Raw genomic sequence first — 138,935 nt, forward strand, 5'->3', positions numbered from 1 at the left:
ACACTGGAGAAGGTGCATTTCCCTGTGTAAGGAAAGAGTTAATTGTGATTCCTCCTTGGCACATGCCAAAATAAAATGGAAGTTCAAAGACACAATGGTGTCAGGTTGAAATGTGGTAACGTTTTGTTTTCCCACGTATTGACCAACGCCTTGTCCCTTTTGATTGCACGTCATGAAGATGAAATACCGATGAAGAATGTTTTCCTCCTTACAGACCCGTTGTCTCCTTCTTCCTAAATTCTGTGTCTGGGATGAAGGTCGTAAGAGATAAGAAAGTTCAGCTGCAACCACCCAACTAAGGAAAGTACTGGGGTGATAATTATGTTATGCTTTGATGGAATAATGGTATAAATGGTATAAAAAGGGGCATTTTCTTTGTGCAGTGGGAGAGTTTTGTCTGAAGCAAGGTCACCACCGGTGTTAGTGCTGGGATTTAGAGAAGATATACGAGGGGATGAGGACTAGTGATGGGGAGCTGTAAGAAAAATTGTCGGATCTGTGATGTCCTTCTGACACTGCAGAGATCGTCTCAGTGAATGATTACTGCACCTATTGCTTCCTCTGGGGTTTGTGAACATTTAGCACAACATCTAAAACCTTGACAAACTTATACAGGTGTATGGTGGTGAGCATATTGACTGGCTGCATCACAGTCTGGTATGGAATCACCAATACCCCAGCATTGAGCACATCGACACAGACCATTGTTGCAGGAAAGCAGCACACCCACCGCCCAGCTCATGCTTTCTTCTCACTGCTGCTATCAGGACTCACATGATCTGGTTCAGATAACTTCAAATTCACTCGCCCCATCACTGAACTGTTCCCACAACCTATGGACTCACTTTCAAGTACACCTCATCTCATGTTCTTGATATTTATTGCTTGTTTATTTATTTATGTGTAAGGGGTTTCTTCTGTTCTGTTACTGCGTAGGCTAATCAAAATAGCTTCTTTGTTATGCAAACAACAGGAATTCTGCAGATGCTGGAAATTCAAGCAACATACATCAAAGTTGCTGGTGAACGCAGCAGGCCAAGCAGCATCTATAGGAAGAGGCGCAGTCGACGTTTCAGGCCGAGACCCTTCGTCAGGACTAACTGAAAGAAGAGTGAGTAAGGGATTTGAAAGCTGGAGGAGGAGGGGGAGATGCAAAGCTTCTTTGTTATGTTAACTGCTGAAAAAGTTCTCTCACTAGCAGCTTGTTTGGGTTATAGAGAGAGTTGTATTCAGTTGCTAACCAGTTGGGGTAGATGTTATTGTTCCTTGTGTGTCTGTAAGCGATTGTGATGCGCGGGTTTTTGGGCAGGAGGCGCGATGGGGAGAGAGAGTGGACGCGATGCTGTGAGCTGGCCGACGGGACGGACTCCGAGGTCCAGGGTCTTCGGCGAGGAGAGGAGACGAAGACAGACTCGTGTGGAGTATCTGCTCGACCACTGTGGTTGGTCCCAGGCGGCGGGTCGAGGTGGTCGGAGGGGATCGAATGGTGTAAAGATGACCCCGTTACTAGAGCGTCAACTGTTGTGCACGAAGAGGTTGAACTTTGATAAGTTTGGCGCATTTACTTTCCTTTTACATTTTATCTCTATTAATTACATAGTTTCAGTAAGATCTATAAACTGTAATCATTTAATCATATGTGGTGTATTGTCTGTTATTGGGGGGGGGTACAATCACACAGCATCCACACAAACTTAATTACCCAGTTTGTCGGGGCCGAAAGCTGCTCCCCCTAGACGACAGCGAGCCCGAGACTTACCAGGGGAGCTACACTTACATCAAGTAGAGTGGGTTAAGAAGTCGGCACAGCACAACATCGGGAGCTAAAGGAGCTGTTGGTTTTACATTGACGGCCGTAGGCTGCCGGCAGCAACTTGATTGTTCAGTCCTCTGTCCTGCCCCGGCCCATTTAGAAGGTTAATCGTCCCTGTGGCTTCCACAGAACCTTGCGATTTTCAGCCCATGACTTCATCCTTGCATGTCAAGTTTCAGATGATGGAACTGATAGCTTTGTTGAAAAGTCTGCAGACGATAGGTGGAGAGGCAGGTAGTCTTGATGAAGCCGACAGGCTACAGAAGGACCTGGACAGATCAGGATAATGGGCAAAGAAATGACAGTTTCAGGAAGTGCTTTAGTAGATGAAATGGAGGGGGTGACTATTTTCTAAATGGAGAGAAATACAAAAAACGAGGTGCAAAGGGACTTAGGAGTCCCTGTGAAATTCCCTAAAGGTTAGTTTGCCGGTTGAGTCTGTGGTGAGGAAGACAAATGCGATGTTAGTATTTATTTTTTCAAGAGGATGAGAATATAAAAGCAAGGATGTAAAGCAGTGGTGAGGCCTCGCTTGGAGTATTGTGAGCAGTTTTGTGCCCCTTATCTTAGAAAGGATGTGCTGAAACTGGGGAGGGTTCAGAGGAGGTTCATGAAAATGATCCCAGGGTTAAAGGGCTTGTCATTTGAAGACAGTTTGATAGCTCTGGGCCTGTATTCTCTGGAATTCAGAAGAATGAGGCTGACCTCACCGAAACATCGAATGGTGACAGAGAGGATATGGAGAGAATGATTCCACTGCTGGGAGTGTCTAAGACCAGAGGACACCGCCGCACAGACAAACCCCGGGACCACCACCGTGACCGCCTTCGATAGCTCCTGAGGCGAGGCAGGCCGCGCTCCTGGAGGAAGGTCACGTCGGCCTTCACAGTGTTCAAGTACCGAAGTGCGCTGACGAAACGCCCAGTACTCCTCATACTGCGAACGTTTAACCTCATTCTGGTGTTCTTTCATAGCCGTCTGACCTCTCCGGTCATCATCCTGTAAGTGTAAACACAATAATTCTGATAGTCATATTAGAGATCAGGGGAGAGCGCGAAAGCAGTCTTCCACTACCACAAATTTTGCAGTCGAGTATCCCGCATTTGGGGACACCGCGGGCCTCAGCACACCCGAAGTGCAATGGGATAGCCTCATCCTGGGAGAACCTTTTTTTTATTTCAAAATATACTTTATTCAACAATAAATATACACAATAAACCATTTCAATAACTTCCCATCTTTTACATACATTTCCATTAAGTCAGTAGATTATCCATATTTATGGCCACCCACGTCGCACTCTAGTAACTCATTTTTCCACATCATTGTTGAGGGGGAATACTCTCCACCACCCGACCCCTCACACTCCCGCGGATGAAGAAACACGATACCGTGGTCCTTCCAGGTAAGAACAGTTTTTTTTTCAAATAAAGTTATTTACATATAAGAAAAACATTCGTTGACTCTGAGTCCTTATTCAATAAAGTTATTTACAATAAAATTATGCGTTGACTCTCTGTTCATATACAAATGAAAGATGTTTACAATAAACCATTCATTTACTCTCAACCCTTGGTCAAGAGTTAAGACTTATTAACAATGAAATTATCAACAATAAAGCCAGGTGTTGGCTCTAATGCTTTCCTAAATTAACCATTCCCAACAACAATTTCACCCACTCCTGGGGCACCATGTTGATTATCTGTCTACACCGCTGATGGGGGTTAGTCTCCTCCCCACCCGACCCCTCACACTCCCACGGGTGATGAACCTTAAACTGTGCCCCCTCCCCGCCCGCTACGCCTGGTACTCTTCACTCTGCGAACGTTTAAGGACGCCAGCTCAAGGTCCACCACCCTTTATAAATCCTCGTCCTCTTTGCCATCCAGAGGCCTCATACCCATAGTCCTGGTGAAGTCATCCACCAGCTGAGGGTTCAGGTACTGCTGGTACTTCCCGCCGGGGGGGGGGGGCACCACCGATTCGGCACCAAAAGGAACCTCCGCGGCCGCCCCTCCATCTGGCTGCAGACCACCCGAAGTATTACTGCTCCCGGATTCCCGGAGCTGAGAGACTCTGCTGATCCTCCCATCCTGCGGCTGGGGGGTGGCTAGCAGACCTTCACTCTTCCCCTGACTCTCGTCCGCCCGATTAACCCGCCTCTTCCTCTGTCGGGTTTTCTGGCCACCCCCACCGCCCTCCTCCTCCGAGGAAGACAGGTGCTCAGAGGACGAGTGATGTTCGACCTCTCTTTTTTTAGAGCTCTCCAATTTCTCTGCCCTTTGTCTTTTTGGCGGCATCTTTAGGGTCTTTTTTCGTTTCGTGACCACCCTCCAGTTTTCCTCTTCCCCCTCGGCCCTCCCCTCTTCCATTGACTCCTCCTCATCAAGCGGGGGGTCTTGGGCGTTCATCCTGGGAGGACCTTTTTTTAAAATTTCAAAATATACTTTATTCAGCAATAAATATACACAATAAACCATTTCAATAACGTCCTATCTTTTACATACATTTCCATTAAGTCAGTACATTATCCATATTTATGGCCACCCACGTGCCACTCTAGTTGTTCTAAAATCTGCAGACAAATCATCACAGTCACCACATTGTCAACACCGTCCATGTTAGACCATAAGACCATAAGATATAGGGGCAGAAGTAGGCCATTTGGCCCATTGAGTCTGTTCCGCCATTCAATCATGGGCTGATCAAATTCTTCCAGTCGTCCCCACTCCCCTGTTTTCACCCCATACCCTTTAATGCCCTGGCTAATCAAGAACCTATCGATCTCTGCCTTAAATGCACCCAATGACTTGGCCTCCACAGCCGCTAGTGGCAACAAATTCCACAGATTTAACACCCTCTGACGGAAGTTATTTCTCCACATCTCAGTTCTAAAAGGATTTCCTTCAATACTGAAAGCATGCCCTCTTGTCCGAGAATCCCCTACCATGGAAATAACTCTGCCATATCTAATCTGTTCAAGCCTTTTAACATTCAGAACGTTTCTATGATATACCCCCCCCCCCCCGTCCTCCTGAATGCCAGGGAATACAGCCCAAGAGCTCCCAATCGGCACCCAATTGCCCACCATTGAGAACATCTATCATAAACGCTGCCTGGGCAGGGTGAAAAGCATTATCAGGGATGCATCTCATCCTGACCATGGACTTTTTACTCTCCCCCCATCCGGTAGGCGCTACAGGAGCCTCCGCTCCCGCACCAGCAGGCACAGGAAGAGCTTCTTCCCTGAGGCTGTGACCCTGCTGAACCTCTCATCACAGCGCTAAGCAGTATTGCACCCATATTGTAGTGTCTCAGTAATTTTATATCTGTGTGCTGTAGCACTTTTTTATTCGCAGTTATTTTGTAAATAACACTATTCTTTGCATTTCTGGTTAGATGCTAAATGCATTTCATTGGCTTTGTATCTGTACTCGGCACAATGACAATAAAGTTGAATCCAATCTAATCTAATCAGAATCCCTGGATGTACCATGAAATCCAGAACTTGCAGCGAGCCAGATCAGAGGCATTCAAGTTCTGGAGATCAAGAATGCTACCAGGGATGCAGGCATGGTCTCTGGAAAGCTCTCTCACGGGCAAAGTGGAGATTCTGGACTAGCCTGGAATTAATGAAGGATGCAGGGTTTTGGATGCCATAACTGCCTACAAAGTTAAATTTAGTGACATGGGAGACAGCAGAGCCCTGCTTCCGGCTGAGCAAAGGCCACCAGAACAGGGAGGAGCCGTTGTGTGCCCCCATGTCGCCCGATGATCCTTTGGTCTCAGTATCTGAAAATGACATGCGGGCTGCCTTTGAGAGAGCAAATCCAAGGAAAGCAACCCGTCTGGATGCAGTGCCTGAAGTCCAGCTGCTGCTGTGTTCACGGATATATTCAACCTCTTGCTCTGATGATGTGTGGTACCCATTTGCTTCGAGCAGGCTTCAGTCAAGAACAGTGTGGTAACTGCCTCAATGATGATCACCCAATGGCACGCGCATCCACAGGGATAAAGTGCTTTGAGAGGCCGGTGTTGAAACATATCAGCTCCTGTCCATAAGACATAAGACTGTCAGAAATAGGAGCAAAATTAGGCCATTCAGCCCATTGAGTTTGCTCCGCCATTCCATCATGGTTGATCCTGGATCCCACTCAACCCCACACACCTGCCTTCTCACCATATCCTTCGATGCCCTGACTGATCAGGAAACTATCAAATCCCACCTTACACCACAGTCTGGCAGAGCATTCCACAGATTCACTTCCTTCTTACCTCTGTTCTAAAAGATCACCGCTCAGTTTTGAAGATGTGCCCTTTAGCTCTGGATACCCCCATCACAGGAAATATCCTCTCCACATCCACCCTATCAAGTCCTTTCAACATTCTGTATGTTTAGATGCATAGAAACATAGAAAACCTGCAGCACAGTACAGGCCCTTCGACCCACAAAGTTGTGCCGAACATGTCCCTGCCTTAGAAGTTACTAGGCTTACCCATCGCCCTCTATTTTTCTGAGCTCCATGTACCTGTCCAAAAGTTCTTAAAAGACCCTATTGTATCCGCCTCCACCACCATTTCCAGCAGCCCATTCCACGCACTCACCACTCTCTGCGTAAAAAAAACTTACCCCTGACATCTCCTCTGTACCTACTCCCCAGCACTTTAAACCTGTGTCCTCTTGTGTTAGCCATTTCAGCCCTGGGAAAAAGCCTCTGACTATCCACACAATCAATGCCTCTCATCATCTTACACACCTCTATGAGGTCACCTCTCATACTCTGTCACTACAAGGAGAAAAGGCTAAGTTCACTCAACTTGTCTTCATAAGGCATGCTCCCCAATCCAGGCAACATCCTTGTAAATCTCCTCTGCACCCTTTCTGTGGTTTCCACATTCTTCCTGTAGTGAGGCAACCAGAACTGAGCACAGTACTCCAAGTGGGGTCTGACCACGGTCCTATATAACTGCAACATTACCTCTTGGCTCCTAAATTCAATTCCACGATTGATGAAGGCCAATACACCGTATGCCTTCTTAACCACAGAGCCAACCCGCACAGCTGTTTTGAGCGTCCTATGGACTCGGACCCCAAGATGCCTCTGATCCTCCACACTGCCGAGTCTTAACACAAAAGCCCAGTTTCGCATCCTATCAATGTCCCGCTATAACCTCTGACAGCCCTCCACACTATCCACAACACCCCCAACCCTTGTGTCATCATCGAATTTACTTACCCATCTCTCTACTTCTTCATCCAGGTCATTTATAAAAATCACAAAGGGGAGGAGTCCTAGAACAGATCGCTGAGGCACACCACTGGTGAACAACCTCCATGCAGAATATGACCCGTCTACAACCACTCTTTGCCTTCTGTGGGCAAGCCAGTTCTGGATCCACAAAACAATGTCCCCTTGAATTGTATGCCTCCTGACTTTCTCAATAAGCCTTGCATGAGGTACTTTATCAAATGCCTTGCTGAAATCCATATATACTGCATCTACTGCTCTACCTTCATCAATGTGCCTGTTCTATTGTTACAAATACATCTTTTGATGTTAAGCTCCCAACTATGGCCTTCTTTCAGCCACGACTCAGTGATGCCCACTATGTCATACCAACCACTCTGTATTTGCACCATGAGTTTGTCCATATTATTCCAAATGCTACACACATTTAAATAAGGCATCTTCAGCCCTGCATTCTTTGTCCTTTTGAATTTTATCTCTGTGGTACAATGTAATTCTCTCTGACTGTATTTGTACCCAATGCAGTGGGTACAGATGTCTGAGTGGTGGCTTGGATCTGCTCCAGTTTGCCTACCAAAGCAACAGGTCAACAGCAGATGCCACCGCATTGGCTCTTCACACATCCCTGGAACATTTGGGCAGCAAAGTTGCATACATCAGGATGCTCTTTATCGATTACAACTCAGCATTTAATAATCTATCAGTAAACTATAAGACATGGGCCTCAGTACCCCCTGTGCAACTGGATCCTGGATTTCCTCACTTGCAGATCCCAGTCAGTCTGGTTTGGCAAAAACGTCTCGTCCACAGTCTCCATCAGCAGTGCACCGGAACGCCAGAGGACGGTGTGCGTAGCCCCTGCTCTCCTTGCTTTACACCTTTGACTGTGTGGCTATGTACAGCTCCAACACCATGTACGTTTGCTGAAGACACCACTGTTGTGGGCCGTATCAAAGGTAGTGATCAATTAGCATACAGGAGAGAGACTGAAAGTTTGGCTGAGTGGTGTAATAACAACGACCTCTCTCTCAATGTCAATAAGACTAAGGAACTGATTGTAGAGGGAAACCAGAAGTTCATGAACCAGTACTTACCAGAGGATCAGAGGTGAAGAGGGTCAGTAAATTCCTGGGTGTCACTATCTCAGAGGACCTGTCCTGGACCCATCATATAAATATAATTGCAAAGAAAGCACCACAGCGCCTCTACTTCCTCGGGAGTCTGCGGAGATTTGGCATGGCATCAAAAACCTTGGCAAACCACAATAGCTGTGTGGTGGAGAGAGTACTGACTGGCTGCATTATGGCCTGATATGGGAACAGCAGTGCCTTCGAGTGGAAAATCTTACATATTGTAGTGGATTTTGGCCCAGGACATCACAGGTAAAGCCCTCCCAACCATTGGACACATCTACATGAAACGTTGCCATAGAAAAGCAACATTCATCATCAAAGATCCTCACCACCAAGGCCATGATCTTTTCTCGCTGTTGCCATCAGGTGGAAGGTACAGGAGCCTCAGTACTCATGCCACCACCAGGTTCATGAACAGTTACTACCCCTCAACCATCAGGCTCCTGAACAAAAGAGGATAACTGCACTCATTTTATTTCAGGTGTTCCCACAACCAATGGTCTCGCTTTAAGGACTTTTTAACTTGTTATTTCATGCTCTTGTTACATTGCTATTTACTTACATTTGTATTTGCATAGTTTGTTGTTCACTGATCCTGTTTATATTCACTGTTCTATAGATTTGCTGAGAATGCCTGCAGGAAAAAGAATCTCATGGTTGTATGTGGTGACATTTACGTACTCTGATAATAAATTATACCTTGAACATTGAACTTTATTTGCATCTTTATCTTGTAAGGAAGCTGAGGTTGCTAGCTGCCAGTTTGTAATTTATAAACCCTGCCCCGGGTGTTGCCTCGACCCTTCCATGTGGGTGGACATTTTACAGGAGAAAAGGGTGAGCCCTTTTGTTTATTTACATCGTGGCTGACTGGTAAAGAAGGGGGAGGAAGCTTTGCTAGGAAGGTGAGGGACGCATTTGAAGGATCTCAATCTGAAGTGTGGATTCTTTCGATCAGAAGTCATCTTCGGACTGTGCTGTTCGTTGACACAGATGACGCAGTTCAGTGCAGGTTTTGAAGTTGCAATGTACGTGTGATATATAAACCGAACATAATGCAAGTTACTTCTCCAGCGCAAAATTTTGTTAATGCTTACTCGTTTCAGCTCTTCAATTGCCCGGGACTTTATCCATCTGTAGAGCAACAATATTTGATCATTTCTGGGCCACTTCCTTTCTCTTACATAGAAATTCTCCTCTGATTCGTGATTTGATAGTTGGTAAGGTTGGTTGTTTAAATTGTGTCTTGTGAATGCAAAGTTCAAAGTACCACTGAGAGTAATCAATAAATCCAAGAAGCATAACAGAATCACTGAAAGACCGCACCCAACGGGACGGGCAACAGCCAAAACGCAAAAGACAACAAACTGCAAATACAAAAGAAAATAAAAAACAAATAGCAAATGAATAAAGAAGCATGAAATATTGAGGGGATGTGATAAAGAGCCCACCACTTGTGGGAACAGTTCAGTGAAGGGGTGAGTCAACTTGAGTGAAGTTATCCCCACTGATTCAATGCCTAATGGTTGAAGGGTAAAACCTGTTCCTGAACCTGTGTGTGTTTATCCCAAGGCTCCTTGACCTTCTTCTTGATGGCAACAGTGAGCACCTGGGTGGTGGGTGCCCTTGATGCTGGATGCTGCTTTCCTGTGATAGCACTCCATGCCAATGTGCTCAGCGGTGGGGAGGGCTTATTCATTTGTACGATTTTCCATTCAATGGCATTGGTGGCTCCATATATATTCTATTAAAGGGAAATTTTAGGCTGCAGAGGGCAGTGAGGGTAGTTCAAAACTCTGTAGGTAAGTGAGAGAACCTAGAGGCATTGAGGAGTTGGGAGTGTGGGTTGTGAAAGGCTGCTCAGATGTCACAGGATTAGATTAGACTTGATTTGCTTTCTCTAACCACACATACGTGGAAACATACAGTAAAATGCTTTGCATTTACAACCAACACAGTTCTCGGATGTGCTGGGGGCAGCCTGAAAGTGTTGCCACAAATTATGGTGCAGACATTGTGCACCCACAACATTCAGCAGAACAGCACAAACAATAACAATGAAACAAGCCCATTTCCAAGTCCTTCACTCACCCACATAGATGGGCCCCCAAACCCTGGATGGGCGGCCTCTTGGATATCACCAGTCTTCATTCTTGGGGCCATGCAGACCATAAGATATTGGAGCAGAAGTCTGTTATGACATTTCATCATGGCTGATCCAATTTTTCTCTTGGCCTCAATCTCCTACCTTCTCCCCATATCTATTCATCCCCGACTTGGCCTTCAGCTGCCTGTGGCACAGAATCCCACAGATTCACCACGCTGCGGCTAAAGAGATTCCTCCTCATCTCCATTCTAAAAGGATGCCTCTCTATACTGAGACTGTGTCCTCTGGAGATAGTCTCTCCCACCATAGGAAACATCCTCTCCATATCCACTCTCTCAAGGCCTTCCACCGTTAGATAGGTTTTAATGAGGTCACCCTTCATTCTTCGAAATTCCAGTGAATACAGGCTCAGAGCCATCAAACGCTCTTCATATGACGAACATTCAGTCCTAGAATTATTTTTATGAATGGCATTTGAACCCTTTCCAGTTTCCGCACATCCTGTCTAAGATACGGGGCCCAAAATTGCTCACAACACTCCAAGTGAGAACTCACCAGTGCTTTATAAAATCTCAACATTACATTCTTGCTTTTATATTCTAGTCCTCTTGAAATTAATGCTAACATTGCATTTGTCTTCCTCACCACAGACTACACCTGCAAATTAACCTTTAGGGAATCCTGCACAAGGACTCCCAAGTCCCTCTGCACCTCAGTTTTTTGTATTTTCTCTCCTTTTAGGAAACAGCCAACACTTTCATTTCTTCTACCAAAATGCATGACCATATACCTCCTAGCACGGTATTCCATCTGCCACTTCTTTGCCCATTGTCCTAACCTGTCTAAATCCTTCTGTAGCATCTCTACTTCCTCAAAAATACCTGCCCATCCACCTAGCTTCATATTGTTTGCAAACGTAGCCACAAAGCCATCAATTCCATCATCCAAAGCATTGACATATAGTGTAAAAAAAGAGTCAGTCCCATCACAGAGCCCTGTGGGACACCACAGGTTGCCAGTAGACAACCAGAAAATACTCCTTTTATTCCCACTGCTTGTCTCCTGCCAATGAGTCACTGCTTTATCCATGCTAGAGTCTTTCCTGTGATACCAGAGGCTCGTAGTTCGTTATGTGTGGCGCCTTGTTGAAGGCCTTCTGAAAATCCAAATACACATCACTGATTCTCCTTCATCTATCTGCTTGTTATTTGTTCAAAGGATTCGAACGGACTTGTCAGGTAAGATTTTCCCTTGAGTAATCCATGCTGAGTACGCACTACTTTTTCATGTGTCCCCAAGTACCCTGAGACCTCACCCTTAAAAATCGACTCCAACATCTTCCCAACCACTGAGGTCAGACTAACTGGCCTGGAGTTTCCTTTATTCTGCCTCTCTCTCCCTTCTTGAAGAATGACAATAATAGACAATAGACAATAGGTGCAGGAGTAGGCCATTCGGCCCTTCAGGCCAGCACCGCCATTCACTGTGATCATGGCTGATCATCCACAATCAGTACCCTTTTTCTGCCTTCTCCCCATATCCCTTAACTCCGCTATCTTTAAGAGCTCTATCTAACTCTTTCTTGAAAGCATCCAGAGAATTGGCCTCCACTGCCTTCTGAGGCAGAGCATTCCACAGATCCACAACTCTCTGGGTGAAAAAGTTTTTCCTCAACTCAGTTCTAAATTGTCTACCTCTTATTCTTAAACTGTGGCCTCTGGTTCTGGACTCCTCCAACATCGGGAACATGTTTCCTGCCTCTAGCGTGTCCAATCCCTTAATAATCTTATATGTTTCAATCATATCCCCTCTCATCCTTCTAAATTCCAGTGTATATAAGCCCAGTCACTCCAATCTTTCAAAATATGACAGTCCCGCTTTCCCTGGAATTAACTTCGTGAACCTACGCTGCACTCCCTCAATAACAAGAATGTCCTTCCTCAAATTTGGAGACCAAAACTGCACTCAATACTCCAGGTGGGGTCTCACCAGGGCCCTGTACAACTGCAGAAGGACCTCCTTGCTCCTATACTCAACTCCCCTTGGCTTCTTATGAAGGCCAACATGCCATTAGCTTTCTTCACTGCATGCTTACTTTCAGTGACTGATGAACAAGGACACCTAGATCTCATTGTACTTCCCCTTTTCCTAACTTAACACCATTCAGATAGTAATCTGCCTTCCTGTTCTTGCCACCAAAGTGAATAACCTCACATTTTTCCACATTAAACTGCATCTGCCATGCATCTGCCCACACACCCAGCCTGTCCAAGTCTCCCTGCATTCTCATAACATCCTCCTCACATTTCACACTGCCACTCAGCTTTGTGTCATCTGCAAATTTGCTAATGTTACTTTTAATCCCTTCATCTAAATCATTAATGTATATTGTAAATAGCTGCGGTCCCAGCACCGAGCCCTGCGGTACCCCACTAGTCACTGCCTGCCATTCTGAAAGGGACCTGTTGATCCCTACTCCTTGTTTCCTGTCTGCCAACCAATTTTCTATCAATGTCAGTACCCTATCCCCAATAACATGTGCTCTAATTTTGCCCGCTAATCTCCTATGTGGGACCTTATCAAAGGCTTTCTGAAAGTCCAGGTACACTACATCCACTGGCTCTCCCTTGTCCATTTTCATAGTTACATCCTCAAATAATTCCAGAAGATTAGTCAAGCATGATTTCCCCTTTGTAAATCCATACTGACTCGGACTGATCCAGTTACTGCTATCCAAATGTGCCGCTATTTCATCCTTTATAATTGACTTCAGCATCTTCCCCAATGCTGATGTCAGGCTAACTGGTCTATAATTCCCTGTTTTCTTTCTCCCTCCTTTCTTAAAAAATGGGATAACATTAGCTACCCTCCAATCCTCAGCAACTGATCCTGAATCTATACAGCATTGGAAAATGATTACCAATGCGTCCACGATTTCTAGAGCCACCTCCTTAAGGACCCTGGGATACAGACCATCGGGCCCTGGGGATTTATCAGCCTTCAGTCCCATCAGTCTACCCAACACAATTTTCTGCCTAATGTGAATTTCCTTCAGTTCCTCCGTTACCCTAGGTCCTCTGGCCACTATTACATCTGGGAAATTGTTTGTGTCTTCTCTAGTGAAGACAGATCCATAGTACCTGTTCAACTCATCTGCCATTTCCTTGTTCCCCATAATAAATTCACCTGTTTCTGTCCTTAAGGGCCCAACTTTGGTCTTAACTATTTTTTTCCTCTTCACATACCTAAAGAAGCTTTTACTATCCTCCTTTATATTCTTGGCTAGCTTACCTTCATATCTCACCTTTTCTCCCCGTATTGCCACTCCATATGGAGTGACATTTCCAATTTTCCTGTCTTCTGGAACCATTCCAGAATCTAGTGATTCTTGAAAGATCATAACTAATGCCTCCACAATCTCCTCAGCTATCTTTTTCAGAACCATGTGGTGTGCACCTTGGGGTCCAGGTTTCTCATTTACCTTCAGGCCTTTCAGTTTCCCAGGAACCTTCTCTCTCATTATGGTAACTTCACACACTTCATGACCTCTGGCACCTGGAACTTGCACCATACTGTTAGTGACTTCCACAGTGAAGACTGATGCAACATACTTATTCAGTTCATCTGCCATTTTGTTGTCCACCATTACTACCTGTCCAGCATCGTTTTCTAGCAGGCAGATCTCTACTGTCGCCTTTCTTTTACACTTCACATATCTGAAGAAACTTTTGGTATCCTCTTTAATATTATTGGCTAGTTTAATCTTGCATTCCATTTTTACCTCCTTTATGACTTTTAAGTTGCTTTTTGTTGTTTTTAAAAGCATTCCAATTCTCTAGCATCCAATTAACTTTTGCTCTATTAATTGCCCCCTCTTGGGTTTTTATGTTGGCGCTGACATCGCTTGTTGGCCACGATTGTGTCATCTTGCCTTTGGAATACTTCTTTCTCTTTGGGATGTAGAAACATAGAAACATAGAAAATAGGTGCAGGAGTAGGTCATTCGGCCCTTCGAGCCTGCACCGCCATTCAGTATGATCATGGCTAATCATCCAACTCAGAGCCCTGTACCTGCCTTCTCTCCATACCCCCTGATCCCTTTAGCCACAAGGGCCATATCTAACTCCCTCTTAAATATAGCCAATGAACTGGCCTCAACTGTTTCCTGTGGCAGAGAATTCCACAGATTCACCACTCTCTGTGTGAAGAAGTTTTTCCTAATCTCAGTCCTAAAAGACTTCCCCTTTATCCTTAAACTGTGACCCCTCGTTCTGGACTTCCCCAATATTGGGAACAATGTATATATACCCTGCCTTCCGAATTGCTTCCAGAGATTACAGCCATTTTTGCTTTGTTGTCATCTCAAACCTCGTACTTTGAACCCCTGTCTTCAGTGATCACCAACCTATGACATCAGAGTGCTCCGACCTGAACTCTGACCTCCAACTCCTCCCCCTAACTCTTCATTTACTGACCCTGACCTCTCACTCCCCTCATCCCTGTCCCTACTGATGGATGTTTCAGCTCAGCTCCATCTTGGAAAAACAAAATTATCAGACAGAGGAGAGTCACAGAATGAAAAAAACAAAAGCCAACAGTTTAAAGTTTTGACATGATTAAAAAATACATACTAAGCCATTCTCTAACAGTTCCTGTTAATGTTGAGTGTAAGAAAGTCCAACTAGACTGCCAGGAAGCTGGTGTGTAAATTTAGAATGGTGAATTCCCACATCTGGTTGAAACCTTTGAAACTGACTTGTTTTATGGGATTTCACAAGGCCACCACCAACACTAAAAGCCTCAATCTTTTCTTGTAATATTGTTCAAGGTTCAGTTTGAATGCTAATTTCTGGCCTTCCAAAGCAATTTATTGTCAAATTTCAACTCATTCCGAATGGTGCTGCTAAACCTTTAAGCCAGGATGGGAGAACACATCACTCCTATGCTGTACATGCCACACTGCATTGGCGTCTTGTTTCTTTTAGAATTGATTTTAAAGTTTCCTTACTTGTTTTTAAAGCTCTTCAGAATGAACTACATTGTTAAACTGTGGAATACAGCACCTAAAAAGTATAAGGGATGCAGACTCAGTTGATACATTTAAATGCCAGCTCAAAACCTATTTATTTAACATTGCTTTCAACCAACATCTTTTATTATTTTCATGTTTAATTTTTAACTTTAATTTTATCTTCATATTTGTACTTTAATCCCAATGTAAAGCACTTTGAACTACATTGGTATGAGAAGTGCTCTCTAAATAATGTTGTTCTTATTGTTATTAACTTGATGCTGTTCTTCGATAAATTTACTTTGAACTTTGAATTGCAGGTGTTCAGCGGTTTATAAGAGCTGAAAGTACTTTCAATCAGTAAGTATTGGCTGTGATCATGGCTTACAGGGAACAGTACGTGGGTTGGAGTGAGGAGGCAGTCTGCTCCATCTGCCTCAATTTCTTCACTGAACCAATTTCTCTGGAGTGTGGGCACAACTTCTGTCTTGCCTGCATCAGACAGTGTTGGGAAAGGAAGAACAATTCCTGCCCAGAATGTCGGGCAGTTTTTCCAGCAAGGAAACTCAGGATCAATCAAGCCCTGGCAAAGCTGTCTGAGAGAGCTCGAGAATTGAAGGAAAATTTGAATGAGGAAGGAAATAAACTTCATTGTAAAGAACATGACGATGAACTGAAGCTGTTTTGTGAAACTGACCAGAAACTGATCTGCCTGATCTGCAGAGATGCGCTGGAACACAGGGAGCACCACTTTCGGCCAATTAAAGAAGCTGTGGAAATTCAAAAGGTAAAGAAAATTTCATTACCTAAGAACTGGCAATTTCTCCCCTCTCTCGCTTTTTCCATTTCCCATTCTGGTTCCCCTCTTACTCCTTCTCCTCCCCTGCCCATCACAATCCTCTGGTGCTCCTTGTTCTGTGGTCAACTGCACTCTCCTGTCAGACTCCTTTATCTCCAGCACTTTCCCTCTTCTGCCTGCCACTTTCCAGCTTCCTGCTTCATCCCCATGTCCCCCAGCCACCCACCTTCCCCCCTGACTGGTCTCACCTATCACCTGTACTCCTTCCAATCCCCTGACCTACTTATTCCGGTTTCTGCCCCCTTCCAATCCAGCCTTGATGAAGGACCTCAGTCTGGAACATCGACTGTTTATTCCCCTCCTTAGATGCTTCCTGACCTGCTGAGTTCCTCCAGCATTTTGTGTGTGTTGCTCTGGATTTCAAGCTCCTGCAGAATCTCTTGTGCTTAAGGTTAGGTTTCCCGATTGTTTCAGAAGGTTTTCTCCCTCCACCACCTTTGCTGAGTCTCAGTTAAAGGCTGACCCCAGCAGACCGCTCACCCATCAATGCTACTCTCCAGTGTTCCCTTCCTAGAAAACAGAACTTGATTAACTTTGTCTACCACCCAAAGGGAACTGAAGCCTGCTTGTTCTTCCAGAGATATGGAGGACTTCTGTTGGTCGGGCTAGACCATGGATATGGTGTCTCAGCTGTCTACGTGATGGACAAGTCAGTACACAAGCTAGGGCTGTACATATGGAGAGCAAGTTGTTGTCCATGTAGCAGCCACCCCAGCTCCATAGGAATGGTAGAGACTAATACGCTTTACACTGTGGCATCGCAAGAGCTGCCCATCAGCATTAAGCATAACTTAGGACTGCCTTGGGGACAGACACCAATCTGCAGGACAACATCCGTGCATCTCAGAGACCTGTGCATGGGAAGCGCTCCAACAGCCCATACCACTCACAGACATGAGCCACTTAGTGGTGTAGTAGTTAGCACAGTACTATTACAGACTAGGGCTCGGGGTTCAGAGTTCAAATCTGACATCACCTGGAAGAAGACTATACACTCTCCCCTGAATCCTGTGTAAAAAGTCTGTACACCCTCCCCGTGTCCTGTGTAAGGACTCTGTACAACCTCCCACTGTCCTGTGAAAGAAGTCTGTACACTCTCCCCTGTGTCCTGTGTAAGGACTCTGTACACCGTCCCCTGTGTCCAGTGTAAGGAGTCTCTACGCTCTCCCCTGTGTCCTGCGTAACAAGTATGTACACTCTCCCCTGTGTCCCATGTAAGAAGTCTGTACACTCTCCCCTGTGTCCTGTGTAAGGACTCTGTACACTCTCCCCTGTGTCCTGCGTAAGAAGTATGTACACTCTCCCCTGTGTCCTGTGTATGGAGTCTGTACACCCTCCACTGTGTCCAGTGTAAGGAGTATGTACACTCTCCCCTGTGTCCTGTGTAAGGAGTCTGTACACTCTCCCCTGTGTCCTGTATAAGGAGTCTGTACACTCTCCCCTGTGCCCTGTGTAAGGAGTATCTACACTCTCCGCTGTGTCCTCTGTAAGGAGACTGTACAAACTCCCCTGTGTCATGTGTAAGGACTCTGTAAACTCTCCCCTGTGTCCTGTGTAAGGACTCTGCACACTCTCCCCTATGTCCAGTGTAAGGAGTGTGTACACTCTCCCTTGTGTCCTGTATATGGAGACTGTACACCCTCCCCTGTGTCCTGTGTAAGAAGTCTGTACACTCTCCCTTGTGTCCTGTTTAAGGAGTCCATTCACCCTCCCCTGTGTCCTGTGTGAGGAGTCTGTACACTCTCCCCTGTGTCCTGTGTAAGGAGTATGTACACCCTCTCCTCTGTCCTGTGTAAGCAGTCTGTACACTCTCCCTTGTGTCCTGTTTAAGGAGTATGTATACCCTCTCCTCTGTCCTGTGTAAGGAGTCTGTACACACTCCCCTGTGTCCTGTGTAAGGAGTATGTACACTCTCCTCTGTGTCCTGTGTAAGGAGAATGTACACTTTCCCCTGTGTCCTGTGTAAGGAGAATGTACACTTTCCCCTGTGTCCTGTGTAAGGAGTCTGTACCCCCTCCCCTGTGTCCTGTGTAAGGAGTCTGTACACCCTCCCTTGTGTCCTGTGTAAGGACTCTGTACACCCTCCCCTGTGTCCTGTATAAGGAGTCTGTACACCCTCCCTTGTGTCCTGTGTAAGGACTCTGTACACCCTCCCCTGTGCCCCGTGTAAGAAGTCTGTACATTCTCCCCTATGTCCTGGGTAAGGAGTCTGTGCAATCTCCCCAGTGTCCTGTGTAAGGAGTATATACACTCTCCCCTGTATCCTGTGTACGGAGTCTGTACACTTTCCCCTGTGTCCTGTGTAAGGAGTCTGTACCCCCTCCCCTGTGTCCTGTGTAAGGAGTCTGTACACCCTCCCTTGTGTCCTGTGTAAGGACTCTGTACACCCTCCCCTGTGTCCTGTATAAGGAGTCTGTACACCCTCCCTTGTGTCCTGTGTAAGGACTCTGTACACCCTCCCCTGTGCCCCGTGTAAGAAGTCTGTACATTCTCCCCTATGTCCTGGGTAAGGAGTCTGTGCAATCTCCCCAGTGTCCTGTGTAAGGAGTATATACACTCTCCCCTGTATCCTGTGTACGGAGTCTGTACACTCTCCCCTCTGTCCTGTATAAGGAGACTGTACACTGTCCCCTGTGTCCTGTATAAGGAGTCTGTACACTCTCCCCTGTGTCCTGTGTAAGCAGTCTGTACACCCTCCCCTGTGTCCTGTATAAGGACTCTGTACACCCTCCCCTCTGTCCTGTTTAGGAAGTCTGTACACTCTCCCCTGTGTCCTGTGTAAGGAGTCGGTACACTCTCCCCTGTGTCCTGTTTAAGGAGTCCATTCACCCTCCCCTGTGTTTTGTCTGAGGAGTCTGTACACTCTCCCCTGTGTCCTGTGTAAGGAGTATGTACACCCTCTCCTCTGTCCTGTGTAAGGAGTCTGTACACACTCCTCTGTGTCCTGTGTAAGGAGAATGTACACTCTCCCCTGTGTCCTGTGTAAGGAGAATGTACATTCTCCCCTGTGTCCTGTATAAGGAGTCTGTACACCCTCCCTTGTGTCCTGTGTAAGGACTCTGTACACCCTCCCCTGTGTCCTGTATAAGGAGTCTGTACACACTCCCCTGTGTCCTGTGTATGGACTCTGTACACCCTCCCCTGTGTCCTGTGTAAGATGTCTGTACATTCTCCCCTGTGTCCTGTGTACGGAGTCTGTACACCCTCCCCTGTGTCCTGTGTAAGTAGTATATACACTCTCCCCTGTGTCCTGTGTACGGAGTCTGTACACTTTCCCCTCTGTCCTGTATAAGGAGACTGTACACTCTCCCCTGTGTCCTGTGTAAGGAGTCTGTACAACCTCCCCTGTGTCCTGTGCAAGGTGTCTGTACACTCTCCCCTGTGTCCTGTGTAAGGAGTCCATTCACCCTCCCCTGTGTCCTGTGTGAGGAGTCTGTACACTCTCCCCTGTGTCCTGTGTCAGGAGTATGTACACCCTCTCCTCTGTCCTGTGTAAGGAGTCTGTACACACTCCCTATGTCCTGTGTAAGGAGTATGTACACCCTCCCCTGTGCACTGTGTAAGGAGTCTGTATACCCTCCCCTGTGTCCTGCGTAAGGAGTCTGTACACTCTCCCCTGTTTCCTTTGTAAGGGGTCTGTAAATTCTCTCCTGTGTCCTGTATAAGGAGTGTGTACACTCTCTCCTGTGTCCTGTGTAAGTAGTCTGTACGCTCTGCCTGTGTCCTGTGTAAGGAGTATGTACACTGTCCCCTGTGTCCTGTGTAAGGAGTCTGTACACTCTCCCCTGTGTCCTGTGTAAGGAGTATGTACACCCTCTCCTCTGTCCTGTGTAAGGAGTCTGTACACACTCCCCTATGTCCTGTGTAAGGAGTATGTACACCCTCCCCTGTGCACTGTGTAAGGAGTCTGTATACCCTCCCTTGTGTCCTGTGTAAGGAGTCTGTACAGCCTCCCCTGTGTCCTGTGTAAGGAGTCTGTGTAATCTCCCCTGTGTCCTGTGTGAGGAGTCTGTACACCCTCCCCTGTGTCCTGTGTAAGGAGTCTGTGCACACTCCCCTGTGTCCTGTGTAAGGAGTATGTACACTCTCCCCTGTGTCCTGTGTAAGGAGTCTGTACACCCTCCCCTGCAGAGTCTGTAAGGTGTCTGTACTGCCCCGGTAGAGTCTGTAAAGTGTCTGCACAACCCGCACCCCCCCCCCCAGGTGAAGTCTGTAAGGAGTCTGTACCCTCCCGCCCAGTAGAGTCTGTGAGGTGTCTGCATCTCCCCCCAGTCGTGTCTCTAAAGCAGCGGTCCCCAACCACAGGGCCGCAAAGCATGTGCTGCCGGGCCGCGAGGAAGCAATATGATTTGGTGATATGAGTCAGCTGCACCTGTCCTCGTGCCCTGTCACGCCCACTGTTGAGCTTGAACGCACGCGAAGTCATTACACACGCATCTTCCATGTCAGCGCAGGAAGGAGATCAACTCCTCGAGCTTGCAAATAACGACGGGCTGAAAAGTATTTTTGACATAACATCTCTGCCGGCATTCTGCATCAAAGTCAAGGCTCAATATCCTGAGATAGCCACGAAAGCACTGAAAATGCTGCTCCCATTTCCAACGTATCTCTGCAATGAATGCAACGAAAACTAAATTGCGGAATAGACCAGACATAAGGAACTTCCTTCGAGTATCGCTGTCTCCCATCACCCCTCGATAGGACCGTCTTGTTGCCGGAAAACAAGCCCAGGGCTCCTACTGATTCAGCGATATTGGTGTGTTGCAATGATTTTATATATTCATACGGGGAAAATATGTGCTGTGTGTTTAATATCCAAACGTTACTTAAAATGTAATGATGCTATTGACTTATCACATATATTCATGCAAGGAAAATATGCGCTGTGCGTTTAATATTAAATTTGTTAGATAAACCCTTTTAGAAACAAAATTGAGTGTATTAGCCACTTATCACCTATATTCAGGTCGTGATTAACACCTCTCCCCTGAACAGAATCGCCAAAACCTATTTGTAGAAAAAAATCGGCACCTACACGCATGTGCAAACTGTTGCCCGTGCAAGGCTTCATGGTCATTGTAGTCTTTCTCGGAGGAAACGCAACGAATTCGACTGCTACTCTTGTCCGTTGACAACCCTACCCCACCCCCCCCACCACCCCGGGTCGTCCGGTCTGCAAGAATATTGTCAGTATTAAACCGGTCCGCAATGCGATAAAGGTTGGGGACCCCACTCTAAGGTGTCTGTACTATCCTGGTGGAGTCTGTGAGGAGTCTGCACCCCGCCCCCCCCCCGGTGGTGTCTGTAAGGTGTCTGTACCACCCCCCCCCCCCAGTGGAGTCTGTGAGGAGTCAGTACCCCACCGGTGGAGTCTGTATGGAGTCTGAACCACGCCCCCCCCCAGGTAAGATGTCTGTACCTCCCCCCCCCCGGTGGAAACTGTAAGGAGTCTGTACCCCCACAGTGGAGTCTGTAAGGAGTCTGTACCCCCCCCCCCAGTTTCGTCTGAAAGGTGTCTGTATGTCAGGTTGTAATGGGTTTTCTCTGGGTCCTCTAGTTTCCCCAGTCCTCGGGGGTAGCTCGGGGAGTATGGCCCACTCCGCACTGTATCCCTAAATAAAATATTTTGTGTCTGTCTTGTGCTTCTCGTGCTGTGGGCTGTTTGTGACTCCAGCATCATGGCTCCAGAGGGACAATGTTTCATTTTGCTGCGTACATGTGTGTGGCTGAATGACAATAAACTTGAACTTCTTGTTCTATCTCAATCCGAGGCTCAGGTGAAAACCTCCCTGGAGCTACTCATGGCGAAGAAGTCACTGATTTTGGAGATGGAGAGGCAGCAGATACAAAAGATCAGAGAAATCAGGGTAAAGTCTCCCAATGCTTTTTGCAATTCTCAGTGATTTACCTTCACTGGCATTTATTAAATTTTACTTTTCATTTCTAGGTGCAGTCACGTTCTCTGCAGGACTATGTCACGTCTGAGTTTGATAGCATGCATCAGTTTCTCAATGAGAAGGAACAAGAGTACATTGGAAACCTGAGGGAACAAGAGAAGACAATTCGGGACACCATGGAAGAAACTCTGAGAAAAATTCAAGATAACTTGCATTCCATTCAGGAGGAAATCTCAGATTTGCAGAAACGGATGAGGGAGAAAAGTGGAGCATTGTTCCTGAAGGTGGGGAAGGGATCAATATTTTAATTCAGTTCCATGAACATGAACATTGTTGCAAAATGAGTTCTGAGGAAGTGAGTTCTGATGAAAGGTCTTGGCTTGAAATGTCCCCTCCATCAATGCTGCCTGACCTGCTGTGTCCCTTATGCCATCTGAAATTCTTCCTGCTTACTTCCTCAAAATACATCATGATTTTAAAGACGTTAATTGATGTCCCCATAATTTTCTTTTTTTTAAGGAACACCACTTCATCCTTTCCATGTGACATTTCAAATGAATCTGCCCTAATCTTTACCCTCTGCCATTGGGTCATTACCATAGCAAGGTGATCAAAGCTGGTGACTTGTGTAGGTTTAACAATAGTTATTGACATAATGTCTGTTATTTCCATGCTATTTCCCACATTATCATGGGAGAACTAGTTCCCCCCCCCCCCCGTTACAACATACCACAACATGCCAGAGAAACCCAGCAAACCAAGCAGCAGCAATGAACAGGCCTGATCAGATCTCAGCCCGAAGCAACGATGGTTTATTCCCCTCCCTAGATGCAGCCTGACCTGCTGAACTCATCAGGCATTTTACTTGTGTTATTCTTGAATATAGAGGGATCTTAGGGTCCCAAGGCCGTAGATTTCTGAAAGTGACCCCTGGTAACTCACAGAGAAGCCTCTTCTTTTTCTGCCAAGGTCCACTATCCTCTCCTATCAGATCCTTTCTTCTTCAGAGCTTTACCTCTTCCATCTATTCCCTCCCGGCTTCTCACCTCATTCCCACCCACCTCCCCCCTGATCTGGTCTCACCTCTCACACGCCAGCCTGTACTTTTCCCCCACTGCTGCCTTTTTATTTAGGCTCCTACTCCCTTCCTTTCCCGTCTCGATGAAAGGTCTCAGCCCACTGTTTATTCCTTTCCATTCATGCTGTCTGACCTGCTGTGTCCCTCCAGAATTTTGTGTGTGTTGCTCTGGATTCCCAGCATCTGAGGGATCACTTGTGTCTATGTCTTGCCTTAGTATATTTACCTTGCTTTCTCTTAAATGTGGGATTGGTTGTCGGGTGAACAAAGTCATTGGAGAGACTTAGCTGTTGGATATGAAGCAGTGTCCTTATTCCACAAAGTGAGACACACCAATCATCATGTGGAGATCCTTCTGGAGCACGGAGTCTGCTCGACTCAACCCTGCACAACACTTCATGATCAAAGGACAATTCCACATTTCAATGCTTCCTTTGAACTGCACACAACCTTCACAGCTCCCACATCGCACCCACACCACAGACACATGAATGCATCTTAATTAGCACTGCCTGGTCTTCTCGTTAACTGTGATTCACATCTTTTAGGAACTCATTGTTCAGAGCTGTATTTTCAATTTAATCTACAGTCTATATACATATTTGAAGGTTGGTGGCTGAAGTCAGTTGCTGAAGTTATTGCTATGTGCACTAAACCCAAAAATGCACGAATAGGATTGTTGTAACCACTCTGTATAAGCTATTGTCACATACCCCATGACGGCTTAAAGAACCAGCAGAGATGGAAAGCACTTTGGAGTCCAGTATTGCTATTAACTAATATTATTTATTAGTAACTATGCAATACAGTAATATAAATATAGATAAATCAAACAGGTTAACAATGATTATATATAAGTAAGTAAATCAGTAAGTGTGGAAAATATGAAACCCAAACTTCTTCAAGTCTAGGGGTAAATAGATAGTCTTACGATGATGAGTAACGTTCAGTTCAGTTCATGGTGTTGAGTTGAGTAGTAATGGAGAGAGAGAGAGAGAGAGAGAGATTTGAGTCTTCAGGTGAGCTGTCGCCGTCGATCTTCCTGTTGTCCTCCGGAATCCTTTAAAAGTCACCGACTGTGACCACAACAAAGGGGACCAGTTTTCTGTGATGGAGCTATCAACCCAGGCAAGGGTGGACACATGGACAACTCCCCACCAGCCAATCCCTTTTCTCATTGCAAGAGCTGCTGATCGATCTGCCTGATCGATCCTCCAAAAACCCACTTTTTCTGTGGGCACAACAAAGCTCATTCAGTGTCCAAAACATGTGCCTGAGGTCTATATCATCTGACCTCCTATTTATCTCACTGTACTGAGAACCAATTGTCATTCAAATAACACCTCCTTCCTTTGTCTGTGTAAGAAATGTACAAGCAGGCAATTGTCCTCGGGAAGTATAAACCTCCAGAGAAACTATAACATTGATTGTCCATCAAATAGTGCCGCCCTCGGTCACCATAGTGACTTACGAGCTGCTCGGTGCCCTCTCTCTCTCCAACTCAGCAGAAATCCAAAAGTTCCTTGTGCCTTAAAGTGACAGTCCAAAAGTTAGTCTTCGTCTCTCTCTCTCTCTTTTCAAAAGCATAGTTCATAGGGGTAATTGAGCACAGTTTATAGGGGTAATTCAGGACGCCGTCACACTAAGATATCCCACTCTTACCATCCTGTTAAACAAACCTCCCCAAGATTTCTTTTGAATGATTTTAGAGTCTACTCATATGTTTACAATGGAATGTTGCCAGGATGCAGAACTGAGCTGGAAGTGACAGATGGAGTTCAATCCAGAAAAGATTGATCTTGAAGGCAGAGTGCAAAGGATACTTAGCAGTGTGTCGGAACAGAGTCCTAGACCATATATCCCTCAAAATTGCCATGCAATTTGAAGGGTGGTGAAGATGGCTTATAATATGTTACCCTTCATTAGTTGGAAATTGAGTTCCAGAGCTGGGTGGTAATGTTGCACCTCTGTAAGACTCTGGTTAGACCACACATGGAATACTGTGTTCAGTTCTGATCACCTCATTAGGGAAAGAATGTGGAGGCCTTAGAGAGGGCACACAGGAGATTTACCAGGATGCTGCCTGGATTAGAGAACATGTCTTAAGAGGGTAGGTTTAGTGAGCTAGGGCTTTTCGCTTTGAAGCAAAGGACAATGTGAGGTGACTTGATAGAGGTGTACAAGATGATAAGATGCAAAGGTAGAGCAAACAGTCAGAGAAATATTCCCAGGGCAGAGACAATGGCAATAAATTGAAATACATGGAGGGGGGTGGTTGTCAGAGATAGATTTTGTTTACAGTGGCAAGCACATGGAATATTCGGGACACTTAAGAGACTTTTAGATAGGCATACAGATGAAAGAAAACGGGAGGAATTGAGAGAGGGAAGGGTTACTTTGATCTTGAAGTAGGTTAAAAGCGTGGCACAACATTGTGGGCCGAAGGGCCTATATTGTGCTAAACTGCTTCATGTTTTATGTTCTATGCACTCTTTACAAAGCTCATCCTGAACTTCCACTCGCAGACTCACTCTGTCATAATCATTCATAACTGAAGTCCCTCATCACTAAACTTACAAGCAAACTGAAGAAAAAGACTACCTTTATTTGCCAAATTTGCATCAAGACATAGAGTGAAATGGATTGTTTCGCATCAACAGTCTGAGTGTGCTCTGGCGGGGGGGGGGTGGCGGGCAGCTTTCCTGTCTGCGCATCGGCGGCTCAGAAAACTTGAATTCTGAGCACCTTCCAATTCTGTGAGTGTGCCCAGAAGGAAATGAATCTCAGGGTAGTATATATACTTTTATAATAAATTTACTCTGAACTTTGTGGGTACAGGTGAATATTCCTGAATACTAAGTTGTATCTGCATTTTTGTTTTCAGAAAGAAATTCATTATATGAACAGGTAAGACATTTTCTTCACTGAAATTCTGCACAGGCTGGAAAAATATTTCAGAAAGCTATTCATGGCCTATGAATGGACAGCCAGAGACAGCTTTCCCACACCAGAAATGGCTAATACAACCTGGGGAAAAGTACAGAGGAGATGTCAGTGATAGTTTTCTTTACACTAAGAGTGTGTGGCACGCACTGCCAGGGGTGCTGGCACGGGCGCTGGCACAGGTAGATACTTCAGGGACATTTAAGGGACTCCTTGGCAGGCACACATTCATGTGAGGCTGGGCTGCTAACGCTGGTCAAACCGTTTCTATTGACAGGAGGAGGGGCAAAAATGGGTTACTGCACTTTATTAACAGTTGCTTTGGGCAGATGGGGCTCAGCAGCCATGATTGGCAGCTCACCTAGGAGATGAAAACCCCTGATCTCAAACCTCTGCTGCCTTGTGGCTCATGGGGAAGTCTTCTGGAGCGAATCCCGAGGGAAAAATTCAGAGCCGAAGCCCCTGAGGCAGTTCTATGTCGAGGTCAATGCTGTCTAGCCATTTCAACGATGCCACTGGTGTCTTGATCTGTGCCGTTCCTGTGTATTTATCAGCTGCGTGGAGAGCTGGAGCCTACGGCTGGCTTTCCATATCGTACTGCTCTGGCTTGCATATCAGGTACACAGCTGGGACACCACATCCATGGATGACCCTGACCGACAGAGATAGGCAGACGGATGATAGAAACATGGAGGGGTATGTGTGTGGGAAGGTAGAGATTGATAAAGACCATAAGATATAGAAACAGATTTAGGGCATTTGAGCCATCAAATCTGTTACACCATTTAATGCAATTTTCCTCTCAGCCCCAATTCTCCCCATATCCCTTCATGCCCTGATCAATCAAAATCTATCAACCTTTGTTTTAATATACATAAAGATTTGGCCTCCACATCTGCCTGCGGCAAGGATCTCCACAGATTGACCACCTTCTGGCTAAAGACCATTCTAGAAGGATGCCCCTCCATTCTGAGGCAGTGTCCTTTGGACTTAGACTCTCCCACCATAAGAAACATCCTTTCCACATCCACTCTATCAAGGCCTTTTCAATAAGGTCACCCCTCGTTCTTCTAAATTCTAGTGAACATAGTCCCAGAATATTCAAATGCTCTTCATGTGACAAGCCTTTCAATTCAGGAATAATTTCCGTGAACAACAGGAATTCTGCAGATGCTGGAAATTCACGCAACACACATCAAAGTTGCTGGTAATTTCCGTGAGCCTCCTTTGAACCCTCTCCAGTTTCAGCACATCCGTTCAAAGATAAGGGGCCCAGAACTCCAAGTGAGGCCTCACCAATGCTTTATAAAGTTTCAACATTACATCCTTGCTTTTATATTCTAGTCCTCTTGGAATGAGTGCTAATGTTGCATTTGCCTTCCTCACCACAGACTCACCCTGCAAGTTAACCTTTAGAAAATCCTGCACAAGGACTCCCAAGTCCCTTTGCACTTCAGTTCTTTGTATTTTCTCTCCATTTTGAAAATTGTCAACCCTTTCATTTCTTCTACCAAAGTGCATGACCATACACTTCCTGACATTGTATTTCATCTGCTACTCTTTTGCCTATTCTCCTAGTCTGTCTAAGTCCTCTTGTAGCCTCTCTACTTCCTGAAAACTACCTACCCCCCAACCTATTTTCATATCGTCTGCAAACTTTGCACAAAGCCATCAATTCCATCATTCAAACCATTGACATATAATGTAAAAAGAATCAGTCCCAACACAGACTCCTGTGGAACACCACTAGCCACCGGCAGCCAGCCAGAAGAGGCTCCCTTTATTCCCACTCTTTGCCTCCTGCCAATTAGCCACTGCTTTGTCCTTGCTAGGACCTTTCCTGTAATACTATGAGCTCATAGCTTGTTAAGCAGTCTCATGCGTGACACCTTTTCAAAGGTTTTCTGAAAATCCAAGAGACAAGATCAACCAATTCTCCTTTGACTATCTTGCTTTTAATTTCTTCAAAGAATTCCAACAGCTTTGTCAGACAAGATTCGCTTGAGGAAACTATGCTGACTGTGGCCTATTTTATTATATGCCTACAAGTATTTTTCCCACCACTGAGGTCAGACTAATGGGCCTATAGTTTCCTTTCTTCTGCCTCTTTCCTGCTTGAAGAGTGGAGTGACATTTGCAATTGTCCAGTCTTCTGGAACCATTCCAGAATCTAGTGATTCTTGAAAAACCATTACTAATGCCTCCACAATCTCTTCTGCCACGTCTTTCAGAACTCTGGGGTCTACAGCATCTGGTCCCGGTGACTTATCCACCTTCAGACCTTTCAGTTTCCCAAGAACCTTTTCTCTAGTAATGCTGACTTCTCACACTTCATCCCCGCTGGCACCTAGAACACCCACCGTACTGCTAGTGTCTTCCACAGTGAAGACTGACACAAGATACCTATTCAGTTTGCTTGCTATTTCATTGCTCCCCCATTACTACCTCTCCAGCACTGTTTCTCAGCGGTCTGATATTGACTATTGAGGGATGGCCACGACACGACGACGATTCACTCTCACTTCTCTTTTGCAATTAATGTATCTGAAAAATACGTAAAGTACCTTAATGTCTTTTAATGAGATTTAGAGTATGTTAAAAGTTTAGCACCCTTATTGGGCTATATTTCATTTCTTACTGACGGCTTCACATTTTCAGGAATAGCAAGGACCATGAGGTACTGCCAGTGGTAGATGGTGCCCTGTCTATCAGAAAATTCGGATTCACCTTCTTCTTGGCTTGGAAAGAAATGTTTGACAACATCAATCCAGGTAAAACTCCTACTCTGTTGTGTATGCTGGATTTCATCTTGCAGTGCATAAGTAACATGAAAACTACTTCAATTTCTGTATTCTTATAGAATGCAGTTAAAACCAGCTTCAGTGCTTCTTTATATACCCAAGCATGGCTGGTACAGGAGTTACACAAAATGCTGGAGAGAGAGAGAGAGAAGGGGATAGGGGGACGTAGAGAAGGAAAGAGGAGGAGGAGGGGAAGGAAAATACTCCAGTGGTAAAACAGCATAACTGTGACTGACAGGGGAAGTCAAAGCGATTGTAAAAGGAAAAGAAAGTCAATACAACAACTAGTGGGATGATAGAAGTTTTTTAAAACCTTCAGAAAGCAACTAAAAAATCATTGGAAGGGAAAAGATGAAATATGGAAGCAAGCTAACAAATAATATCAAAGTGGATAGTAAAAACTTTTTCAGTATTTTAAAGATAAAAAAAAGAAATGAGAGTGGATATAGGACCACTAGAACACGAGGCAGGAGAAATAATAGGAAGACACTAGCAGTATGCCTGATGTTGCAGTGTGTGAAGGAAGAGAAGTGGGTGCAGTTACTATTACAAGACAGGAGGTGCTCAAAAAGCTGAAAGACCTAAAGGTTCATTAGTCACCCGGCTCAGAGGAACCACACCCAAGGGTTCTGAAAGAGGTAGTGTTAGAGATTGTGGTGGCATTAGAAATAACCTTTAAAAAATCATTGGACCCTGACATGGTGCCAGAGGACTAGAAAATTGCAAATGTCACTCACTCTTTAAGTAAGGAGGAAGGCAGCAGAAAGGAAATTATAGACCAGTTGGCCTAACCTCAGTGGTTGGGAAGATGTTAGAGTCATTTGTTAAGGATGAGGTGATGGAGTACATGGTGACACAGGACAAGATAGTACAAAGTCAGCATGGTTTCCTTTGGGGAAAATCCTGCCTGACAAACCTGTTGGATTTCATTGAGGAGATTACAAGTAGGATGGATAAAGGGGATACAGTGGATATTGTACACTTGGACTTTCAGAAGACCTTTGACAAGGTGCCACACATGAAGCTGCTTACCAAGTTAGAGCCCGTGGTATTGCAGGAATGGTTAGTGCATTGGCTAATTGAAAGAAGGCAGTGAGTGGGAATAAAAGGGTCCTTGTCTGGTTGGCTGCCAGTGACTAGCGGTGTTCCACAAGGGTCGGTGTTGGGACCACTTCTTTTTATGCTATATACAAATGATTTAGATGATGGAATAGATGGCTTTGTTGCCAAGTTTTCAGATGATATGAAGTTTGGTGGAGGGGCAGGTAGTGTTGAGAAAACAGGTAGGATACAGAAGGACTTATAGACAGATTAGGAAAATGGGCAAGAAAGTGGCAAATGAAATACAATGCTGGAAAATGTATGGTCATGCACATTGGTAGTAGAAATAAATGTGCGACCTATTTTCTAAACGGTGATATAATCCAGGAATCTGAGTTGCAGAGGGACTTGGGTTTCCTTGAGCAGAACACACTGAAGGTTAACTTGCAGGTTGAGTCAGTGGTGAGGAAGGCAAATGCCATGTTAGCATTCATTTCAAGAGGTCTAGAATACAAGAGCAGGGATGTGATGCTGAGGCTTTATAAGGCACTTCTGAGGCCTCACCTTGAGTATTGTGAACAGTTTTGGGCCCCTCATCTTAGAAAAGATGTGCTGGCATTGGAGAGAGTCCAGAGGAGGTTCACAAGGATGATTCCAGGAATGAAAGGATTATCATATGAGGAATGTTCGATGGCTCTGGGTCTGTACTCGCTGGAATTCAAAAGGATGATGGTGGTCTCATTGAAACCTCTTGAATATTGAAAGGCCTAGACAGAGTAGATGTGGAACGGATGTTTCCCATAGTGGGAGAGTCCAGGACAAGAGGGCACAGCCTCAGGATAGAGGGGCTCCCTTTCAAAACAGAGATGTGGAGAAATTTCTTTAGCCAAAGGGTAGTGAATTTATGGAATCTGTTGGTTGCCACATGCAGCTGTGGAGGCCCAGTCGTTGGGTGTATTTAAGGCAGAGATTGATAGGTTCTTGATTGAATATGGCATCAAAGGTTATGGGGAGAAGGCAGGGAACTGGGGTTGAGGAGCAGATAAAAAAAAAAGGATCAGCCATGATTGAATCGTGGAGCAGACTCGAAGGGCCAGATATCCTAATTCTGCTCTTATGTCTTATGGTCTTATGGAGGGGATGCAAGGGGGAGCAGGAGGGGGAGAGAAGGAGGGAAGAAAGTGAGGCAGAAAGTGAAGGAGAGGGAGAGAGTGAAATGGAGAGTGAGATAGCGAGAGAGAGATAGAAAGAGAGGGAGCGAGAGAAGGAGAGAGTGAGACAAAGAGAGTGAAAGAGAGAGAGATGGACACAGAGGTGGGGAGAGAGAAAAGGGGAGGAGAATGTGTTTGAGAAAGAGGAAGGGAGTAAAGGAGAGGGAAAGAGGAGGAGGGTGAAGAGGGAGGGAGATGAGAGGGGAGAAGGAAGAGGAGAGGAGGAGGAAGGAGAAAGTGTGAAAGAAAGGGGGAGAGCAGAGAGAGCAAGACAGGAAGAGGGAGATAGGTAAATTGAGAGAGGTGGGGAGAGAGAAGGAGAAGCAGAAAGTGTGAGAGGAAGGGAATGGAGAGTGAGAGAGAGAGAGAAGACACAGTGAGGAGAGACAGAGAGAGAGATAGGAGGAGAGGGAGAGTGAGGAAGAGGGAGTAGGGTGAGGTAGGAGGAGGAGGATAGAAGGGGAGGGGAGAGAGTGAGTGAAGGAGAAGGAGAGAATGAAGGGGACAGCGAAGGGGAGGGAGAGGGAAAGAGAGAGGAGAGATGGAGGAAGAGAGAGCGAGACTATTGAATTGTCATGTCATGTGGATCCCTGTATTCATGAAGAACTGAGAAGCCGCATGCAGGTAAAATGAATAGAGAGGCAGGGAGAATACGGCTGTCACAAGAGGTTTGAAGTTTTGAGGAGGGATACACTTGCTTTGCGGGCAGTTCAGAGAAGGTTCACTTATTTCTTTGGATGAAGGTTTGCCTTTGCAGGCAAGGTCGACCCTCTGCTTGCCAGTCTGCAAGAATTAAGAGGTGATGTTAATGAAACATAGAATATTCTGTGAAGACTGCCTGATAGGCATTGGGAATGTATTTCTCCTCATGAGGGAGCTTACAATTAAAGATATGGTTACTGAATAATGTATCGTCCTTTGTCACGGAGATGAGAGCTAAATAAAACATATTATTATCAAATTATGTGTGTGCTACCAGATACTACCTAGAGATTAGTTTCCTTGCAGGCATTTACAGAAAAGTAAAGTGCAATTGAATTTATGAAAAAAAACGACACAGAAACAAAGACTGACAAACAACCAATGTGCAAAAGAATATAAATTGTACAAAAAAACAAAACTGGGAACATGAGTTTTGGAGTCTCTGAAAGTCAGCCTGTAGATTGTGTATCAACTCAGTGTTATGGTGAGTGAAGTTATCCACCCTGGTTCAGGAGTCTGATGGTTGAGGGATAATAACTGTTCCTGAACCTGGTGATGCGAGGCCCAAGGCTCCGATACCCCTTGCCCGTTGGTGGTAGCATGGAGAGAGCATGGCCTGGATGGTTAGAGTCTTTGATACACAATGTTGCATCCATGTAAATATACTCAGTGGGGTTGGGGAGAGGGTTTTCCTTCTGGAGGGGCTAAAGCTTCCAAATTCTGCCAAGTTTGAAAAAGCTGCAGCGGGTTGCAAACTCAGCCAGCCCTGCCACGAGCACTAGCCTCCGCACCATTGAGGATCTCTTCAGAAGGCAACTCTTCAAGAAGGTGACTTCCATCATCAATGACCCCCCGCCTCCCAGGACATGACTTCTTATCATTACCTCCATCAAGGAGGAGTTACAGGAGCCTGAAGACACACATTTTACCTCTCGGGAGCAGCTTCTTCCCCTCCGCCATCAGATTTCTAAAAGGTCCATGAACACTATTTTGCTCCTTTTTAGCTCTATTTTTTTTGGTTTATTTTTTATTTAATCCCTATTGTGACTTATAATTCTATTATGCATTGCACAGTACTGCGGCCACAAAATGGCAAATGCTAGTGATAACGAATCTGACTGTGATTCCTTCACCGGGTAGCTATGGAAACCGAATCATTGAATGTATTCCAGGCAGGGGAATAGTTCACAGGAGTTAACAGTAATGGGGATCAGGCGGGAGAACCAATAGAATACTTTACTGACGGGCAGAACACGTGAGCTCAGATAGATGAATAACTCTTTGTTCTCGCAGTTTCTGTACCCTCAGAGAGAATAAGGACCTTGTTTCCTTTGAAAAACTGGTTCCTCTTGTTCTACCACATACCTTTGCTTTCATCTGGAGACTTTTAATCCTTAATATTGCTGCAATCTTTCTTGTTTACTGCATTTTATGCTTCATATCACTGAATTTATGAACTTTGACCCTGCCATTGAAACCTGGGCACAGATTCAAGATTGCTTAATCCCATTTGAGTGTAAAGAAAACAATATACTTGTTGCTCTGGGTCCGACGCTGAGCAAAAAAAAAAGAGATAAAAGACACAATCATATTTTTTTTAAAAAAAGTACATGGATGGTAGGGGTATGGAGGGCTATGGTCCCAGCAGGCAGTTTAAATAGTTTGGCAAGGACTAGACGGGCAGAAGGGCTGTTTTCTGTGCTGTACTTTTCTAGGTCTCTACGACTCTAAAACACAATAAATAAAAAGACATAAAAGAACGTGCACATACATCGACCGTATGTCCATAAAGTGACACTAGCCTGTACATAAGGTGACTGATGGGAATAATAAAGTATTGGTGGAGGTTTTAATCAGTCGTACCGTTGTTTTTGAGTCTGGTGGTCCTGGTGTGGATGCTACGTAGCCTCCTCCCTGACAAAAGTGGGACAAACAGTCCATGAGCAGAGTGAGTGGGATCCTTCATGATGTAACTGGCTCTTTTCCAGCACCTTTCTGTATAAGTGTCCTTGATGGTGGGCAGGCTGGTGCTAGTGATTCCTTGGGCGGTTTTGACTACCCATTGTAGAGTTTGGAAATGCCACTGGGAAACCACTGCCTTCCCAGTCATCTGCTGTATCCAGTGCTCCCAGTGAGGCCCGATGTAAATTGGGCACTGCCCCAGTGAACGCCTTCACTGCATCCGCCACTAAAGGTGAGATTTCCCAGTCGCTACCCACTTCAATTCAGCTTCTCATTCCCATTCTGACATGTCTGTCCATGGCCTCCTCTGCTACTGCGATGAGGCTAAACTCAGGTTGGAGGAGCTACATCCCATATTCTGTCTGGGTAGCCTTCAACCTGACGGCATGAGCAGCGATTTTTCTAACTTCCAATAGTTCTCCCCCCGCCCCCCCCCCACTGTATATCCATTCCCCGTTCTGGTTACTGTATTACCCTTTTCTTTCTCCTCCCCCTCCCCCACCCACCACCTCCCTCTGGTGCCCCTTCTGCTTGCCTTTCTTCAAATAGTTCACTGTCCTCTCCTATTCCTTGTCAACCCTTTACCTCTCCCACCTATTCCCCTCCCAGCCTCTTCATTCCACCTCACCTGATCTCACCTATCACCTGCCAGCTTGTGTTCTCCCTCCAGTGGATCAGGTGATAGGTGAGGGGGAAGGTGGGTGGGTGGGAGAGGAGGGAGGAGGTAAGTCATCTGGGTAAGCCTACCTTGAATAAGCTTAACTTTTCTCCTTGATGGGAGCTCAGTGAGACTCTCTCTCGCTGCCTCCTCCCCCCCCCCGCCTGTGCTTTGTTGCTCCTCTCTGCCTCTTTCATCACTTGCTCTCCCAGACTCGCCTCACATCATCCCACCTCCACCTCTCCCTCTCCCTGCCCCACCTGGCTTTACCCATCACCTTCCAGCTTGAGCTCCCCATCCTCCCCCACCTTCTTTTGCTGTCTTCCTCCACCTTCCCTTCCGGGCCTCATGAAGAGTCTCAGCCCGAAACCTCCCCACCATAGATGTCGTCTGACCTGCCGAGATCCTCCAGTGTTTCGCGTGTTTCTTATTTGAGTGGCTCCTTCCCCCGATAATGGCTCAGTTTATTTGAGGTAACAAACATACCTTTGACTATATGGCCTTAGTATTATCCTAGATACTCAAATGATCTTACTCACTGTCATGACTGTTAATTCATAGCAGATGTGACGATTATGCATTCGTATAGGAGTCTGTTTCTTCACTGCAACATATTTAGAGACTGTGGGCAGCAGGTACAGAAGCCTTATGTCGTCCACAGCCAGGTTCAAGGACAGGTATTATCCAAAGCCATCATGCTCCTGGTATGTAATTATATACTGTGTGCGTATATATGAATATGTGCATATGTATGCATATATGTATTCTTTTGCACATTGCTTGCATGCTAGTCTTTGTTAATGTATAGTTTCTCAGAAATTCTATTGTATTTCTTTATTTTACTGTAAATGCCTGCAAGGAAATGATGACATACTATACATACATTGACATGACTTTGACTTTGACATGAGTGTGGATACCATTGATTTGCTTGTCTCCTGGCCAATTTACTGACCAATGCTCGGGAGGCATTGACCTATGGACCAGGGGACTCCCTTCAGCAACCCCCCAAACCACCCAACCAAAGACTGTCTAATTCTCTGCTTCTTCCCGCAGTTGCTGTGGCCCTAGATGTGGAAACAGCCAATAGGCTACTCGAAGTGTCTAATGACTTGAAGGGCGTGAGGTGGACCAGGAAACAAAAGAGAGTCGCTGACACTTGGAAGAGGTTCACAGTCTGGCCATGTGTGCTGGGATCAGAGGGATTCACATCAGGGGGAAATTACTGGGAGGTAGATGTGACAGGGAATCAGGGCTGGGGTCTGGGAGTTGTCAAAGAGTCTGTGGAGAGGAAGAAACGGGTTGACATGATGCCAGAGAATGGATTCTGGATCATCCAGAGAACGGGTGATGGGCTTGGTGTTCTCACCTCCCCCCCAACCGCTCTCCCGGCCGGTCCCATCCCCGGGAAGGTGGGAGTTTATCTCAACTATGAGTCCGGGACAGTTTCATTTTACAACTTGGACTCCAAGTCCCATCTGCACATCTTCACCGGGAATAAATTCACAGAGAAACTTTATCCTTTCTTCTGGACTTTGGATGAAACCAGCTGGTTGAAAATCTGAAATTAAACATATTCAGCAGCAAGGCACACAAAATGCTGGAGGAACCTTGCAGGTCAGGCAGCACCTGTGGGGAGGGAGGGGAGGTGAGGAATAAAGTGTCAATGTTTCGGGCCGACACCCGTCATCAGGACTGTACTGACTGCAGGGAGGTTGTACATTTTCCCTGTGGCCACCTGGGGTCCCCTGAAAACAGCTCCTTTGGCTCACTGGTCCATGCCAAATTCAGTTTGTTTTTAATGGTCTCTAACCCATCCGATCTGAGATATCAGAGCCAAGCTTATCATCACTAACATACATCATGAAGTTTGCTGTTTTGTAGCAGCAGTACAGAATCAGAATCAGGTTTATTATCACTGGCATGTGACGTGAAATTTGTTAACTTAGCAGCAACAGTTCAATGCAATACATAATCTAGCAGAGAGAGAGAAAAAAATAATAAATAAAATAAAACATAATAATAAACAAGTAAATCAATTACATATATTGAAGAGATTTTTAAAAATGTGCAAAAACAGAAATAATGTATATTTTAAAAAGTGAGGTAGTGTCCAAAGCTTCAATGTCCATTTAGGAATCGGATGGCAGAGGGGAAGAAGCTGTTACTGAATCACTGAGTGTGTGCCTTCAGGCTTCTGTACCACCTACCTGATGGTAACAGTGAGAAAAGGGCATGCCCTGGGTGCTGGAGGTCCTTAATAAGGGACACCGCCTTTCTGAGACACTGCTCCCTGAAGATGTCCTGGGTACCTTGTAAGCTTGAACCCAAGCAGAGCTGACTGGATTTACAACCTTCTGCAACTTCCTCCGGTCCTGTGCAATAGCCCCTCCGTACCAGACAGTGATGCAGCCTGTCAGAATGCTCTCCATGGTACAACTACAGAAGTTTTTGTGTGTATTGATTGACATACCAAATCTCTTCAAACCCCTAATAAAGTATAGCCGCTGTCTTGCCTTCTTTATGACTACATCAATATGTTGGGACCAGGTTAGATCCTCAGAGATCTTGACACCCAGGAACTTGAATCCGCTCACTCTCTCCACTTCTGATCCCTCTATGAGAATTGGTATGTATTCCTTCGTTTTACCCTTCCTGAAGTCCACAGTCAGCTCTTTCCCCTTACTGCCAGGTTGTTGCTGCGGCACCATTCCACCAGTTGGCGTATCTCACTCCTGTACACCCCCTCGTCACCACCCTTATGGTAGTGATGGCAGAGGGTCCAAAGCTGTTGCTAAGGTGTTGAGTGTGTGTCTTCAGGCTCCTGTACCTCCTCCCTGCTGGCAGATGACGCAGATTTCCACAGATGCTACCTGACTGAGTTAATTGTTCCAGCACTTTCCATTTACTATTTCCATACCACGTTGGCCTAGCGATTTTTTTTTTGGATTTCTATTCATATAGCTTGAATCTGTCTGGCAGGACCCAGCACTTTACTGTTAGCTTTGACCACTGTAAATTGCCCACAGGTGTGTGCTAAGCAGGTCAGTTGGGAGTCGATGCCTATGAGAATGAGAGGAAAGAGTTGGAGGTGAAACGTGGGGACGTGGGACTGGTGGGATGCTGTGAGAGGTGGCCTGTACACACAAAAAAAGTTATTGCTTAATCTATCTAATTTTGATAATACAATTGAATTACTTGATTTCTTAATCCAGAATAAACTGTGTAAATAAACTTCTCATTCTTACATTTGTAGACAATGTTTTAATATTAAATTGCATCAAACCAATAGGATTAAGCGCCAGTTCACATTTAATTGTCATTCAACCAGACACACGAACACAGCCAAACAAAACAAGGTTCCTGTAGAGCACAGCACACATGGTTATGTTAGCAAAAGTGTACAGTCACCAAAAAGAATATAGCCCAAGTCTCTGGGAGGCATGGCCTGAGTGTATAAAGGTCTTTTTGTTCCCACTCATGTGGCCCCTGAGGTGGTCAATAATTGGGGGGGTCTTCCAGTCCCAAGCTGGCCCCTCCCTCTTCTGTAGTGGAAGAACCTTGTTCAGCACAGCATCGTGGGCATTGGGTTTTCTATGTGTACCCGAGCCTTTGAGGTGGCTGCTCCGAGCTTCAGTGCCTCCCTCAGCACGTCCTCCTGTGGTGTTCCGCAGTCCTCCACGGACATCTCGATGTGCTGGCAGAGCTAAGGCTATTTTTCCTCTTTTTTTTGGAACAAAATACACTTTATTGATGATAAAAGTATTTACAAGATTAAAGCACTCAATGCCCTTTCGTCCTTCACAGGGCTGTACACGGTCAATGATCTCCGTACAGCTCTTCTTGTTTTAGTGGGGTGGGCCCTTTGAGCAGTACCGTCCCAGCATCCCGGACCCCAACAACACGTTTAGCTCTAACCTAATCACAGAGCACTTTACAGTGGCCAATTAACCTATCCGGTACGGCGTTGAACTGTGGGAAGAAACCAGAGCACAAGGGGAAGACTCACGCATTCCATGGGGTGTACGTACAGTCTCCTTACAGAGGACGCCAGGGTTCAACTCCAAACTCTGACGTCCTGAGATAACTGCTACGCTACCAGGGTGCCCAAATAGATGCCACCATCATTCATACAATTTAACAGCTCTGCTGCCACTCATGTGCCACCCTGGGGTGGTATACTAACTCCTACAATAACTGGAAGGCTACCTCTCCCCACACCCAGCCCCGCCCTCTCGAGTAGGAGACGAACCCTACATTGTGGTCCTTCCCCACTGAACTTCAGTGTGTCCCTCAGCATGTATTCCCGCAGCCTGCAATGTGCCAGTTGGCTGCTTTCCTCCACAGATATCTTGGTGTGCTCGCGAGACCAACAAGTTTCGTCTGACCAAAGAACGTCTTTCACTGATCTGAAGATCTGCCAGCAGCACCTGATGTTTGTCCCACTTTTAACATTGTAATTCCCCCCTTTCACTGGCAAGTCGACATGAAGAAGCATGGTTAAATGCCAAGTTCAGTTTGAGAGTGAGATATCTGGGGCTGAAGCCAGTGTATCAAATTTAAATTGAACAGGTTACAATTGTGTGAGCATAGAGTTGGCTGAAATGGATGAGGAAGATATATTACAGGCAAAGGTTGGGTAATAGCAATGGAAGATACTTAAAGAGGCTTTTCATAAATCTTTGCATTAAGTTAAGAAAGCCTCTCTAATTCTTCAATTCATGATGGATTTAGTTAAAAACAGAGAGCTAATGAAAACATTTAGAGCTTCTGCAGGGTAATGAAAAACCATCCCAATTCCATAACCCACACCTGTTATGGAAACACCAATGCCTCAGAGTGGAAAACCGCACAAAATGTGATGGATATATTGTCCTAGGTAAAGCCCTCCCCACCATTGAGAACAGCCACAAGAAAGAAGCATCCATCATTAAATACTCAACTGCATTGTGTTCTCTTTCCGCTGCTGCCTTCAGAAAGTGCGACAGGAGCTTTAGGCCCCACACCACCAGGTTCAGGAACAGTTATTACCCCTCAACCATCAGGTCCCACACCACCAGGTTCAGGAACAGTTATTACCCCTCAACCATCAGGTCCCACACCACCAGGTTCAGGGAAAGTTATTACCCCTCAGCCAACAAGTCCCAGACCAGCAGGTTCAGGAACAGTTATTCCCCTACAACCATCAGGTCCGACGCCACCAGGTTTTAAGAACAGTCATTACCCTACAACCATCAGGTCCCACACTACCAGGTTCAGAAACAGTTATTACTGCTCAACCGTCAGGCTACACACCACTAGGTTCAGGAACAGTTATTACCCCTCAACCATCAGGTCCCACACCAGCAGGTTCAGGGACAGTTACTACCCCTCAACCATCAGGTCCCACACCACCAGGTTGAGGAACAGTTATTACCCCTGAACCGTCAGGCTCCTGAACCAGAGTCGATAACTTTACTCACTTCAACACTAAACTGATTCTGGAAACTCACTTTCAAGAACCCTTTAGAACTCACGGTCTCAATAGAATTTCTTTTATTTGTGAAATTGATCTTCTTTTGCACGTTGGTTACTGTTCAGTGCTTTTAATGCATAGTCTTTTGTAAATTCTTTCATACTTTATTTACTTGTAAAAACCCGCAAGAAAATGAATCTCAAAACTGTACTGTAAATAGTAACATACATGCACTTTGATAATAATTTTACTTTGATTTTCAACATGTCCACATTATCAGCAAGTCCTGTCCTTCACACTCAGTATTTATTTGTTGTATGCACCTTATCACTGCCCAGTCCATCACGGGTAAAGCCCTTGCCACCACCGAACAGGGAGCTGTGATGTTACTTGGATTTATTGAGTATGTCTGGAAGAAAACAAATCTCAGAGTTGTATGTGGTGATTATATATGTAGTTTAGACTAAAAGACTGTAAGATGTAGGAGCAGAATTGGGCCATTCAACCCATCAAGTCTGCCCTGCCATTTTATCATGGCTTATCACTTCCTTCTCAACCCCATTCTCCTGCATTCTCCCCATAATCTTTCATGACCTGACTCATCATGAAAATACCAACCTCCATCTGAAATTCACCCAGTGACTTGACCTCCACAGTCACATGTGGCATCAAATTCCACCTATTCACCACCCGTGGGCTAAAGAAGTCTCTCCTCAACTCTGCTATAGATGGATGTCCCTCTATTTTGAGGGTCTACACTCTGGTCCTAGATTCCCCCACCAAAGGAAACATCCTCTTCACATCCACTCTGCCTAGGCCTTTCAGCATTCAATAGGTTTCAATGAGATCCTCCTCGTTCTTCTAAATTCCAGCGAGTACAGGCACAGAGCCTTCAATTGCTGCTCATATGAAAACGCCTTCATTCTGAGTCATTTTCGTCAACCTCCTTTGATCCCTCCCCAATGCTAGCACATCTCTTCTCAAATGAGGGGCTCAAAACTGCTCACAATACTCCAAGTGATGACTTGTCAGTGCCTTATCAAGACTCAGCATTACATCTTTGCTTTTATACTTTACTTCTCTTGAAATGAATGCTAACATTACATCTGCCTCCCTCACCACCAATTCAACATGCAAATTAACTTTTAAGGAATCCTGCCAATGACTCCCAAATCCCTTTGCACCTCGGACTTTTGCATTTACTCAGCATGTAGAAAAGAGATAATTCTTTTATTCCTTCGACCAAAGTGCATGACCATATATGTTCTGACACTATATTTCATCTTCCACCTCTTTGCACATTCTCCTAATCTGTCTAATTCCTTCTGCAGTGTCTCTGCTTCCTCAGTACCACCTGCCTCTCCACCAGTCTTCGTATTGTCCACAAACTTTGACACAAAGCCATCAATTTCATCATCCGAATCACTGACAGACAACATAAAAAGAAGCGGTCCCAGCAGACTCCTATGGAATACCACTAATCACCGGCAGCCAATCCAAAAAGGATGCCTTTATTCCCACTCTTTGCTTCATGCCAATCAGCCAATGCTCTATCCATGCAATTATCTTTCCACTAATACTTATCGTTCAGCAGCCTCATGTGCAGCACCTTGTCAAAACCCTTCTGAAAATTTAAGTACACAACATCCACTGATACCCTTTTGACTACCCTGCTTGTTATTTCTTCAAAAAATTCCACCAGATTGTCAGACAAGATTTTCCTTTAAGGGAACCATGCAGAGTTTGGCTGATTTTCTCATGGGTCTCTAAGTACACTGAAATCACATCCTTAGCAATCAACTGCAACATCTTCCCAAGCATGAAAGAACAAGATAAAAGAGTCCATAAGACATAGAAGCAGAATTAGGCCATTCAGCCCATTGAGTCTGCTCCACCACTCCATCATGGCTGATTCTGGATCCCACTCAACCCCATACACCTGTCTTCTCGCCATAACCTTTGATGCCCTGGCCGATCAAGACGCTATCAACTTCTGTCTTAAATATACCCACAGACTTGACCCACACCATGACCATTGCACAGATTTACTACTCTCTGCCACTCTCTGGCTAAAAAACATTCCTCCTTATCTCTGTTCTAAAGGGTCGCCTCCTCAATTTTGAGGCTTGTTCCTGATACCCCAGAGGAAACATCGTCTCCATATTCTCCCTATCTAGTCCTTTCAACATTTGGTAGGTTTCAATGAGGTTCCCAACCGTGCCCCCACATTCATCTAAATTCCAGTGGGTACAGGTGCAAAGCTTTCAAACACTCATTTTATGTTAACCCTTGCATTCCTGGAATCATCCTCATGAACCTCCTCTGGACTGTTTCCAATGACAACACATCCTTTCTGAGAAATGGGGCTCAAAACTGTTGACAATACTCCAGGTGTGGCCTGACTAGTGTCCATAAAGTCTCAGCATTATCTTCTTGCTTTTATATTCTATTCCCCTTGAAATAAATGACAGCATTGCATTTTCCTTCTTTACCACAGACTCAACCTGTATACAAAAGTGATATTGTAAAGTAAAAGCTTTTTCCAGCATGTAAAAAATATAAGAGAGATGAGAGTGGATATAGGACCTCTAGAAAATGAGGAGGGAGAAATAATAGTGGAGGGCAAAGAGATAGCAGATGAACTAAATAAGCAATTTGCATCAGTCTTCACTGTTCCAGATGTTGAGGGGTGTGAGGGAAGAGAAGTGAGTACAGTTACTATTACAAGGGAGCAGGTAATCAAAAAGCTGGAAGACCTGAGTCACCCAGAGCAGATGAACTATACCCTAGGGTTCTGAAAGAAATAGTGGTGGAGATTGTGGAGGCATTAGTAACGATCTTTCAAAAATCATTGGACTCTGGCATGGTACTTTATACTTTACACTTTATTTTCACCAAACAATTGATACTAGAATGTACAATCATCACAGTGATATTTGATTCTGCGCTTCCCGCTCCCTGGATTACAAATCAATGGTAAATATTAAAAATTTAAATTATAAATCATAAATAGGAAAATGGAAAGTAAGGTAGTGCAAAAAAACCGAGAGGCAGGTCCGGATATTTGGAGGGTACGGTCCAGATCCGGGTCAGGATCCACTCAGCAGTCTTATCACAGTTGGAAAGAAGCTGTACCCCAATCTGGCCGTAGGCCATAGGTGCCATAGGGATTGGAAAATTGCAAATGTTACTCCACTCCTTAAGAACCTGTTGGAATTCTTTGAGGAGATTACATGTAGGATAGATAAAGGGGATGCAGTGGATGTTGTATACTGGACTTTCAGAAGGCCTTTGACAAGGTGCCACAAGGGAGAATTTAAGAGCCCATGGTATTCCAGGAGAATTATTGGCATAGTTAGAGCATTGACTGATTGGCAGGAGCAGTGAGTGGTTGGCTGCCAGTGACTAGTGGTGTTCTGAGGGAATGGCATTGGGACTGTTTCTCTTTATGCTGTATATCAATAATTTAGATGATGGAATAGATGGTCTTGTTGCCAAGTTTGCAGATGATACGAAGATTGGTGGAGGGGCAGGTAGTGTTGAGGAAACAGGCAGGCTGCAGAAGGATGTAGACAGATTAGGAGAATGGGGAAGAGAGTGGCAAATGAAATACAAGGTTGGAAAATGCATGGTCATGCACTTTGGTAGTAGAAATAAATATGCAGATTATGTTCTAAATGGGGAGAAAATCTAAAAATCTCAGATGTTCAGGGACTTGGGAGTCCTTGTGCAGAACACCCTTAAGGTTAACTTGCAGGTAGAGTCGGTGGTGAGGAAGGCAAATACAATGTCAGCATTCATTTCAAGAGGTCTAGAATACAAGAGCAGGGATGTGATGCTGAGGCTTTATAAGGCACTGGTGAGGCCTCACCTTGAGTATTGTGAACAGTTTTGGCTCCTCATCCGAGAAGTTCTGCTGGCATTGGAGAGTGTCCGGATGAGGTTCAGAAGGATGATTCCGGGAATGAAATTGCCCTATCATCTGCCTGTCCTTCCTGACCCTACCTACTAACATCCCTATCACTCCGGATCTCACCCATCTGTCAAGTTGCGCAGTACCAAGCAGAACCAGAAGTTGGTTTAAACCCTCCCCAACAGCTCTAGCTGTTAAACCTGTCGGCAAGGATATTGGTTCCCCCTCGGGTTTAGGTGTAGCCTGTCCCTTTTGTACAGATTATAGGATCCCCAGAAGAGATTCCAATGTCCAGAAATCTGTTCTTCCCCACCCCCCCCCCACCCCCGCACCAATTCCTGAGCCACGAATCCATCTGCGAAATCATCCTATTCTGCAATTTAGAGATTGTTGCCCTGGAAGTATTGATTGCTTTTATAATAAATTTACTTTAAACTTTGTGATAATTTCTAATTTCTTTCGTCATCGATTTTTTTTTATACATTCGCAGACTCATTTTAACAGCGCCCCCCTCAGTAAAGTAATTTAATGGATTTAACACAGCCGTCCCAGTTTCGATGAGTAACAATTCCAGAATGCTCTGCGTTTGTTTCCTGGTTCTGCGTGACGGCCGTCGGGAGACACGGTTAAAGTCCACTGGATCAGCAAGATTCGGGAATAAGCATGGCTTCAAAACGGCAGGTTTGGAGTTTAACTCAGGATCTGATCTGTCCCATCTGCCTGGATTTCTTCATCGATCCGGTGTCACTGGAGTGTGAACATATCTTCTGCCGCTCCTGCGTCTCACAGTATTGGGCCAACGCGGGGAGAAACTCCTGCCCCGAATGTAAAGAGGTTTTGGCGGACCACACCCTCAAGGTCAACCGCGCCTTAGCAAGACTGGCCGAGAGAGCTCGAAAACTAAGTCTGAATCCGAGAGAGAAGGAAAGTAAACTTAACTGCGAGGAACATGAGGAAGAGCTGAAGCTGTTTTGTGAGACCGACAAGAAACTGATCTGTGTGATCTGTGCGGCTGCGTGGGAGCACAGGGAGCACCGCTTTCGGACGATTAAAGAAGCTGTCGACGTCTACAAGGTAAATAGAAAAATAATTTGATAATGCGATTATTCATTTCCAGTTCTTACATTTTCTTTCTATTTACAAACGCAATTCTTAGGCTCAGATGAAATCTTTGATGGCATCGCTTACAAAAAGCATATCAGCGATCCAGGAAAAGGAACAGCTTCAAAAACAGAAGATTTCTGGACTCAAGGTGGGTTCTTCTTCTAAAGCCGCGACTTTGTGTCGATTTGTTGCCGTTATTGTTTTGCAATAATTAATGCCCGCCATGCATTTGACAGGAACAGTCATACCTACTGCAGTCACACTTCAGAACGGAATTCTCCAAAATGCACCAGATTCTCGCTGAGAGAGAGCAGCGCTTACTCAGAGAACTCAGGGAAGAAGAGAAGAGGATTCTAAACCGAATGGAGGAAAATCTTCGAGTGATTCAAGAAGATTTAATTTCTGCACAGCGGAAACTCTCAAACTATCAGAAAAAGTTGCAACAAGAAGGCGCTGTGGTGTTTCTCCAGGTGAGGGATTATATTTCAGACGAGTTAGTTGAAAACGCAGTTACAAAGCAGTAGACGGCAGTTTTGAAAGACACAGTATTGTCATCAACTTAAGCTGATCTACAGGAGACGAATGTTTCTTCTGTTTCGGAGTGGTTCTGCCACTGTGATCAAGCTAACTTGTCCCCCACAAAATCAGTACAATCCTTGTAATGCCTCCTGTTCCCGTCCTCAGCCGCGGGAATCATCTGTTGCAATCCTGTAACAGAGAGAATCAGAATCAGAAACAGGTTTATTATCCCCGGCATGCGTCCTGGAGTTTGTAGCAAGCAGCAGTTCGATGCAATACATAATATAGAAGAGAGAAATAACAGAAATAATTGTATATTAAAACAATGAGGGATGTTCACGGGTTTAGTGTCCATTCACGATCGGATGGCAGAGGGGAAGAAGCTGTTTCTGAATCGTTGAGTGTGTGTTTTCTGGCTTCCGTCCCTCCTGCTTGATGGTAACAGTGAGAAAAAGCATTCATAATTGACGCTGCCTTTCTGAGACACCGCTCCTTAAAGATGTCCCGAGTACTTTGTAGGCGAGTACCCAAGATGGAGCCGACTAAATTTACAACCCTCTGCAGCTTCTTTCGGTCCTGTGCAGTAGCGCCCCCTCCCCCCACACCAGACAGTGATGCAGCCTGTCAGAATGCTCTCCACGGTACATCTGTAGAAGTTTTTGAGTGTATTGGTTGACATGCCAGATCCCTTCAAACTCCTAATAAAGTATAACCACTGCCTTGCCTTCTTTATAACTACATCGATATGTCGGGACCAGGTTTTGTCCTCAGAGATCGTGACACCCAGGAATTTGAAACTGCTCACTCTCTCCTCTTCTGATCCCTCTATGACGATTGGTGTGTGTTCCCTCGTCTTACCCTCCCTAAGCCCACAATCAGCTCTTTCGTCTTTCTGAAGGTCCACAATCAGCTCTTTCTTCTTGCTTCGGCACCACTCCACCAGTTGGCATATCTCACTCCTGTATGCCTTCTCGTCACCATTTGAGATTCTACAACAAGGTTGTATCATCAGGAAATTTATAAATAGTATTTGAGCTATGCCGAGCCACACAGTTGTAGTCATAGTATAGTCATAGTCATAGTCATACTTTATAGATCCCGGGGGAAATTGGTTTTTGTTACAGTTGCACCATAAATAATAAACAATAATAAAACCATAAATAGTTAAATAGTAATACGTAAATTGTGTCAGGAAATAAGTCGAGGACCAGCCTATTGGCTCAGGGTGTCTGACCCTCCTAGGGAGGAGTTGTAAAGTTTGATGGCCACAGGCAGGAATGACTTCCTATGACGCCCTGTGTTGCATCTCGGTGGAATGAGTCTCTGGCTGAATGTACTCCTGTGCCCACCCAGTACATTGTGTAGTGGATGGGAGACATTGTCCAAGATGACATGCAACTTGGAGAGCATCCTCTTTTCAGACACCACCATCAGAGAGTCCAGTTCCATCCCCACAACATCACTGGCCTTACGAAAGAGTTTGTTGCTTCTGTTGGTGTCTGCTACCCTCAGCCTGCTGCCCCAGCACACAACAGCAAACATGATAGCACTGGCCACCACAGACTTGTGGAACATCCTCTGCATCGTCCAGCAGATGTTAAAGGACCTCCGTCTCCTCAGGAAATAGAGATGGCTCTGACCTTTCTTGTAGACAGCCTCAGTGTTCTTTGACCAGTCCAGTTTATAGTCAATTCATATCCCCTGGTATTTGTAATCCTCCACCAAGTCCACACTGACCCCTTGGATAGATACAGGGGTCACTGGTACCTTAGCTCTCCTCAGGTCTACCACCAGCTCCTTAGTCTTTTTCACATTAAGCTGCAGATAATTCTGCTCACACCATGTGACAAAGTTTTGTACTGAAGCCCTGTACTCAGCCTCATCTCCCTTGCTGATGCATCCAACTATGGCAGAGTCATCAGAAAATTTCTGAAGATGACAAGATGCTGTGCAGTAGTTGAAGTCCGAGGTGTAAATGGTGAAGAGAAAGGGAGACAAAACAGTCCCCTGTGGAGCCCCAGTGCTGCTGATCACTCTGTCGGACACACAGTGTTGCAAGCACACGTACTGTGGTCTGCCAGTCAGGTAATCAATAATCCATGACATCAGGGAAGCATCCACCTGCATCGCTGTCAGCTTCTCCCCCAGCAGAGCAGGGTGGATGGTGTTGAATGCACTGGAGAAGTCAAAAAACATGACCCTCACAGTGCTTGCTGGCTTGTCCAGGTGGGTGTAGACATGGTTCAGCAGGTAGACGATGGCATCCTCAACTCCTAGTCAGGGCTGGTAGGCGAACTGGAGAGGATCTAAGTGTGGTCTGACCATAGGCCGGAGCAGCTCCAGAACAAGTCTCTCCAGGGTCTTCATGATGTGGGAGGTCAATGCCACTGGTCTGTAGTCATTGAGGCCGCTGGGGCGCGGCGTCTTCGGCACAGGGACGAGGCAGGACATCTTCTACAGCACAGAATCCCTCTGGAGCCTTAGGCTCAGGTTGAATACATGGCAAATTACTCCACATAGCTGAGGGGCACAGGCTTTGAGCACCCTGGTACTGACACCATCTGGTCCTGCAGCCTTGCTTGGGTTGAGACGTTTCAGCTGTCTTCTCACCTGTTCAGCATGAAGCCCATCATGGTGGTTTCGTGTGGGGAAGGGGTATAGTCATGAGAGCAGAGTGGGGGACTGTGAGGAGGGATTGGAGGGGAGAGTGGAATATGTGTTGATGGGGGGCCAACAACAGATGGCTCATGTGGGGGATGGGCAGGGGCCACAATGTCAAATCTGTTAAAGAACAGGTTAAGTTCGTTGGCCCTGTCCACACTGCCTTCAGCTCCTCTGTTGCTAGTTTGCCAGACCCAGTGATGATTCTCATCCCCCTCCAGACCTCTCTCATGTTGTTCTGCTGGAGTTTCCTCTCAAGCTTCCTCCTGTACCTGTCTTTAGCCTCCCTGATCCTGGCTTTCAGGTCCCTCTGTATTGTCCTCAGCTCCTCCCTATTTCCATCTCTAAACGCCCTCTTTTTAGCGTTCAGGATGCCCTTAATGTCCTTTGTTACCCATGGCTTGTTTTTTTAATAACAAAGGATAGTTCTTGTCGGAACATTGCAGTCCACACAGAAGTTGATGTAATCAGTGATGCACTCTGTGAGCCCATCAACATCCTCTTCATGTGGCTCACAGAGTGCCTGCCAGTCTGTCACCTCAAAACAACCCTGGAGCGTCTCATAAGCCTCCTCCGACCATTTTCTCACTGTCCTCGAGGTTGCAGGTTTACTCTTCACCAGAGGCACATAGCAGGGTTTTAGATGCACCAGGCTGTGATCTGACCTTCCCAGTGGGGGGGGGGGGGGGGGGAGAGAGCGGAGAGGAACTGTATGCATCCTTAACGTTAGCGTACATCAAATCCAGAGTCCTCTCCCCTCTGGTTGGATAATATGGCCGGAGTCCAACAGCAAAAAGTTCAATATCCAGGCTACGAACATGTTCCTTGATCGTAATATGCCCAGAACTGCACCATCTGTTGTTTACCAGAACCGCAAGCAGCCCCCCCTCCCCGCCCTTTACGCTTACGCTCTCAGTGCAATTCCGGTCATCTCGCACGGTCTGGAAGCCCTCTATGGAAACGCTTTGATCGGGTATGTCCTCGTGCAGCCACGTTTCAGTAAAACACATGACATTGCTCTCCCGAAAAGTTCTCTGACTCCTGACAAGCGTCGTCAATTCGTCCATTTTATTCCCCAGTGACCTCACATTTCCCCTGATGAGAGAGGGGAGACACGGCTTATAACTTCTCTTCTCCATAAGCCTCTGTTGTCTCAACCCGGTCCTCTTCCCTCGCCTTTTTGATCCCCCTCTGCATCCTCTGTGTGTTTTCCTCCAGATTTCAGCCGGGATGTCCGCTGCTCTATTCGCTAAACCGTCCGGCATGAGCGCAATCAGCTGGTCCCTGGAATACACAATGCGGCCGTCCTGCTGCCCCGCTAACGAGACGTGTCCGAATGTAACTATTTCCAGTGCTAAAAAAAACAAGTAAAACTCTCTCCACCAGCATGTTAGAGAGGGTGCAGCTTCAACGTGTTACCGTGAGAAAAAAAATACAACAAATAACCTAAGTTAAAAAGTTTAAAAAGTAAGAAACTAAATGAGCAACTGTAACAGGCTGCACGACCGGCGCATGCGCACTAACGTCGTGGGTATAGAGAGAGTAGAGCAGTGGGCTAAGCACACCCCCCGGAGGTGCACGTCAGTGAGGAGGAGATGTTGTCACCAATCCGCACAGATTGTGGTCTTCTGGTTAGGAAGTCGAGGATCCAGTTGCAGAGGGAGGTACAGAGGCCCAGGTTCTGTAACTTATCAATCAGGATCGTGGGAATGATGGTGTTAAATGCTGACCTATAGTCGATGAATAGTATCTTGACATAAGAGCGTAATTGTATCGCATGTTATCCATTTCCTTGAACCTGATATCCAAATACAAATACACATATAAACCATAAACAGGAGAAAGTCTGCAGATGCTGGAAATCCAAATCAACATGCAGTTAAGCTGGAGGAAGTCAGTCGGTCAGGCAGGCTCAAAGATTCAAAGTACAATTATCATCGAAGTGTATATGCATTGTACATCCCCGAGATTCGTCTTCCCCATGGCCAGTCACGAAGCAAAGAAAACGATGGAACCCGTTCAAAGAAATTCATCACCACCGCCCCTCACCCACAACGCAAACGGCACAAGATAACAGCGAACAGCACAGGAAATGTCCAGTTTTAGTTCCATTCAGTGCAATCTAGCGCTGTGTTGTTCGTTGACTGTCAGCCTGCCCGGATCAAAATTGCACAAAATAACAAGAAAGGATCAAACAAAAACGAGGGAAAAAAACCATCAGAACGTGAACTACAGGGTCCAATCCACAAACCGTGCCCACTGAACCTTGCCAAAGACCCAGGACTCCGGCAGGTGGCAGCATTGAGCGAAAGGGGGAGAGAGGCCAAGCGAACGCAGGCACTCTCCTCCGGGAGGAGAGAGAGAGAGAGAGAGAGAGAGAGAGAGAGACCGAGCGAACGCAATCACCTTTCTCCAGGATCTATGGAAATGAACAAACGGTCGACGTTTCAGGCCTAGACCGTTCCTGCAGACTAAAAAGGAAGGTGGAAGACGCCAGAATAAAAAGGTGGAGGGAGATGGGATGTAGGATACCTAGAAGGTGATAGGTGAAGTCAGGTGCGTTGGAAAGGTAAAGGGCTGGAGAGGAAGGAATCTGATAGGAGAGGAGAGTGGACCAAAGGAGAAAATGAAGGAGGAACGGACCCAGGGGGAGGTGATAGACAGATGAGAATGGGGCAGAGTGGGGAAAAGAAGAAGATGGGAGGGGTGGGATTTTTTTAAAACTGGAAGGCGAAATTGATATTCATGTCATCAGGTTGGAGGCAACCCAGACGGAATATTACGCGTTGCTCCTGCACTCTGAGGTTGGCCTCTTCTTGGCCGAAGAGAAGGCCATGGACCGACATGTTGGAACGCGAATGGGAATCGGAATTAAATGTTTGGCCACCGGGAAGTTCCGCTTTTTGCGAATGGAGAGGAGGTGCTCGACGAAGCGATCCTCCAATTTACGACGGGTCTCGGTAATGTATAGGAGGTCGTATTGGGAACACCTGACAGAATAGACGACTCCAACAAACTCACAGGTGAAGTGCTGCCTCACCTGGAAAGACACATGTCTGATGTAATGTCCTGCAGGCACTGCAGGAGAAGGACGTGATGGACACAGTGGGGTGGTTCCCTGAGCAGACTGTCCAGCTCATCTGGCAAAATGCCTCATCACCAGATCTCACCAACAGGCACCAGGACCTTGCCTGGCTGGCGGTGAGAGGGACCCTTCCAGTCAGATCCCTCCTGTGCGCCCGGAACTTCGTATCCGCACCCCACTGCCCACAGGCGGGCTGCAGTGAGGAGGAGTCTGTGACCCACCTCTTTGCACACTGTCAGTTTACAGAGAGGGTGTGGAGGAGGATGGACAGGCTAGTGTCAAGTTTCATCCCCAGCAGCTGCGTAACAGAGGACTCTCTGATCTACGGGCTGTTCCCGGGGACGCACACGGAGACCAACATTCGGTGCTGCTGGCAGATCATCAACTCGGTGAAAGACGCTCTTTGGTTGGCCAGAAACTTGATGATCTACCCACACGTGGAGATGTCCGTGGGAGAATGCTGCCGACTGGCACATTCTCGGCTGCAGGAGTACGTGCTGAGGGACGCACTGAAACTCGGTGCAGCCGCTGCAAGGGCCCGGTGGGGAAGGACCGCATGGGAGGTTAGTTAGTTAGGTATACGTGGAGAGGTGGTTAATTGGATTAGACATTGGCTCGATGGAAGAAGCCAGAGAGTGGTGGTAGAGAATTACTTCTCCGAGTGGAGGCCTGTGACTAGTGGTGTGCCACAGGGATCAGTGCTGGGTCCATTGTTATTTGTCATCTGTATCAATGATCTGGATGATAATGTGGTAAATTGGATCAGCAAATTTGCTGATGATACAAAGATTGGAGGTGTAGTAGACAGTGAGGAAGGTTTTCAGAGCCTGCAGAGGGACTTGGATCAGCTGGAAAAATGGGCTGAAGAATGGCAGATGGAGTTTAATACAGACAAGTGTGAGGTATTGCACGTTGGAAGGACAAACCAACGGAGAACATACAGGGTTAATGGTAAGGCACTGAGGAGTGCAGTGGAACAGAGGGATCTGGGAATACAGATACAAAATTCCCTAAAAGTGGTGTCACAAGTAGATCGAGTCGTAAAGAGAGCTTTTGGTACATTGGCCTTTATTAATCAAAGTATTGAGTATAAGAGCTGGAATGTTATGATGAGGTTGTATAAGGCATTGGTGAGGCCGAATCTGGAGTATTGTGTTCAGTTTTGGTCACCAAATTACAGGAAGGATATAAATAAGGTTGAAAGAGTGCAGAGAAGGTTTACAAGGATGTTGCCGGGTCTTGAGAAACTGAATTACAGAGAAAGGTTGAATAGGTTAGGACTTTATTCCCTGGAGTGTAGAAGGATGGGGGGAGATTTGATAGAGGTATATAAAATTATGATGGATATGGATAGAGTGAATGAAAGCAGGCTTTTTCCACTGAGGCAAGGGGAGAAAAAAAAAACAGAGGACATGGGTTAAGGGTGAGAGGGGAAAAGTTTAAAGGGAACAATAGGGGGGGCTTCTTCACACAGAGAGTGGTGGGAGTATGGAGTGAGCTGCCAGACAAGGTGGTAAATGCGGGTTCTTTTTTAACATTTAAGAATAAATTGGACAGATACATGGATGGGAGGTGTATGGAGGGATATGGTCCATGTGCAGGTCAGTGGGATTAGGCAGAAAATGGTTCGGCACAGCCAAGAAGGGCCAAAAGGCCTGTTTCTGTGCTGTAGTTTCTATGGTTTCTATGAGAGTGGGAGGGGTCGGGTGGTGGGGAGTATACCCCTCAACAATGGTGTGGGAAGGTGAACCAACAGTGTGCCACGTGGGTGGCCAAAAGTATGGATATGTAGAGAACATAAGGGAAACGTATGTAAAGTATTGAGAGTCATTGAATGGTTTATTGTAGATAATTTTGTTTTTGAATAAAGTATATTTTGAAATGTTAAAAATGTCTGATGTAATGGGTGTGAGAGGGACCTCATCGCTGATGGGAAACTAATGTTTAATTTCAGAACTTGACGCTTACAATAGATTGGTTATCTATATTCAGTTTCCATCAATCGCCTCTTTTAATAATTTTGGTTAAAGTGTATTCTGCATAGAATTACTTAGTGCTCTAGGTCGCCGACACGCAATTCAACCCATCTGTTCTCCACTGATGTTCTTCCTTCAAAGTCAACGTCAGAGTTATTATCAAAGTGCGTATGTTACCACCTCCCCCTCGTACCCCATCTGTTACTTGTTTTTATACCCCACCTCCCCCTCGTACCCCATCTGTTACTTGTTTTTATTCTTTCTCTCATTCTCCTTTTTCTCCCTCTGTCCCTCTGAATATACCCCTTGCCCATCCTCTGGTTCCCCCGCCCCCTTGTCTTTCTTCCCGGACCTCCTGTCCCAAGATCCTCTCGTATCCCTTTTGCCAATCATCTGTCCAGCTCCTGGCTCCATCCCTCCCCCTCCTGTCTTGTCCTATCATTTTGGATCTCCCCCTACCCCTCCCACTTTCAAATCTCTTACTAGCTCTTCCTTCAGTTAGTCCTGACGAAGGGTCTCGGCCTGAAACGTCGACTGCACCTCTTCCTATAGATGCTGCCTGGCCTGCTGTGTTCACCAGCAACTTTGATGTGTGTTGCTTGAATTTACAGCATCTGCAGAATTCCTGTTTTATGTTACCTTGTGATTCATTTTCTTAGACATTTACGGGAAAATAAAGAAATACAATAGAATTTTGGAAAAGCAATATATAAACAGAAACCAACAATTTCTAATGAACAAACAAATATAAACTGTACAAAACATAATAAAAAATTGAGAACATGTGTTGTAAAGAGTCCTTGAAAGTGAGCTTGTGGTTTGCGCAATCAGTTCAGTGATGGATGACAGCAGTCCTTGATGATGGATGCTGCTTTCTCGTGGCAGAGATCCATGTAAATATGCTCAATGGTAGGGAAGGCGTTGTCTGGATGGGCAGTCTTTCCCATTCCTGGGAATTTGTGTTTCCATTTCTGACCATGATGCAATTAAATCAAATTCCAAAGTTTTAGATGACATGTCGGATCATGTCTTCTATAGAAGCTAGCCAAAGTTTTAGATGACGTGTCGAATCTACGCAAACTTCTAAGAAAGTAGATGTGCAGTCACCCTTCTCAACTTCTCTACATCTCCGCCTTTGCTACCCGCCAAAAGTGTTTGTGATGGGATGGCCTCTCGGGAATTCATCCAGTTCCCCCTTAAATCTTTCATTCAAACACTGCCACAGCAGTGCATTCGAGATTCACTTTCTGACTTCCTGCAGTTTGTTAATGCCAATGTCTTTACTTTTTGGGTTGAGTCTTAATCTTTCTTCCAAGTAGACACACCATGTCTCCACATACTCCTTAGGCAATCCATCGATAATTTAAAACCCCCTATTGAATCTCCCATTGCATTTTACACAGGTAAACGAGTCCCATGTTTTCAAATCTTTCATATTATTTGCATCCTTTCAGTGATCATGACATTTTAATTCTCCCTGATGTTTATTGTTGCATGCTTGTAGCATGGAGAGTTGGTAAGCTTCAGCAACCTACGACAATTATTGCCGGGGGTGTTAGTGTTGTGATCAGTTCAGATTTGTGTTTTATTTATTTCAGGGGGAAGCCATTCAGGATGAAAGGTAGGACAGGCTCTTCACTGAAATTTGGCAAGGTTTTATAAAATTATTCAGGATTTTATCATTGTTCATTTTGTAATGAGCTGTTTAATATTTACAGCATCAGTAACAAAGAATATAAATTGGATGCAGAAGATGAAGTGTTGCAGGTTGGAAGATTCGATCACCCCTTGTTGCTTAAAACAGCTTTGAGAGAAGTGCTTGATGCCATTAATCCAGGTAAAAGTGACATAGATATTTTTTTCAAAATTATTAGAGATCTTTATGTCCTAATTAGAATTATGTACATTGAGAAGTCAGCACAATTCTTTTTGATTGGTTTGTCGTACACAAAAATGTTCACTGTATGTTTTAATATACATATCTCAAATATAGGGAATGAATAAATAAAATAAATAAATATATAAGACCATAGGACCATAAAATATTGGAGCAGAATTATGCCATTTGGCCCATCGAGTCTGCTCTACTATTTCATCATGGCTGATCCAATTTTCCTCTCATCCCCAATCTCCTGCCTTCTCCCCATAACCCTTCATGCCCTGACCAATCAAGAATCTATCAACATCTGCCTTAAATGTATGTAAAGACTTGGCCTCCACAGCTGCTTGTGGCAAGGAATTCCACAGATTCATCACTCTCTGGCTAAAGAAATTGCTCCTCATCTCCGTTCTAAAAGGACAACACTTTATTCTGAGGCCGTGTCCTCTGATCTTAGACTCTTCCACCATAAGGAACATCCTCTCCATATCCACTTTATCACCATTCGATAGGTTTCAGTGAAGTCTCCCCTCATTCTTCTGAATTCGAGTGAATACAGGCCCAGAGTCATCACACATTTGTTGTATGACACGCTATTCAACCCTGGAGTCATTTTCACAAACCTCCTTTGGACTCTCTCCAGTTTCAGCACGTCCTTTCTAAGATAAAGGGCCCAAACCTGCTCACAATACTACAAGTGAGGCCTCTCCAGTGCTTTATAAAGTTTCACCATTACATCCTTCCTTTTGTATTCTAGTCCGAGAAACATAGAAACATAGCAAACCTACAGCACAATACAGGCCCTTCGGCCCACAAACCTGTGCCGAACATGTCTTTACCTTAGAACTACCTAGGCTTACCCATAGCCCTCTATTTTTCTAAGCTCCATGCATCTATCCAGGAGTCTCATAGAAGATCCTATCATTTCCACCTCCACCACCGCCACCGGCAACCCATTCCACGCACTCACCACTCTGCGTAAAAAACTTACCCCTGACATCTCCTCTGTACCTACTTCCAAGCACCTTAAAACTGTGCCCTCTCGTGTTAGCCATTTCAGCCCTGGGAAAAAGCCTCTGACTATCCACACGATCAATGACTCTCATCTTATACACCTCTATCAGGTCACCTCTCATCCTCCGTCGCTCCAAGGAGAAAAGGCCGAGTTCACTCAACCTGTTTTCATAAGGCATGCTCCCCAATCCAGGCAACATCGTTGTAAATCTCCTCTGCACCCTTTCTATGGTTTCCACGTCTTTCCTGTAGTGAGGCGACCAGAACTGAGCACAGTACTCCAAGTGGGGTCTGACCAGGGTCCTATATAGCTGCAACATTACCTCTCAGCTCTTAAACTCAATCCCACTGTTGATGAAGGCCAATACACCGTATGCCTTCTTAACCACAGAGTCAACCTATGCAGCAGCCTTGAGTGTCCTATGGCCTTGGACCCCAAGATCCCTCTGATCCACCACACTGCCAAGGGTCTTACCATTAATGCTATATTCTGCCATCATATTTGACCTACCAGAATGAACCACCTCTCACTTATCTGGGTTGATAACTTATCCTATTCAAGTTATTTATATTCCTGTTTATTCATTTATATGTTTTTTTATTTGTTTGCTTGCTTATTTGTTTATTGACAAATATTTATATTTATTTTGGGGAGCCATGGAGCGTAGTTGTTAGCGCGATGCTATAATAGCTCGGAATGTTCCGAGGTTTGGAGTTCAATTCTGGCGTAAGGGGTCTCTGTACGTCCTTCTCGTGGTATGCGTGGGATTCCTCCGGATCTTCTGGATTCCTCCCATGGTATAAAGTCGCATTGGGTAGATTAGCCGGTCATTGTAAATTGTCCCGTGATTATGTTAGGGATAATTGAGAGTGTCGGAGGTTACCTGGACGATGTGGCTCCGGTAGTAAATCACGCCCTATAATTATCTGGGCACATAGAAACCATAGAAACTACAGCACAGAAACAGGCCTGTTGGCCCTTCTTGGCTGTGCTGAACCATTTTCTGCCTAGTCCCGCTGATCTTCACACGGACCATATCCCTCCATACACCTCCCATCCATGTATCTGTCCAATTTATTCTTAAATGTTAAAAAAGAACCTGCATTTACCACCTCGTCTGGCAGCTCATTCCATACTCCCACCACTCTCTGTGTGAAGAAGCCCCCCCCCCAATGTTCCCTTTAAACTTTTCCCCCCTCACCCTTAACCCATGTCCTCTGGTTTTTTTCTCCCCTTGCCTCAGCGGAAAAAGCCTGCTTGCATTCACTCTATCTATACCCATCATAATTTTATATACCTCTATCAAATCTCCCCTCATTCTTCTACACTTCAGGGAATAAAGTCCTAACCTATTCAACCTTTCTCTGTAACTGAGTTTCTCAAGTCCTGGCAACATCCTTGTAAACCTTCTCTGCACTCTTTCAACCTTATTTTTATCCTTCCTGTAATTTGGTGACCAAAACTGAACACAGTACTCCAGATTCGGCCTCACCAATGCCTTATACAACCTCAACATAACATTCCAGCTCTTATACTCAATACCTTGATTAATAAAGGCCAATGTACCAAAAGCTTTCTTTACGACCGGATCTACTTGCGACGCCACTTTTAGGGAATTTTGTATCTGTATTCCCAGATCCCTCTGTTCCATTGCACTCCTCAGTGCCTTACCATTAACCCTGTATGTTTGACCTTGGTTTGTCCTTCCAACGTGCAATACCTCACACTTGTCTATATTAAACTCCATCTGCCATTCTTCAGCCCATTTTTCCAGCTGATCCAAGTCCCTCTGCAGGCTCTGAAAACCTTCCTCACTGTCTACTGCACCTCCAATCTTTGTATCATCAGCAAATTTGCTGATCCAATTTACCACATTATCATCCAGATCATTGATATAGATGACAAATAACAATGGACCCAGCACTGATCCCTGTGGCACACCACTAGTCACAGGCCTCCACTCAGAGAAGCAATTCTCTACCACCACTCTTTGGCTTCTTCCATCGAGCCAATGTCTAATCCAATTTACCACCTCTCCATGTATACCTAACGACTGAATTTTCCTAACTAACCTCCCATGCGGGAGGCCTTACTGAAATCCATGTAGACAATATCCACTGCCTTCCCTTCATCCACTTTTCTGGTAACCTCCTCGAAAAACTCCAATAGATTGGTCAAACATGACCTACCATGCACAAAGCCATGTTGACTCACCCTAATAAGTCCCTGTCTATCCAAATGCTTGTAGATTTTGTCTCTTAGTACTCCCTCCAATAGTTTACCTACTACCGACATTAAACTCACCGGCCTATAATTTCCTGGATTACTTTTCGATCCTTTTTTAAACAACGGAACAACATGAGCCACTCTCCAATCCTCTGGCACCTCACCCGTAGACAGCGACATTTTAAATATTTCTGCCAGGGCCCCCGCAATGTCAACACTAGTCTCCTTCAAGGTCCGAGGGAGCACTCTGTCAGGTCCCAGGGATTTATCCACTTTAATTTTCCTCAAGACAGCAAGCACCTCCTCCTTTTCAATCTGTATGGTTTCCATGATCTCACTACTGGATTCCCTCAATTCCATGGACTTCATGCCAGTTTCCTTAGTAAGTACAGACGCAGAAAACCTATTTAAGATCTCCCCCATTTCCTTTGGTTCCGCACATAGCCGACCACTCTGATGTTCAAGAGGACCAATTTTATCCCTTACAATCCTTTTGCTCTTACTATACCTGTAAAAGCTCTTTGGATTATCCTTCACTTTGACTGCCAAGGCAACCTCATGTCTCCTTTTAGCCCTCCTGATTACTTTCTTAAGTATTTTCTTGCACTTCTTATACTCCTCAAGCACCTGATTTACTCCCTGTTTCCTATACATTTCATACAACTCCCTCTTCTTCTTTATCAGAGTTGCAATATCCCTTGAGAACAAAGGTTCCTTATTCCTATTCAATTTGCCTTTAATCCTGACAGGAACATACAAACTCTGCACTCTCAAAATTTCTCCTTTGAAGGCTTCCCACCTACCAATCACATCTTTGCCAGAGAACAACCTGTCCCAATCCACACTTTTTAGATCCTTTCTCATTTCTTCAAATTTGGCCTTCTTCCAGTTCAGCACCTCAACCCTAGGACCAGATCTATCCTTGTCCATGATCAAATTGAAACTAATGGTGTTATGATCACTGGAACCAAAGTGCTCCCCTACACGGACTTCCTACACATGAACTCAATCCTGCTGCAGCAGCCGGGGCAGTTTATATCCAGCTATTTAACACATAGGGACTGAGAAAAAAGAGTTAATACCAATGTGGTGACTACGATTGTTAAAAGAATCAGCGTAGATCACAAGTTTCAGTAACGGAAGTCGGTGCTCTCACTGTGTCTGGCATGTAGTCCAGATGCTGGTTAACTCAGTTCTCTCCTCTAATGAGCATTATAGCCTCACAGTTGCTGTGCAACCGCCCCATGTTCGCATTTTAAAGGGAATTGTTAGACCACAATCTGCATAGGCAGCAGTCAGCCTATCAAAGTTGCCATCAGAAAAATTAACTGAAGGTGGATTGGCCTATTGTGGGCAAAACTTCTATCTTGTCCACCCTTAACATCACAATGGAATCCAATGCGTTACTTTATATGTAGAACCCAGGCATCTCTCTCTCTTTCTCTCTCTCTATTTCTATCTCTTTATCTCTCTCTCTGTCTGTCTCTCTCTCTGTCTCTCTGTCTCTCTCTCTCTCTCTCTCACACACACACATAACATAATTAACCTGTGCAGCCGTGTGTACAGAGATACACCGACACCACATATCCGCATGTACATCACATGCAGGATGCTGAGGCGGCAGCATTACTCCAAGTATAAACACATATAATGGAAGCAACACAAACAGAAACAAATTTGAACTCAAGCAGAGAGATAACCGAGGTACAGATATCCATTCAGTCTCTCCTAGATCCTCAAATACGTTGAGGATATTTTTTAGAAAGGAGTGATATTTGATCATTACCCAGCATAATGAAAAATGGGCTCAAAAATCTATATTGTGTTTATATTTTCACTCTACATTTCAAAACTAGAAGGAAAGTGCCTTTGCAGTCTTGATGAAGGGTCTCGGCCCGAAACGTCCGCTGTTAACTCTTTCCCATAGATACTGCCTAGTCTGATGAGTTCCTCCAGCATTTTGTGTGTGTTGCCTAATAAAATGTCTATGATGCTAAAATCTGATATAAATATGAAAACAAATATGTTCAGGATGTTCTTCAGGTCAGGCGCCATGTGGACAGAACAAAATAAAGCCAAAACTTCACGCTGCCAACCTGTCATCAGAACGTAGATCATGTTTATCTACCTGAAACGTTGATCTTGCGTTTTTTAAAAGTGAAAATACTTTTATTATCAAAGTTTATACATGTCACCATTTGGCACATTGAAATTCATTTTCATGCAGACATTTACAGGGAAATAAATAAATGCATCTTTCCTACAGGAAAGATGAAAATAAGGTTGAAAGAGTAGAGAGGGAATTTGCAAGTGGAGTGGAGGACCTGAGTTATATGGAAAGATTGAATAGGTTAGGACTGAAAATTGAGGGCAGATTTGATGGAGATATACCAAATTCCGTCGAATGTAGTTAGAGTAAATGCAAACAAGCTTTTTGCATTGATGTTTGGTAGGATTGAGACTAAAGGTCATGGGTTAAGGGTGAAAGGTGAAATGTTTAAGAGGAACATGAGGGGAAACTTCTTCACACATGACAGTGTGGAACGAGCTGCCATCGCAAGAGTTGCCTGTGAGCTCGATTTCACCGCTTAAGATCAGTTGGGATAGGTACATCGATAGTGGGGGCATGGAGAGCTATAGTCCCAATGCAGGTCAATAGGACTAGGCAGTTAAAATGGTTCGGCATGGACTAGATGGGCCGAAGGGCCAGTTTCCGTGCAGTACTTTTCTATGAATCTAATTTATGAAAACAACGACTGACAAACAACAAATGTCCAAAAGAAGACAAACAGTGAAAATATTTTTTATAAAAACAAACAAATAAATAATACAGAGAGCATGAGATATAGAATTAATCACAAACAGAAGAGAATCTGCAGATGCTGGAAGTTCAGAGCAACACACACAGGTCAGGCAGTATCTATGGAGAGAAATATACTGTTTCGATGATGCTGCCAAACCTTGTGAGTTTCTCCAGCATTTTGTGTGTGTCAAATCAATCCTTGCTTTCCCCATCCATTCTCCTCTGCCTTTCCGCTATGTTCTCGGTGTCCTGGCACCGATTTTAGCCTTACCATCTCGCCTCTACCGACCAGCGGGAACCTTGGCAGAAGTTTGTTGTCCATCCGATGTAGTTGGATGAATGCTGGGAAAGGTTTATGCCGGTGGCACGGAAGTGTCTGCGGCCGAGCGGTTTCTCCTCCGGTCCCTGGGCCGCATTGTCCGAGTCTTCAACCCACCCCGATCCCCGGAGACTCTCTAATTCTCTGCTTCTCCTCCCAGTCTCTATCACCCTGGATGTGGAGACGGCACATCCGGCGCTCGAGGTGTCTGAGGATCGGAAGAGTGTGAGATGGACCGGGATCCGGAGGAATGTCCCTGACACGGCGAAGAGGTTTACAGTCTGGCCTTGTGTGCTGGGATCGGAGGTGTTCACATCGGGGAGACATTACTGGGAGGTGGAGGTGGAGGGGAATTGGGGCTGGAGCGTGGGAGTCGCCGCTGAGTTTGTGGAGAGGAAGGCAGGTGTCGGGCAGAGACCGGAGACTGGAGTTTGGGTCATCGAGCGGTCGGGTGACGAGTTTTATGCAAACGCCAGACATCCATCCCTTCTCGCTTCTGATCCAGCCCCCGGGAGGGTGGGAGTTTATCTTAATTACGATCTCGGAACCGTTTCATTTTACAACCCGGAGACCAAGTCCCATCTGTACACCTTCGGTGTGAATAACTTCGGGGGGAAATTTTATCCTTTCATTGGGACATGGGATGAAAACCAGTCGCTGAGAATTTGCCGCAATTCCGCTCTTGATCTACCTAAGTGTCAGGCCCGGAAACCGGCAGCAGGAGCGGGGTCCAGACCCGGCAGTAGAGTCGTTCCTAATCACTGGCAGATTCAGAGACCTAAACCCCAATGAGCCAGGAAATAAAAACCGGTGCAAAAATGAAGCACAACACAATAGGTTGAGCGCAAACAACAGGAATTCTGCAGATGCTGGAAATTCAAGCAACATACATCAAAGTTCCTGACGAAGGGTCTCGGCCTGAAACGTCGACTGCGCCTCTTCCTATAGATGCTGCTTGGCCTGCTGCGTTCACCAGCAACTTTGATGTATGTTGCTACAATAGGTTGAGAGCTGTTGATCCATTAATTTTAATGCATTAATGGCATCCGCCATTAGAAATCAAAATACTTCGTGTGAAAGTAAAGATCGAAACAATCTACTTGTATTTCAAAAATAGACTCATCATAAAATAAATGTACCATCTATATAAATGACAAAAAAAACCTGCACGATTTTCTTTACATTGGTAGCGTCGATCTGTGTATGATTTAAATTTAATTTTATTTGGAGACAAAATGCGGAACAGGCTGTCTCGGCCCAACGAGTCGCCCCGCCCAGCAACTCACCTGTTTATCGCTAGCCTAATCACAGGGCAATTTACAATGAACAATCAACCTGCTAGCGGCACGTCTTTGGAGGAAACGGAAGCACCAGGCGGAAACCCACGCGGTCACGGGGAGGACCATACAGACAGCGCCGGATTTGAACTCCGAATTCTGGAACGCCCCGAACGTAATGGCGTCGCACTAAACCTCTGGGCTTACTCACAATCTCAGCGGTTCTAAAGGGTGATCAGATTCTGTGCACAGAACATGGTTGCCACTCATGTGGACGTTTGGAATGATACAGATGTTAAGTTCTTCTACGCTGTGTTTATCCCTTCTATATATGCTGGCAAGAAGACCTTAGACTACCGGCATGCCCGCAAAGCCTCTACTCTGAAAAAGAAAATATGATAAAAATATACATACAAGAAGAAACTGGGACTTCCGCCTGCAGCTCACTGGAGTAACACACAATTTGTGTGGCTGCGTTTAATTCTTCCTCTCCCCCAGTTTAAGCTCTGAATTTTTAACTTCTATTTGTCGGATCTTAGAGGGGAATAGTTGTTATTACAGCATGTCACAATCTTTAAGAAGTGGAAAGCAGGTTTTTGAATCCAGCAATGGAAAGGGAAAAATTTCTAAAGAAAAATCAGAAGATATGCCTGTCTGAGCTGAGCATTTAGAACATGCGTTGATGGCTCTCGACAAGAAAATAGATAAAAACACTTCTGAGATTAAGTCGTTTCGACAGAGTTTTCATTTTGTAGAGGAAAGTATTATTTCCTTGAATTCTGAACTTAAAGAGTTGAAGCGACAGAAGCGGATATTTCAGCCCGCTTGGAACAGTCTCAACGCAAGATTATCGATCTGGACGCAAGATCTCGTCGGAATAACATTCGAATTGTTGGACTGAAGGAACGATCTGAGAGTGGGGATTTATTGGACTATTTTGCTCATTTGTTTCAAACTCTGTTTCCGGATATTTTACCTCAGCCTCCCGATATTGAAAGAGCGCGTAGAATTTTCACTTCGAAATCTCAAGATCCGAGATCAGTTTTGGTCTGCTTACTTCGTTTCAAAGTTAAAGACCAAATCATAAAATATGCAAGGAGACACAGAGTTTTTAATTGAAGGGTTCTGAGATTCGTTTTTATGACGATTATCCACGGGAAGTTATGGAACAGCGGTTCAAATTTGTTCCAGCTATCAAGGTAGCCCACGATAGGGGATTATTCCCATCACTTCACTATCCAGCCCAATTAAAATTATTTCCTAAGGATTCGACTCCACGTGTTTTTTCTGGATTCCAAAGCGGCATTGGACTATGTTAATTCTACTTTGGAGGTGGCCGGGGTTTGAATGGCATTAGGTCTGCTGAATAATTTTCTGAAAGAAACCAAGCTTTAAAGATTTCTGACATGTTGAAGATGTCCTTTGATCGATGGACCATTTAAAGAAGATGTGAACTTCTTGATTTGACTGATGAATGACTTTTCCGAAATCTGTTTGGTATACTGAGTGAATTAACACAGCGGGCAGATTGTTAACTGGTTTATTTATTTGTTTTTATCTTTCCTTTTCTTCATTAATTAAATGATAGTTTTCATAGTTTATAAGGACTTTATATATATAGCGAGGAGTGCTTAGTAGTTAGATAATTAGTCTCTGTTTTTCATCTAAAAACAGTTTTTTTAATTCGGCAGTAAGTCAAAGGGATAATGGCGCCAATTTTTCTTCGTTAGAGATTACATAGACATTTTTCTGTTTGTTTGATTTTATTGTTTTGATGTCTTTGGAGATTGTTTTTGCATTCCTCAGTTTATTTTTAATGAATAAGCATAAACATTTTTTTTCCTCTGCAGGGCTTTCTTATTTTAGGGCCGTTTTTTTTTTGGGTTTTTTTTTGTAAGTGGTGGGGGGAGTTAAGGAATACTTTTATAATCACTGTTATAAATTGGGAAGCTCGCGGAGTTCTGTTTCTTTTTTATTTTTCTATGGGGCCGCACTCTAGCTCATTCTTTCTCTTTGCCAGATTACTGGCTTTTGGAATGGTGGGAGGATTGGGGTTAGTTTCGAACTATAAGTTTCATTGTAGGATTAATTTCAGTTTTTTTTATTGTATTTTTTCCATAACGGAGTTGCGGAGCATGCGTGTTTTCCATATGGTTATACTTATCACCACTATTTTTGATTATCCCGCGTTGGTATGCGTGTATTTATGCGTTAAAATATTTTATAGTAGTTAAACAGATAAACGTTATTAGTTGGAACGTACGTGGCTAGAATCATCTTATTAAGCGAAAGAAGACTTCTAAAATTATTAATCGATTCCAGCCCGATATAATTTTCGCTCAAGAAACGCATATCAGAACGGGTGATCAAGATAGATCTTTTTAAAATGTGGAAGGGCCTTCAATATCATGCTACTTGTCAAAATAAAACAAAGGGGTATCTATTTTTATTAAATCTAATATTTTATTTATCCAAGAAGACATTGTGTCAGATACTAATGGTAGATTTTTAATTGCCAAAGGAACAATTTGCAATAGAAAAAATTGTCCTGATTAATCTATATGGACTTAATGTAGATGATCCTTCTTTTTTAAAAAACGTACTTGGTTTATTGCCAAATTTAAATGAATATATGTTGTTAATGGGTGGTAATTTTAAATGTTGTTTAAATCCTTTGATTGACAAGAGTTCAAACAATCAGCGGCTTCCGAGCTGTTCCGCATCACTTATTAACTCCTTTTTAATCGATTATGGTTTGTTCGAAATCTGGAGGCATCTACATCCTAATGACAGAGATTAATCCTTCTAGTCACATGCTCACAAAAATATTCGAGAATCGATTATTTTATAGCTGATTTCCGAATTTTGTCCAAAGTCCAGAAATGTGAATATGACGCTATCGCTGTCTCGGATCATGCGCCTTTCAGCTGAACTTTTGTATTGAATGATGTCGATATTGCAAACTTGTCTTGGCGTTTTCCAGAAGATTGATTACAAAGTTCGGACTTTGTCAAATTTATTGAGACTCAGATAAAAGATTTTTTTTTCTTTTTAACAATACAGGAGATTTGTCGAAATTGATTATATGGGGTACATTTAAAGCATATTTGCGAGGTCAGATAATCTCCTGTTTAGCTAAGCTTAAGAAACAGACAAAAATAGAGTTAGATAAGATTTCAAAATAAATTAAAGACTTGGATAATATTTATGCAATCTCTCTTAACATTGATGTATTTAACCAAAGGGTTGAACTTCAATCACAATATAACTTACTATTAACTTATCCTATTGAAAGAAATGTGCTTAAATTGAAAACTCAATTTTATGTGTTTGGAGATAAAAATAATAAGCTATTAGCATCTCAATTAAAAGCAGCTAGAGCTAATAGACAAATTTTAAAAATTCGAAAGAGAGCTTGTAATTATGAAGACATTAATAAAAATTTTCAAGACTTTTACATTGAACTTTATAAATATCAGTTTCCAGCTGATCTTTCTAAAATGAATGCCTTTTTACAAAAGATTGATTTTCCTAGGATTTCTGTTGAAGATCAACAAACTCTTGATGCTCCTATTACCGAAAAAGAAATTCGGAAAGCTATTCTTTCAATGCAATCTGGTAAAGCTCCTGGATTGGATGGTTATTCTGTGGGATTTTATAAAAAATTTGAAAAATTGCTTTCTCCATATATGTTGGAGACGCTCAAAGATTCTTTTTTTTTGATAGGAGAGTTACCTCCCACATTTTATGAAGCTTCTATTTCTTTAATTCTTATGAAAGATAAAGACTCCACTGACTGTGCTTCATATAGATCTATTTCATTATGAAATCCGGATGCTAAAATTCTTTCAAACATAATGGCTAATCGACTGGAGAATATTCTAGCTAAAATTATCTCTCAGGACCAAACAGGTTTAGTAAAGGGGCATTATTCCTTCTCTAATACTCGGAGACTGTTAAATGTTATATACTCATCCTTTTCTAAGACTCCCCAATGTGTTGTTTCTCTTGATGCTGAAAATGCATTTGATAGAGTTGAATGGAAATACTTATTTAACATTTTAGCGAAATTCAACTTTGGTACTAATCTTAATAAGTGGATTAGAATGATATATAAAAGCCCTATTGCTACTGTTATTACTAATAATTGCAGATCTCCTTTTTTCAACTCTCGCGGGGTATGAGACAAAGATGTCAGTTAAGCCCCCTATTATTTAATTTGGTGTTGGAACCCTTGGCCATTGCATTTTGTGAGGCATGGAATTTCCATAAATGGGACTATTCATAAGATCTCCCTTTATGCTGGTGATCTCTTAGTTTATGTTTCAAATCCTGAAGAATCCATTCGTAGTTTATTGAAATTGTTAAATGAATTGGGAGAGTTTTCGGGATATAAATTAAACCTTCATAAGAGTGAATTATTTCTTCTAAATGATTCTGCTTTTATATATGATGGCATTCCTTTTAAAGTTACGGACTCTTTTAAATATTTAGGTATTATTATCACTAAAACTCACAGAGATCTTTACAGAGCTAATTTGGTTCCTTTCGTGGATTTCATGAAGCAATTATTTTGTAGATGGAATCCATTTACAATTTCGTTAGCTGGCCGAATTCATGCAGTTAAAATGATGATTTTACCAAAGTTTTTATATGTATTTCAAAATATTCCTATTTTTTAAACTAATAAGTTTTTTTGATCAGATTGATTCATCTTTTCATCTTTTGTTTGAAATAATAGAAGACCAAGAATTGGAAAATATCATTTACAAATATTAAAAAAAGGATGGAGGTCTTGCTCTGCCTAATTTAAAAATGTACTATTGGGCTGTTAATATACGTTTTATGTGTTCCTGGTTATATTGGGTTGATAAAAATGAACGCCCACCTTGAGCTGATTTGGAATTGAAAGCTGTGAAACAGTTTTACTTATCCTCGTTATTAGGAGCTTCTTTACCTGTACAACTGGCCAACATTTCTAATCTAAATTTATATCCTGTGATTAAGCATTCGTTATGAATTTGGTACCTGTTTCGTAATTTTTTTAATCTCAAAAAATTTAACCTTCTTAGTTTAATTTATCAAAATTATTTATTTAAACTTTCATTAAGTGATTCTACCTTTTTTCTTTGGAGGAATAAAGGAGTCTATTCCTTCATGGATCTGTTCCAAAAAGGCCGATTGATTCCTTTCGAGAAATTAGTAACTAAATACTCTCTCTCGTACTCACATTCCTGAAATATCTTCAGGTCAGGCATTTCTTACAAGAATATTTAAGTAATTTTCCATATATACAGGATTCTGACTTGTTAGACATTATTTTAAAAATGAATCATTTAGTGAAAAGTTTTATTGGGAAATTTTATAATTTACTGTTACAACAGTACAATTACCCTTCACTCAAGATTAAGTAAGGTTGGGAAAGAGAGCTTAACATGACTTTGATAACAGAGGATTGGTTGCGAATTTTGAAGATGGTTAATTCTTCTTCGATTTGTGCCAGTCACTCTTTAATTCAATTTAAAATTGCAAATCGTTACTATTTGACAAAGGAGAGACTATCTAAAATGTTTCCTAATGTTGGTAGTCAGTGTGATAGATGTAAAACCGAAACAACTACATTGACACATATGTTTTGGTCATGTTCTGTATTGAAACAGTTTTGGAAATCTATTTTCTCTACAATTTTTAAAGCTTTAAAAATTAATTTACAACCTAATAAATTTACAGTCTTGTTCGGTATAATCCCTCAATATATTCATGGTATTTCTATACCAGACCAAGAAGTAATTGCATTTGTTACGTTATTGGCCAGAAGGGCTATTTTATTGAAATGGAAAGATGTCTCTGCTCCCACCTTGATACAGTGGTTCTCTCAGGTGATGCCATGTCTTTGTTTGGAGAAAATCAGAAGTCTAACTTTTGATCCTCAATTTGACTGAGAAAAGGTGGGGTTCTTTGCCCGCTACTATAATCTGATTTGAGTTAATTAAGATAGTTTCCTTCTGATTCTTGTTTAAATGGATCTGAGCTGGCGTATTGATGTTTTTCTTTTATGGAAGCTTGTATGACGCATATTTCCAGGGTTGTGCTCCCAATGGTTTTTTTTTCTCTTTTCCTGTTTTTTTTGTTAGCAGGGTTTTTTTTTGTTTTAGTTAGTAGAGGTACTTGTTTTCCTTCTTTCTTTTTTCCAAAAAAAATCAACACTTTATTTTTTCTTCTTATTATTGATATGTTGTTTAGCTTTGTTAATCAGTTATTTGGTAATTTAATTCCTCATTGTATATTGACATGTTGACTTGATTACTTTAATGTATTTTTTGTTGATCTCAATAATAATCAATAAAAAAGATTTTAAAATGAAAATGAAAGAAGAAACTGCATTTCTAAAATTCATAGAATCTAGAACAGCATAGCATAGTACAAGCCCTTCGGCCCAGGACATTGTGCTGACCTTTTAACATAATCTCAGATCAATTTAACCCTTCTCTCCCACGTCTTCTTCTTCTACTTAAGCACCATCACCCCTGCTGGGACAGAGGCCGCCAGCAATAGCTGTCCAGAGTCCATAAGACCCTAAGACCATAAGGCACAGGAACAGCATTAGGCCATTCAGCCCATCGAGTCTGTTCTGCTATTCCACCATGGCTGATCCCCGATCCCACTCAACCCCATACACCACTTCCTTTGATGCCCTGACCAATTAGGAAACGATCAACTTCCACCTCAAATGTACACACAGACGGCCTTCACCACCGTCTGTGGCAGAGCATTCCACAGATTTACAATTCTCTAGATAAAAAAGTTCCCACTTATCTCTGTCGCCTGTCAATTTTGAGGCTGTACCTTCTAGTTCTGGATGACCCCACCATAGCAAACATCTCCAAATCTACCTTTTCTAGTCCTTTCAACATTTGGTAGGTTTCAATGAGACCCCCCCACCCCCCCGCTTTCTTTTAAGTTACAGTGACTACAGTCCCAAAGCTGCTAAATCCTCTTCATATGTTAACCCCTTCATTCCCGGAGTCATCATCGTGAACCTCTTCCGGACTGTCTCCAAAGTCTCAGTGCCTCAGCGATAGAAGCAGGGGTCTATAACACCAGACAAGTACCAAGATGCAGACTGTGCAAGGAATCCACTGAAACCATCCAGCACATAGTAGCAGCGTGCAAGATGCAGGCAGGGATATATATATATATATATATATATGTTCCTTTCAACAGTACTGTAGTAATTCTATGCGTTCCACTGTACTGCTGCGGAAAACAAAACACATTTCATGACATATGTGAGTAATGGTACACCCGATTCCGATATGGGTCTCTATTGTGGATTTAGAGTGGGAAGCAGGGGCGGGAGAGGGAATACCCGGACCAACATTCCCTAATGATCAATAAACCAATTTTTGGTGTAAAATGACCTTGCCAGTGTCTCAGGGTGAGCGTGTCTCACCCGCTCCACCCCAGCACACCATCTCTGCCATCTGTCCAACACACCTGCCACGGCACTCCAACGAGATCTTATCAAATGTCCCACTGAGGTACACGTAAACAAGACTTGCTGTGGTATGTTGGTGTCACATGCAATAAAAGCAACAGCCAACCTAAAGTACGAATATGGAATAAAATATGTACAAATGCATAAATAACTGTCATGGTCCAGTCTGTGAAGTCCACATTCCGGTTCACGGTCCAGTCCATCGATTCTTATTCCAGGTTTTCCAGTTTTCCCTTGTCCTGTTGTGCGTCTTAATTGTGGCACACGATTCTCATTTTGGGCTGTCTACATAAACAGCTCCTGGGTTCAGCTTCAGTTGCTGGACTGTTCCCTTCCCTTCTCCTTCCTTCTGTAGCCCTCACCTGCAACCTTTGCCTGAAGCCTCGCCTGAAGCCTTGCCTGAAACCTTTGCCTGAAGTCTAGCCTGCAACCTCGCTTGTGTCCACGCCTCCGCTAGGTAGGTCTAGCCATTTGCTGCTACCTTGTGTTGGGAACCGTCTCTGTGTCCACACCTCTACTAGGTAGTTCTGGCCGTTTGCCACTACCTTGTGTTGGGAACCATCCCGTCATGTTCAGCATTCTGAGTATGAGTCCTGGCCCTACGTACTGTTCCCAAGGAGGAGTCCCGGCTCTGTGTTCTGCATTCATGTCTCCCAAGACCAAGTCTCTGTGTTCTGCATTCCTGTTCTCCCTCGAACAAGGCTCTGCATTCCTGTTCTCCCTCAAGACCAAGGCTCTGCATTCCTGTTCTCCCTCAAGACCAAGGCTCTGCGTTCCTGTTCCTGTTCTCCCTCATCCAAGTCAAGGCTTCGTGTTCTCCAACTGTCCATGTACCTCACCCATCCCATTGCTGGGGTTCCCTCGTCCTGTCCAGGAGTCTCACGTCCAGTCCTAGTTGCCACTCCTCATCCTGTAGCCACGTCTTGTCCTTGCCTAGATCTGGGGTCCAAGCCCGAGTCAAGACCCAGGTTCTGGGTCCCTGTCCAGTCTCTGGCTCGGAGTCCTTGTCCAGGTTCCTAGTTCTTCTTCCTTGTCCAGGTCCAGCTTTCCTAGTCTAGTCCTAGCCCGGGCCCTGTATCCTAGCCTCGTCCAGGGCTTGTGTCTTGTCCAGCGCCATTTCTTCCCCACTTTCCTTGCTTGCTTGACACACCTACTCCTGTTCCTAGTACTTCAGTGTCTGTCTTTCATTTGGGTCCGCCACCAGCGCCCCCTTATGACAATAACACCATCGCTTAAAGTATGAATGTGGAATAAAATATATACAAATGCATAAATAACACCATATAAACAGCATTATAAAAAGTGAGTTGTGCAGTGACGGGGGTAATAGGTAGGGGGAACATGTGGGGGTGGGGGCTAACTCGATGGCTGATCAGGTTAACTCATTTATTCATACTTTTTCACACTAGGATCTCCCAGTGGCCGCACATTTTAATTCCACATCCCATTCCCATTCTGATATGTCTATCCATGGCCTCCTCTACTGTCAAGATGAAGCCACACTCAGGTTGGGGGAACAACACCTTGTATTCCATCTGCATAGCCTCCAACCTGATGGTATGAACATTGACTTCTCTAACTTCCGTTAATGCCCCACCTCCCCTTTGTACTCCATCTGTTATTTATTTATTTATTTAATATTTTTTCTCTCTCTCCTTTTTCTCCCTCTGTCCCTCTCACTACACTCCTCGCCCATCCCCCTCCCCCTTTTCCTTCTCCCTGGGTCTCCTGTCCCATGATCCTCTCATATCCCTTTTGCCAATCACCTGTCCAGCTCTTGGCTCCATCCCTCCACCTCCTGTCTTCTCCTATCATTTCGGATCTCCCCCTCCCCCTCCCCCTCCCCCTCCCCCTTTCAAATCTCTTACTAGCTCTTCTTTCAGTTAGTCCTGACAAAGGGTCTCAGCCCGAAACTCCTCTTCCTAGAGATGCTGCCTGGCCTGCTGCGGTCACCAGCAACTTTTGTGTGTGTTGCTGGAAATTCCAGCATCTGCAGATTTCCTCGTGTTTGCAGTTTTTAATTGATTAGCTAATAATTTACCAGATTTATCACTATGTATATAAAACACGCTTCTTGTTTTCATTAATTGATTTTCAATTGAAGATGTTAACAGTAAACTATGTTCCATTTGAAGTTCGACTCTGTGTTTATAAAGTTCCTCACTGGGAGCAGTGGCATCTTTCTTATCAAATTCTTTAATCTTCTCAATTAACGTATTTCGTTCTTGATACATTTTTTCAATCCAGCAGAATAGGAGATAATCTGTCCACGGATATATGCTTTAAAAGTGTCCCATAATACCCCGCTGGAAATTTCTGCCGCAGCGTCAATTGTTAAGTAACTCCCCTCTTAAAGCATTCTGGATCAGGAAGTGTTGGTAATCAAAATGGCTTCGATACAGCTGGTTAGCTTAACCGAAGAAATAAGTTGTCCCATTTGCCTGGATTTCTTCACCGACCCGGTTATACTGGAGTGCGGACACAACTTCTGCCGCTCCTGTCTCACACAGTGTTGGGAAAGGGAGGAGAGAAACTCCTGCCCGGAATGTAGAGAGGAGTTTGCAGACCGCACCCTCAGGGTCAATCGAGCCTTAGCAAATCTGTCTGAGAAAGCTCGAAAACTAAACCTGAATCCGAAAGAGAAGGAAAGTAAACTTCACTGCGAGGAACACGAGGAAGAACTGAAGCTGTTTTGTGAGACGGACAAGACACTGATCTGTGTGATCTGTAGAGATGCGCAGGAACACAGAGACCACCGCTTCCTGCCGATTAAAGAAGCTGTGAAAATGTACAAGGTAAATAGAAAGGCCGTTTGATCACGTGATTATCGGATTACATTTTCAATATCTTTTTTTACACACTGCATTTCAGGCTCAGATCGAATCTTCCATAGAATCGCTCGCAAAAAGGACGCCAGTAATCCAAGAAATGGAGCAACGTCAGAGGCAGAAGATCTCTGAATTTAGGGTAAGGACTTCTTCTAAAGCGTGAATTTGTGTCGATTTATTGCTCTTATGCATCACAAAAAACCTGTCCCTACACCTGCGACCTCACCACCATTATTCTTTCTAGCTCATCACCCTTAGGGGCAGAGGCTGCTGACGGCAGTTCGCCAGCGTCCTCTGTCCTGGGCCAGACTAAGATCCTTTCCGTCCCAGGAATGAGGTTTTTAGAGTTTCCGTTGGCGTTTCTGCAATTTTGGGTTTTTACGGGATGGGGTTTCTAGTCTCATGGCCAAACTGCACTTTTTCAACCGTGCTTGGGACCGATCACCACCATTCGGGGCCCTATAGCAGTTCTTCTAGGGGAGACAGCACTTCACATGTCAATCCACTGGGGTCTTTTGCTGTTTCCGGTGCTTTCAGTGTAGCCTCCCCTACATCGGTGAGACCCGTCGGAGGTTGCCCACCTTCATTCCATCCACTGTAAAAGCAAGGATCTCTCGGTTGCCAGCTATTTTAATTCTGCTTCCCGTTCCCACACTGATATGTCTGTACACTCCCTCCTCTGACGTTACGTTGAGACCAGATGCTGGGTGGAGGAGCAGTTCCCAATACTCCACCTTATTTACCTCCAAACTGACGGCATTGACGCCAATTTATCTGACTTCGGGTATGAAGCATCTTCAATAACTCCAAAAGACTGAAGTTGGGTAAATACTGAAAGGCTTTTATTCGCTGTACAATACGTCTTCCATGCTGAGTGCCTGCCCCCAGTCTGAGGAGGAGGGGCAAGGCGAAATCACCTTTATTCAGGGTTCTGCGGGAGGAACCACAAGGGCAGTCAACAGAGGGGCGTGTCCAGACAGTTAACCCAATTACAACATATATATGGTTTACCACAGGGTAACCACTCCCGTCGGTCTTCCACTCCCTTCTTTATTTCCTCTTCACCCACTGGGCTCTTTCTTTCTTTACTCACGCACCTCCCCCCATCCTCATGATTTACACATCACGCATACTTTCCCGTTCCTCACCTCCTTACCTTTATTCCATGGTCTACTCTCCTCTCCTATCAGAGTCCTTCTTCTGCTGCTTCATCTTTTAACTATCACCTCCCAATTTCTCACATTATTCCCTCCCCCGCCCCCTCACCTGGATTTACTTGCTGACTGCCAGCTCGTAATCACAGCCCACTTCCCTCGCTTTTTGTTCTGGCCTCTGCTCTCTGTGTTACCAGTCCTGATGAAGGATCTCGTCTAAAAATGTCGACTGCTCATTTCCACCTATAGGTGCTGATGCTCCCAGCCTGCTGTTTCGTGCGTGTTTCCTCAGATTCCCAGCACCTACAGCCTCCCTCATCTGTGCCTCACAACAATACTGTACTCGCCTTTCATTCGACAGGAACAGTCACATATTCTGCATTTCCATGTCACATCTGAATTCGCTAAAATGCACCAGATTCTCACTGAGAAAGAGCAGCGCGTGCTTAGAGACCTCAAGGACGAAGAGGAGAGGATTCTAAACAGAATGGAGAAAAATCTTCGAGAGATTCAGGAGGATTTAAATTCTATACAGCGGGAAGTCTCAAAGTTACAGAAACGATTGGAGCAAGAAGGTGTGGTATTTCTGAAGGTGAACAATGATACTTCAGGTTAGTTCAGTCGAAGTGCAGTCACAGAGCAGTAGGTGCAAAGCTGTACAGTCTTGGAAATGCCTGTGACGACTTGTGGAATGAGATGTTGCATCGTTGATAGAGTGTGATTTTATCTGCATCTCCCTCGGTCAATGTTTTAGAAGAATGGCCGGGGGGGGGGGGTGGCGGTGCGTCTCATTGAAACATATCGAATATTGAAAGTCCGAGGCAGAGTGGATGTGGAGGGTATGTTTCCAATAGTGGAAGAGTCTAGTGGGTGTGTCCAGGACCAGAAGGCACAGCCTCAGAATAGAAGGATTTAGAACAGAGATGAGTAGGAATTTCTTCAGCCAGAGACAGCTCTGGAGCCAAGTCATTGGATATATTTAAAACAGAGCTTGATAAGCTCTTGATGAGACAGGGTGTCAAAGATTACGGGGAGGAGGCAGGAGAATGGGGTTGATATATCAGGCATGACAGAATGGCAGAGCAGGCTCGATGGGGGCCAATGGCCTAATTCTCCCCTATGTCTTATGGCCAATATACCCCCAACCTGACGTTCAAATCCAAGTGCACCTGCAAGCTGTCAACGTGTCTGATGTAACAGGGACTGTTTTGCGGCTCGGTACTAACGCTAAGTTCCAGAACATGACACGTACAGTAGATTTATGTATATCCGATTTCCCTTGATAATATTCAGAAATTTTGGTGTAATTTGCTCTGTTTTTGAAATATATTCTGCATAGAATTATGTCATTTTGAAGATCGTAGATAGACTATTCTGCTCTGTGCCCATGTTCCCATTTCAGAAGAACTTCCTCCCACTTCATCCAACCAAAACGCTTTTAATTTAATTTTCCCTCATGGATTCATCCAGTTTCCCCTTACAAATTTGCTTCTAACATTTCTGTGGTCACGCCTTCCTGATTTCACTTCTGAAATGTATGTGGAGATATGGTGTCCATCAAAGACCATCATATACCATTTCTCCATGCAATTTTTATGAAATCTACCGACAATTTAAGATCCACTATGACATAATTCATTCCATTGTATAGAGGTAGAAGTGTGTTCGCTCCTTCCTGTTTGTTGTGTCCTCTCTGTTATCACAAACATTTCTTCACCCTGGTGCTTTAACGCATGTTTTGTTTCTCAGAGATTTATGCCTGCTCTCTGTGCGTCATGCAGAATTTAGAATTTCTGTCAATTTATGATGACTTGGTGAAAATTTCTGGTGTAATGAACGGTCAACCTCAGTCAGTTGAGATCTGTGCTTTCTTTATTTCAGGAGGAAGCTTGCCGGAAGTCAAGGTAGGATATTGTCTATTCTGAAAATCTACATGGTTTTATGAAATAAGTCAGAAATTTCCTGTTCATTTTGAGACCAGCTGTTTAATATTCACAGGATTAGTGAGAAATGTGTATTGCCAGAAGCAGTCGACGTGCTGCAGATCGCAAAATTCGACCATCCGTTTTTGCTTCACGCAGCATTGAGAGAAATGCTTGACGCCATTAAGCAAGGTAAAACTGACCCTGTTAATTTTTGTCTGATTTATTGGTGGTCAGCGTTCAAAGTAAATGTATCATCAAAGTACGTAATTGTCACCATATGCTACTGTGACATTCATGATGTCAGCAAATAACTGCAGAAGAAGGGCAAGTGAAATACAGAGGTTATTCTAGTCTCAAAGCCACCTGTAAGGAAGAATCACTTTGAAACAGTCACGTTGAGATGTCAGGTCTATGGACACAACCAATCCAAGAACGCAGCTCCACCAATACAGCCCTATGTCTTCTATTCATTCACAATATATAAAGCTCCAGGTACTTCATTTCAAATGCTGCAGCCGCCGAGCAATTTAAGTCCAGTTAATTTACACACTGCGGACAAAACAAAAAGTTATTATCAATATGGTGACTGCAATTGTTATAAAAATGCCTGCGGATCACAGATGTTTTAGCAATGGACGTCTGCACACTTACTGCATCCCGTGTGTAGTCCCGCTGCTAGTTAACTCGCTTCTCTCCTCTGATGACCACAATAGCCTCCCAGCTGTTGTGAAATCACCCCCGTTATCATTCTAAAGGGAATTGTTAGACCACAGCCTGCATTGGCCACTGTAGCAGATCAACTGAAATTAATAAAGTCAACATAACGAAGTTCCCATCAAATTGCAAAGAAGGAGGATCAGCTTACTGAGGGCAAACCCACGTTAATATCCACCCTTAGTACTGGAATCCACTGCTTTGATTTATATGTGGAAGCCACACACACACACCTGAGTCAACTCCACTGCCTGTTACACCAGTTGTAAAGTTGAGTGAAGTTATCTCCTTTGGTTCAGGAGCCTGATGGTTTAGGGGTAATAACTGTTCCTGAACCTGGTGGTTTGGGTCCTGAAACTCCTGTACCGTCTGCCTGATGGCAGCAGGGAGAAAGGAGCGTATCGTGGATGGTGGGGATCTCTGATGATGGATGCTGCTTTCCTGCAACAAAGCTTCATATAGATGAGCTTAGTGGTGGGGAGGGCTTTACCCTTGAAGGACAATTAGGCCGACATGGTAATATTTACATGAATCTGCAGAAAGCCACTAGACTAACCACAACTAGAGTAGTCAGAATGTTCCTAGAATGAGTATGCTTGGCTATGCCTGTACCTCAGGTTTTACCAGATTAAACTGAGAAAAAAAATTAATAAATAGGTAAGTACATAAGTAGGTGGACAGATAAATAAACACATAAACAAGGAAATAAATAACAAACAAGTAAATAAAGAGACCATGAGTTGTAGATTCTTGGAGAGTGATCTGCTCCGAATGACAAAAACGATCACAAGAAATATTACCCCGACTGTACTCGAACGATGCCAACCTTTCTTTCCAACTGCGTCTTCAGTGTCAAATCATTCACTGCTTTCCCCTTCTGCTCTCCTCTGCTGTCCTACCTCATTCTCAGTCCCCTAGCACCACTTTCGTCTCGCCATCTCTGCTTTACAGATCAGAATGAACATTGGCAGAGGTTTGTTGTCCATCTGACATAGTTAAGTGAATCTGACATAGTGAAGTGAAGCATAGTTAAGTTAAGTGAAGATAAGCATTTATGTCGGATGCATGAATCTTCCCTGGTCCTATGGTCATGCTGCTCCAATCTCCATCTGATTCGCGCAGACTCTCTAATTGTCTACTTCTCTTGCCCACTCCCCAGACTCTGTGACCCTGGATATGGAAACCGTGGGTCCATGGCTCGAGGTATCTGAGGATCAGAAGAGCGTGAGATGGACCCAAAATTGCATCAGTCCTCCTGACACTGGGAAGAGGTTTATAATCTGGCCCTGTGCTCTGGGATCGGAGGGATTTACGTCGGGGAGGCATTACTGGGAGGTGGAACTGGGGGAGAATTGGGGCTGGTGTCTGGGAGTTGCCGCGGAGTCCGTGGAGAGGAAGAGAGAGGTCAAAATGACAACTGTGAATGGCGTCTGGGTCATTGAGCGGGCTGGTGATGAGTTTCATGCAAACACTTCTCCTCCGTCCCTCCTCCCTGTTGATCCATCCCTTGGGAGGCTGGGAATTTATCTCAGAATCGAGTCAGGGATACTTTCCTTTTATAATGCAGAAACCAAGTCCCATCTCTACACCTTCACTGGGAATAAATTCACAGAGAAACTTTTTCCTTTCTTCTGGACTTGGGATGAAAACCAGTGGCTGACAATCTGCTCCGGTTCCGCTCCTGATCTCTGCATTGAGCAAGCCTAGTGAGCTTGAAAATAAAACCGGTCAACGGAAGGAAATGTAGAAAACAAATTAGAATTGTCAATCCATTAACTTTCACACATACATAGCATCTGTCAATGGGAAATATTCTGCTGTGAAAATATAAAGACTGAGATGATCATTTTGTATTTCAAAAATCAGCTTTATTGGTAAAAAGTCCACATATATGCAAGAAATATAAATCCAAATCAAAAACAGTGTATTTTTTTAACTTCTGTCGCGTGGTTGAGTGTATAATTTGCAGTGTTATCGGTCCTATTCATTTGCAGTGCGAGCACAAGCCCTTGATGCACTTCTACACCCATCTGACCAATTAACCTATTAACAGTCTGTCTTTGGACAGACTGTGGAAACTGGAGCACCCAGAGGAAACCCATGCGGTCACAGGGAGAACATACAAGCTCCTTATGGAGAGCACTGAGAATTCAAACCAAGTTGCTGGTACTGTGCCACCACAAATGTGCATATTTTTTTGTATTCAAAATAAACTTTATTCAGAATAAGAATATTTATGAGAATAAACCGTGCAACTCTCTTCATTGGGCACGTGGCCAAGTGGTTAAGGCGTTCGTCTAGTGATCTGAAGGTCGCTAGTTCGAGCCTCAGCTGTGGCAGCGTGTTTGTGTCCTTGAGCAAGACTCTTAACCACACATTGCTCTAGTGTCTGTGTGAGGAGTGGCGCCCCACACAGACTTCCAATCTGCGCTTTGTAAGGCATGAAAATGCCCGACACAGGCCTCTCATGGTCTGAGTCAACATTCCCTTCCCTCCCCCCACCCTTCATTCTTACAATCCTATTGTGTCACAACCAGAGGTTGTTTTCGGATAAGTATGTGCATTGTGCGTGGCCAAATGGTTAAGGCATTCGTCTAGTGATTTGCAGGTCTCTAGTTCGAGCCTTGGCCAAGGCAGCGTGTGTGTCCTTGAGCAAGGCACTTAACCACACATTGCTCTGTGATGACACCGGTGCCAAGCTGTATGGGTCCTAATGCCCTTCGCTTGGACAATATCGGTGTCGTGGAGAGGGGAGACTTGCAGCATGGGCAACTGCTGGTCTTCCATACAACCCTGCCTAGGCCTGCGCCTTGGAAACCTTCCAAGGCGCAAATCCATGGTCTCATGAGACTTACGGATGCCTATATAAAATAAATATGTGCATTGTATATTCTCAGTGTCACCTCATGGGTATGTTGAGTTTACCCTTTATGTCTAATTGTTTGTTTTTCGACTAGCTCTGGTTTTTCACTTTGTTTTGCAGATTTGAGTATCCTACAAACTTGGACCCAAAGATCTCTCTGACCCTCCACACTACCAATAGTCTTACCATTAATATTATATCCTGTCTTCAAATTTGACCTACTGAAATGAACCATTCACACTTATCTGTGTTGAAGTCTATCTGCCACTTCTCAGCCCAGTTCTGCATCTTATCAATGTCCCGCTGTAACCTCTGACAACCCTCCACACTATCCACAACACCCCCAACCTTTGTGTCATCAGCAAACTTACTAACCCACCCTTCTACTTCCTCATCCAGGTCATTTATAAAAATCACAAAGAGGAGGAGCCCCAGAACAGATCCCTGTGGAACACCACTGGTCACCGACCTCCATGTAGAATATGTACCATCTACAACCACCCTTTGACTTCTGTGGGCAAGTCAATTCTGAACCCTCTATGCAAGGTCTCCTTGGATTCCATGCCTCCTTACTTTCTGAAGGAGCCCTGCATGAGGAAGCTTATCAAATGCCTTACTGAAACCAATCTAGGAAGTCTAAGGCCACTAAGCCTTGCATTCGTGGTAGAGGAATTATTGGAGAGAATTTTTTTGGGTGTGATTTACTCGCATTTAGAAAAGCACGAATTGTTATGGACACTTAGCATTGCACTGTGGGGTGGAGGATGAATGTTATATCTCACCGTTTATTTGATGGTCATTGGGGAGTTTCATAATGCAGAGTTTGTTGGCTGTGTGGAACTTGATCGGCATCAACCCACTGTCCACAGGGTTCCCGCCCCACAACCGTTGGGCTCTGGCCACCAAACCCCAACACTTTCACAGATCCGGAGCTGATCCTTCGCCGGCTGTTTTCATCCATACAAAGTTCCTCCATGTTCCCAGTGAAGGGGATGTGATTTGTTCTCGGCATTGTAAAAAGAAACTGTCCCAGACTCGTAACTGTGATAAACTCCCACACTCTGGGGGACAGGACCGGTAGGGAGACGGGACCGAGGGGAGGTGAGAACATAAAACCCATCATCACTCTGCCCGAGATGCCAGACTCCATCCTCCGATAAGATGGGCCACTCTTTCCCTCCCGTCTCCTCCACCGATTTTCCGACGTGTTCTCTTTCCAGTAATGGCTCCCCAATGTGAATCACTCCTATCTCAGCACACAAGCCAGGCTGTGAGCCTCCTCCCAGTGTCAGGGAGATTCCTCTGGGCTTTCGATCCTCTGTCACTTCCAACTCCAGATTCGCCGTTTCCACATCCGGGGTGGTGGAGACAGTGGGGAGAAGCAGATAATTAGAGAAGTCCTGGGGATTGGGGGCAGTGGCGTGTTTTTGGTGTGGACTCAGGCTGCACAGTCCAATCAGAGGCCTGATCCGAGGCCACTCGGCTTCAGCGCAATTGGGTGGCTTACCGGGGTTTCACAGGAACTTGGGGGGGCGGGGGGCACAATAAATTGATAGCAAGCTTCTGCCAAGTATTTGTTTTTATGATCTGTTTAGGGGCATGGTCAATGGAGAAGAAAAAGGATGGGAAGGTAAGGGCAAGGAGAGTGATAGAAAGTATGAGAGCGGTGCGGAGGGCAGGATGGGGAGAACACAAGAGAAATCAAAATGAAGGGAGACCCGAAAGAACACAGATGCTGGAATCTGGAGAACTCACATACCACTGGAGGAACTCAGCAGGTTGAGCAGCTTCTGTGAGAGAGAAGAAATTAAGAGTTTCCTCCCGAGACCATGCAGAGCGGAGAGAGAAGATGGTGGAGTAAAGACGTCAGAATGGGTGGGAGGTGACAAGTGGGCAGCAGGGTAGCGGAGAGGTTAGCACAACGCTTTACACTACGGGTTCAATTCCTGACCCTGTTTGTACCTTCTCCCCGTGACCGTGTGGATTTCCTCCGGGTGCTCCGGTTTCCTCCCACTCTACAAAGAGGTATCAGTTGGTAGATTCATTGGTCATTGTAAGTTGTCCCCTGATTCGGCTAGGGTTAAACCAGGGAGTTGCTTGGAGGTGTGGCTCGAAGGGCCAGAAGGGCCTAATCCACACTGTCATCAGCATCATCATCATCATCAGGGGCCGTGCCCAGTTTGAGCTTTGACTGCCATGGCCCACACACTCCTGTTTCGAGTCAAGTGGATCACTGGTCAAACGGGTCATTGCTATTCATTTCCAGTTCTCTGGCTGCTGTCTCCATCATCGTTTGTCTTTGTCTTCCTCTTGCTTTCTTCCCTTCAATTTTTCCCATAATTACCGTGCATTCTAACTCCTCTTTCCTAATCACATGTCCAATGAAGTTACATTGCCTTTTCATGATCTCATACATTATTTCTCTTTTTGTGTTTGCTCTGTTCATGACGTCCTCGTTAGATATTTGTTTCATCCATGATATTCTCTGAATCCTCCTCAAAAACCCATCTCTGCTGCTACAATTCGTTTCCTCATGTTACTAGATATTGTCCAACACTCTGATCCATATAACATAACTGGATAAACGTAACATTTCAGTACTCTGAGGCGGGTTGTCATGCCTAGTTTAGTGTTGGTCAGTCTACTCTTCATTCTCGTAAAGGTGTCTTTTGCCATCCCTATTCTTCTTTTGATGTCCAAGTCGCACCTGCCATCTGATGACACCCAACTTCCTAAGTAGCAAAAGTTCTGTACTTCAATGAATAAATCAATAAAATGGAACATGAAGGGGTGGGGGGGGGGGAGCCCGAGAGGAGATGAGAAGGGAGGAGCCCGAGAGGAGACGAGAAGGGAGGAGCCCGAGCGGAGATGGGAAGGGAGGCTGACAGATGCAGATAGGTGATGTGGATTAAAGGGCAGCGGAGTGAGATGGGGGGGGCTTGGGGGAGTTAGGGAGGAAGAGTGGGGAGGTAAAACTGGAAAGAAAGGCTGCTCGTGCAGGAATGTAATAAATTAGGGAGGTGATAATGTGATCTCTTCTACTGAGGAAGGAAGGCAGATGGAACAAGATAATGTACAAGATAATAAGAGGAATAGATAGAGTGGATAGCCAGCACCTCTTCCCCAGGGCACCACTGCTCAATACAAGAGGACATGGCTTTAAGGTAAGGGGTGGGAAGTTCAAGGGGGATATTAGAGGAAAGTTTTTTACTCAGAGAGTGGTTGGTGCATGGAATGCACTGCCTGAGTCAGTGGTGGAGGCAGATACACTAGTGAAGTTTAAGAGACTACTAGACAGGTATATGGAGGAATCTAAGGTGGGGGCTTATATGGGAGGCAGGGTTTGAGGGTCAGCACAACATTGTGGGCCGAAGGGCCTGTACTGTGCTATTCTATGAACCAGAGAAAGGAAATTATTATTTTAGATATAGAGCACAGAAGAGACCCTCTCAGTCCACTGAGCTGCACCTCCCAGCAATCCATCTATGCCACCCTAGCCTAACCACAGGACAATTCACAATGACCAATTGCCCTACCACCAGGTGCATCTTTGCACTGTGGGCAGAAACCAGCACATTTGGAGTGCAAACAAATCCAGTCTGCAGCAGTTCTGTGGGTGAAAACATATTGTCAGCGAAGAATGGCCAGACTAGTTTGAGCTGACGGGAAGACAGCAGTAACTCAGATAACCACCTGTTACAACAGCGGTGAGGAGAAAGGCATCTCTATACGTACAGCACGTCGATCGTTGAAGTGGGTGGACAAGAGCAGCAGAAGACCACACCGGCTTCCACCACTGTGGCCGTTTTATTGGGTACACGGCGGTGCTTAATGAAGTGGGCAGTGAGTGTGTACACACCTGCTGCCACCTGGCACGTCGCAGGTGTGACTCGCTATGTGCTAACACAGAAGTTTTATAGGGAACAGACACACCCTGAAGTTCCTGTTGCCACGGAACGCTCAGGTGCTGAGTCCTGTCTAACGCTCTGCCAGCATTTGAAGGCACACTAAGCACGCTGATGTTCGGTGTGTGGAATGTAATAACTGGATGACTATGACTTTGTAGGCTAGATGATATAATAGAACATAGAATATAGAATAGTACAGCACAGTACAGGCCCTTTGGCCCACAATGTTGTGCCAACCCTCAAACCCTGCCTCCCATATAAGCCCCCACCTTAGATTCCTCCATATACCTGTCTAGTAGTCTCTTAAACTTCACTAGTGTATCTGCATCCACCACTGACTCAGGCAGTGCATTCCACGCACCAACCACTTTCTGAGTAAAAAACCTTCCTCTAATATCCCCCTTGAACTTCCCACCTCTTACCTTAAAGCCATGTCCTCTTGTATTGAGCAGTGGTGCCCTGGGGAAGAGGCGCTTGCTATCCACTCTATCTATTCCTCTTATTATCTTGTACACCTCTATCATGTCTCCTCTCATCCTCCTTCTCTCCAAAGAGTAAAGCCCTAGCTCCCTTAATCTCTGATCATAATGCATACTTTCTAAACCAGGCAGCATCCTGGTAAATCTCCTCTGTACCCTTTCCAATGCTTCCACATCCTTCCTATAGTGAGGTGACCAGAACTGGACACAATACTCCAAGTGTGGCCTAACCAGAGTTTTATAGAGCTGCATCATTACATCGTGACTCTTAAACTCTATCCCTCGACTTATGAAAGCTAACACCTCATAAGCTTTCTTAACTACCCTATCCGCCTGTGAGGCAACTTTCGGGGATCTGTGGACATGTACCCCGAGATCCCACTGCTCCTCCACACTACCAAGTATCCTGCCATTTACTTTGTACTCTGCCTTGGAGTTTGTCCTTCCAAAGTGTACCACCTCACACTTCTCCGGGTTGAACTCCATCTGCCACTTCTCAGCCCACTTCGGCATCCTATCAATGTCTCTCTGCAATCTTTGACAATCCTCTACACTATCTACAACACCACCAACCTTTGTGTCGTCTGCAAACTTGCCAACCCACCCTTCTACCCCCACATCCAGGTCGTTAATAAAAATCACGAAAAGTAGAATGTCCCAGAACAGATCCTTGTGGGACACCACTAGTCACAATCCTCCAATCTGAATGTACTCCCTCCACCACCACCCTCTGCCTTCTGCAGGCAAGCCAATTCTGAATCCACCTGGCCAAACTTCCCTGGATCCCATGCTTTCTAACTTTCTGAATAAGCCTACCGTGTGGAACCTTGTCAAATGCCTTACTAAAATCCATATAGATCACCTCCACTGCACTACCCTCATCTATATGCCTGGTCACCTCCTCAAAGAACTCTATCAGGCTTGTTAGACATGATCTGCCCATCACAAAGCCATGCTGACTGTCCCTGATCAGACCATGATTCTCTAAATGCCTATAGATCCTATCTCTAAGAATCTTTTCCAACAGCTTTCCCACCACTGACGTAAGGCTCACTGGTCTATAATTACCCGGACTATCCCTACTACCTTTTTTGAACAAGGGAACAACATTCGCCTCCCTCCAGTCCTCCGGTACCATTCCCGTGGACAACGAGGGCATAAAGATCCTAGCCAGAGGCTCAGCAATCTCTTCTCTCGCCTCCTGGAGCAGCCTGGGGAATATTCCGTCAGGCACCGGGGACTTATCTGTCCCAATGTATTTTAACAACTCCAACACCTCCTCTCCCTTAATATCAGCATGCTCCAGAACATCAACCTCACTCATATCGTCCTCACCATCATCAAGTTCCCTCTCATTGGTGAATACCGAAGAGAAGTATTCATTGAGGACCTCGCACACTTCCACAGCCTCCAGGCACATCTTTCCACCTTTATCTCTAATTGGTCCTACCTTCACTCCTGTCATCCTTTTGTTCTTCACATAATTGAAGAATGCCTTGGGGTTTTCCTTTACCCTACTCGCCAAGGCCTTCTCATTCCCCCTTCTTGCTCTTCTCAGCCCCTTCTTAAGCTCCTTTCTTGCTTCCCTATATTCCTCAATAGACCCATCTGATCCTTGCTTCCTAAACCTCATGTATGCTGCCTTCTTCCTCCTGACTAGATTTTCCACCTCACTTGTCACCCATGGTTCCTTCACCCTACCATTTTTTATCTTCCTCACCGGTACAATTTTATCCCTTACATCCCGCAAGAGATCTCTAAACATCGACCACATGTCCACAGTACATTTCCCTGCAAAAACATCATCCCAATTCACACCCGCATTTCTAGCATTATAGCCTCATAATTTGCCTTTCCTCAATTAAAAAATTTCCTGTCCTCTTTGATTCTATCCTTTTCCATGATAATTATAAAGGCCAGGGAGCGGTGGTCACTGTCCCCCAGATGCTCACCCACTGAGAGATCTGTGACCTGACCCAGTTCATTACCTAGTACTAGATCTAGTATGGCATTCCCCCTGGTCAGCCTGTCCACATACTGTGACAGGAATCCATCCTGGACACACTTAACGAACTCTGCCCCATCTAAACCCTTGGAACTAATCAGGTGCCAATCAATATTAGGGAAGTTAAAGTCACCCATGATAACAACCCTGTTATTTTTGCACCTTTCCAAAATCTGCCTCCCAATCTGCTCCTCTGTATCTCTGCTGCTACCAGGGGGCCTATAGGATACCCCCAGTAGAGTAACTGCTCCCTTCCTGTTCCTGACTTCCACCCATATTGACTCAAAAGAGGATCCTGCTACATTACCCACCCTTTCTGTAGCTGTAATAGTATCCCTAACCAGTAATGCCACCCCTCCTCCCCTTTTTCCACCCTTTCTATCCCTGTTAAAGCACTGAAATCCAGGAATATTGAGAATCCATTCCTGCCCTGGTGCCAGCCAAGTCTCTGTAATGGCCACTACATCATAATTCCATGTATGTATCCAAGCTCGCAGTTCATCACCTTTGTTCCTGATGCTTCTTGCATTGAGGTACACACATTTCAGCCCTTCTACCTTACTGTCTTTACACCATTTATTCTGCTTCTCTTTCCTCAAAGCCTCTCTGTATAATGGATATAATGAATCCACGGAGGCCTTGTTGTGTTTTTTGCCTTAGTAATTTTACATATATGAATCATACATCAATATTTTATGAATAGAGTTTATTTGTGAACTAAAATATATTCATAAATTCACAAAAATATTTCATTTCCCATTATGGATACAGGCAATGTGTTAAAACCAGGAAATGCCAGGGCACATCTCAGTAGCTTTCATAGAGTGAATGTCATAGAGTAGTGTCCTTCGACTCGTCTAGTCTGAGCTGAACAGTTATTCTGCATAGTCCCATTGACTTTCCATTTCTCACTTTCCACTTCCAGGCCCGTTAGGGTTCACATTGCAGAGTTTTGGAGTTAACATGAGACCCATGCCGTGTCAACTTGTTATCAGCCCCAAGGCTCCTCAAGCCCGCTCCGGATGCTGGTTCTGGGACCATTTACTGACCTGGAGTGCGACTACAGCAGATTCTCAGCCAGTCTCCATCCCAAGTCCGAAAGAAAGGATTGGGCTTCCCTGTGAAGGTGAGCAGATGAGGCTGGGTCTCCACGATGTAAAATGAAATGGTCCTGAACTTGTAACTGAGATACACTCCCACCCTCTCAGGGGTGAGACTGGCAGGGAGACGGGATTCAGGGGCCGTGACTGGAGAGAAGCAATCATCCCATGAGGTGCTCGAGACTCATATCACATTTATTTCACTCTCCGCGGATTTGTATTTACACTGACATACTGCTGACACCGGACCCAGGACCCGACCCGTTTACAGACCTGGTTTGGAACTGGAGCAGATTCTCAGCCAGTTTCCATCCGAAGTGCAGAAGAAAGGATAGAGCTTCTTCGTGAATTTATTCCCAGTGAAGGTATGGAGATGGAACTTGGTCTCCGCGTTGTAAAATGAAACTCTCCCGAACTCGTAACTGAGATAGACTCCCACCCTCCCGGGGAGGACACCAGCAAGGCAACGGGATCGAGTGGAATTGTTTATGTGAATCAGGTCATCAACCTGCTCGATGGTCCAGATTCCAGAGTCCGGTGTCAGTTTGATGTCCTTCTTCCTTTCCGCAAACTGTGGCGATTCCCAGTCTCCAGCCCAGATTCTTCTCTACCGCCACCTCCCAGCAGTGTCTCCCCGAGGTGAATCCTTCCGATCCCAGCACACAGCTCCAGACTGTGAACCTCCTTCTGTTGTTCCGGAAAATCCTCGGCAGCGGGCTCCACCTCAATCCTCTGAGATCTTCAGACACCTCGAGCTCCAGATGCGCCGTTTCCACATCCAGGGTCACGGAGACTGGGGGGAGAAGCAGAAAGTTAGAGAGTTCCCAGGGGTGATTTGTGGTTTGCTGAGGGAGGTTACTTCAGGAAAATTATGGGACTTTGAAATATAGAGACTTCTATATATCTAGCAAGTTGTAGCAATATCTCAGAGAATTTGTACAGAATGTTATTTGTTTAGTTCCAATACAGTATTTAAGTTGTAATGTTTGTTTTTTATTAGTCATCAAGTTACAATAGGGTATTTTAAGAGACTCTTAGAAACATAGAAACATAGAAAATAGGTGCAGGAGTAGGCCATTCGGCCCTTCAAGCCTGCACCGCCATTTATTATGATCATGGCTGATCATCCAACTCAGAACCCCACCCCAGCCTTCCCTCCATACCCCCTGATCCCCGTAGCCACAAGGGCCATATCTAACTCCCTCTTAAATATAGCCAATGAACTGGCCTCAACTGTTTCCTGTGGCAGAGAATTCCACAGATTCACCACTCTCTGTGTGAAGAAGGTTTTCCTAATCTCGGTCCTAAAAGGCTTCCCCTCTATCCTCAAACTGTGACCCCTCATTCTGGACTTCCCCAACATCGGGAACAATCTTCCTGCATCTAGCCTGTCCAATCCCTTTAGGATCTTATACGTTTCAATCAGATCCCCCCTCAATCTTCTAAATTCCAACGAGTACAAGCCCAGTTCATCCAGTCTTTCTTCATATGAAAGTCCTGCCATCCCAGGAATCAATCTGGTGAACCTTCTTTGTACTCCCTCTATGACAAAGATGTCTTTCCTCAGATTAGGGGACCAAAACTGCACACAATACTCCAGGTGTGGTCTCACCAAGGCCTTGTACAACTGCAGTAGTACCTCCCTGCTCCTGTACTCGAATCCTCTCGCTATAAATGCCAGCATACCATTCACCTTTTTCACCGCCTGCTGTACCTGCATGCCCACTTTCAATGACTGGTGTATAATGACACCCAGGTCTCGTTGCACCTCCCCTTTTCCTAATCGGCCACCATTCAGATAATAATCTGTTTTCCTATTTTTGCCACCAAAGTGGATAACTTCACATTTATCCACATTAAATTGCATCTGCCATGATTTTGCCCACTCACCCAACCTATCCAAGTCACCCTGCATCCTCTTAGCATCCTTCTCACAGCTAACACTGCCACCCAGCTTCGTGTCATCTGCAAACTTGGAGATGCTGCATTTAATTCCCTCATCCAAGTCATTAATATATATTGTAAACAACTGGGGTCCCAGCACTGAGCCTTGCGGTACCCCACTAGTCACCGCCTGCCATTCTGAAAAGGTCCCGTTTATTCCCACTCTTTGCTTCCTGTCTGCTAATCAATTCTCCACCCACACCAATACCTTACCCCCAATACCGTGTGCTTTAAGTTTCCACACTAATCTCCTGTGTGGGACCTTGTCAAAAGCCTTTTGAAAATCCAAATATACCACATCCACTGGTTCTCCCCTATCCACTCTACTAGTTACATCCTCAAAAAATTCCATGAGATTCGTCAGACATGATTTTCCTTTCACAAATCCATGCTGACTTTGTCCGATCATTTCACCGCTTTCCAAATGTGCTGTTATCACATCCTTGATAACTGACTCCAGCAGTTTCCCCACCACCGACGTTAGGCTAACTGGTCTATAATTCCCCAGTTTCTCTCTCCCTCCTTTTTTAAAAAGTGGGGTTACATTAGCCACCCTCCAATCCTCAGGAACTAGTCCAGAATCTAATGAGTTTTGAAAAATTATCACTAATGCATCCACTATTTCTTGGGCTACTTCCTTAAGCACTCTAGGATGCAGACCATCTGGCCATGGGGATTTATCTGCCTTCAATCCCTTCAATTTACCTAACACCACTTCCCTACTAACATGTATTTCACTCAGTTCCTCCATCTCACTGGACCCTCTGTCCCCAACTATTTCTGGAAGATTATTTATGTCCTCCTTAGTGAAGACAGAACCAAAGTAATTATTCAATTGGTCTGCCATGTCCTTGCTCCCCATAATCAATTCACCTGTTTCTGTCTGCAGGGGACCTACATTTGTCTTTACCAGTCTTTTCCTTTTTACATATCTATAAAAGCTTTTACAGTCCGTTTTTATGTTCCCCGTCAGTTTTCTCTCATAATCTTTTTTTCCCCTTCCTAATTAAGCCCTTTGTCCTCCTCTGCTGAAATCTGAATTTCTCCCAGTCCTCAGGTGAGCCACTTTCTCTGGCTAATTTGTATGCTACTTCTTTGGAATTGATACTATCCCTAATTTCTCTTGTCAGCCACGGGTGCACTACCTTCCTTGATTTATTCTTTTGCCAAACTGGGATGAACAATTGTTGTAGTTCATCCATGCAACCTTTAAATGCTTGCCATTGCATATCCACCGTCAATCCTTTAAGTGTCATTTGCCAGTCTATCTTAGCTAATTCACGTCTCATACCTTCAAAGTTACCCCTCTTTAAGTTCAGAACCTTTGTTTCTGAATTAACTCTGTCACTCTCCATATTAATGAAGAATTCCACCATATTATGGTCACTCTTACCCAAGGGGCCTCTCACGACAAGATTGCTAATTAACCCTTCCTCATTGCTCAAAACCCAGTCCAGAATAGCCTGCTCTCTAGTTGGTTCCTCGCCATGTTGGTTCAAAAAACCATCCCGCATACATTCCAAGAAATCCTCTTCCTCAGCACCTTTACCAATTTGGTTCACCCAATCTACATGTAGATTGAAGTCACCCATTATAACTGCTGTTCCTTTATTGCACACATTTCTAATTTCCTCTTTAATACCATCTCCGACCTCACTACTACTGTTAGGTGGCCTGTACACAACTCCCACCAGCGTCTTCTGCCCCTTAGTGTTACGCAGCTCTACCCATTTCGATTCCACATCTTCCCGGCTTATGTCCTTCCTTTCTATTGTGTTAATCTCTTCTTTAACCAGCAACGCCACCCCACCTCCCCTTCCTTCATGTCTATCCCTCCTGAATATTGAATATCCCTGAACGTTGAGCTCCCATCCCTGGTCACCCTGGAGCCATGTCTCTGTGATCCCAACTATATCATAATCATTAATAACAATCTGCACTTTCAATTCATCCACCTTATTACGAATGCTCCTTGCATTGACACACAAAGCCTTCAGGCGCTCTTTTACAACTCTCTTAGCCCTTATACAATTATGTTGAAAAGTGGCCCTTTTTAATGCTTGCCCTGGATTTGTCGGCCTGCCACTTTTATTCTTCTCCTTTGTACTTTTTGCTTCTACCCTCACTTTACACCCCTCTGTCTCTCTGCACTGGTTCCCATCCCTCTGTTGTGAACTAACCTCCTCACGCCTAGCCTCTTTAATTTGATTCCCACCCCCCAACCATTCTAGTTTAAAGTCACCTCAGTAGCCCCCGCTAATCTCCCTGCCAGGATATTGGTCCCCCTAGGATTCAAGTGTAACCCGTCCTTTTTGTACAGGTCACGCCTGCGCCAAAAGAGGTCCCAATGATACAAAAACTTGAATCCCTGCCCCCTGCTCCAATCCCTCAGCCACGCATTTATCCTCCACCTCATCGCATTCCTACTCTCACTGTCGCGTGGCACAGGCAGTAATCCCGAGATTACTACCTTTGCGGTCCTTTTTCTCAACTCCCTTCCTAGCTCCCTATATTCTCCTTTCAGGACCTCATCCCTTTTCCTACCTATGTCATTGGTACCTATATGTACCACGACCTCTGGCTCCTCACCCTCCCACTTCAGGATATCTTGGACACGATCAGAAATATCCCGGACCCTGGCACCAGGGAGGCAAACTACCATCCGGGTCTCTGGACTGCGTCCATAGAATCGCCTATCTGACCCCCTTACTATCGAGTCCCCTATCACAACTGCCCTCCTCTTCCTTGCCCTACCCTTCTGAGCTACAGGGCCAGACTCTGTGCCGGAGGCACGGCCACTGTCGCTTCCCCCGGGTAAGCTGTCCCCCCCAACAGTACTCAAACAGGAGTACCTGTTGTTAAGGGGCACAGCCACTGGGGTACTCCCCATCACCTGACTTTTCCCCTTCCCCCTCCTAACCGTGACCCACTTGTCTGCCTCCCGTGGCCCCGCCGTGACCACCTGCCTTCCACTCCTCTCTATCACCTCCTCGCTCTCCCTGACCAGACGAAGGTCATCGAGCTGCAGCTCCAGTTCCGTAACGCGGTCCCTTAGGAGCTGCATCTCGATGCACTTGGCGCAGATGTAGACGTCCAGGAGGCTTGGAGACTCCAGGGCCTCCCACATCCGACACCGAGAACAGCAAACTGCCCTCACAGTCATAATGCCCCTCTCCTCAAATAGCAACAGAAAATGAATGTCAAACCTTCCTCGCCTCGCCTGCTTCCGCCTAAGCCCGTTGAGCCGAAGCCCTTAAGTCTTCACTCTGCTCCCGGCTCACTCCACAGCCCGCAAACTACGCTGCCCGCTCTATGAGGCTTTGTTCCTTTTAAATCTGCCGCGCTGCACTGCCCGACGTCACACGCCTGCGCAGTCCTGCCTCTCAGAAAGCCGTTGGAGAAAAAAAATAACGAAAATTTCAAAAATGTCTTTCTCGGCACTCCCACTCAGACTCTCAGACTCCTTCTTCGAATCAAACCCGAAGGGTACATGGAGCTTAGAAAAATAGAGGGCTATGTGGCAGGGAAATTCTAAGGAGTTTCTGGAGTAGGTTACATGGTTGGCACAACATTGTGGGCGAAAGGGCAGTAAATTTCTAGGTTTCTAAGTTTATTGATCCATTTTACTTATTATTATTAAGAGATACAGCTCAGAATAGGCTAATGAGCTGTGTCACTCACTAACCCACCTATTTAACAGGAGCTTAATTATAGGACAATGTATAATGGCCCATTTTCCAACTATCTGGTTTGTCTTTGGAATGTGGGAGGAAACCGGAGCATCCGGAGAAAACCCACGTGGTCACTAGGAGAACGTACAATCTCCTTATGGACAGCGGTGGGAATCGAACTCAGTCACTGGTGCTGATAAGTGTTATGCTAAGAGCTCCACCGCCAGACCACCATTAGTACCCCTGATAACCCCTTTTAGGTAGTTGCCACTCTGTGTATAGAAAAACTTGTCTCTGACGTTGTCTTTAAGCTCAGCCACTCCCTCCCCCAGCCTTAAAAGCATAACTACACAAAGGAAAAGATTCCGCTCTCCTATCCACGCTTCTCAGCAAATACACACCCATGCATTTGCTTCTAGGTTACAGTGGGAAGTAAGGGCAGTCATCATGGTGTCCTTGTTCACAGAAGGCCGAGCCTTCTTGAATACATTTCTGATGGAAACTTCTCAAGATGCTTTTTATTGCATTTGGAGTCAAAGTCACTGATGATTGTTCTCTGTCTAGTCTTACTGTTATCATGCTTCTCTGTGGTGGGTTGGTGGGCTAGTAGAGTGGAATGTCCCAGTCAATCAGACTCAGAGGTGGAGGGGAGCCTTGAATACATGGTATTCAAAATTATGAGGGATATAGATGGGGTAAATGTATGCAGGCATTTCCCTCCGAGGTTGGGCGAGACTACAACTAGAGGTCTTGGGTTGAGTGTGAAAAGTGAAATGTTTAAGGGGAACCCAAGGGGATTCACTCAGAGGATGAGCAAGTGTAGAACAAGCTGCCAGTGGAAAAGGTGGGTGCGGTTTGATTTCAATGTGTAAGAGTCATTTGGATAAGGAGGGGTATGTCGATCAGACTGGGCAGAATAACGGTCTGGCTCAGCGCACTGTTGCTTTTTATTGGCTGGGCACACTATTGATTTTTATTTATTGAGATACAGAGGGGAATCGGCCCTTCCGGCCCTTCAAGCCCAGCAACCACCGATTTAATGCGAGCCTAACCATGGGAGAATTTACAATGACCAATTAACCTGTCATCTCAAATTTAACCCCACCTATCCCCCTTTCACTAAGAAAGCCCTAGTTTATATTAGGTGCGTGGAATGCCCCATGACCACAACCCTATTACTTTTACACATTTCCATAATCTGATTACATATCTGTTCCTCAATATCCAGGTGGCTATTGGTGGAGAGGGGGAGGTCGGTATTACAATCCCATCAGTGTGATTGCACCCTTGTTGGCCATGGCAGATTTGAAATATGGAAGAAAACATCAAGCTCAAATGGGTCAAGGACAGTGGAAGCAGACAGATCAGTTGTCTTTGTTCCTGCCATCTACTTGGAGACAGAGGCTGCCATTTTGTGGAACTGTTTTTGTCCTCCATTTTGTGAGATGAAGTTGCTTTGCTTTCAGTGTTTTGAAGAAGACACAATGATGCTTCAGGTAATCTGCAGGACTGAAGATCCTTTCCAAATAAGAACTTATTTCTAAGATGTTCTTTGGCTGGATATAGCATGCAGGTTGGTGAATGTTGGGGTTGATGCCTGCCTGGAGTGATTCGAGTTTGTTGCTGATTAAGAACGAGGAGCTATAAATTATCGACTGTCACTTGATGGTCAATAAAAGAATGATGGCCTGGAGCAGAGCCAATAAGAGGGTGTTAAGGGTCAGACGCTTGACCTACAGTCAATGACCCTGGAATGCTACGTTTAAAGTAACAGGAAATCGATATAAAAATGGACATTGATTGCGCTCTCAGCAATAACTCTGGAGAATCACCATCGCGAGGAAGAACCCCCATGCCAGGGGCTGGGAGGAGGAAGGATGGAACGTCTGGCCAATGGAGATGCCCTATTTTGGCGTTATAAATTGGACAAGTTGTTTGAGCGAGTATTGGTACAGAAGGATCAGTAGAATTTATTTTCTAAGTTGTTAGCCTGGGGTCAACATAGTTATATTGTTGTTTGTACAGAGACAATGAAGTGTGAGCTTCAATTAATTATGAGTTGCCTAATGAATTTCCTAACCTCATTCTGTTCAGTCCTATTCCTGAGTTCCAGCCAACTGGACTCAGTCTGACCCCTCGTTACGTCTGCCCTGAGTGCAACTGTGATATTGTCCTTGATTAGTAGCACACCTCAACCCCCTCTTTTCCCTCCTCCTCTATATTTTCCAAAACTTTGAAAACCTGGTACATTAATCAGCCATTCCTGCCCCTCTCTCAACCGATTTTCAGTAAGGCTACAACATCGTAGTTCCATGCACTGATCTATGCTCTACGTTCATCACCCTCACCCATAATACTCCTAGCATGAAAATATACACAATTTAAACCATCTGAAACATCATATCTGCTATTTATATTTTGCCTTTCAATACTTTCCCTGGCATCTAACTTCTGGCCTGATCCATCCCTTACTGATGTGGGGCTCTGGTTCCTGCCACTTATAAAACTTATTTAAACCCTCTTGAAGATTTGTCACATAGTGGAATAGGAAGAGCTTCTTCCCTGAGGCTGTGACACTGCTGAACCTCTCATCACAGCTCTAAGCAATATTGCATCTGTATTGTACTGTCTCAGTGCTTTTATATTTGTGTGCTGTAACACTTTATTCGCAGTTATTTCATAAATAACACTATTCTTTGCATTTCTGGTCAGAGGCTAAATGCATTTCATTGTCTTTGTATCTGTACTCGGCACAATGACGATAAAGTTGTATCTAATCTAATCTAAAATCTAAACAGGAGTTGGTGCTGATGTCATTATTGAGTAGCTCTCGGCAGAAGACCTTTGGCCTCCAGTTCACCTTTTCATCAAGATGTTTGTAGCAACAGGTGATTTTAGCTGGCTTATTACGCTTCAAAGGAAAGATATTTTTAAAAAGCTGATATAATTAAAGCTGCATTTTTTCCTAAAAGTTTCTTTCTCTTTAAAGGTGTTTAATATCTCCTGGATATAGCTTAAAAGACATTTACAACACTTTACAGAATCTCACGATGTCAGCAAGCACTGCAAGATATGGCTTTTGAACATAGAACATGGAGCAGTAGAGTGCAGGCTCATCAGACCTTGACCTTGTGCTGACCTTTTAACCTACTCAAAGCTCAGCCTAACCCTTCACTGGAATATTGTGTTCCGTTCTCTTTGCGTTATTACGGGAAAGATGTAGAAACTTTATTGATGATGCAGAAGAGATTTACCAGGCTGCTGCCTGGATTAGACCATAACACACGGGAGCAGAATCAGGCCATTTGGCCCATCGAGTCTGCTCTGCCATTCAATCATGGCTGACCCTTTTTCCCCTCCTTAGCCCTGCTCACTGCCCTTCTCCCCGTAACCTTTGATGCTGTGTCCAATCAAGAACCTATGAATTGCTGTCTCAAATACGCCCAGCAACCTGGCCTCCACAGCTGCCTGTGGTAACAAATTCCACAAATTCACTACCAGCTGGCTAAAGAAATTTCTCCACATCTCTGCTTTAAAAGGATGCCCCTCTATCCTGAGGCTGTGCTGTCTTGTCCTAGACTACCCCACCATGAGAAATATCCTTTCCACATCTTCCTTGTCAAGGCCTTTCAACATTCAAAATGTTTCAATGAGATTCTCCCCCCACCCCCCTCATCCTTCTGAATTCCAGTGAGTACAGATGCAGAGCCATCAAACATTCCTTGTATGATAACCCTTTCATTCCCAGAATCATCCTTCTGAACCTCCCCTGAACCCTCTCCAATGCCAGCACATCTTTGCTTGGATGAGGGCCCCAAAACTGTTCACAATATTCAAGATGAGGCCCCACCATTGCCTTATAAAGCCTCAGCATCGCATCCCTGCTCTTGTATCCTGAATTCTAACATTGCATTTGCCTTCCTCACCCTTGTCTCAACCTGCAATTTGACCTTCAAGTTCTGCACAAGGACTCTCATGACCCTTTGCATCTCAGAATTTTGGAAGTTCTCCTCATTTAGAAAAACAATCTGCACATCTATTTCTATTACCAAAGTGCATAACCATGCATTTTCCAACATTTTATTTCATTTGCCACTTTCTTGCACATTCTTCTAGTCTAAGTCCTTCAGCAGCCTGTTTCCTAAGTCCTACTTGTAATCTCCTCAAAGAATTCCAGCAGGTTCATCAGGCAAGATTTTCCCTTAACGAAACTCTGTTGACTTTGTCCTATCTTGTCCTATGTGACCAAGTACTCCATAACCTCACCCTTAAGAATTGACTCCAACATCTTCCCAACCACTGAGGTGAGGCTAACTGGTCTATAATTTACTTTTGGCTACCTTCCTCCTTTTTTAAAGATTGGAGTGGCATTTGCAATTTTCCAGTTCTCTGGCACCATGCCAGAGTCCAATGATTTTTGAAAGATCAACACTAATGTATTCTCAATCTCTACCGCTACCTCTTTCAGGACCCTAGAGTGCAGTTCATCTGGTCCAGATGACTTATGTACCCTTAGATCTTTCAGCTTTTTGAGCACCTTCTCCCCTGTTATTGTAATTGCACTCCTCTTCTCACACACACTACAATATCTGGCAGACTACAAGTGTCTTCCACAGTGAAGACTTATTTAGTTGATCTACCATCTTCCTGTCCCCTGTTATGATTTCTCTGGCTTCATTTTCTAGCGTTCCTATATCCACTCTCATCTCTCAATTATTTTTACATACTTGAAAAAGCTTTTACTATCCACTTTGATATTGTTTGCTAGCTTGTTTTCATATTTTATCTTTTCCTTCCGAATGATTCTTCTAGTTGCTCTCTGTAGATTTTTAAAAGCTTCCGCCTCTATCTTCCTGCTAATTTTTGCTGTGTTGTATGCCCTTTCTTTCGCTTTTACATGAGCTTTGACTCCTCTTGTCAGCCACGGTTGTACTATTTTGCATTTTGAGTATTTCTTCAGTTTTGGAACACATATGTCCTGCACCTTCCTCATTTTTCCCAGAAACTCAAGCCATTGCTGCTTTGCTTGTCATCCCTGCCAGTATCTCCTTCCAATTAACTTTGGCCAAGTGCTCTCTCATACCACTCTAACTTCCTTTACTCCACTGAAAGATATATTAAATTGAACTCAAACATATTGTGGTTACTGCTTCCTAAAGCCCCTTTTACCTTAAGCTCCCTAATCACCTCTGGTTCATTACATAACATGCAATGTAGTATTGCTGATCCCCTAGGTGCCAGGAACTGACTGGACATAAAAGCCATTTCATGGGCATTCAACTCTCTTGAGATCCATGACCAACCTAATTTTCCCAGTCAACCTGCATGTTAAAATCTCCCATGACTATATTAACATTGCCCTTTTGACACGACTTCAGAGAGTATGTCTTATAAGGAAAGTTGAGTGAGTTAAAAGTTCTCTCTATGGAGCAAAGGAGGATGACAGAAATTTTGATAGATATGTATAAGATAAAAAGATGTACAGATAGAGCTATTCCCCCAGGGTAATATGAAGGGTAATTTTAAGTTGATTGGACAAATGTACATGGGGTTATCAGAGGTAGGTTTTTCAGAACACAGAGGGTGGTTAAATGCGTGGAAAGTGCTGCCTGGGTAGTGGCAGAGTCAGATACATTACTGATATTTAACTTTTTGATGGGCATGTAGATGAAGGAAAAATGGAGGGATAAGTGGCGAGGAAATGTTTGGTAGATCATGGGCTAAGTTAAAGGGTCAGCACAATATCATGGGCTGAACAGCCTGTACAGTGCTGTTCTATGTACCATGTTCTGAATTTGTGTGTGTCAGATTTACCTCGCTTAATGACATCTAATGTTTTGCACAAGGCTGTGTTCACCAAAAAAGAGTGATCGAATTTTGCACCCGGTGGGACACGATCTGCCACTGATAATGTACAGTCCTCCTCACTGATCCTGCAAAAAGTAAGCAACCAATTATGAACATCAACATCTTTCCTAATTACTTCACATAACTGCGCAGAGTTTGAGTCGAGTGTATCCTACCTCATCTCCCAGTTTGCTTCCTCCTGAAAGAAATAAAGCACAAATGTGAATTTGATGAGACTGAATGGCTCCAAGTTGCGACAAACTAATAAGGATTCCCAAACACGGATACACAGATAACAAGAGGAGGTTGCAGGAAGGAGGTAAAGGCACGGGAGAAAGTCCAAGCAGCAAGAACATTTGAGCCTGATGTATGTCTGAAAGGATGCAATTACCAGGAATGAGAAAACCTGACCACCACAATGAAAGGAATAATCAGTTTTAAAATATCACCAGAATTCATAGGCTGGATGTGGATGTTATATCTACTTGTGTAAAAACCAAAAGCTCGATATTAAATATTTGTAGTGGTAAATAGTAAATCCCAAAAGAGCTTTAGTGAACAGAATGTGTAACTCAAAAAGTCATAGACAAATAAAAATGAACCCTAACCTCCAGCAGTTTCTCCCTCTCTCCCCCTCTCTCTCTCTCTGTCTTGTTGCCTTTCTTCATTCTGACTCCCCTATTATCTCTTCTCTTCTCATCTCCATCTCCTCCTTCCCACTCTCCCATGGTCCACGGTCCTCTCCTGTCAGATTTCACCTTTACCTCTTTCACTTCTCACCTCCCAGGTTCTCAGTCAGCCTCCACAGCCCACGCCCCCCACCCTCCTCCGCTGAAATGCGGTGGTGATTGGCCTATCTTCGATGTCAACAGGCTACATTCTTTGAGTGCCAGAAACCCACTGGGCAAATTACACGCAGATAAATAAACAGGAATACATACTGTATAGAATGTAAATCCGATTTGAAAGTCCGGTGTTAGCTCCCGCTCGTAGACACAATCGCGCTCTTACCCACCACACCGGACACATTCACAGCGTGTAAATGTTTGTGTCAATGTCAGAGGAATATTAACGCTGGGAAACAGGTAAGGACCAGAGCAACCGCGGAGGTGTGTGTTTGTGTGTGTGTGTTTGTGTGTGGGGGGGGGGGGGGGGGCGCTGTACAATGCAGACAGTGTGCGAGGACAGTTAATGCGGTAACAATATCGGATTCACCTTGCAAGGGATGAAGCACCTCTGTTTTAAATCAGTTCAAATTGATCAGAAAATCGCGCCTTTATTTCATGTAGACACGTGACAAATAAAACTAATGTTGACACAAACTGAAACATAATCCCTCACCCTCAGGGATATCACGTCATCTCCTTGATCAACACACATCAAAGTTGCTGGTGAACGCAGCCGGCCAGGCAGCAAGGGTCTCGGCCCGAAACGTCGACTGTACCTCTTCCTAGAGATGCTGCCTGGCCTGCTGCGTTCACCAGCAACTTTGATGTGTGTTGCTTGAATTTCCAGCTTCTGCAGAATTCCTCGTGTTTACATCTCCTTCATCAACCTGTTTCAGTAATGATGAGAATTTATGCTTTATAGATTTTAAATTATCTTGAATCTCTCCAAGATTTTTCTCCATTGTACTTAAAATCTTCTGCACTTCTTCCTGGAGTTCTCTGAGAATGCGCTGCTCTTTCTGATCGACAATCTGGTGCATTCTAGCGAATTCCGATTTGATGTAGGACTACAGGCTGCGGCACTGTGCCTGTCACACAGAAGGGGAATATCTTTAGACACAATAAGCGTAAACGAATTTACACAAGATGACGCCTTTCCAAGAGCGAGACCCTACCTCGACTCCAGAAATCTTGAGTTTTTGCTCTTGTTCCATTTCCTGGATCACTGATTTCTTTTTTTGTGAGAGAATTTATGGAAGACTTAACTTGATTCTGAGAAGGTGTTTGTTAAAAAAGAAAAAAAAACAGAACGAGAGAGTTTGACATTAAGATACAAAGAAATAGCTGCGTGATCAAATTGTTCTCACCTTTACCTTGAACGTTTCCACCGCTTCTTTAACCGGCATGATATTGTGAGACCTGTTCGCGCGCTGTTGCACAAATCACACAGAGGACTTTCCCTTCCGTTTCACAAAACAGCTGAAGTTCTTCCTCATGCTCATCGCAGAGAGATTCCTTCCCTTCTCTTTCGGATTCAGGCTTAATTTCTGAGCCTTCTCAACCAGACTTGCCAAGGTCCGATTTACCCTGAGAGTGCGGCTGTTCAACACCTCTCTACATTCCCGGCAGGAATTTCTCTTCTCCTCCCCTAACCAACACTGTACGATACAGGAGCGGCAGAAGTTGTGCCCACACTCCAGTGACACCGGATCCGTGAATACACCGAGACGGACAGGACAAATTAATTCCTCGGTCAAACTCTCAACTTGCTGTTTATTAACTCTGGCACTTGCTTGTCCGAAACTCTTTGGCTTTCGGAGAATTGCCGAACTACTGCAATACCTGAAGCATCCACTAAGTGTACTGTAGCACTCGTGATATGAAAACTAAATAGAGGAGATCAGAGTAAATCCATCCCGGCATTTTCTAACGAGTTCCACAAGAAGGAAGGATTGATAAGATAGCAAGTTGACCCGACTATTACTGAGGCGGCGGGCGGCACGTCAGCATAGTGGTTAGTGTCACTTTTTACAGTGTGAGTGAGCGGGTTCGATTCTCGCCGTTGGCTGTAAGGAGTTTATACGATCTCCCCCTGACCACGCGAGTTTTCCGGTGCTCCAGTTCTCTCCCACATTCTAAAGACGTACGAGCTCGGGTAAGTAGTGGGCATACTACGTTGGTGTCAGAATGTGTGGTGACACTCGTGGGCTGCCGCAGCACATCCACGGGTTGTGCTGGTTGTTGACTCAAATCACACATTTCCCTGCCTGTTTCAATGGGCAAGCTAATCTTTATGAGAGACATGAGCTCTTTCTGCCCGTGGGGGAGATGGAGAGTGCTGGGCTCCGAGTTTACTGGACAACCTGAACTTGTTGATTGTTGTCGTAACAAAACTTAGTTTCCCTGGTGCTTTCTGTTTAATCTTGTTAAGTTGATTTTGACAGATATGGATTTTCTGTGTTCTGTGATAATTTAAGTAGACTCCCAATTAGCGCTTATCATGGGATCCTAGCTTTGAGAATGTTACATCTCACGGTGTCACCCTGTCGAGCCGCTGATTTTCATAGTGCTCTTATTATGTGGCGCGTGGCCAAGTGGTTAGGGTGTTTGACTAGCGACCTGAAGGTCGTGAGTTCGAGCCTAACCAAGGCAGCGTGTGTCCTTGGGGTCTTGAGGCTTGAGACTTGCAGACAGGCTTGGGGTCTTGAGGCTTGAGCTTGGAGACAGGCTGGGGTCTTGAGGCTTGAGCTTGGAAACAGGCTGGGAATTGTACATCAACATGGAGCTGGGACTTATCTTTCGGAAAGCCGGGACTCATCTTCAACAAGACACCAATATGAGACAGGACAGTACATAGACATAGAGCCAGGACTTATACTTAGATAAGCCAGGACTCAACTTCTTCTCCACACCAAGGTGGGACAGGACCATCCGTCGGGTAACGGCAGAACAGCCAGACTTACCCAACAGAGGCAAAGACAAGGCAAGACAAGACAGATCCCCCCACAGGGCAATGGCAGAATGGCCTGACTTACCCCACGGAGGCAAGGACAAGACAAGACAGATCCCCCCGCAGGTCAACAGCAGAACGGCCTGAATTACCCCACGGAGGATAAGAAGAGACAAACACTGAAGAACGACAGACAGTTCCATCTCTGCATTGGCGATTGAACTCGACAGTGGTGCAGACAAGGTATCCAGGCAGAGAGTCAGGTGAGGGGGGAAAAGACAGGGAGGGGAACAGGACAGTCCAGCAGGGAATCCCTGGTTTGCAGAGGTATTTATGTCTCAACCCCAAAACAAGAATCATGTGCCCACTAGAGAAACTGGAGAAAACCCAGAAACCCTGGAACAAGGAACCATGGACTGGACCGTGAACCGGAACACGGACTTCATGGACCGGACCATGACAGGTGGGGGTCAACCTCACGATAGACTGGCGTCCTATCCGGGGGAGGGGGAGAGTCTCGTACTCTCAGTCACTTCACGCCACAGAAACCAGGATAAGCACCGGCCTGATGGGCCTATAAGGCTCGGGACAAGACCTTGACTTTGACTTATGGATAAACCCTGATTGCTGTCTCCCACATGAGAGTCTATCTTTCCTCTGCACTTGGCTTCAGTCTTTGCCAGCGAACGCCGTGACAACTGGGTCTGATAATACTTCAGACAGCTTTTGTTCACGTGTGGGGAAATGGTGGTTACGTGGAAATCTGGAACCGCTGTTCATGAAATTATTTCTGTAAAAAAGCAGGAGATCTGGAGAAAATATGGTATTGCAAGGTGGCAAATACATGAGCACTATTGAGGCATGACAGCAGAATATGCAGGGCAAGGGCACATTTAGCTTTCCAGTGCCTGGCGAGTGAAGAATTTTGTGACATCATATCTGATGTAATTCTTGAGCTCACTTATTCGGCATTAACCCCACGAGTGGAAATCGTTTCCCTCTTTCTGACCTGTTAACTCATGCAGCTCCAGAGACAAGCCCCACTGGATAGGAAGATGGAGCCGACAGGTACATGTGCCAGTTGAGGGATACCAGTCCACCTTCCAGATTCAGGTTGGCTTCCTGGATTAATAGTACAGGTAGAGTGAGTGAAATATTGGCCCAAGGGTTTGCCGTTTGTGGCAGAGTACCATCCTGCTCCTCATAGGCCACATTGACTCCTGGACACTCAGTACTAAAGGTACTGGATCTATTTTAAACACAAGAGATTCTGCAGATGCTGAAAATCCAGAGCAACACACACAAAATGGTGGAGGGACTCAGCAGGGCAGGCAGCATCTATGGAGAGAAATTAGCAGTGTATTCAAATCCTGTCCCATTTAGCATGGTGACCATTCCATGCAGCATTATAGGATCTGAATCCGAGGGAAACACATAAGTTCACAGTAAAAGTTAAATATTGTGGAGGGGAGTAACGAAGAATATTTCACTCATATTCACTGCATAGATGTATGGTGGAGGCAAAGGCTAAAATAGCCAAAACATAGAAATCTACCGATTGAACAGTGAATGGGATTAACACAGATGAAAATCAATGGTCGGTATGGGCATGATGGGCCAAAAGGTTTGCTTCTGTGCTACATGAGTCGATGACCCTATGGAGTTTCTATTTAATGCTTTTTAGATCTCATGGATGTTTGTCCAATCTTCTCTAAAAACCAAGACTCATGATTAAATGAATCTTGCCACAACCTCTTGAAACAAATAATTCAGAATGTTATTGCTCACGTCTATTGTTTGCATGACGCAAACACGAGGAATTCTGCAGATGCTGGAAATTCAAGCAACACACATCAAAGTTGCTGGCGAACGCAGCAGGCCAGGCAGCATCTCTAAGAAGAGGTACAGTCAACGTTTCAGGCCGAGACCCTTCGTCAGGACTAACTGAAGGAAGAGCTAGTAAGAGATTTGAAAGTGGGAGGGGGAGGGGGAGATCCCAAATGATAGGAGAAGACAGGAGGGGGAGGGATGGAGCCAAGAGCTGAACAGTAAATTCCGCCTCCAACGGGATCCCACCACTAAGCACATCTTTCCCTTCCCCCCCCCCCCGCTTTCCACAGGGATCGCTCCCTACGCGACTCCCTTGTCCATTTGTCCCCCCCATCCCTCCCCACTGATCTCCCTCCTGGCACTTATCCATGTAAGCGGAACAAGTGCTACACCTGCCCTTACACTTCCTCCCTTACCACCATTCAGGGCCCCAGACAGTCCTTCCAGGTGAGGCGACACTTCACCTGTGAGTCGGCTGGGGTGATATACTGCGTCCGGTGCTCCCGACGTGGCCTTCTATATATTGGCGAGACCCGACGCAGACTGGGAGATTGTTTTGCTGAACACCTACGCTCTGTCCGCCAGAGAAAGCAGGACCTCCCAGTGGCCACACATTTTAATTCCACATCCCATTCCCATTCTGACATGTCTATCCACGGCCTCCTCTACTGTAAAGATGAAGCCACGCTCAGGTTGGAGGAACAACACCTTATATTCCGTCTGGGTAGCCTCCAACCTGATGGCATGAACATTGACTTCTCAAACTTCCGCTAATGCCCCACCTCCCCCTTGTACCCCATCCGTTATTTATATACACACATTCCTTCTCTCTCTCTCCTTTTTCTCCCTCTGTCCCTCTGACTATACCCCTTGTCCATCCTCTGCGTTCCCCCCCCCCCCTTTTCCTTCTCCCTGGGCCTCCTGTCCCATGATCCTCTCATATCCCTTTTGCCAATCACCTGTTGAGCTCTTGGCTCCATCCCTCCCCCTCCTGTCTTCTCCTATCGTTTTGGATCTCCCCCTCCCCCTCCCACTTTCAAATCTCTTACTAGCTCTTCCTTCAGTTAGTCCTGACGAAGGGTCTCGGCCCAAAACGTCGACTGTACCTCTTCCTAGAGATGCTGCCTGGCCTGCTGCGTTCACCAGCAACTTTGATGTGTGTTGCTATTGTTTGCATGATTTGCCTTTTTCTTCTTGTCTCTGTGTTGGTGTTGGTTTTTTTAAAAATTGGTTTCTTTCTGGTTTCTTACTTTGCAGCTGCCTGTAAGCAAACAAATCTCAAGGTTGTATGATTTAGATATTCTTTGATAATATATGTACTTTGAATTTGAACCTTGAATGAAGTTCCCTGTGATAATCAGTTCCTTGTGGAACCGAGAAAACACTAGGATAAAATATGAGACTCCCATTACAAAGCCTGGTCAGAGCCTGCACCAAGGTTAAAAGGAGTCTTGTTATTTATTAACTGAGAAGGGTTGTTGACACATTCCCACACAGTGATCTTTGATGGAGTTATATCCTGTTTATCTGGTTACCAAGATCACAATCTGATTTAAAAATGAGAAATGTCAGATTCAGATTATTGACTGGACCTGGCAGCTCCAAAGGTATTTTGCTGCACCTGTATCAGACTACAGCTTCATTGTGGTCGAACTGCAAATGTCACCCCACTCTTTAAGAAGGGAGGAAGGCAAAAGAAAGAAAATTATAGGCCTGTTCGCCTAACCTTAGTCATTGGGAAAGTGTTGGAGTCTATTACTAAGGATAAGGTTTTGGGGTACTTGGAGACTAGTGATATCATAAGTCAAAGTCAGCATGGCTTCGGTAAAGGGAAATCTTGCCTGACAAATCTGTTAGAGTTCTTTGAGGAAGTAACAAGCAGGATGGACAAGGGAAAGACGATGGATGTCATTCACTTGGATTTTCAGAAGGCATTTGATAAGGTGCCGCACATGAGGCTGCTTAGCAAGATAAAAACCATTGGTATTAAAGGAAAGATACTGGAAAGGATAGAAGAATGGCTGGCAGGCAAGGAGGCAGCAAGTGGGAATAAAAGGGACCTTTTTAGGTTGGCTGCCAGTGACTAGTGGTGTTCCGCAGGGATCAATATTGGGACCACTGTTTTTCACATTGTGTTTCAAAGTTTTGGATAATGGAATTGATGGCTTTGTGGCAAAGTTTGTGGATGATACAAAGTTAGGTGGAGGGGTAGGTAGTGCTGCGGAAACATTGCGATTGCAGCCGGACTCGGGTAAATCGGAAGAATGGGCAAAAATGTGGCAGATGGAATACAGTGTTGGGAAAAGTATGATAATCCATTTTGGTAAAAGGAATAATAGTGCAGACTATTATCTAAAAGGGGATAAGGTTCAAACCTCAGAGGTGCTGAGGGACTTAGGAGTCCTCATGCAAGACTCCCAGTTACAGGTTGAGTCTGTGGTAAAGACGGCAAATGCAATGTTGGCATTTATTTCAAGGGTGATACGATATAAAAGGAAGGAGATAATTCTGATAGTCAGGCCGCAGTTGGAGTATTATCAACAGTTTTGGGCCCCGTATCTCAGAAATGATGTGTTGTCATTGGAGAGAGTGCAGAGGAGGTTCCTGAGGATGGTTCCAGGAATGAAGGGGTTAACATATGAGGAACATCTGGCAGCTTTGTGTCTGTATTCACTGAAATTTAGAAGAATGCGGGGTGGGGTGGGGGCGTTCTCATTGAAACCTACCGAATGTTGAAAGGACTACATAGGGTGGATATGGAGAGGATGTTTCCTATGGTGGGGGTATCCAGAAGTAGAGGGCACAGCCTCAAAATTGAGGGGTGACCTTTTAGAATAGAGGTAAGGAGGAATTTTTTTTTAGCCAGACAGCATTGAACCTGTGAAAAGCTCACCACAAACTGCAGTGGAGGCCAAGTCCGGGGGTAGATTTAAGATGGGAGTTGATCGTTTCCTGATCGGTTGATTGGGATCCAAGATCAGTCATGGTGGAATGATGGAGCAGACTCGATGGGCTGAGTGGCCTAACTCTGCTCCTATGGCTTACAGTCTTATGATCTTACAACCATCCTTCAGCCACAATTCAGTGATGGCCCCATCATCATGCCTGACAATCTGTAATAGTGCAACAAGATCGTCCACGTTATTTCTTATACTCCATGCATTGAGATATAACATTTTGAGTACTTTATTTGCTACTCTTTGATTCTTCATCCCTAATGCACTGATACTCACACAGCTGGCTACAATTTTGTGCTATCATCTGACAGCCTGACTGCATGCTATCTTTGCTTTTTTACCATCATCTTATTCTGAGTCCCTTCACTCCAGTTCCCACCTCCCTACCAAATTAGTTTAAACCCTCCCCAACAGCTCTAACAAACCTGCCCATGAGAATATTGGTCCCCTTCAGGTTCAGGTGCAACCTGTCACTTTTGATCTTGCTTGTTATTTCATCAAAGAATTCCAACACATTTGTCAGGCGAGTTTTCCCCATGCTGATTTTTACATATTTTATCATGTTTCTCCAAGTTACGTCCATCCTTAATAATGGACCTCAACATCTTCCCAACCAGTGAAGTTGGGCTAAATTTCCTTTCATCTACTTCTCTCCCCACTTAAAGAGTGGAGTAGCATCTGCAATTTTCCAGTCCTCTGGAACCATTCTAAAATCTAGTGATTCTTGAAGATCATTACTACTGTCTCCAGAATCTCTTCGGTTAATCCTTTCAGAACCCTGGGTTCTGGTCCATCTGAATTATCTACCTTCAAATCTTTCAGCTTTCCATGAATCTTCTCCTTAGTAAAACCTCACCTGCGCTCCGACACTCTCGAACTTCTGGCATACTACTAGTGTCTTCCACATTGTAAACTGATGCAAAATGCTTATTAAAATCATCCGTCATATCTTTGTCCCCATTTACAACCGATCTAGGATCAGTTTTGAGCGATCCAATATCCACTCTCACCTCTCGTTTACTCTTTATATATCTGAAAAAAATTCTTTATATTATTGGCTAGCTTACCTTCATATTTCTTCGTTTCCTTCCTTATAGCTTTTTGGTTGCTTTCTGTTCATTTTTAAAAGATTAACAATTAAGACATAAGGCCAGAAGACATAGGAGCAGAATTAGGCCATCTGGCCCACTGAGTCTGCTCTGCCATTAAATCATGGCTGATCCTTTTTTTTTCTCTCATCCTCAACCACAGCTCCCTGCCTTCTCTCCGTAACTTTTGATGCCATGTCCAATCAAGAACCTATCAATCTCTGCCTTAAATACACCCAAAGGCCTGGCCTCCACAGCTGCATGTGGCAACAAATTCCACAAATTCACCACCCTTTGGCTGAGGAAATTTCTCTGCATCTCTGTTTTGAAAGGCGCCCCTCTATCCTGAGGCCGTGCCCTCTTGTCCTAGACTCTCCCACCATAGAAAACATCCTTTCCACATCTACTCTGTCTAGGCCTTTCAACATTTGAAAGGTTTCAATGAGATTCCCCCCTCATCCCTCTGAATTCCAGCGAGTTCAGACCCAGAGCCATTAAAGCATTCCTCATATGTTAACCCTTTCATTCCTGGAATCATCCTTGTGAACCTCCTCTGGACCCTCTCCAATGCCAGCACATCTTTTCTAAGATGAGGGGCCCAAAACTGTTCACAATTCTCAAGGTGAGGCCTAACCAGTGCCTTATAAAGCCTCAGCATCACATCCTTGATCTTGTATCCTGGACCTCTTGAAATGAATGCTAACATGGCATTTGCCTTCCTCGCCACCGACTCGACCTACAAGTTATCATTTTAGGTATTCTGCACCAGGACTCCCAAGTCCCTTTGCATCTCAGATTTTTGGATTTTCTCCCCATTTAGAAAATAGTCTGCACATTTATTTCTACTGCCAAAGTGCATGACCATGCATTTTCCAACATTGTATTTCATTTTCTACTTACTTGCCCATTCTCCTAATCTGTCTAAGTCCTTCTGCATCCTACTGGTTTCCTCAACACTACCTGCCCCTCCAGCAATCTTCATATCATCTGCAAACTTGGCAACAAAGGCATCTATTCCATCATCTGAATCATTTATATACAGCATAAAAGGCAGTGGTCCCAACAGCAAACCCTGCGGAACACCACTAGTCACTGACAGCCAACCAGAAAAGGATCCTTTTATTTCCTCTCACTGCCTCCTACCAATCAGCCAATGCTCAAACCATGCTAGTAACTTTTTGTAATACCATGGCCTCTTAACTTGGTAATCAACCTCATGTGTGGCAACTGTCAAAGGCCCTCTGAAAGCTAACTATGCAACATCCACTACATCCCCTTTATCTATCCGTCTTGTAATCTCCTCAAAGAGTTCCAAACAATTCTCTGACTTTCCATTAATTTTTGCTATGCTATATACCCTCTCTTTACCTTTTCTGCTGACTTTGACTTTCCTTGTTAGCCATGGCTGCCTCATCATTCCTTTAGAATACTTTTTCTTCTTTAATAGGCATCTATCCTACAGCTTCAAAATTTCTCACAGAAACTTCAGCCACTGCTATTCTGCCACCAACTCTGCCAGTGTTCCCTTTCAAGCAATTGAAAGGAATCAGAAGTGGAGAGAGTGAGCAGTTTCAAGCTCCTGGGTGTCAAGATCTCTGAGGACCTAATCAGTTGCAACACATCGATACAGTTGTAAAGAAGGCAAGACAGTAACTAAACTTCATTAGGAATTTGAAGAGATTTGGTATGTCAACAAATACACTCTAAAACTTCTGTAGATGTACCATGGAGAGCATTCTGATGGGCTGCATCAGGGGTTGGGGGGGTGAGTGGAGGGGCTACTGCACCAGACCGAAAGAAGCTACAGAAGGTTGTAAATTTAGTCAGCTCCATCTTGCGTACTAGCCTACACTGTACCCAGGAATCTTCAAGGAGTAGTGTCTCAGAAAGACAGCATCCATTATTAAGGACCTCCAGCACCCAGAGCATGTCCTTTTCTCTCCGTTACCATCAGGTAGGAGGTACAGAAGCCTGAAGGCATACACTCAGTGATTCAGGAACAGCTTCTTCCCCTCTGCCATATGATTTCTAAATGTACATTGAGCCCTTCCTCACTTTTTAAATATATATGATTTCTATTTCTTGCACAATTTTTAATCTATTCAATTTACGTGTAATTGATCTACTTATTTATTTATTAGTTTTTACTTCTATATTATGTATTGCATTGAACTTCTGCTGCTAAGCCAGCAAATTTCACGACACATGCCGGTGATAATAAACCTGATTCTGATTCTGTATATACTTATACCAACTGCCTCATCTTTGGCCTGATCACTTTGGTTCCTACCCCTTGCCATCACCTTTAACAAACCTGCCTGCAAGGTTATTTGTTCATGTCGGGTTGAGGTGCAACCCACCCTTTTTGAATGGGTAATATCTTTCTCAGAAAATATCCAAATGATTGAAAAATCTGAAATTCTGTTCCCTGCACCCATTCCTCAGCCACGCATTCATACGCCAAATCATTGCAGTTTTCCTCAGACTGGCGCATGACACTGTCTGCAATCCAGAGGCCACATTCATTTTCTTGTGAGCATTCTCAATAACTACAAAGAAGCACAATAAAATCAATGAAAAATTACACAAAAGACAGATAAACAGCACATGTGCAAAAGACAACAGGTTGTGGAAATATAAAAAAGAAAAGCGACATAATAATCTGAGCAACACACACAAAATGCTGGAGGAACTCAGCAGGCCAGGCAGCATCTATGGAAAGAAGTACAGTCGAGGTTTTGGGCCAGTCCCTTCAGCAGGACTGGAGAAAAAACGCTGAGGAGTAGATTTAGAAGGTGGGGGAGGGGAGGGATGAAGTAAAGAGTTGGGAAGTTGATTGCTGAAAGAGATACTGGGATGGATAAGGGGGAGTCTGAAAGACGAGGAACGAAGGCTATGGAACAGAGAAAAATAGGGAGGAGCTCCAGAGGGAGGTGAAGGGCAGGCAAGGAAGTGACAGAGGGAAAAGGTGATGTGGGGGCATAACTGGAAGTTTGAGAAATCAATGTACATGCCATCTAGTTGGAGGCTACCCAGGCGGAATAGACCATAAGACATAGCTTTTTGTATGCTGGTCTTTATAAATCAGAGCATTGAGTATAGGAGTTGGGATGTAATGTTGAAATTGTACAAGGCATTGGTAAGGCCAAATTTGGAGTATTGTGTACAGTTCTGGTCACCGAATTATAGGAAAGATGTCAACAAAATAGAGAGAGTACAGAGAAGATTTACTAGAATGTTACCTGGGTTTCAGCACCGAAGTTACAGAGAAAGGTTGAACAAGTTGGGTCTTTATTCTTTGGAGTGTGAAAGGTTGAGGGGGGACTTGATAGAGGTATTTAAAATTATGAGGGGTATTGATAGAGTTGACGTGGATAGGCTTTTTCCATTGAGAGTAGGGGAGATTCAAACAAGAGGACATGAGTTGAGAGTTAAAGGGCAAAAGTTTAGGGGTAACATGAGGGGGAATTTCTTTACTCAGAGGGTCGTAGCTGTGTGGAACGAGCTTCCAGCAGAAGTGGTTGAGGCAGGTTCGATATTGTCATTTAAAGTTAAGTTGGATAGCTATATGGACAGGAAAGGAATGGAGGGTTATGGGCTGAGTGCAGGTCGGTGGGACTAGGTGAGAGTAAGCATTCGGCACGATCTAGAAGGGTCAAGATGGCCTGTTTCTGTGCTGTAATTAGTATATGGTTATATGGTTATAGGAGCAGAATTAGGCCATCAGGCCCATCAGGTCTGCTCCACCATTCAATCATGGCTGATCCTTATTTTTATCTCCTCCTCAACTCTAGTTCCTGAACTTTTCCTCGTAACCTTTGACGCTGTGTCCAATCAAGACCCAATCAATCTCTGCCTTAAATACACCCAACGATCTGGCCTCCACAGCTGCACATGGCAACAAATTCCTCAAATTCACTACCCTTTGGCTAAAGAAGTTTCTCCGTATCCTTGTTTTGAAAGGGCGCCTCTCTATTCTGAGGCTGTGCCCTCTTGTCCTAGACTCTCCCACCATGGGAAACACCTTTCCATGTCTACTCTGTCTAGGCCTTTCAATATTCAAAAGGTTTCAATGCGAATATATGTTGTTGTTCCTCCAATCTAAGTGTGACCTTATCCCAGCAGTGGAGGAGGACATGGATGGACATATCGGAATGGGAGAAATAGAATTTAAATAGGTGGCCACTTTTTCTGGTTCATGGCGCACAGTGCTTGGCAAAGCGGTCTCCCAATCTACATCGGGTCTCACCAATATACAGGAGACCACATCTGGAACACCTGACACAGTATATGACCCCAACAGACTCACAGGTGAAGTGTCACCTCACCTGGAAGGATTGTTTGGGGTTCTGTATGGTAGTCAGGGAGGAGGTGTAGGGGCAGGTGTAGCACTTGTTCTGCTTGCAAGGACAAGTGCCAGGAGGGAGATCAGTGAGGAGGTACGAATGGACAAGGGAGTTGTGTAGGGAGCGATCCCTGCAGAAAGCAGGAAGTGGAGGGAGGGGAAGGTGTGTATGGTGGTGGGATCCCGTTGGAGGTGGCAGAAGTTGCAGAGAATAATATGAGATCAATAAGCAAGAATTACTATTGAGGACAGGAGTTGCAGCCTCCTTTGAAAGTGAGTCCTGAGTTTGTGGAATCAGGTGGGACTTCACTGTTGGCATGAGTGTAAGGGGTTTCTTCTTTTATGTTACTGTGAAGGCTAGCAAAATGGTTTCTTTGTTATGTTGTAATTAAAATGGCTTTTCTGTAATAACAACTGTGATGTAAGGCTGCTCCCCTTAGATGGAAGCAAGCTGAGCGAGCCTGAGGCTTACCAGGGGGCTACATTTGGGGGCTTCATCCGAGATTTGATTCAGTGGAGTGCTGTGTGATTGCCCTGTTTAAATCACTGAAATCTTTTCCCCAATCTCCTGACACAGGTATGGAAAGCCTCCAAGTCTCTGTGGGATTGCAGTTGGTAATGTGTGTCTCTGTGGGATTGCTGGTTATTACTGCAGGCGTGTTGGGTGGGGTGGCTGTTGGTACCCTGAAGGTCTTTGTTTGAGTTCAGACAAGCACTGATGAGTTGGTTGTGGGACTGCCGGTGTCTATTGGTGCCCCAGGTGAGGTGGGAGCATGGGCTGTCCATACTGTTAGGAGAGAGAGAGAGGAAAGAGTGGTCTGATTCGGAGGTAGTGTCTGCAAATAAATGTTCCAGCTATGGCAGGCTCTTGGGATATTGTCCACCCCTAAAGGGGCGGAGGCGTACGAGACTTGGAGGCTTTCCATACCTGTGTCAGGAGATTGGGGAAAAGATTTCAGTGTATCTTCTCAGGCTAGGGGAGGAGCTAAATTGCTTGCAGTGCCAGGGAGATCAGCCTCTCCCTCAGTTGTTCAGCTGATCAGAGAGGTGTTGGGAAACTTAGTGGAGGCCCAGTGGGGGAACGGCTTGGGGTCTCAGGGGGAACACGTTCCCAGCAATGTACCAAGGAATTTCCGAAAGGAACAGACCCTATTCCTGAAGGCTTAGAGGGACCACGCCCCCGTGTGTCATTACGGACAGATGGAAGCTATGCTAAAGCCATCGTCGACACTGGGGCGCAGGTCAAGTTGTTGTACAGTTCGTTTTACAACCGGTTTCTGAAGCATTTACCCTTGACAACATTAAGGGCACTGGAGATTTGGTGTACCAGTGCCAGTGATTATCCAGAAGATAATTATTGGTCAGTGAAACTGGAGTTCATGGGGGCATTGTCTGTGCACCCAGCGTTTCGAGCTGCTTGTGAGGACGTGTGTTGCAGCCTTGGGCCGGTACCGAATTTAAACGAGCTGATTGTGGAACGGCCTGGGGGTAGTATCTGAGGGTGAGACCCTCTTAGTAGACGCTCCGAAATACCATGAAGGAGGGGAGTTGACCACTGAAGACACCTCGGTGAGAGAGAGGTCGCGGCGACTGGACCCTGTAGCCGTGGAAGACGGAGGCAGCGTGTGTGTGAATTATAGGACTCTGAACAGGCGCACTGTCACTGAACAGAATACGGGCCTAAGGGCCGAAGACGCAACGGTCTGTCTGAATGGTGCGACGTGGTTTAATGTGCTGGATCTGAGGAGTGGATGTTGCCAGATCCCGATGAGTGAGGCCGACAAGGAGAAGACGGCCGTTATAGGTTCCTTAGCATTCTTCCAGTCCGAAAAGATGCCACAGGGCTTATCCGGAGCCCCTGGAACCTTCCCGCAGGGCAGGGGGAAGACCATGGGGGATGTGGAGGTGTTTGGAGTTTTGGCGTATGTAGATGATCGCCTAGGGTTCGGATTCACCTTGGGGGATGATGGTATGAGGCGAGGGCTGGAGCCCAGGACAACCACTGAAGACTTGGAGTTCAGGCTCGTCAAAGTGGAAACGGAGAAACGTAATTCCGAGCTGAAACTGCGGTCATGTACTGATGAATTAATCCAGAGAGACGAAACAATGACCCACCTTCGAAAGGATCAGCAGAAACTCGAGACATCAATCCAGAACAGATTGGAAGAAGCTGGTGGTGTAATTGCGTCCGAGGTGGAGATGGACACGAAGCGTGGGTCAGAACTGCTGAGACTGGGGCGAGAGTTGGAGGAGTCGGAGAAGAAGCTGACGTCTCGACTGCAGGAGGCTGAGGAGGCTGCAGAGGCAGCCCAGGCTAAGTGCTTCAGTTTGGAGAAAATCAAACAGCAGCTACCGATCGATGAAATGAGGAAGAATACGGATTCAAAGGATGATGTTCTGGATGTGTGGTACATGCTGCCTTTCATTAACTTCCCCTTGATTGAGGAAGAGACTTTTGGCCCTTCTCCCACTGAGTCGGGTGTATTGGGGAGGGCTAGATGTGGGCAGTCTGAGTTACGGCAGGACCCGGAAGGAAAAGAAGCGGGGCCCTGGACACGGGACAGGGGGCTTCGAGTTGCAGTGGGGCATGAGTGAGAGATTGAGAGAGGATTTGTCAAGCAGGCCCGAGGTATCCCCAGTAGTGTCCGAGCCTTAAGGGTTTAGGTGAGGGGGTACGGAGGTCTCGGAGGATTAGGAAACTCCCAGATAGGTTGGTCTATATAGCGCCCGTGGAACAGGGTGTAAGGTCTACTGTTTGGGGAGCCATGTGACCGTTTGTACCTGGATTGGGTGTTTGTGTCTGCGGGAAGGGTTGGCGAGTTATTTAGAAGGCATGAGGACATGATGTTGTTTGGCAGGGGAAGAGTGTAAGGGGTTTCTTCCTTTATGTTACTGCGAAGGCTAACAAAATGGCTTCTTTGTTATGTTATAATTAAAATGGCTTTTTTGCAATAATAACTGTGATGTAAGGAGTTCTCTCTCTCTCTCTCTCTGCTTGTTTGGGTTATATTATTGACGAGAGAGAACGAACCAATTGGGATAGATGTTATTCTTCTTGTGTGTCTGTAAGCTATTGTTTTTCGCGGGTGTTGAGGGAGGAGGCGCGATGGGGACAGAGAGAGGAGACATGATGCTGTGAGCTGGCTGACAGGACGGACCCCGAGTGGAAGTCCCAAGCCCAGGGTGTTCGGCAAGGAGAGGAGACAAAGACAGACTAGTGTGGAGCGTCCGGTCGACCACCGTGGTTGGTCCCAGGCAGCGGGTCGAGGGGGTCGGAGGGGATCGAATGGTGGAAGGAAGACTCCGTTATCTGAGCTCCAACTGTTGTGCACGAAGTGGTTGAACTTTGATAAGTTTGGCGCCTTTTATTTTCCTTTTATAGTTTATCTCTATTAAATACATAGTTCCAGAAAGATCTATAAAGTGTAATCATTTAATCGCATTTGGTGTATTGTCTGTTATTTGGTGGGGTGGGGCACATCACACAGCATCCACCCAAACTTGATTACCCAGTTTGGCGGGGCCGAAAGCTGCTCCCCCTGGACGAAAGCGAGTTGAGCGAGCCTGAGGCTTACCGGGGACTACATGAGTGATTTTATTTATTCGGGTTCATGAGCCTGATGGTTGAAGGCTAATAACTTCTCCTAAAGCTGTTGGTGTGGGACCTAAGGTTCCTGTGCTTCCTTCCTGATGGCAGCAGGGAGAAGGGCGGGTGGTGAGGGTCCTTGATGAAGAGCATCCTTATCGATGTGGTCAGGGATGGGGAGGACTTTTCCTGAGCTGACAAATGACCGAACCCAGGTGCAGAGGAATGACAAACTCCCATGTAGAGACATAAACAAAAGTTTATTCATAGGACTGAGTGACACCTCGAGACAAGTCATTCTTGAAACACCAGGATGCCGCAATTAGTGCTGATCATGAGCCTGCTTTAAATAATCATAATATGTGGAAAAACCAGTGCCAGTCAAAATAAACTTGGCAAGGTTAAACAGAAAGCACAAAAGCTTAACGACTCTACATAAGATTTACAAATACAGCTCCACAGGGCTCTTGACACTACCTTTTCAGAGGCGCACAGGTCCGCAGGGCTCTTGACACTACCTTTTTCAGATGACAGAACTGTCGTCAGATTGTGTCAGATTCTAGAACAATTGATTCTGAAAACTGCAATCTGCCTCCTAAGCTTCCAGAAATTCTATTTCATGATCTAAATCTAAAGTCCTTGCAAGCAACATTTCTTTTCAATTTCCTTTCATACTTGTTTACACATGCAGTGGCTCATGCAAAAAGGCAGAAACACTTGACGCTTAGAAGCAAAACAGTGTAGGGTGAAAGTTCACTGATAAAAATATACTTTCTCTGGTTAGTTTGCTTGGGTACTGGATGGTAAAAGTATGGAATATTACATTTGGAATGGGATTGTGGCTGTGGGGTGACTAAGTTCAATTTCTATCACTTGAGGAAATGCACCAGGCAAGTTCCTGGACTAAAGTCTAAACAGCACCATTGATACAATTATCTGCAGCCCTAGTTATCAAAGTCTTGTGCATGTCTTGGAAGTGACAAAATCTCCCTGTATTTTCAAAGGTCCCAATAAAAGGTCTGCAAAAATTTTGGAAAAAATACATGAATGAAGGATGACATGGCTACGAGCTACCTGTCATTGGGAGAGCATTGGAATCTACTACAAGGAGGACATTTTTATTAGAAGCACCAGCAGGCATGCAGAAATACATAAAGGCAATGAAGACGATTTAACATAGCTTCAGGAAAGAGGGAGGGGGCATGTTTGACAGCCGTTCACATTTGCCTGTGTGGCCTCAACCTGATGGCATGAACGTTGATTTCACCACCTTCCAGTAAACCATTCCAACTCTGTTCCTGGTCTCTCTCCTTCTGAGCCACCCAATTCTGCCAACACTCTCTCTTGCCCCCATTTTGTGCTTTCATCCCCTCCCACATCTGCCCATCAGCCATGCAGTACTCCCACTGGTTACCCTCCCTCTACCGATCCATTCTGCTGTTCTCCTCCCTTGATTGCAGCTTTCTCTTCTACCAGATTCCATTTTCAGCCCTTTGTCAAATCCACCGATCACCTTCCTGCTCCTCTCCCACAACCGTGGAGAATGTACAAACCCCTTACAGGCAGCAGTGGGAACTGAAACCCGATCTTAGTGTTGGCACTGTCAAGTGTTTGGCTAACCACTCTACTACCGCGCTGTCCCATGGAAACCCGTCGGTGCCTAACAGTACTGAACCCATATGATATAAAGGGGAAAGGTTTGTTGAAAGAGGGATGAACTTTTTTCCCCCAAATATAACCTTTCAATTATGGTTTTGAAAGGCAACAGAACATCTTTTTCACCTTATTTGTCCAGTTTACCTTGTTGGACTTCCTTAAACCACTTTTCACTTCATTGTGTGTGGGAGGAATCACTCCCTACAAAAATTATTGCTCAGATTTGCTTTGTTTGAATTAACATGTTATAATTCATACCAAATAATACTCCCCATTTTAATTTGGACTGCATGAAACATCAGCAATTTCTCAACACTTAGTGGATTGAAAACATCCTTCTTCCTTTTACAATGCTGTGTTATTTAAAACCTGACAGCATATCTCGAATTCCTCACCCCACTCAGGTTGACTAATGGTAAACAAGCAAATATTTGAGAGTAAAACTTTAATCTTTAATTCAGCAAATGTCCTTTCCAATGGTTAATTTGCTTTTTTAATCCTTTCTAACAACTCATTCCAGATCAAGCACATAATAAGTCCAGTAATGGGCAGACAGAATGCAGAGTGACTGCATTTAGGGGTCTAGGAGTCTGAATTCCATGCCATTGGCAACCAGTTCACTGAAAAGTACAAGATGATCGGCCTCAGGAAGATGGGTATCAGGCAGATAAGATGCCTTCACGAGCCTTATCCCTTTGTACACTTCTGTTTCTGACAAAGACTGATATTAGTCAAGCTCGTATCCAATTCATTTACATTCAATAGGCTCCTTTGGCAGGCATGAACTTTGCTACGCCTTTATCATCTGCCTATAAATGCTTAGCAACTTGAACAATTGTTGCTATGCAACACGGAAAGAGATTGTCAAACATTGCGGTGTGCTGTGTTCCAAACCTTGTTGTGCCTCTGTTGGCATTAAACCTCATAACAAATAACCTCATACACTGTTTTTGCCCACAGAAATGCCCCTCTTTGGATGTCTTTATTTTATTTTTCACACCATGCTGTGTAAAGTCTAGAGAATATCTCTGAGATACTTAACCCTCCCCTTCTGGCGCCAGAAGGGTGGCATTCCATGGCCAAAGTTAGTCAGATCATATTTCTTCCTCATTCCAATGTTTCATCCGAATAGTAACTGAACTTCTCGACCATGTCTGCACACATTTATACATTGAGTTGCTACCATGTGATTGGCTAATTAGTAATTTGCAACAACGAGCAAGTGTACAGATGTACCTAATACTGGAAGTGCATCATTCCAGTGTTTGAAAACCAAGGTGATTGTGTTCAGAGATAGGGTGATGGTTTAGAGCAGTATGGATTTATCATGCTCAATAGTTAATATGTTAAAAACATGAAGTGATTATCGAGGAATGTGGGTGGGTGTGTCTGCTTTTGGCCAGGCTTCACTCTCTGCCCCTTCTGCTGGTGGTGACAGATGCAGTCAGAAGGAAAACATTTAAAGCTGGATCAAATCCAGATCCAGGCTGATACATACCCAGATTAGAAATTGTTCCCACTAGCTGAGTCCCGAAGCCACTCCCAGCTGGTGTCAACTGATCAAACAGAGCCTAGAAATTCAGTCAAGAGATTCCAATATGGGTGTCTGATGTGGGCTGAACCTTTCCCCCATTCCTTCTGGAGAATTCTCTTTCGCTGCATTTTCTGCTACTTCCAACCCATCTGCACTATCGCCCAGTCCAGCTGTGACTAGACTCATGGCCCAGGATTGCTGCTGAATCCACGGAGTCCCATGGTAAATAAAATAGTGTTCATTTTCATCATTTCACTGAATCATTCATTTCCCTTAAACTGGTAATTAGTTAAACAATAACATTAATTTAATCTGCTATTTATTTCAATGTTCTGATGTTTACACTTGTCGTAGTGACAATCCTTTCAGTGTTTTTGTTTTAACCTGTCAGGGCGCTGGAGCAGGGATCCAGTCGCTGACCCAGTACTCTGCACACAGTGATAGTAATTGAGTAACAAATCCCAAGGTGCAAACAAAGTCAGCGTCAGAGTTCAGGCAGAGATCAAAGCATCCAGAGAAATCCAAAAACCAGAATCGGGAAACAGGCAGAGTCAATATTCAGATGGACAGAGTTCAGATATGAATGCTGGAAAAGCTCAGGAAAATTCACTGGCAACAAACAGGTGAAAACACAGGACTGAGATACACTGAGCAATAAACAGAGAGGCAGATGATAGGTGGAGCACAATGAGACACAAGTGGCAGCAAAACAGGTAATAATGAGAAACAGATGAGAGTTAGTACTCAGTAATACAGGGGCCAGAGTAGAGCAGAAACAGGGACAAGAGCATGTGGCAATACAAAACCACAGACCGACAGCTCGGGGGAAAACACACAAAAAGACAGTTCAACTGGAGGTACTGATACAACGCTTCAATGTTTCTATCCCACTGCTCCTGAACCCCACATTTGACACCGGTGCTGCGAATCCATTCTTTTACAGGTCCCACAGTGGAACAGGAGCAGATTGTCAATCCCTCGATTTCATCCCAAGTGCAGAAGAAAGGGCCAAGTTTCCCTGTGATTTTATTCCCAGTGAAGGTGTAGATATGGGGCTTGGTATCCACACTGTAAAATGAAACCATCCTGGTTTTGTGACCGTGCTAAATTCCCACCCTCCCAGGGAAAGGACTAAGAGAGAGACAGGATGGAGGGCCGATGTTTACATAACACCTGCCACCCTGTCTGCTGATAGTCTAGTCTCTGGGACCATCAGGACACTTTCCATTCTCTCGAGTTTCTGCGGTGACTCCCAAACTCCAGCCTTTATTCTGCACCACTTCCACCTCCCAGTAATGTCTCCCGGTTGCATGTCTCTCTGATCCCAGCATGCAGGTCCAGTGGGTTAATATTTTCCCTGTGTCTGGGAGAAACTGCAGGGTCCGAGTCAGTCTCACGCTCTCAAGATCCTCAAGACACCTCAAGCTCCATCTCCAGGGTGACAGAGTCTGGAGTGGGTGGAGAGGCAGAGATTTAGCCCCCGTGGACAGAAGGGAGCTTCAGGCAGTGCCAAGCAGAGGCAGGGGTTGGTTGAGAAGAGTTGCTACCCCTCCGGCCTCAGGTACTGTTGGGAATACAAAATAATCCCTTTGTAGTTGAATATTTAGAAGGGATTATTTTTCATCAGATGTTTTTGGAGATGGAATAAAATTCCAATAACACTAGCCTATTATTAAAAATCTTATTTGCACCTAAATAGTAATTACGCACCTCTACTATAGCACTAAGTTCAAGCTGTTCAACTCCAACGTGAAGTTGGTTCTTCTGTATGGGGGGAAAAGACTTGGAGGACAACAAACACAATCATCAGGATAGTGCAGACCTTTATTGATAGCTATCCGGGGAAGACAAAATCCTCTGCTCTGCAGGCCTGAAGTAACCAACAACACCAATCTATGGCAAAAAACACACCCATTTACAGCGGAAGAAGAATTAAGGAAAATAACATGGGGACGAATATGATAGGATAGTAAGCCAACTATCTATATCACCAGGCAGGTGCTAAAGTGGGACATCCGGGAAAAACGGCAGAGGCCGACCAAAGAACACCCAGCAATGTGACCTTGGAGCTGAAACCAAGATGAACAGTGACACCTGGAGACAAATTGAAAGATTGGCCAGGACCGAGGACTCTGGCGAGCTGTTGTGGGTGGCCCATGCCTCAGTAGGGGTGCTGGGCTTAACTGATACAGCAGAGCAAAGGTAGTTGTACAAGTTTTACCTTGCTTAATTGCAGTAAACATTTTTCTCCATACAGCATAGAGTAAGGGTTGATCGTAGACTTCATCTGCAACTGCGAATAGCAGGACATCGTTGCCAAGTCTGCAAATATTAAGCAGGTGGTTTAAGTGGAAGATCAACATTTTTTATGTATTACTTTATAATGTTGTGGAAAGTTTTGTTCACAAATATTTCCGACCTCTTTTACCAAGTTTCCTCCAGATGTATGTAAGAATATATTATATATAATTACAGTGGCCGTCCATACCCTGCCTACAAATTATTGAGAGTGAGGACAAGTTCTGTTAGGCAAAGGAGAGTGATGGTGGAGGGGGACTGGATAGGTCTGATGTCCAGAATGAAATGGAGAACTTTGATGCCTTCCTGGTGGGGGATGGAGGTGTATAGGGGCTGGACATCCACAGTAAAAATAAGATGATGGGGGCCAGGAAACTTGAAATCCTTGAAAAGGTCAAGGGCATGTGAGGTGTTGATGGGAGCAGGTTCATGTGCAGTAGAAATACCAACACCAAACAGATATTAAACAACATCCAACATAAATGACAAATATGCAGAAACCAATTACTGGAATATTATTAAATCAATCTAATGTAAACCAGATATTTATAATTCCACTTGCACTTCCCATTCCTGTTCCATTAAGTCCATCCATGGCCTCCTCCACTGTTGTGGTGAGGCCACACTTAGGCTGGAGGATCAACACCTTATATTCTGTTTGGATAGCCTCCAACCTGATAGCATGAAAATTGATTTCTCAAACTTCCGGTAATGCCCCCTAATCCCCCCCCCCTTCCATTTCCCATCCCCTTTTCCCTCTCTCACCTTATCTCCTTCTGGTGCTGCTTCACTCCTCGTGACCCTCTGAGTGAAGAAGTTACCCCTCATGTTCCCCTTAAACTTTTCACTTTGCACCCTTAACCCATGACCTCTGGCTTTAATCCCACCGAACGTTCATGGAAAAAACCTGCTACATTTACCCTATCCGTACCTCTCATAATTTTACATACCTATATCAAATCCCCTTCAACGTTTTACATTCCAAGGAATAAAATCCTAACTTATTCAATCTTTCCTCACAGCCCAGTTCCTCCAGTTCCGGCAGCATTCTTGTTAATTCTCTCTGTACTCTCTTACATCTTTTCTGTATGTAGGCGACCAAAACTGCACACAAACACTCAAATTAGGCCTCAATAACGTCACATACAATTTCACCATGTCTTGTACTCAATTCTTTGATATATGAAGGCCAATGTAGAAAAATGTTTCTTTACAACCCTTTCTACCTGTGAAGCCACTTTCAATGAATTATGGACCTGTATTCCCAGATCCCTTTGTTCTTCAACACTCCTCAGTGTCCTACCATTCACTGGGTAAGACCTACAGTTATTGGTCCTACCAAAGTGCAACACCTCACATTTGTCTGCATTAAATTCCATCTGCCATTTTCCCAGGTGGTCCAGATCTCGCCCGCAAGTTCTGATAATCTTCCCTGCTGTCCACTACACCCCCATTCTTGGTGTCAACTGCAAATTTGCTGATCCAGTTAACCACATTATCATCCAGATCATTGATATAGATGACAAACAACAACAGTCCCAGCACCAGTCCCTGCGGCACTCCACTAGTCAACGTCTCCTGTCGAGGAGATTCAATTTATTACCTCACCTTGAATGGTGAGTGACTGAACTTTGCAGACTAACCTCCCATGTGGGACATGGTCAAATGCCTTGTCCATGTAGACAACATCCACTGCCTTCCCTTCATCTTCCTTGAAAAACATTACAAGATTGGTTTGGGAGGATTTACCATGCACAAAGCCATGTTGACTATCCCTAATCAGTCTATGTTTATCAAAATACTCATATCTAGTCCTTTTCAATACCCTCCAACTACTTTGCCGCTACTGATGTCAGGCTCACCAGCCTACAATTTCCTGGTTCCTGTTCAAAGTCTTTCTTAAACAGTGGAACAACATTGGTTATCCTCCAATCCTCTGGTACCTCATCTGTCACTAAGGATGATTTAAATAATCTAATATTGCTGTTAGGGCCCCAGAAATTTCTGCACTTATCTCCCACAGAGCCCGAAGGAACACCTTGTCAGGCCCTGGAGAGATTCATTTACCCTAATCTGTCTCAAGACAACAAACACCTGCTCCTCTGCATAGGGTCCATGACCATTCTGCTGCTTTGCCTCATCTCCATAGACTCTGTGTCTGTCTCCAGAGTAAATACAGATGTATCTGAGATCTCCCCATTTCCTTTGGCTGCATGCATGGATTACCATTCTGATCATCCCCAGGGCTAATTTTGTCCCTTGAAATCCTTTTGCTCTTAACATATTTGCAGATGCTCTCAGACTTCCCCTTCCTTTTGTCTGCAAGAGCAACTTCATGCCTTCTTTTAGCCTTTCTGATTTCTTTTTAAGCATTCTCGTGCAATTCTTGTATCCCATAAGTACCTCATTTGTTCCTACCTGCCTATACCTACTATACAACTCCTGTTTTATTTTTTCTTAACCAGGGCCTCAATATCTCCTGAAAACAATGGTTCTCTAAACCTGCTATTTTTACCTTTTATTCTGGCATGCACATACAAGGCGTGTACTCTCAAAAGTTAACTTTGAAGGCCTCCCACTTATCAAATACACCTTTGCCAGAAAACAACCTATCCCAATCCACACTTGCCAGATCCTTTCTGCTACCAACAAAATTGGCCAGTCTCCAATATAGAATATCAACCCACAGACCAGATTTATCTTTTTTCCATGTTTACTTTGAAACTAATGGAATTATGATCACTATGTCTTTTGATAATAAATTTACATTGAACTTTGAACTTACATCTCCTTGCTGTTATCCACTGATCTGAAGTCTGCACCTCAGGTAGCACTACTTCAGCACAAGTTTGATGTCTTCACTCTCCTGGATGGCCCAAAGTACATCAACATCCAATTCTTTGACCCAGTCTGTCAGGAGGTACAGCTGGGGTGCCCTTTCCATAGAAAAGTGCATATCTTATGGTACGAGCATTCCACCATCCTAATTCAATACCTCCTGATTCAAGGACTAAGGATTTTCAGGGAAGTAAATAAAAACATTTCTTGTTTTTAGCTCTGCCTTTTCACGGAAGCCCTTTTTAAACAGCTACTCTTACTCCCAGCTGGGCCTCTTGAACTGAAGCGTTGGATCTGCACTCTAACACTGACCATTCCAAGAATGGGCACTCCACTGGGCTTTAACCTCTTTTTATATGATAAACACATGATATTCTGCAAATGCTCGAAATCCAGAGACAGACACCCCTCCCCCCCGCCCCCGAGGAACACAACAGGTCAGGCAGTATCAATGGAGAGGAGTATGTAGTCGAAGATTCAGGTCAGGGCCCTGGTGGGAAAAGGCTCTCATTCGTGGGACTTTTGCGAAGCTTATTTGAACTTTTTACAAGCCGGTAATCCTTCCCCAAGATTTCCTAAGGGGCTCACGTTAGCCCAGTTAGATTCAAGATATCTATGCAACACACACAAAATGCTGGAGGAACTCAGCAGGCCAGGCAGCACCTATGGAAAAAAGTACTGTCAACGTTTCGAGCCGAGACCCTTCGGTAGGATTGGAGAAAAAAAAAGAGATGAGGAGTAGATTCAAAAGGTGGGGGAGGGGAGAGAGAAATACAAGGTGATAGGTAAAACGGGGAAGGGTAGGGATGAAATAAAGAGCTGGGAAGTTGATTGGTGAAAGAGCTACAGGGCTGAAGAAGGGACAATCTGATAGGAGAGAACAGAAGGCCATGGAAGAAAGAGAAGAGGGGAGGAGCACCAGAGGGGGGCAATGGGCAGGGAAGGAGATAAAGTGAGAGAAGGAATAGGAGATGGGAAGTGGTGGAGGAGAAGAGGGTGGGCCATTACTGGAAGTTCATGCCATCAGGTTGGAGGCTACCCAGACGGAATACGAGGTGTTGTTCCTCTAACCTGAGTGTGGCCTCATCATGGAGGACATGGATTGACATATCTGAATGGGAATGGGAAGTGGAATTAAAATGGGTGGCCACTGGGAGATCCCACTTCTTCTGGCGGATGGAGCTCTGGCGCTTAGTGAAACCGTTTCTCAATTCTCGTCGGGTCTCACCGACATACAGGAGGCCGCACTGGGAGCACCGGTCAGAGTATATGACCCCAACAGACTAACTGGAGGTGTTGCCTCACCTGGAAGGACTGTTTGGGGCCCTGAATGGTAATGAGGGAGGAGATGGAGCACTAGTTCCGCTTGCAAGGATAAATGCCAGGAGGGTTAGGGTGGGGAGGAACAAATGGACCAGGGAATCATAGGGAGCAAGCCCTGCAGAGAGCGGAAAGCAGGAGTGGGGGGGGGGAAGGAAGAGATATGCTTGGTGAAGGTACCCTGTTGGAGATGGTGGAAGGTCCGGAGGATTATGTGCTGGATGCAGAGGCTGGTGGAGTGGTAGGTGAGGACAAGAGGAACCCTATCTCTGGTGGGGTGACAGGAAGACGGGGTAACCTATGTAGGGACTGTTCAGATGTGTATAGCCTGTGTTCCCTGAGGGTGGGGGCCATAAGAAAAGATACGATCTAAGTATATAAAAGAGTGAGATTGATCGGGTGGCGAGAGGCAAACATGTCCCCTTACATTAGGTACATTAAAGGATATATTTATGGTAAGGGACAAGAAATTTCGACAGGTTATGAAAAAGATCGTGCTCATTCAGAGTGGGGAGAATCTGGAACACACTACCCAAGGGAGTAGTGCATGTAGAGTCCTGGGCAGTGTTCAGTGTTCTGCAAGCGTGCAGGCCCAAACTTGAAATGTTTGAGCATAGAAGGCTCTGGACAAGCGTCTGAACATATGACGACTGCGGATGTTCGCCCTGGTCGGCAGCTCTGTACTGCATCCCCCAAGAGGACCACAACCTTCTCCTCGGGTTTGAAGGCTTGCTTACCTCAATGACCCGGAGAGCTATGCTGGCTGGAGTCAGGGCTTTATGCTTAGGTTATTGGTAGGGTCACCCATGCCAAACAGGTCAAAGGGTAGAGGACGGACTAAGAGTGGTCCACCGGTCCTCTGGGTTCGGGGGTGGGGGGGGGAGATTCAGCTCAGGCCTAACAACCCGGGTGGGTCAAGCAAAACTGTTACAGAAACAGTAATGAATAACTCTTCTTCATCTGTGTGCGACGGTATTCCTGAGTCTCCACCCGGGAGTCGCACCACTGACAGCAGTGAAAACCGGGAAGAAGCTACCGACGCGATGAAGCAAGTCCTGAGCACCGCCAAGACCAAAAGGCCGAGGACGGAGAGAGATGAAGGCTTTTATTGCCATCTAAAGGCCAGCGACGTAACAGGTGGTAAGTAAATGTACAGTATTGCATCGTGTAACTCCTATCCACTGCCAAAGAGCAATAGGTTTCTCGAACGGTATTGCACTGAAACAGGCACTACGGCCCACCGAGTCATCATCAACTATATCACTTTATACCGTGCAATGTAGAAGATTGAGGTATTCAAAATCATGAGGGGTATAGATAGGGTAAATATTTTTTCTCACTGAGGTTGGGCGGGTCTACAACGAGTCATAGTCATACTTTATTGATCCCGGGGGAAATTAGTTTTCGTTACAGTTGCACCATAAATAATAAATAGTAATAAAACCATAAATAGTTAATTTGTAATATGTAAATTATGCCAGGAAATAAGTCCAGGACCAGCTTATTGGCTCAGGGTGTCTGACCCTCCAAGGGAGGAGTTGTAAAGTTTGATGGCCACAGGCAGGAATGACTTCCTATGACGCTCTGTGCTGCATCTCGGAGCCATAGGTTAAGGGTAAAAGGTGAAAAGTTTAAGGGGGAATATGAGGGGGAAAACGTCTTCACTCAGAGGGTGGTGACAGCGTGGAACAAGCTGCCAGCACAAATGGCGCATGCGAGCTCGATGTCAATGTTTAAGAGAAGTTTGGATAGGTACATGGATTGTATGGAGGGCTATGGTCCCGGTGCAGGTCGATGGGAGCAAGCAGTTTAAATGGCTCGGCACGGACTAGATGGGCCGAAGGTCCCGTTTCTGTGCTGTATTTTTCTATGGCTCTATTAATATAGTTTCTTGAACCAATATTCTATTTGAAGAATTGATGAAAACCCAAAGGTGAATAGTTGCCTGGCATTAATTTCCCGTCTTACTCCTCTTATACCTGTGTTGGGCTCCCGATATTTTTGTAACGTAGCCGAGACCACGTTTTGAGGAACAGGTGCATCTGATTGAACACAACTTTCTGAATTCAAGGATTAATACAACATTTTTTTCATATAATCAGCAGTTTCTTGTGCCTCACATTCTCGACATTAACCCCACTCCCGCTTAACCATGTAAAATCTCCTCCCCACCCCAAAAACGTTCTCTTCTAGCGTCCTCTTCCGGACAGTACCTGCGCCTTGCAAATCTGAGACCTTTAGGACCCGGGGAGGACAATAGTTTCACTCATTATTTTCGCAGGTTTTTCTGTTCGAGTTGACGGAGACGTTAAAATTGTTAGATCAATGGACTGAATATGAATTACATTTTATTTAACTCTCCCCACATTTATATTTATTTTGGTTTTATTTGCAACCCTATTAAGTGTTTACAATGTGGAATTTGAAGACTAAAACCTGTTGTCCACGGGTGGGGGTCGGGGTTGCACAGCTGTCCCTGTGCCCGGCTCCTTATGCGGTCCTGGGACGCAAGCCATTTAGAGAACCAGAGCGGAAGCGGAGCAGATTCTCAGACAGTTGTTTCGACCCCAAATCCAGAAGAAAGGGTATTTTTTTCTCTGCGAATTTATTCCCAGTGAAGTGAAACTGTCCCGGACCCGTAACTGAGATGAACTCCCACTCTCCCGCAGATGGGACGGACAGGGAGACGGGACTGGAGAAGAGGTGAACGCATAAAACGCGCTAGAAACCCGCCCAATGGTTGAAAATCCGGTCTCCAGTGTCGGGTATCAGATTGACCGCTCTCTTCCTCTGCACAGACTGCGGCGACTCCCAGCCTCCAGACCCGACTCCCCGCCACCTCCACCTCCCAGTAATGTCTCCCCGATGCGAATCCCTCCGATCCCAGCACACAAGGCCTTTTCTGATGTCAAAGAGATTCCCCGAGTCTCGGTGAAGCTCACACTCTTCTGATCCCCAGACACCTCGAGCCACGGACTCGCTGTTTTGACATTCAGGAAGCAGAATATCAGGGAGTACCCGGGCATTAGGGGAGCGCTCGGGCAGCGGGTCCTGGGATCATCGGGGTCTCTCTTCCCGCCACATTTACATCACACGCTGCATTCGCAAAGCAAGCAGCATTATGAAGGATGCGCCCCTCATACAAACTCTTCTCACTCCTGCCATCTGGCAAAAGGCACCGAAGTATTCGGGCTCTCACGACCAGACTATGTAACAGTTTCTTCCCGCTATAAGGGTTCCTGCTCAGGATACGAGCGAAGGCCAACGGCAGATCCGGCAGGTTCAGTAACTGAATTTATGACGGAGAAGGCGGATGAGCTAGGACCTCAAACGTCAACGACTATTGTACGGGCGGATGAACATTTGGGAAAAGAAATGGCGATTTCTTTAGTTCGCCCAACGGTAGGCAATAGCAAACCACCGTTGCTAGATACAAGGTTTCCTAGAATCTACTTGCTAAGAAAACCATGGTCAAACTCACAAAATGTATCAAACAACAACAGCGTCGAGAGGATCTTCAAGACAATTCTGAAGATGCTTCGCTCGGTAGGGTTGATTCTGGCCAGCAGGGGATCCCCGGCCGTCATCAAGCTACTGCTCATAACAACACAAAAGAAAATTATTGCCACTTGGAATGTAGGAACCTTATATCAAGCAGGAAGATTGGATAATGTGATAAATGAAATGGAAAGACTAAAGATTAACATCATGGGAATTAGCGAAGTTCGTTGGATAGGTGCTGGAACATGTCAGAATAGAAATAAAACGCACATTTATTCTTGTGGAACATCCCATACTAATGGAGTAGGAATTCTTATGGATGAAAACATGGCAAAAAAGTGTTTTAGGACAATGGGCAATATCACAAAGAGTGCTCCTTGTTAGAATCAGAGGACAGCCATTTGATTTAGCAATTATACAGGTATATGCACAAACAACAGGTGGAACAAATGAGGATATAGATCAGTTCTATGAAGAGCTTGAACAAGCAAAGAATGGATGCAAATCTCAAGATATTGTTATTGTCATGGGAGATCTGAATGCTGAAGTAGGATAAGGTGCTGATGGAAATACCATAGGAAAATTTGGACTAGGGGAAAGAAATGAAAGAGGTGAGAAATGGGTAGAATGGTGCAAGATGAATAATCAGGTCATTATGAATACCTACTTTAAAAACCATCCAAGATGCTTGTGGACCTGGAGAAGTCCAGGTGATAACACTAGAAATCAAATTGACTTTATTACTATAAACCAAAGATTTAGAAACTCGGTGACTCAATGCAAAACATTTCCAGGTGCAGATTGTAATAGTGACCATAACCCAGAAATATGTCACTTAAAAGTAAAACTTAAAAAACAAAAGCAAAAACCTGAACAATCCCTTGACTATTCGCAATTAAAGAAGAAAACGTAAAACAAAAATTTACAATTGAAATAAGGAATAATTTCAAAGTCTAGAAATAGAATCTGTTGAAAATGATAGCAATCGTGTAGAAATGAAGTTTAGCTCTCTAAAGGATGCCTTGGTAGAATCAGCAAAGTCAGTGATTCCTAAAAAGGAAAAAAGCACAAAGAATAAATGGATGACAGATGAAATCAAAAATCTAATGGAAGAAAGGAGACGGAAGAAAACAAATCCTATAGAATACAAGTCCTTACATTTAAAAAAAAGTTAAAATTCAAAAAGCCAAAGAAGAATGGTTAAACCAGGAATGTGAGCAATTAGAAAGAATCCCTATTACTGATCCAAAAAGGTTACATCAAGAAATCAAAAATATCACTGGTTAAAAAGCTCCTATGTTCTTCAGGTGGATGTTTGAAAGCAAAGGACGCTACCATTACCATGGAAAAAAATGAGATTATAAACAGATGGACTGAGTATATTCAGGCAACACACGCACAAGATGCTGGTGAACGCAGCAGGCCAGGCAACATCTATAGGAAGAGGTACAGTCGACGTTTCGAGCCGGGACCCTTCCTCGGGACTAACTGAAAGAAGAGATAGTAAGAGATTTGAAAGTGGGACGGGGAGGGGGAGATCCAAAAAGATAGGAGAAGACAGGAGGGGAGGGGTGGATCTAAGAGCTGGAGAAGGGAGAGGATCATGGGACGGAAAGCCTGGGGAGAAATAGAAGGGGGAGGGGACCCCGAAGGGGGGAGAGCAGGGAAGGAGTTATAGTGAGAGGGAGAGAGGGAGAAAAAAGAGAAAAAAAGGGGAATAAAAATATATATTAAATAAATAAATAAATAAATAAATAAGGGATGGGGTGTTAACACCCTGTCTCTTGCAAAAATGCCATCTGCTTCTCGCAATTCCTCCGACTCCGCCGCATCTGCTCTCAGGATGAGGCTTTTCATTCCAGAACGAAGGAGATGTCTTCCTTTTTTAAAGAAAGAGGCTTCCCTTCCTCCACCAGCAACTCTGCTCTCAAACGCATCTCCCCCATTTCACGCACATCTGCTCTCATCCCATCCTCCCGCCACCCCACTAGGAATAGGGTTCCCCTTGTCCTCACCTACCACCCCACCAGCCTCCGGGTCCAACATATAATTCTCCGTAACTTCTACCACCTCCAACGAGATCCCACCACTAACCAGATCTTTCCCTCACCCCCTCTCTCACCAAACCACCCAAGACATGCTACCATCAAGGAGGATGTACAGAGGCCTGAAGATACACACACGATTTCAGTTTCTTCCCCTCTGCCATTTGAGCACTGAGTAGACATTGAACCCATAATGACTACCTCTGATTAAATGGGCTTGCCGGGTCCATTCTGGGGCAGCTCAACCACCTTTGGGACCCACCGGACGTTCAGCTCTCACCTGTGGCTTCAAGTTCTGCTTGCGTGCGATAGCGGCCACACCCCCGTACACCGCTTCGACAGGCGGCCTAAACCGGCTGAGGGTAGCCGGCGGGCCTCATACTCCGGTGAGATAGGAGCATGTCTGTCCTAGCAAATGAGGTCAGCTCCAGCAGACTGGGTGATGAAATCTGCGGTGAGAGGCACTAAGGGGAGGTGGTTCTACAACGCCTCGGGGGGAGCGAAGGGCGTAACAAGGCACGGAAAAATCATGGTCATTCATTGCAACGGGGGAAGACCCCAGTTTTTGACAAATACTCGTACTATTGAACCTGGACTTCCAAGATCGAGAGAGTGAAACGACCTCAGTGCAACGCGGTTTCCGCTTTAAAAACTTTCCAGCACAGACCTCCTGTTATTGGTGATTAGACGGTCAACCAACATAAATTGAATGATGTAAATGTAATCTACTTGAAGCCTTGATTGTGCGAACACAATTACCTTGTGATTTAAGGATAAAAGTGCAACGCTGTTTGATTTGGCTGTATTCACTAATAGTTGATAATTAAACTAGAACTTGATTTGTTCCTTAACCAGTTAAAACAATGATTGTCATTTAAAGTGTTGATATATGGCCCCTAGAAGAGCTGTTATGTTATTTCATGCCAGCATGTTGTACTGCCAAAAAAAACGCTTCTGCAAATCAAATTGATGAATTAAAAATAATAGTTCACGTCCAAAAAAATAGCGACGCTCAGCGCATTGCACCTCCCACGACATCCGCATGGGGGAGCGCTTGATCAGCGATTGAACGAGTCACAACATGACCGAAACAGACGCGTCGAGCGGTTTACCGGAGGGGAGAAACGGATTTCTCAGCCTGCAAGTTACCTCTAATCATAATCGGAATCAGTTTTAATATCTCCCGTATATATTGTTGTAGTTGCGGCAGCAGTGCAATGCAATAATAATAAAAAGAAGAGGTCTGAATAATAAAATAAAAAACTTCAGAGTTACAAAATACACGTGGACTAAGATGTTACTGTCTTGTGCTATCACCAGTGGGATCATCAGTTGATCTGCCACCTGTCTTCAAGAGTTTCGGCCCGCTTATGATCAAGACCCCCTCGAGGTGGTGGGCCAGCAGTGTTAAAGCACCTCCTCCCACTGGTGAGCTTAAAAACTTGGCATCTGCCTCTCTCAGAGTCGTTGTTCACTTCCATCCAACAGATAGTCTGCTCTTCAAGTGTCTATGCAACTACTGAAGGGTCAAACAAACTACCGGTGGAACTCCGCGTGTCGAGCAGCGCCCAGAGAGGGAAATGAACAGAGTGGGTTTTACGCAGGGACCGTTTATCTGCATTGAAGAAGTAAGGTTAGATAAACTTTATTTGTCACATGTACATTGAAACGTACAGTGAAATGAATGGCTTGCGTCAAGACGAAGATGTACCACGTTTCCGGCGCTAACATAACAAGCCCACAACTCGCTAACCCTAACCCGTACGTTTTTGTCATGTGGGAGGGAACCCGCGCGGCCACGGGGAGAACGTACAAAACACCTTACAGACAGCGGCGTGACTTAAACCCGGGTCAACCCTAATGAGCTGTAACAGCATTCTGTTAACCGCTACACTACCGCGCTGTACCTTGTTAACCCTATGTTGTTATACCCTGGGTTAAAAAGAGACAAACGCGGAATTGCAGCCCAACGCGAATTCTCCATCTTAGTGATTTATACTGACAAAGATATTCGTCAGACATTCTTCTCTTCATAAAGAACCCTCTTTCATCAGTACCCGGCTTTGCAATGCTTGAGAAGCTCTGGAGAGGTCTCTGGATACAAAGTTAACGAAGCGAAATCTGAAGCTATGATGATTCCAGGGTCCTGGCCAAGCCAGCTGGATGATGAAGTGACTTTCCGTTGGCCAAAACAGGGCCTGAGATATTTGGGGGTTAGTTTATCTCATAGTTCCTCCCAGCTCTTTGCAGCCGATTATGTTAAATTTACTAATCAAGTGAGGAGAGATCTTGAACATTGGGAGATGCTTCCTTTATCACTGATAGGTAGAGTAGAAGTGATCAGGATGAATATTTTGCCAAGGTTTCTTTTTCTTTTCAGTGCTCTACCCATGATAGTTCCTATATCTGCTTTTAAAATGTTGGATAGACTCATCAGTAGGTTTATATGGCAGAAAAAGAGGCCCAGGGTGAGACTAAAAGTGTTATACTCAAATAAAAAAAACAGGGCGGTTTAGCTTTACCTCATTTAAAGACCTATTACTGGGCTGCCCAGTTAAGAGCAATTGTGTCGTACATTCAAGATGGGTTCACATAGAGCAGAATTCAATTGGTGAGTTATCTTTAGCAGCTCTTCCCTTTTTAAATCCAAACCTGTGGAAGAAAGTTGAGACTCAGAATGAATGGGTTAACTATATATTGAAAGTATGGTATAGAATTAGGAAAAAATTAGATCTTCCAAGGACTATATCAAGAGCAATCAGAATTGCATTCAATTCAGATTTTATTCCAGCAAGACTGGATTATGGTTTTAACAGGTGGGTGCAAAAAGGTCTGGTTCTTGTGGACCAAATGTTTGATGGTGGGGCGCTCAAATCTTTCCCCCAACTCCAAACTGAATCCGACCTTGTATCAAATGTCTTTTATAGATTCCTCCAAATTCGACACTACCTTACATCACACAAAGAATGGAACAATCTTAAAATACAGCCAAATAACATGGAAAATTTTTGGATAGAGATCATCATGGGTAGGACGCAACCCCAGAAAATTGTATCTTGTCTATGTAAAAAAAATACACCTGGATACAATGGATAACACATTAGATGTCAAACATAAGTGGGACTTGGAGAAATACCACAATAGAAGAGGAAGAGTGGGAGAGGTCTTGGGAGTCATGGCATAAATGCTTGAATAATCACAATTGGAGGGAATTTTCTTGGAAAATAAGGATGAGGTAGTTTAAAACCCCGTTAGTAATATCACTATACGTAGAAAAAAAAACAGCAGACTTTGCTGGAGAAGATGTGGTCTAGTGGGAGGTTTTGCACATATATTCTGGGACTGTCCCAAATTAAGGGAAGTTTGGTGCAAGGTCACTGAGGAAAGAAGAAGGATTTTAGATACAAGTAACATAGTCATTTAATTTTAGGCAACCTCCCGCAATCTGCATTAGAGAAGAATAAACTATACATGTTAAGATTTTTGATTCTGATTGCTCATAAAATGATAACTGTCAACTGGCTTAAATCTCTCCCACCCACTTCGGAACAAGGGATACAGAGACTGAAAGAAGTGAACTGTACGGAAAATATTACTGCAAGTTTACAACTGAAAATGGACTCTTACTTGGAAAGATGGAACTCTGTTATAGTTTACCTGGCACAGTGAAAGGCCCATACAGGGGCCTGGTAAAATGTGGGACTTGAATTTATTTTGCTGAGGGCTGTGATTTTATTTAAAATAGTTGTAAATCTACATTGAAGGGTGATGTAAAGTATGTAGGTCATGTGTATGTTTGTGTTTGTATGAAATTGTATGTTTGTGCTCTTTGTTTCTTCTTTCTCTTGCTCCTGCTCTCTTCAACCCCCGGTATTGTTAATACAGGTATTTACTATTGTGCAGTGAACTGTGGACTGATGGTCGATGCTTGTTTGTAGATATGTGTTTTTTCAATAAAGTTAAAAAAAAAGATATTAGTCAGACCAATCAGATATAACACTAAAGCATAGTGCAGACCCTTTGACCCAAGATGTTAAACCGACCTTTTAACCAACTCTAAGATCAATTTAATTCCTCCCTCCCACACAGCCCCCCATTTTTTTTCTATCATCAATGTGCCTAAATGCCCCTAATGATCTGCCTTTAGCACCATCCCGGTGGGGCGTTTCACGCACGCACCACTCTTAGGGTAAAAAAAAAACCTTCTCTGACATCCTCCCTAATTTTCCTCCAATCACCTTAAAATGATGTCTCCTTGTGATGGACGTTTCAGCCCTGGGAAAAAGTCTCTGCTTATCCACTCGATCTGTGCCTCTTATCACCTTGTACACCTTTATCACATCACCTTTCATCCTCCTTTGCTTCAAAAAGTCCTAGCTCACTCAACCTATCCTCATAAGACATGCTCTGCGATCCAGTCAGCACTTGGGTACGTCTCACCTACATCGTCTGAAAAGCTGCACACCTTCCCTGTAATAAGGCTGGCAGAACTAAACACAAGTTTGCATATAGATAATACTGCGCCGACTGCAACAGGCCAGAGACTGGATACCTGCAGCAAATAGCCCATCTGAACCTCCCATAGGATATCTGCTACAGGGCACTGATAAGAAATGTGATGGAGTGGTTTCCAACTGGATGGATGAAACCAGTTCCAACAGCACTCAAGATCCCTGAAGCCATCCAGAACAGGGCAGGCTCCCTGAATGGCATCCTATGCACCACTGTAAACATTTACTTCCTTCACAACTGTCCCACAGTGGCTTCCCTGTGTACAATCTCCAAAATATATTACATTTGCCAGCCTAGATGGTGCATCCCAGCTATGCAACCAAGAAGAACAAAAGCAGTGAACACATTCCAAATGCAGGTCAAAGCCTGAGAGCAGGAAACCATAAGATGTAGGAGCAGCAGTCGGACATTCAGCTCATCAAACCTCTCCCATCCCATCATGGCTGATTTATTATCCTTCTCAACCTCATTCTCCCGTCTTCTGTCTGTAATGTTTGACATCCTTACTAATCATTCTTTGCTTTAAATATACCCAGCGACTTGGCCTCCACAGTAATGAATTATGTGACTATGAATTTAGCAGATTCACCACCTTCTGGTTAAAGAAATTCCTTCTCATCTCTGCTCTAAAGATACGTCCTATTCTGAGGCTGTGCCTCCTGGTCGTAGACTTCCCATCCATAGGACACATATTCACCACATCTATATAGGCATTTCAATTTCTAATATGTTTCTATGAGATTCCCCTTATTTTTCTAAACTCCAACGAGTACTAACACAGAGCAATCACACGCTCTTCATATAAAGGCCTTGGGTGAATTTCAAATCCAGGATTGGCGCGTTCTCAGCTCTAGGCCCAAAGGTCAAATCCATAGTCAGTGAGTCCTGAGGTCTGGGCCCAAAGGTCAAATGCATAGTCAGTGAGTCCTGAGGTCTGGGCCCAAAGGTCAAATGCATAGTCAGTGAGTCGTGAGGTCTAGGCCCAAAGGTCAAATCCATAGTCAGTGAGTCCTGAGGTCTGGGCCCAAAGGTCAAATCCATAGTCAGTGAGTCCTGAGGTCTAGGACCAAAGGTCAAATGCATAGTCAGTGAGTCGTGAGGTCTAGGCCCATAGGTCAAATCCATAGTCAGTGAGTCCTGAGGTCTAGGCCCAAAGGTCAAACTGGTGATTGGCGCATCCTGAGGCGATGTCTGAAGTTGGAGGACCAATGTCTGTGAGTCTGAGAAATGGAGCAAGGACTGGAGGCCCAGTTACAGGCCTGTAGGTGTGTGAGAGTGGGTGGGAGGGAAGGGAAATAGGCTTGTTTTGCTGTTGTTGTCTTGTGGTTGCTGCTGCTCCTGTTGTTCTGATGAACGTGGTGGCCATGCTATGTTGGCACGAGAATGTGTGGCAACAGTTGTGGGCTGCCCCCAGCACAACCATGGGCCTGTAGGTTGCTTACACAAACAACACACTTCAATATATGTTTTGGTGCACATATGATGAATAATTCTTTACAAGAATCCTAACACCAACAGGATTATTTTCCAAGTCATTCTCCATCCTGGGCTGGAACTTATTGGCTTTGCAGTCATTGCTGGGTTGAAATCCTACCGCTTCCCACCAACAACTTGTTTCCCGAGGATGGGTCTGCTTTTCTTTAGGGTAAATGGGACTGAAGATTTAGGGACCATCCGGATGTTCCCTGATGTTTGGGAAGGGTAATGGGCAATGAGGCTAGTTTAATAAATAACTTCAGATTAAAAGTTCCCTCAAAACTTAAGATGATAATATAGTGGTGTTTTGTATTCACTTGAGAGAGGGAGAAAGTTGGTTCAGACGCAACTATGTTCAACATATATAAAGAGAGCTAGATTCAGATATATTTTATTAGTTTATATAGTAGACCCTTCATTGACCAGGGTCGTCCATGGATGTCTAGGCAAGCCAGGGCAACACGATGTGGAGAAAAAGCTGTCGCCATGTAACAGGCTTCCCTTCTCCAGGCAGCTGATGAATCCAAAGGAACGGCAGAGACGGATAAATTTTGGCACTAGCGGCATTGCAGGATTTACCAGTCAGCACTGAACTCAACGCAGGATTGCCTTAGAGATTCCAGCTCCAGAATTCTCCTTGGGGTTTACTCCCAAAGCCTTTTCCATGAGTGGGTACAGCTGCAAGGCAGCGGAGGTTTGAGATCAGAGTTCTCCTTCTCCCAGGTGAGCTGCCAGCCACGGCTCACGACTCACGAGCCCCATCCGCCCGAAGCAATTGGTTCTCAAGTACCAGTAACCTACCTTTGCCCCTTCTCCTGTCAATAGAAATGGTCCCCCCAAGCTTAGTAGCACAGCCACACATGAAGGCCAAGAGCTGGAACTGGTTGTCATAGAAACAGAAACATAGAAAACCTACAGCATAATATAGGCCCTTTTGCCCACAATGCTGTGCCGAACTTGTACTTACTTTAGAAATTACCTAGGGTTACCCATAGACCTCTATTTTTCTAAACTCCATGTACCTGTCCAGGAGTCTCTAAAAGACCCTACTGTATCCGCCTCCACCACAGCCCATTCCACTCTCTGCATAAAAAACCTTACCCCTGACATCCCCTCTGTCCCTACTTCCAAGCACCTTAAAACTGTGCCCTCTCATGTTAGCCATTTCAGCCCTGGGGAAAAGCCTCTGACTATCCACATGATCAATGCCTCTCATCATCTTACACACTTCTATCAGGTCACCTCTCATCCTCTGCCGCTCCAAGGAGAAAAGGCCAAGTTCACTCAACTGTCAGAGGCTATTTGAGATGCATGCCATTGGGAGCTTTTAATAGGTAGTAAGAGCTTATCCCCACTATTCCTCCAGCTTAAAAAGCACCTTTAATTATATATATAAATATTTGTCATTATTTGTTAATTTATTAGTGATTATATTACTTTATGTGTTGTGTGTGAGTTATATGTACTGTGCTGTGCACCTTCGCCTGGAGGAACGTTATTTCATTTGGCGGCATACACGTGAATGGTTGAATGATAACAAACTGGAACTGGAACTTGAATTTGAATGAGGACAAAACTGACTAAGGAAGAATTGAATGAGAGACTAGATCAGGAAAATCTGTAGGGAAACACTGTCAGACATTTAAGGACACAATTCATAACAGTCTGCAGTGAATGTCCCAGTACAATTCTAAGGAA

General features: G+C 44.8%; 3 protein-coding genes and 1 pseudogene across 10 annotated transcripts; 3 read left to right on the forward strand and 1 right to left on the reverse strand.

Annotated features, from left to right (window-relative positions):
* The first annotated feature begins 8,967 nt into the window (after window positions 1-8,967).
* Window positions 8,968-37,752, forward strand: LOC134346539 (zinc-binding protein A33-like). Of its 3 annotated transcripts, none has more exons than XM_063047951.1 (7): window positions 8,968-9,032; window positions 15,634-16,100; window positions 21,950-22,039; window positions 22,120-22,353; window positions 26,032-26,054; window positions 28,749-28,861; window positions 35,522-37,752. In XM_063047951.1, the coding sequence occupies exons 2-7, from the start codon at window positions 15,693-15,695 to the stop codon at window positions 36,028-36,030; spliced, it is 1,377 nt and encodes a 458-aa protein (XP_062904021.1). In that variant the 5' UTR covers window positions 8,968-9,032; window positions 15,634-15,692; the 3' UTR covers window positions 36,031-37,752. The 3 variants fall into 3 exon arrangements, with proteins under 3 accessions (XP_062904021.1, XP_062904018.1, XP_062904019.1); XM_063047948.1 differs by having other exon boundaries at window positions 8,976-9,032; window positions 21,944-22,039; window positions 35,522-37,748; XM_063047949.1 differs by lacking the exon at window positions 8,968-9,032 and having other exon boundaries at window positions 15,577-16,100; window positions 21,944-22,039; window positions 35,522-37,748.
* Window positions 37,753-44,317: 6,565 nt separating this feature from the next.
* Window positions 44,318-71,503, forward strand: LOC134346538 (zinc-binding protein A33-like). Its single transcript, XM_063047947.1, has 6 exons — window positions 44,318-44,907; window positions 44,990-45,085; window positions 45,174-45,407; window positions 54,777-54,799; window positions 54,897-55,015; window positions 61,581-71,503. The coding sequence occupies exons 1-6, from the start codon at window positions 44,497-44,499 to the stop codon at window positions 62,210-62,212; spliced, it is 1,515 nt and encodes a 504-aa protein (XP_062904017.1). The 5' UTR covers window positions 44,318-44,496; the 3' UTR covers window positions 62,213-71,503.
* Window positions 71,504-71,571: 68 nt separating this feature from the next.
* Window positions 71,572-87,166, forward strand: LOC134346540 (nuclear factor 7, brain-like). 6 transcript variants are annotated; one of them, XR_010017945.1, is made up of 6 exons: window positions 71,572-72,990; window positions 73,067-73,162; window positions 74,539-74,788; window positions 76,059-76,081; window positions 76,176-76,291; window positions 86,997-87,018. XR_010017945.1 is itself a non-coding variant. In XM_063047953.1 (6 exons), exons 1-6 carry the CDS (start codon window positions 72,583-72,585, stop codon window positions 87,031-87,033), a joined length of 792 nt encoding a protein of 263 aa, XP_062904023.1. In that variant the 5' UTR covers window positions 71,572-72,582; the 3' UTR covers window positions 87,034-87,166. The 6 variants fall into 6 exon arrangements, 3 of the variants coding, with proteins under 3 accessions (XP_062904023.1, XP_062904022.1, XP_062904024.1); XR_010017946.1 differs by having other exon boundaries at window positions 74,539-74,752; XR_010017944.1 differs by lacking the exon at window positions 86,997-87,018 and adding an exon at window positions 77,976-77,998.
* Window positions 87,167-87,225: 59 nt separating this feature from the next.
* LOC134346430 (zinc-binding protein A33-like) lies at window positions 87,226-108,111 on the reverse strand (annotated as a pseudogene).
* Window positions 108,112-138,935: the final 30,824 nt, after the last annotated feature.

Source organism: Mobula hypostoma, chromosome 5 (assembly GCF_963921235.1).
Source record: "Mobula hypostoma chromosome 5, sMobHyp1.1, whole genome shotgun sequence".
Classification (NCBI taxonomy): Eukaryota; Metazoa; Chordata; class Chondrichthyes; order Myliobatiformes; family Myliobatidae; genus Mobula; species Mobula hypostoma.

Excerpts from the sequence above, each read along its gene's own strand:
- LOC134346539 (XM_063047948.1), top strand. The coding sequence starts at position 15,693 with ATGGCTTACAGGGAACAGTACGTGGGTTGGAGTGAGGAGGCAGTCTGC. Across the intron at positions 16,101-21,943 it reads AAGCTGTGGAAATTCAAAAG|GCTCAGGTGAAAACCTCCCT; the intron begins GTAAAGAAAATT and ends TCTCAATCCGAG. Across the intron at positions 22,040-22,119 it reads AAAAGATCAGAGAAATCAGG|GTGCAGTCACGTTCTCTGCA; the intron begins GTAAAGTCTCCC and ends TTTCATTTCTAG.
- LOC134346538 (XM_063047947.1), top strand. The coding sequence starts at position 44,497 with ATGGCTTCAAAACGGCAGGTTTGGAGTTTAACTCAGGATCTGATCTGT. Across the intron at positions 44,908-44,989 it reads AAGCTGTCGACGTCTACAAG|GCTCAGATGAAATCTTTGAT; the intron begins GTAAATAGAAAA and ends CGCAATTCTTAG. Across the intron at positions 54,800-54,896 it reads GAAGCCATTCAGGATGAAAG|CATCAGTAACAAAGAATATA; the intron begins GTAGGACAGGCT and ends TAATATTTACAG.
- LOC134346540 (XM_063047952.1), top strand. The coding sequence starts at position 72,583 with ATGGCTTCGATACAGCTGGTTAGCTTAACCGAAGAAATAAGTTGTCCC. Across the intron at positions 76,082-76,175 it reads GAAGCTTGCCGGAAGTCAAG|GATTAGTGAGAAATGTGTAT; the intron begins GTAGGATATTGT and ends TAATATTCACAG. Across the intron at positions 76,292-77,975 it reads GCTTGACGCCATTAAGCAAG|ACTCTGTGACCCTGGATATG; the intron begins GTAAAACTGACC and ends CCCACTCCCCAG.